We start from the raw sequence: 144,179 nt of genomic DNA, 5'->3' as shown, positions 1-144,179 counted from the left end.
ACAATGAGGCTTTGGAATAGTAGAGGATACTTTAGCAGAGGATACAACTATAATATAAAAAAATACCAGACCCAGAACAAACCAAACTTTCCAACCTCTATGCCTTTGCTCATACTGTTCTATATGCCTGTAATGCTATTTCCACTCACCTCCCTTTAATTCCTTTGAAGATCAACTTGAATACAAACCCCTCCACAAAGTCTTCCCTGCCTCCCTTAGTAATGATCTTTGTCCCTTAGTATTTCATATAACATGTGGTAGGTATTTTTCTTATGCACTCATTAGGTATTTTTTTATATTATAGTACTGGGCTTGGAATCAGGAGGACTCATCTTTCTGATTTCAAATCTGGCTTCAGACACTTACTGGTTGTGTGACTCTGGGCAAGGCACTTAACTCTGTTTGCCTCAGTTTCTCATTTGTAAAATGAGAAGGAAATGACACACCACACTAGTATCTTTGCCAAGAACCCCAAAGAGGGTCATGAAGTGTAAGACATGACTAAAAAACTCCTGAACACCAACTTAGTGCCTATTTAAAATCCTGCAAACAAATTGATTCAATACATTATAACAACCACACAGCTTGCAGATTATTTTTAAAAAATCATTGCTGTGGGAGGTGACCAGAACAGGAGATATCTGATAAGTTGTATAACAAATAATGATCAGCCTAGTTAAATTTGGAAGGGCTCATCACTAGCATGTGATGGATTTGGGGGAATGATGACCAAAGCATGCACCAAGTAAGGATTCAGGTTGCCTCCATTTACTGAGTCATTACTTAGTGCATGCTTTGTGTGGCGTGGAGGTGACTTGGGCTCTTAGAGGATATACCAGCAGGCAGGAATGCAGGCTCTGACCTCCCTCCTAAGTGAAGAAGGTTTCAAGTGTGGCTTCATGCCAGGTCATGAGTCTGCTGTCCAAGGACCAATTTTGCTTAAACTTTTAGAGAAAAGTCTGCGATCTGATGGGGAGCTCTCAGGCAGTGCATGGAATTGAGGAAATGATGCCTCAGAGAGGACTGAAAAAGTTGGCTTTACTGATGATTTTACTTTGTCATTTTCTGTTATCATTGTTATCTTTGGATCATATCTTCAATTCAGAGTTTTTTCTTCTTTAATGTATTTGATATTGATATGCCTACATTGAATACAGAAGGATTCCATTGTTCTTAAATTTGGCCATATTTACCTCAAGAAAGCTTTCTGTCCATAAGATTTAAAAGTATGCATTTTAGCTAGGTGGTGCAGTGGATAAAGCACCAGCCCTGAATTCAGGGGTACCTGAGTTCAAATCCGGCCTCAGACACTTGACATTTACTAGCTGTGTGACCCTGGGCAAGTCACTTAACCCCCATTGCCATGCCAAAAAAAAGTGCTGTAGAAATAAATATCTATTATTAAAAGTATGCATTTTAGGATGGCTTTTATTTCCTTCCCACCCAATATAATTAAAGCAGTAATTCAATCTTGAATTCTGTTTATCATGTGGCATTTTTTACATTGAACCAGATTTTCTTGTATAATCAAAGAAAACATTTTGTAATTTTTTTTCTCTTTACTGGTGTCTTCATCATGGAATATACACCAGTACAAAATGAGCTCATTGATGTGGATAATCTCTCCTGGTCATGTGGATTGCAACTCTTCTATCCCTGTCTGTCCTGCGTGACTGTCCTTCTCTAAGTCTTCATGGAGCTCCACTCTAGCTGGGGGCCTCCCTCCCTTGTACTCATAGTACTGGGGTTCTTCTTCCTTCTTGCCATATAATTGGCACATGTTTTAGACTGCCCATTTCTTGGATGATGCCTTTTATGACCCTTCTTTTGCGTAATTTCTTATTTATGATGTGGGGTCTGCTCACACCTGCCATTTGCCTTTCTGTTGACTTTACAGATAACTCGCAACTTATATATTTTAAAATATTTTTTTAATATAATAGTCTGTGATTTCTAGCCATATGAAAAAAACTAGTGAAGTATCAGTGTTTAAAACTGGCTCTTTGTTTCTAAGAGAACCTTGGGTCATTTAAAAAATGAGTTGGGGAAAGCAACAGAAAAGGTAGATATGTGTTGTTTACAAGCTGAGCAATACCATGTCACTGTAATGAAAAAGACCAGACCCAATTTTTAGGAACCTATATTTATTCAATCCCCTTAGTCCCTAGATTGTTTCATCATAAAGATAACTGCACTTTATATTTATAGAATTTCATGGTTATACACAGAATTACAGGTTTGGAAGTCACCTCAAGATTATCCAATCCAAATCTTTAATTTTATAGATGAGGAAATAGGTCCATACAAGTTGAGTGACTTGTTCAAGGTCACATATATGATATGTTATGTAGCATTTGAACGCTTGTCTTCCAGCTCCAAATTCAGTGTTTTTCTCACTTTCCCACTTTGATTCTTTCTTATTCTTCATCCATTAGGGCAGCTAGGTGGCACAGTGGATAGAGCACTGGCCCTGAAGTTGGGAGGACCTGGGTTCAAATCTCACCTCACAAACTTACTAGCTGTGTGACCCTAGGCATGTCACTTAACCCCAATTGCCTTAAACATCTGGGGCTATCTCCAGTCGTCCTGAGATATATCTTGCCACTGGACCCAGATAGCTCTGGAGGAGAGAGTGAGGTTGGTGACCTTGCACAGCCCTCCCTCACTTAAATCCAATTCACTGCAAGTCATGACATTACCCTGATGTCATGGTCCTCTTCCAGAATGAAGGACAAATAACAATTCATGGATTACTTCAAAAGCTCTTTGAAGGTAGAGACTATCTCTCACCTCTTTTTATATCCCCAGTGCTTAGCAGAATGTCTGGCACATAGTAGGTGCTTAAATAATGATTGACATCTCACACCAATTCATCAGTAACAACTACTGACAATACGGTACCAGTGGCAGCATCCCTCAGATCTTTGGTACTACTTCTAGTCCATCCCTCACCACTAAGATCTGGGGAAGCAACTCTTATGGAGAAAATCAAGCCAACCTTAATAAATGCCAACTAGCTGCCATGTACAGGCAAGGTGACTGAAGCAACAAGGCACCCTGAGTAAGAGACAGGAGTCAAAAGTCAAGCCACTACCATCACCTTGCCCAACATCTCTTCTTTGAACCTGATGGAGACAGCCCAGCATATTGAACTCAGGAACCTTTGGGATAGCAGTGCTTCCACCTCAGAGTTCCAGCTAGAATCCTGGAAAGAAAGCCCCATGGAGATACAGCCTGGCAACTACTCCTGTAGGCACTGTAGCCATAGCTACTGCTGAAGACCCAGAAAATTCTTGCCAATTGACAGAGAATTTGTTACAAGTTCTCGCCATTGCCCAAATCCTTAGCATTGGCAAATAAGTGAACATCAAAAACACATAGAATTTTATCAGGGGTAATTATATTAAAAAGAGACATTACTATCTGCTTTGTCACTGTCCCCTGTGTCATTTAAAATATTGGGTTAAGCCTGTCTCTGTTCTAAGATATTGGGGAACATAGCTGGGGGTTTCTAATATTTTGCTACTTATAAATTAGAGGCTATTGCACCAGTTTTGACAGCAAGAATTTATTAATTTGACCATGTGTAAACCCAGCATAGAATCCCAGGGGGGGGGGGAGGCTGGGAAGAGCCAGCCCTGGGGTAAGACAGTATCAGGGAGAGGTGTGGCAAGAACAAGAAGAGAGAGTGATTCCCCCCTCTCCCCAAGGATTTTTATCCTTTCTCAGGTAGAGGTGGATCACTGCACATTGATCCAAGCCAATTGGCTAGTAACATTAAATTCCATTGATTGACATGACTTGGGGGGTCACCAAGGTGAGTTGACTTCCTTTAGGAAGTCAGGAAGGTCAATCTGCATTCCTTTTGCATTTCTACTGACTCTGGGCTGGCTCTGAGAAACCAGCCAGAGTTCCTGAGTAGGGGTAGGGTCACTGGGTCTCTCCTGAAAACATTATTAATTATTTTTTCACACCCCTAAAGGCCTTAGAACTTTTCCATTAGACTTGCAGGTGAAACTTTCTATATTCCCCCCTCCCCTTTAGAATATGATTTCCAGGGGCAGCTAGGTGGCACAGTGGATAGAGCACAGGCCCTGGATTCAGGAGGACCTGAGTTCAAATCCGGCCTCAGACACTTAACACTTACTAGCTGTGTGACCCTGGGCAAGTCACTTAACCCCAATTGCCTCACAAAAAAAGAATATGATTTCCTAGAGACCAGAGACTGACTTACTAGTCTATTTGTATCTCAAGCCCTCACATAGCAAGTGTTAAAACATGTGTTATTCCTTCATTGTCCATGATATATGGAAATTCCACTGGAGTCAAGTTTCTGTCCCATCTTTCCATTGAATCAGTACCAAAAGTAGAAAAGTGAATAAATGTGGAAAAGAAGGTGATTAACTAAAAACTATATCATTTCTATTTGCAAGTCATTTGATGTGGTTTTGTGTGAGTGCATATCAGCTACAATGTTGATTATAACATTAAACCATCATACATACTTGAGGCAGGTAGGTGGCACAATGTATAGAGAACTGGGCCTGGAGTCAGGAAGATCTGAGTTCAAAACAAGCCTCAGACACTTAATAGCTGTGTGACTCTTGGGCAAATTACTTGACCTCTGCTTTCCTCTGTTTCCTCAAGTGTAAAATGGCAATAATAGCAGAACCTCCCTCACATATGAGATAACCATGAGGTAATATTTGTAAAGTGCTTAGCACAGTCCCTGACACAGAGTAGATGCTATATAAAGGCTAATTCCCTTCCCTTTGCCTATTATGAATTTAGACTATTTCCCTATTTTCTGTGCTACAGCTGGGATCTGAGATACTTATGGCCAAATGCTGATTTCCTGTGGTCCCATAATCTCTACCTTGGCTGTGGTGGCTGTGGCCAGGGGTAAACATTCTAGTCTTTTTATTTATTTATCTATTCATTCAGTCATCTATCTATTTATCTTGGAGAATCATGTTCTTCCCTCACCCGGCCTGTTTCCTGGTCCTAGATGACCCCAGACCAACTTGCCAATCAACCAGCTTTGTGTGTTGTGGTTGTTAGCTCTGATGAGTCTGTGCCCCTCCCCAACCTGGGCCACTCCTACTTGAGCCTACCACCTGGTTCTCAGTAGGGGTGTAAAATCCAGGTTGTGCCTTAGTACCAGCATAGACCCCTGTAGTCTCTCCCCTGCCCAGGGCTCGGCCCACTCACCAGACTGTGAACTTAGTTCCAGATGACACTGGTGCTTCAGCTGATTCAGAGGCTTTGGGGGTCTCCTTCTCTGGAGAGGACTTCCTGAGACTGGATCTGTGTCAGGGTGACTGTGGGGTTGGACCCGATTCCCGTATCAGCACAGCAGCTCCCTCCTTCTGACCTTCCAAGCTGTTCTTGGTTAGAAGATGATTTCAGCACATTCTTCTGTGAGTTTTGCTGCTCTGGGCATTTTTCTATGACCTTATTTGGATGTTTTTTGGAGCGCCCAATTGTGTCTCTGTCTGTCTGTCTGTCTGTCTGTCTGTCTATCTATCTATCTATCTATCTATCTATCTATCTATCTATCTATTTATCTATCTATCCATCTATCTATCTATCAATTTTTTGTGAGGGAATTGAGGTTAAGTGACTTGCCCAGGGTCACACATCTAGTAAGTGTCAAGTGTTTGAGGCCGGATTTGAACTCAGGTCCTCCTGACCCCAGGGCTAGTGCTCTATCCACTGTGCCACCTAGCTGCCCATTCTAGTCTTAAAATATTTTTTTTGGTGGGGCAATGAGGGTTAAGTGACTTGCCCAAGGTCACACAGCTAGTAAGTGTCAAGCGTCTGAGACTGGATTTGAACTCAGGTCCCCCTGCATCCAGGACCCATGTTTTATCCACTGCACCACCTAGCTTTCCCTCAACATTCTAGTCTTAATGGAATTTTTCTTTTCTTGAAGAAGTTGAAAATGGAATATGATTTGTTGTTGTTTAGTCATTTCAGTTATGTCTGGTTATTCATGACCCCATTTAGAGTTTTCTTGGTGAAAATAATGGAGTGGTTTGCTATTTCCTTTTCCAGCTCATTTTACAGATGAGAAACTGAAGCAAACAGGGTTAAGTGACCTCCCCACCCCTGCAGGGTCACACAATTAGTATGTGTCTGGTGCCAGATTTGAACTTAAGAAGATGAGTCTTCCTGACTTCAGGCCCTGCACTCTATCCACTGCATCACCTAGCTGCCCTGGAATATGATTATGTTGTTGTATTTTGCAATACGTAATATATCTTTTGCTTTGCATTCTATTATATTTTCATCAAATCTAATTAGATTATTGATAACCATGACTATGAATTTTGGTGGAATTAACTAAAGTTACATCTAGGAAAGAAGAGCTGTGGTTACTTCGATGGGAGCACCAGTTGTTTTAATTGAATGAATCAGGCTCTGAGATTAAGAGGGAGTGGAAAAGGAGTGTTGAGTTGACAGGTAGCCATCTCTGTCCATGGTTCTTATTATTCATAGAGAGCCATTTAGACACATGATTACCAAACACCCTGACTACCCTGAAGAGAGTGGGAACAAATGAAAGGCTTTTACTTTTAACCTGATGCCAGCTATAACTAGGAAATATAACTGAATTCATAAATAAATGATAGAGAAATCAGAGAACGTAGCAGTTTCCTAATCTAACATCCTCATTTTGCAAATGAAGACATCAAGGACAAGACATCAAGTGCAGTGACTTACTCATAATCATATAGATATTAAAACTGTGAAGTACTCTGCATATAAGAAGGTGAAACTTTGGAATTTCACTATTTTCAAAGTGATTTTATATGATCTTATTTCACTCCTCAACACAATCATGTGCAGTAGGTAGGACAAGTTTTATTATGCTCATTTTACAGATGAATGAATGGAGGTTTGGAGAGAGTTAAATTAATTCTCCAATGCCAGATAGCTATTAACTAGTAGAAATGGGATAGAAAATTAATTCATATACCTCCTTATTCAATGTAATTTCCAGTATGTTATTCTGCCTTCATCATATAACTATGGCTGATATGTGACAGATTTCAAAGATAATTGGTTTTTTTCCAGCACAATGCTGTGTTACCCCACTTGGTAAAAACTGGCTTTTTTACATAATTTCTTCAGTACATGTAGAACTAGAAAACAGGGAAGGGAAGAATTTGTGTAAAATTCACTAGAGAAAGTAAACTTCCTTAATTACTTATAGTATGTAGTTTTTATTTTTCATTATCTCATATGGAAAAGAGAGACTAGGATAATTTTGAAATAAATGCAATAACAAAATTAGAAATGCCTATGGATTTGAGACTGAGGAAATTAGAGACTTATGTATGAAAAGTTCTACAAAGAGAGCCTTTCCCCTCCTTATTTGAATTAAATCTTTTTTTTTTAATCACTGAAAATTAAGATCCTATTTTGGGCATCATTTAAAAAGAGAGTTTCTGTAAAGACCAATTTGTGGTGAATCTTTCCTGTACCTCCCTATGCTAACCAAAGCAGATAATTATATTTTATTTCCCCTTGCAGGTAGAAATCATTTTTATGAAAAACACCTAGGGCCAAATTATCTAACTCTTATAAGTTCTAATTGGTAGCTCTAATTTTCATCATGACTGAGGTACAAAAGATGGCCTTCTTTTCTGGAGTTAGTATCCCCAGTTGGAAATAATATAATGATAAGCCTGGAGTCAGCAGATAGAGGACTGCAGGGTTCCATATGGCTCAAAAGTAAGCCGAATAACCAAATCTAGCAACAAGGGCAGAATAGTCCATCCTAAAAGATGAAAAATAATAAGAATCCCAGGGATTACCCGTCTATAGAAGAAGGTTTTTTTTTTTTTTTAAAGGAGTAAAGTCTATCCTGACTTGTCACTTGTTTTTAACACTGTCCAGGGTAGAAAGGGCTCTTATTCTAAGCTTAGTCTTGGTTCTTTAGACTACAATGCTGCTAAAGAGGGGAAGAATAATGAACCAGGCTACATTGCTTGATATGGCTATCCTTGTTGGCCAAAAATAATTTTCTTTTTATTACTTTTCATTAGTAAAAGTCTTATCTATTCTCTTATTTGGGCTCAAATTTAGTCTATCTAGTTTATTATTATTTGGCTTCCTAAGAAGATCCATCCACTAGACAAGGAAGGTGAAATCGAATAGTTCTTGAACCAGGCATAGCTAAAATTGAAAACAGATAGATGATGTTGTAGTTTATGTCAATTGTGCATATTTAGCTAGCTTTAATCAATCCCACACCCTGATCAACCTAAACTGAACATTAATTATTAGTTATATTATCCTGCAAAACTGGGGACTAGTCCCTAAAGTGTTAGCTTTAGCTATCTGATGAGACTCAACACAAAACAGTCAGTTTGATCTATTTCTTTATCATTTTGTCTAATTTTTTTATTAGAGGATCACATAATTGGAGACTGTGCTCATAAAATTTCTTTAAGGGTTTTCAAAAATAATTTAAAAATATAAACATCAATAAAACATAAAAACGAAACATATATTTTGTACATATATATTTCTATACGAATATATTTATAATGCAACCATAAATTCCAAACTTTCTTTTACTAAAATTTATATCTATTAACTTTATCAAAAAAGCCAAATTATTTACTTCTCTATTCCTCTCTGATTGCTTTTTCTTCAGCGTATTGTTTTTTCAGATTTTGTAGTTATATCACTCTCATATAGTTATAATGCCTGTGTATTTGCTCTGATTCCCCATTCTTCACCACAAATCACTTTCAATATTTCTTTGCATTTTCATGTTCATCATTTATTTTTCTTCTTTTGTTTACAATTTTGTTTTCCAAATTACATGTAAAAACAAAATTTGACATCAATTTTTAAAGTTTCATGTTCCAACTTCTCTTCCTCCCTCCCTCCTCATCCCTGCCAAAGAACTCAAGCAATTCAGTATTAAGTTATACATGAGTAGTCATGCAAAACATTTCCACATTAGCCAGATTGTGAAAGAAAACAGACAAAAACAAAACTTCAGATTAAGGAGCTGTCAAAAACTATGCTTCAATCTGTTTTCAGATATGTTCATCATTTATAATGATTGAATAAGGTTCATTATGTTGATGTATTTCTTTATAAAGATCTTATTCTGGTACCTCATTGAGGCTTGGAGGTGGCAGGTGTTTTTGTTTGTTTTTTTAAAATAGTATTTTATTTTATTTTTCCCAATTACATGTAAATAGACTTTTCAACATTCATTTTTGTAAGATTTTGAGTTCCAAATTTTTCTCTCTTCCCTCCTCCTTCCCCAAGACAGCAAGTAATTTGATATAGCTGATACAGTATAATCATGTTAAACATATTTCCATATTAGTCATGTGGAAGAAGAATCTGAACAAAAGTGAAAAGCCACAAGAAAGAAGAAACAAACAAAAAACCCAAGCAAAACCGTGAAAATCGTATGCTTCAATCTGTATTCAGACTTCATAGTTCTTTTTCTGGATGTGGAAAGCATTTTCCATCATGAGTCCTTTGGAATTGTCTTAGATCATTTTATTGCTGAGAAGAGCTAAGTCTATCATAGCTGATCATCACATAATGTTGCTGTTACTATGTACAATATTCTCCTGGTTCTGTTCACTTCACTCAGCATCAGTTCCTGTAAGCCTTTCCAGGTTTTTCTGAAATCTGTCTGCTCTTCATTTCTTACAGCACAATGGTATTCCATTACATTCATATATCACAACTTCTTCAGTCTTTCCTCAGTTGAAGGGCATCCCCTCAATTTCCAATTCTTTGCCACCACTAAAAGAGTTGCTATAAATATTTTTGTACATGTGAGTCCTTTCCCCTTTTTATGATCTCTTTGGGATACAGATCTAGTGGTGGTATTGCATGGTCAATAGTTTGGTCACCAGTAATGGTCAAAGGTTTTATAGCCCTTTGGGCATAGTTCTAATTTATTCTCCAGAATGGTTAGATCAGTTCACAACTCCACCAACAATGCATTAATGTTCCAATTTTCCCACATCTTTTCCAACATTTATCATTTTCCTTTTTTGTCACGTTGGCCAATTTGATAGGTGTGAGGTAGTACCTCAGGGTACTTTTTATTTGTATTTCTCTAATCAATAGTGATTGAGAACATTTTTTCATAAGACTAAAGATAGCTTTAATTTCTTCATCTGAAAACTGTCTATTCATATCCTTTGACCATTTCTCAACTGACGAGTGACCTGTATTCCTAGAAATTTTATTCAGTTCTCTATATAATTGAGAAATGAGTTGGTAATGGGTTTTAGAAACTTAGGCCAACAGAACACAAGGTTTGACAGGTTTTAGTAAGCTGAAAAGCTCCAGATTTGGTAAGATCATATATTTAGGAGTGGAAGGCAACTTAGGTGTCATTTACTTCAATCCACACAGTTTCCAGGTGAGGATATTACTGCCTATCATTTAGGTGAAGTAATTTGTTCAGAAATCTCATATTGCCGGTTAAGTAGCACAGTCACGATTTGAACCTTGCTTTTTGAGTCTAAATTCCATGGCATTTCCATTTTACTACACTGTCTCCTATTTGGGAAGAAACATATATAGGCTCATTACCTATTTGGTCACAAGGTGATCAGAATTTGGTCCATGGAAATCTAAGAAACAAAGAAAAATACAATTTGCCCCTCAGTTCTCTGGGGGTTCCTTCTGCTTCTGTAATAATGGTGGCAAAATGGTAGAAAAAGAGACAGGGGGTGCTAAGGATCAGTTTTTTCATTGTCTATAAACATAAATTGAAATATAAAAAGAGATTTTTTTGTCCAATGAATAATGAATTGGCATACAAGGGAAGAAACTAGGCTGCATCAATGTTAATATTCTTACTCTAAATTTAACCAGCAAATATAAAATATTTGTAGGTATATGGAAGGATGGCTTATAGATTCCCCATGGAAGACTAATAAAGGTGCTGGAGTTGGTTTCATCAAGGGTTCAAAAGCAATGAAAAGTGATTTCATGGGATACTTGGACATGATGAATATAAACTAGAAGACCAGCACAAAGATAACTGGCATTTATTTACCAACATACCTTATAGAGAAGGAAGTGGAGATACCAAATCTATACATAGATCTTTACACTTGGTGACTTTAAAGCAAAGTTGTGCACAGAGTATAGAAGTAATTGGGAAGAAATGAAAGATAACAAAGGTTGGTAGGCTACTGAGAAACCACATGTCCCATTGTTCAATTGTTTCAGTCATGTCTGACTCTTTGTGACCCCATTTGGGTTGTTTTTGGCAAAGATACTGAAATCATTTGCCATTTCCTGCTCCAGATAATTTTACAGATGAGGAATTGAGGCACATAGGGTTAAGTGACTTGCAGGGTCATGCAGCTAGTGTCTGAGGCCAGATTTGAACTCAGGAAGATGAGTCTTCTTGACTTTCAGGCATGGCACTCTATCCACTGCACCACCTACCTGCCTCACATGCACCATGCTTCATCATTAAGAAGAAAGTTGCAAAGTTCTGATTATAGTAAGCACCAAACATCATCACCAGGGATATGATTTGTGAGTTAATACACCATTAGATCCAAATAATTAATCATCTGGTGACAAATCTCTTGGTAATGAGCTTTTTTGTTTTTTAGCTAAGCTAGTTTTCAGACACAAGATAGTCAGTTAATGCCCTTCCAACATGCAGAACTTTACATAGCTTATATTCTACTGACATAGTCTTCAGGAACCCAAGGTCACTTTCTCTCCATGAAAAGACATCAGAGTAAGACATTAGTGGAAGAGTAGACTATTCTGCCCATGAATATGTCACCAAAAGAGCAATAGCAACAATAAATAGCTTGACCTTTACATGGACAGTAACTTGTAGAAACAAATACTACATAGGATTTATTGTTCAGACCGAATTTTCCGTATTCACATCAACAAAGTAGTGTAATTAATGGATGCTGGCTCTAACACGGATGCATGAACTAGATATTATAATTCAATGGAAAAGAATTGAATTCATAGGGAAGAGTCTAAAGTAATTTACCTTCTGTCTTGTTAGCTCAGTGGGATGGAACACTGTCCTATGGATCTATGAAAAGGCCATTGAAGTCATAGTTTTAAACAGGAAAGGATCAAAAGAGAAATCTCCCACAACTCCATGATTTTACATATGAGGACATTGAACCCAAGAGAAAAAGAATAACTTTCCCAAGGTCACACAGGTAGTGAGTAGGAAAGCCAAGATTTGAACCTAGAATTTCTAATTCCAAATCCAGACTCTTTCTGTTCAATCCAATCCAATCCAGCAAACATTTATCATTCCCTCATGCCCATAAAGTGCATCCTTGAACCTAGATGATTATCTCATCAGTTTGTTTTGAATTGAGAACTTGTAGGAGAGGTTGAACAAATCAGTACATATTCCTCCAGCATGATTAGAAAATCATCTGAAAGGGAATATTCCAAAAATCAATGTACCCTTGTATGGAAGGTTGGCATATTTTCATTGTTCATTAAAAATATGAAGAATAAGGGGAATGGTTGTGCTTCACCCACCATTGAATTTCCACATAAATCTGACAAATTCAACTTATCTTTGAATATGTAGAATCACATAATTTTAGAGCTGTAATGGACTTTCAAGCCCATTTCATTCAAGTCCACACTCTGGATTTGCATAAGTGCTTCTAAAACTAGACACAATACAACTACCAGGCATATAGCTCAAAGAGATCAAATACAAGCAAAAAGTACTTAAATTTACAAAAATATTTCTGCCAGCTCTTTTTGTGGTGGCAAGGAATTGGAAATTGAGAGCCTGCCTGTCAATTGTGGAATGACTGAATTTGTATTATATGATCATATGGAATACGATTGAGTTCTGAGAAATGACAAGCAGGGTGGTTTCAGAAAAACCTGGGAAGACTTAAATGAACTGATATAAAGTGAAGTGAGAAGAAGCAGGAGAACATTGTACATAGTAAGGACGCTATTGTAATGATGATCAACTGTGAGACTTCATTACTCTGATCAAGACAATGATCCAGTATAATTCTAATAGACCAATGATTTAAAAAAAATGCTATCTACCTCCAGAGAGAGAACTGAAGAACTCTGAGTGCAGATTGAATCATACTTTTTAAACCTTATTTTTCTTGTTTTTCTTGTTTTTTCTCTTTTCCTTTTGCATCATGAGTAATATGGAAATGTGATTTTCACATGCATAACTGATATATTTTTTGCCTTCTCAGTGGGCAAAGGACGGATGGAATGGATGGGAGGGAATTTGGAACTCAAAAATAAAGAAAAGAATGTTAAAAATAAATCAAGGGGACAGCTAGGTAGCACTGTAGATAAAGCACTGGCCCTAGATTCAGGAGGACCTGAATTCAAACCCAGCCACAGACATTTGATACTTACTAGCTGTGTGACCTTGGACAAGTCACTTAACCCTCATTGCCCCACAAAGCAAAACAAAAATAAATCACAACATTTAAAATAGTTACAACTACAGAAATTAGGGAATTAGTGATAAATGAATATACATGGGAGTCTTTTATCTTAGAGGTGTATTTAAATGCTGAAAAAACAAAACAAAGCAATATTTTGTTTCCATTTGATTTCTGTTGGTGGTTTTATTATTTTTTTTGAGAAGCACTTAGACTCTTGTATTTTAAGATATTAGAATAGTTATTCGTGAGCACTCATGGCCTGACATTTTAGCCTGACATCCAGCATGCTTTGTGAAGTTTATTCTGAACAGATGATTACATACTTAATTATATCCACATAGAAATACAATATGTCACAACATTTAAAATTATCTAGCAATACATCTTTACTTTCACACTTATTTTCACAAGGTAGTCTACCTTCAATTTAATTTAGCTGCTTATTTACACATTTTGCTGGATACCTGTTTTTCTCTTTGCACCCTCCCCATTGAGTTCTGGTGGTCTCTAGGCCCCAGGTGTTCTAGTGGTAGACCTGTGTGATGTTTAAAATCTAAATTGTGGTTGCCTTATATCAAAAGCTTCAGCTCCAGTCTAGTCTAGAGTTCCAGCCTGGTTGGGTTCTTCCTGAAGTCCTCCTCCACAAGCCTGCTTTAATCAGGAACTCCCTTTGCAAGCTGTTTGTGGAAGCTTTTTTATAGATCTGGAACTGAGGCGGTCCTTACACACTGCTTCAAGGTGATTGGTTGGCCGTCATCCAAATCCATTATCTTTGAAGGTGTTCTCAAGTTGAGTTCACAGTCTAGTTTCTGAGAACAATACCTCCTTAAGGGATAGCCAGGTGTGATTACAATCCAATTAACTTGAAGTAGGCTTAATCAGCAGTCAATCACTCTCACTTGATTCAATCAGTATAGATTAATCTCCAGGTGGGTCTTTGAGTATCTGCTAAATCCCATTATTTCATCACATTCCCCCCTTTGTTTCTTCTAGGAACAGGTGTTCCTAGATGAAGCAGTAAAAAAATAATTAAGTCTTTGTAAGTCTTTTCTCAGTTCTCTTGTCTTCTTGGAGTGGTAAGATGTCATCAGGAGGAAGCTGGATTCTGGTCTGGAAAGCTGGATTCTTCTTCTTTAACTGAATTGCTGGATTTTTTACTAAACCTTAGCACAGCATTGTCAATGATCAAATTTAGTACATTCCATTACATTCCCTCCTTTATATAATAGAGGGTTGAGGTAGTTATGCAATCTATAACACTTCTTACCACCATGTGTCTGGATCAAAGCCAAATTTAGTAACGTGTTCATGACACCTGAAAATGTTATGGAAAGGTTATCATACCACATCTCATGGTTTCGAGACATCCGGTAGGCCATAGGTGGATGGATTCTGATTATGCCATCAGACTTAGTGAAAGAAAAAGAAAACTTTTAGAAGGGAGAGAGGAAGAAACTGGATTGTGTCCAGCAATTGTGGTCTATATAGTTGCCATCATAAGCAAACCATAGACTTACATGTACCTGTCTCTCCTCCTGTTGTACATATATTCTCTACAGGGACTATATCAAAGTCATTGTAAGAACAGTTAGTCTCTGAGATGATAAGTTTCCATAATTCATAAATCTCATATTAATTTCACCAAAGACAGTATGATGGTAAAAATGCATGTTATGCTGCATAACTGATGATGTACTTGTAATATATACAATAATTCCAAACCATACCCACAATATACATAGTTACAATGACATGTAAATGATATATGAATGTAAATGACTGATAATATTAGACATTATTACATAATCTTCTTTTAGCAAGTAAACACATTATCTTATACATGAATTCTCTATCTAGTATGACAGTAACAGATACTTAAAGTGATAAACAATTCATCAGAAAGAAATAAGACTCAATATTCAATATGTCCATTGATAAATCAAGCAATAGGTTTTAAACATAATACCATAAACAGACTCATTAAACTCATAGTTCAAAACAAACAAACAAACGGCTTACCTGAAGAAGGAAAAGCTTGTTAAGGTTAAAGAATTTAAGCAGTCAGAACTTGGGGTATGCCACATTGTTTCAACTGGTTCTCCAATTCTCTGCATGTCAAAGTGGCAGGGATTTCTGAATTGTCATTAATTTTTCTAATGCTATCATAATGTTCTTTATGGTAGAAAATGTGGAGTTCTCTAGCATCAGTTTTGTCTGTGCCACTGATTTTCAATAGGGGCTGATTCATCTGATGAACTACCACATTCAGCTGATGATGTCTAGCAAATGCTACAATCATATAATTTCTTCCCCACTTTCCAAGTTGTTTCAATTCATTAACATATTCTTCAAAAGGAGAGTCATTCATTGTAAAAGACTCAAAATCAGTTCTATGGTTAAGCATATAAGAAGCAGATTCTTGTCTGTGTCTGAGATGATTACTACAGTGACCTTCTAACTGATCTGGTAAGGCCCTAAAGAGGCAATTTCCGTCTCCCAATACTTTACGAAGACTGAGTCCCAAAGCATTTAACTGATCAGTGGGACTATCAAATGGGAACTGCCTGTTGCTGTTGGGCTCTCTTTCCTCTTTAACAGTTGCTATCATTAGGGTTTTTTGCTCTTTAGTGTCTACTTGAGTTTTATCTGAAATCTCTTTATCTATGAATGGTGCAGGCTTTACATGAGAACAATGAATCCAAGAGTCTTTTTCACCAATTTTAATGGCAGTAGGAGTTGTCAATAATACCTGAAAAGGTCCCTCCCAAGCAGGCTGTGTTCCACTGGTTCTCTGAAAATTCTTTACATATATTTTGTCTCCTGGATTTAAATCATGCAAGGAAAAATCTAAAGGACCAGCCTGGACCACAGCTCCTGCTTCATGATGTTCACGTAGTCTAGTCTGTAATTCCTGTATATAGGAGGCAACAGAAGTATCACCTCCCACCAGTGATGTATAAACTGGGGAAAAAATTTTAGCTTGGATAGGAGGGTGACCAAAAAGCATTTCATAAGGAGATATATGAAGTTCTCCTCTTGGTCTACTGCGTAGATAGAATAATGCCAATGGTAGAACATCAGGCCATTTCAAATGGGTTTCAGTACATAATTTGCCAATCATACTCTTAAGCTCTTTATTCATACGTTCAACCTGGCCTGAACTTTGTGGGTGGTAGGGCGTGTGGAATTTTGGAGTTACTCCCAAGAAAGAATAGATTTGGTATAAGATTGAATCAGTAAAATGTGTACCTTTGTCAGAATCAATGTGGGCTGGTGGGCCAAAACGAGGTACTATCTCTTTAAGAAGAATTTTGGCAACAAAGGCAGCTGTGGCTCAGGGACTGGGAAATGCCTCCACCCACCGAGTAAGTTGATCAACTATAACAAGGCAAAATTTATAATGTCCTGCTTTTGGCATTGTAATATAGTCAATTTGCAAGTGCTCAAAGGGTGTATATGCTAGAGGATGCCCTCCATAAGCTTTAGCCTTGAAAGCATACTGATTATAAGAATGACATGTGGAGCAGCACGAGCAGATTCAAGATGCTGTGTTAGTCACACCTGGTGCTATCCAGGTTCTCTTAATAGAGTCTACAATGCCTTGTGTACCAAAATGGCCTTTTTTTTTGTGAATAGAGAGGCATACCTGATGGTAGAATTTCCTGGGAAGAAGTGGCTTACCTTCCAGAGATACCCAGACGCCGTTGATCTGTTTTGCCTTAAATTTCTTTCTCCATTTTTCCGCTTCTGACTCATCATAAGTTAGTTTAAGAGGAATATCCTCAGAAGGTGAGAGGTTAAATATATGTTCAGGAGCTTCTAAAGCAGCAAGCTTGGCTGCAGAATCAGCTCGTGCATTCCCCTTTGACACAGGATCACTATTCCCTGTGTGAGCAGGGCAATGTACTACGGCCAGGGAAGAGGGCAGTTTCAGGGCATCTAAGAGGTCCTTGATAAGGTCCCCATTGGCAATAACCTTGCCTGAAGATGTTAAAAAGCCTCTTTGTAACCAAAGCATGCCAATCGAATGGCATATACCAAAGCCATATTTCGAGTCAGTGAAAATGGTGGCACTCTTCCCTTTGGCTATATTACAGGCTTGTGTAAGAGCCACAAGTTCAGCAGCCTGTGCACTAAAATGGGAAGGCAGAGAAGCTGCCCAGAGAGTGTTATAATCAGAAACTACGGCAGCTCCAGTGAAACGGGTCCCTTCGTGGTCGCCAAACTGTGATGTTTAAAATCTAAATTGTGGTTGCCTTATATCAGAAGCTTCAGCTCCAGTCTAGTCTAGAGTTCCAGCCTGGTTGGGTTCTTCCTGAAGTCCTCCTCCACGAGCCTGCTTTAATCAGGAACTCCCTTCGCAAGCTGTTTGTGGAAGCTTTTTTATAGATCTGGAACTGAGGCAGTCCTTACACACTGCTTCAAGGTGATTGGTTGGTGTCATCCAAATCCATTGTCTTTGAAGGTGTTCTCAAGTTGAGTTCACAGTCTAGTTTCTGAGAACAATACCTTCTTAAGAGATAGCCAGGTGTGATTACAATCCAATTAACTTGAAGTAGGCTTAATCAGCAGTCAATCACTCTCACTTGATTCAATCAGTATAGATTAATCTCCAGGTGGGTCTTTGAGTATCTGCTAAATCCAATTATTTCATCACACCTGACTGACAGTATCAGTTAAAATCTGATGGTAAAAATCCTTATTTGAATCCTCAGGTAAAGGGATACCAGGAAGAACTCGAAATCACCAAAACATTAGTGAATTAAAATCAATCATGCAGATATTATCTGTCTCTCAGAATAGGTTTAAAAAGTATATCTAAATCACCATTCTGTTCTGTGCCAATAATAATGAACGTTCACTTACTATTATAATCTGAGAAGGTGAACTCTACTCTCTGGTTGAAATTTAAACTTTAAATTCTAGTTATGTTATATATTAGAGATTTTTGTGGTTGTTTAGTCATGTCTGACTTTTTGTGACCCATTTTAAGGTTTTCTTGGCAAAGATACAGGAGTGGTTTGCCATTGCCTTCTCTAGTTCATTTTACAGATGAGTTTAAGAAACTTGCCCAGGGTCACACAGCTGGTAAGTGTCTGAGGCCCGATTTGAATTTGGGAAGATGAGTTTTCCTGAATCCAGGCCCAGCTGCCCCCACATAAGAAGTATAACAGAAGAATAAAGAAAAAGAAACCGAGAACGTTACAGTGTAAAAAGCACTAACTCTTTTTATTATGAACTTTTTTTTTTGGTGGGGCAATGAGGGTTAAGTGACTTGCCCAAGGTCACACAGCTAGTAAGTATCAAGTGTCTATGGCTGGATTTGAATTCAGGTCCTCCTGAATCCAGGGCCCATGCTTTATCCACTGCACCACATCACTGCCTCCTAAAGCACTAACTCTTGAATCTGTAAAGAATTAATTGTTATTTGAGGTTTTTATGCCTCGGTGGGTATGCACTGGCCTGGGGCTCTGCAAACTGCAGGGTGCTCCACCCACTGGCTGCAGCTGTTGCCGTGGCGCTGGCACCTCACGTCATCACCACTCACTGACGTCTACATGGGCCTGGCAAAATTATAATGATTGGAAGCCTAGTGAGGGTAGTTATGTGACTGTCAGAGTGGCCATCCCATTGGCTGGGGCTGTGTGGGGTTTTTCTGGGATTTCAGGAGGAGAATTGGGCATTCTAGCTGGACGCTGAAATGACAGAAGGTCTGCTGCGTATTCTCAGCTGATTCCTGGGCGGTGGTATCTTTTGAAGTTGTATAATTTCCCTTTCCCCATTTTATTTCCTTTCCCTTGATCCTACTGATCCTGTTTGCGTTTTTTTTTAAGTTCATTCTTGTTAAAATAAATCCTGTTCTGTTTTGAGGGAGGCTGCCGGTCTCCTTCCTTGCCCTAATATTGCGGCGAGCCGCTTAGCTAACACCCCCCAATTAAAAATTGGTCCCTGCAAATCAAAGGACCTTAGTTCAAATCCTACCTCCAATACCTACTTCCTGTGTGACACTGGGCAAGTCAGGTTTCTCACCTGTAAGATGGGAATATACAAGTAGATGGCCTCTGAGGTCTTTATAGATCAATGATCTTATGATTTCTAAAGTTTTTGAGTCTTCTCTCTGCCAACTATGGTTTTGTGTGACCTTAAGCATATCAATGAACATCTCTGAGCTACACCATGCATTCATGCAAAATGAAGATACCAAGGAAGGTAAAAATATTGGTTATGTCTACCACCCAAGCTTGTGAGGTGCACAAGGACATATGTAAATTTTAAGGCACCATACAAAGTTAGACTATGATACAGTGGAAAGATCTCTGATCTATCGTTCATTGACCTGGGTTAAATCCCACCTCTGACACATACTACCTGACCTTGGGCAAGTGACTTAACCTTCCTGGGTCTCAGTTTCTTCATTTTTAGAATTCAGGAGTTGAACTGGATGTCCTCTGAAGACTTTTTGGACACTATGATTTCACAATCATATCCAGAGTAGAAAATGCTTTCAGGGTAGTGTTAGCCTGAAATACAACCTTTTTAGAAACCATTTCCTTAAGTTCTACATTAAAAGCCAATGGTACCTTAGTATGGGGTGTCTGCATCTTGTTGAAGGTAGGTATTCTTTTCTCAGTTGTCCCTCCCCAAAGAACAGTCAGTACTATTGTATGAGATGTATGGAGGTAGGTTGTAGTTCTGAGTAAGGCCACCAGAGGGGGCAGTCACCTACAACTTAACAGCCTATTTGAGTTGTAAACACAGTTCATGGAATGATAGGCCCATAGATGTACTACTTAAAAATATAGATACCTTAGAAGTCTCTAGTCCAACCACATCATTTTGCAGATGAAAAAACTAAGGCTCCGAGAGGTTGTTTGGCCAAAATCACGCAGGTAACCTCCTCAATGAAACCGACTCATTTTGGTCTCTCTATCCTCAGCCCCTAGAACAGGGCTGAGCATGTAACGTGAATTTAATAGATACTTGTTGACTGATTCATAGCAAATAATGAAATTGAGTGCTGTTGATCCTCCTATGAAAACAAGCACCAAATCAAATGGTTTGTTATGTTTGTTTGTTTTTTTGCGTTTTTTTTTTTTAGTGAGGCAATTGGGGTTAAGTGACTTGCCCAGGGTCACACAGCTAGTAAGTGTTAAGTGTCTGAGGCCGGATTTGAACTCAGGTCCTCCTGAATCCAGGGCCGGTGCTTTATCCACTGCGCCACCTAGCCACCCCGGTTTATTATGTTACTAACAAATGGAAAGAAAAAAAAATTACCTTATTTGGAAGTAACAGTATTTGGGAATCCCAGCTCTGCCCTTTAGAAATTTTATGGGAACCTGAGCAAATTTCCTTATCTTTAACATGGGTGTAATAGAGCTTACACTCTCTACCTCTCAGCGTTGTTGTGAGCTATAAGCTTTGTAAATCTTAAAGCCCAATAGGAATGTGAATTATTTCTAAGTTATTATTTCTTATTGACCAAAATAAAATTTTAATTAGTATTGCAGATGCATTTAATAACTGGTTTTTCTTCACAAATAAGTCCAAATTCTTATTTTTTTTTTATTTTTGCAGGGCAATGGGAGTTAAGTGACTTGCCCAGGGTCACACAGCTAGTAATTATCAAGTGTCTGAGGCTGGATTTGAATTCAGGTCCTCATTCACTATGCCACCTAGCTGCCCCCTAATAACTGATTTAAAAAAATTTAAGTCACTGACCTTATAAAGACAAGAAACTGGATACCCAGACTATGATTGATGGGTAGATTCTCAGAATGTTAAAGCTCAGAATGGACTGTGGAGATCATCTAGTCCAAGACTTTAAAAATCTCTAGCTTTGTCAAGCCCTTAATTAAAAAAAAAAACATGAATCACTGAACATGAAATTTCAGGTACTGAAGAATTTATCTCATTTTACAGATGAAAAAAACTGAGGCCTAGGGAAATTATGTGAAGGTTCCACAGGTAGTAAAAGGAGCAGAGTTAAAATTCAAACCCAGGTCTGTTTACTTTGAACCCATTAGGCCAATATTGGGGATTGGATGGGGGGGGGGCTTTTGGTGACCCCCTGCTCCAATTTGTAAGCCACAATTCTTAGTTTGTGTAAGATTGGCTCTGTCAACATTTTTTTTTTTCAGTGGTTGGTTCAATAATAGATTCAAGGTCAAGGGGATAGTGTCAATGAGTTATATAATAACAGAAGAGACAACCATGTTCACATGCAAGCTGATGAACACCTATAGGTAATCATTATTGAATAAATATTTATTGACTGGCTACTATGTGCTAAGCACTTCCCTAGATACAGAGTTTATAAAGACAAAATTCCTATTCTGAAAGAGTAGAAATGTACAATGAACAAAAAGTTAGAATAAATAAAATATGTGCTGGATGAGTTATATTGTAAGGGGCCAGAAGATAAAAGGATCCTTCCTAACAGGGGACATAGGATTTAAAGTGTTAGAAAGTACCTTAAAGATCATGTAATTCAACTCTCTAATTTTACTGATGAAGAAACTGAGGCTTCCAAAGGTTTCAGGATTTTTTTTTTTTCCTCAAGGCTTCATAGCTAGGAAATAGCATAGCCAGGACTCAGGTCCTGGTTCCAAATCCAGTGATTTCTATGCCATGATGCTCTATGGACCTTAAATGAGGACGGGTAGAATTTAGTGGGAGATGAATAGGGATGGGGCTAGAGGAAGGGATTTCTAGGTTGAAAGCGCAAGGGCAAAGGGAAAGGAAAACGACTAAGGACTAGTGGAAAGGCTTAAATTTGGAGTTAGAGGACCCGGTCTCTAATCTTAACTCTGTTGCTAACTATCCTTAGGCAAATCACTTTATATCCTGAGGGCTCCATTTCCTTCACTAAAATGAAGTCGTAAAATGAAGATGATTCCTATAATCTCTTCTATGTACATCTATAAACTAGTTTATTTTAGGAAAAATTAGAGTAGACAAGATTGGTTATATTGTGGGATACTGGTAGCAAGTAATAGAGTTGGAAAGGTATAATAATAACAGTTGCATAAAGCCTTGAAATAGTATTATTATAGACAAGATTTAACATTTTTTTGGTAGGTAATGGGGAACCATTGAAGATTTTAAGTAGGGGAGTGACAGGATCAAAACTATGCTTTAGGAACATTAACCTAGAAGTGGTTTGTAGGATAATTGGAGTGAATTCAAAGGCTGGGAAACCAGTTCAGTGATTACAGTAGTTCAGGCAGGAGTTAAGGGGCCTGAAATACAGTGATGGGAAAAGGAATGTAAAAGAAGGGATGGATGTCAAACAAATGAAGGGGGGAAAACCTGATATGACTAGGAAACTGATAGTATGAAGGAAGGAGGAATAAAACATGACTCAGGGTTGGAATTGAAACCTAACCTTAACCCAGGAGCTCAGATTCAGTAGATTTAAAATTCCCAGGATGAATTTATGCACAGATTTCACCTCGCTCCTAGTTATGCATTCCCTTTTTCCATCAAAATCGCCTACTTCTGCTTCTCCATACAAATCATTCTCTTTCCCGCCTTTATACCCTTGCACAGACTCCCTCCATGTCTGGAATGCTGTCTCTCTCACCTCTGCCTCTTGGCTTCTTTCAGAGATCCACCATAAAATCTTCAGATTTCTCCAGCTATTAGTGGTCTCTCCTCATCAAACTTTGCCTTTACTTCTCTCTATATCCCCAGCATCGACATATTGTATCCCCTCCCCTCAGCAGAATATAAACTCCTTTGACACAGGAAGTGTTCTGTATTCATCTTCACATCTCCAGCACCTAGTATAAGTGTCCTGCATAGAGTGAGCATTTTGGATAAATGCTTATTGAATTGAATATCTCCATTCTCTAAGTGCTTTGGCTCACTGAGACTTTACCGTATTAAGGAATGATGATTATTGTGTTATTGCTTGTTAGAATAGGTGTAGAGGGGCAGCTAGGTGGTGCAGTGGATAGAGCACCGGCCCTGGAGTCAGGAGGACCTGAGTTCAAATCTGGCCTCAGACACTTAACACTTACTAGCTGTGTGACCCTGGGCAAGTCACTTAACCCCAATTGCCTCACCAAAAAAAAAAAAAAAAAAGAATAGGTGTAGGTAGGGGCAGTTAGGTGCCACAGTGGATAAAACGCTGGCCCTGGATTCAGGAAGACCTGAGTTCAAATCCGGCCTTAGACACTTGTCACTTACTAGCTATGTGACCCTGGGCAAGTCACTTAACCCTCATTGCTCCACAAAAAAACCCAACAAACAAAACAAAGAAATGTAGATAATGTAAAATGAAAGATATACAAAAGGTGTAGGTATCTACAATAGTAGGTAGGTGTGGCCCTTGGGCATGATCTGGTGAAAATTAAAATGAGGTCTAGACAGTGAAGCTGTGTGAGGAAAATGCATCTTTTTATAGTCTGGCCAAGAGGGAAAAGTCCAAGACAGTCTTTTTTTTCCTTTAAAGCTGTCAGGTGTTCCCCAGGCTCAATGGGAGGAAATATTCTTAGACCCTCTAGATTTTTAGTCAGTGGATACTAATCCACCAGAAGCAGGTGTCAACTGGCTGTTCATATAGTGCTGAAGTGATGATGAGACAAATAAGTGTCAGAAACTGGATGTCCCATTGAAATCTAAAACTCAACATGTTCAAAATCAAACTCGTTATCTTTTCCTCAAACCCTGACATTCCTATTATTGTTAAGGATTTTTAACATCTTCCCAGTTATCTAGGCTTCCAACCTATAGATCATCCTTGATGCCTCACTTTCTCTTACTCCCAAATCGTGCTGATTCTACCTTTATAGACCATCTCCTGTATATGCCCTCTCCTTTCCTGACGCTGCTGCCACCCTAGCATAGGCCCTCATCCTCTCATACCTGGGCTATCATAATAGCCTTCTACTTGTCCTCCCTGCTTCAAGTCTCTCTCCCACTACATACAGTCCATTTTCCCTTCACTCAACTGCTAAATTCATCTTATGCTTAGATCTGATCATGTCAATCTTCTCCATTCTGTTACTTCCAGTGGCTCCCTATTATCTCTAACATGAAAGGTAAGATCCTTTATTTGTATCTTAAGGCTCTTTCTAACCTGACCCCTTCCTAAGTTTTCCAGTCTTCTTATATTTTCCTCTTCTCCACACATTCTGATTCTGTGTCTCTGACCTCCTTGCTGCTTTTTCTACGCAATGCTCTATGTCCAAACTCTGCATTTTTTATTGGCCATACCCCATGCCTGGAACTCTTTCTTTTTTCATCTCTAGCTTCTTAAATCTTGCCTCCTACAAAAGACTTTTATGATCCCCCATTAATGCTAGTTTCTTCTATCTAAAATGATCTCCAATTTATCCTGTCTATATCTTGTTCGTACATAATTGTTTGCACATTGTCACCCCCATTTGGCTGTGAGCTCCTTGAAAATAGTGACTTTTTTTTGGCCTTTCTTTGTATATCTCTAGGGCTTAGCACAGTGCCTGGCCCTTAGCCGAGTACTTAATAATTATAACTGACTTGAATTAATTTATCTAACAGATGAGTTGGGGGAGGAATGGTAGCCTGTGCAACACCATTTCATATTAGTCTGGTAGTCTAGCTGATCTAATCACATTCATTTTCTCATAGTGCTAGCTAGGTAAGTGGAAATTCTCTCCCCCATTTCTGTGACTCTAGTTAATTGCAGATGAAATGAGGATTTATAAGTAAGCAGAAGAGCAACAAACAGAACGGGTGCCCCCCAGACCTTCAGCCAATATAATATTGAGGTAGGCTCAGAATAATCAGGAATGACTCGAGTTTGTAAGGGCTTGAGTGTCCGGTCCCACTGAGTCATGATAGCCTTTCTGGCTCCATCCCACTTCCCAGGGCCAATCAGACGGTACTGGTAAGATGTGCACGGACCAAAGAAAACTTCCTTTGCGAGCCTGGGATCCTTAAAGAATAGGAGCAAGATGTTGGGCTTGACTCCTATGCATGAAGCGAGTTCATCCAGATAGGTAATATAGTCCTGTTTCCCCTGGGTGGGATCCTTAATAACACCCCTTCAAGAGAAAAGGAAAAGAGATACATTATGTTTCTTGTCATGCATGTTTTTCCTCACACTTTTAGGTTCCATGACACATCATCATAGCTGGAATACCAAATTTACAAGTAGGGTATTTCCTATGGTTGGAGTATAATGGGTGAGAGTGCATGAAGCGGGGCAGCTAGGTGGTGCAATAGATAAAGCACCGGCCCTAGATTCAGGAGGACCTGAGTTCAAATAAGGTCAAGTGTCTGAACTTGACACTTACTAGCTGGGCAAGTCATTTAACCCTCATTGCCCTGCCCCCCCCCCCCAAAAGAGAGTGCATGAAGGGGCAAAACTCAGAGGTATCTATAAAAGCCCAACCTTTTTGCTAAGCTTCAATAAACTTTATATAACAAGTCTAAGTTCCTATAATTTCTCTGTATCTAAACTGGGTTAAAAATCAATTTCATAAGTAAAAGATGGAGGAGACATGGCCAGGTGGTAGTTTCTCTAAAAATGATCTAGGGATTTTGGTGGACCAAAAGCTAGCTTGTAGTATATACTAATGTCAATGGTACAATGGCATCGAAAAAAGCTCCTATGTGATCTTAGACTGCATTACAAAAGGCATAGTGTTCAGGACTAGGGAAGTGATGACCCTACTGTCCTGTTTGCTGGTCAGACCATGCTGGCAAATTGTGCTCAGTTTGGCCACCAGAAATTTAGGAAGAATATTAATAGAAAGGAAGCTTCATAAGTGAGTAGTTTTTTTTAATCTTTTTTTTTTTTTTTTGCTGTTGTAATGATTGGAATGACGCCACCTACTGGAGACTTGCTGTGGGAAAGCTCCACCATGAGGAAAATGCCTCAGAGGCATTGTGGCTTTTCCTTGGCATCAGGAAATGACGTTTGCTCATGGGTGCTGTCTATCAAGGCTACCAGCCAATCAACTTGAGGAGCCTCCTATGGTCTGGGAGGAGACAGGAAGGAGGAAAGGGAGCCTGTGCAGAGAGCGCTGGGCTTTTTGGCTTCCTGACTTGATGGTGGACTGTAATGATTGGAATGATGCCACCTACTGGAGACTTGCTGTGGGAAGGCTCCACCATGAGGAAAATGCTCCATGGTGGAGCTTTCCCACAGCAAGTCTCCAGTAGGAGGCGTCATTCCAATCATTACACTGTTGTTGCATTTGTATTCCCAGCATCTAGCACATGTCTGTTAGATAGTAGGTGCTTATTAAGTGCTTGTTGATTGGTGATAAGCTGGAGAGTATCCAGAGGAGGGTAACTGGAATAGGGAAAGACCTTGAGTTCATAACGTATGAGAATCAGTTTAAGAAATTAGGATGTTTAAGCCTGGAGGAGGGAAGACAGCTGTCTTTAGGCGTTTAAAGGGTTTTGCCATTTGAAATAGGGTATTTGGATGTCTTCTGAATGATTTCTTTGTGGACTTAGGAAAGTCTGCAACCAACCTGGAATTCTGGGATTTGTAGTTCAGAGATAGTTTTCTCCTGGCCCTGAGAGGGAACATCATGAGACGGATGACTGCTACTGTAATGGGAGGTCAGCAAGCAGATCAGTGAAAGACAGGGCTGAGAGAAGATCACGTTTCAGTGGGAGCAGCAGTGAAAACTATAGCAAAATCAAGGCTCTGTAAGAGTCTTTAGGTAGGAATACTGGCACTAGGGAGTAAATGCAGCCTTCATGAAATGGAAGAAAGAACTTGGATAGAAGCTGTTCCTTGTATCTACCTCATTAAAAAACTGAGGAAAAGTCACAAAAGGTTTTATTCTCCTCGGTTTTCTCTCTTCAGTGCCTGCTAAAATGCAGACACCTTTATAGGATTTACCCTGTTTTTTGTTGTTGTTTTTTGCTGAGGCAATTGGGGTTAAGTGACTTGCCCAGGGTCACACAGCTAGTAAGTGTCAAATGTCTGAGGCTGGACTTGAACTCAGGTCCTCCTGACTCCAGGGCCGGTGCTCTATCCACTGTGCCACCTAGCCACCCGTCTCCTACTGTTTTTAAAAGCTTTTTCTATATCCTGATTTTGTTTCATTCAAAAATACATGGTCAATTAGGATTGCTTTATGATGTATGTTTGTATTTTAGTTGTATAAAGGGAGATTAAATAGAGGATGCCAGTGTCAAGTGGGGATACACAGAACTAAAAATAGGTCAGAAGACTAGATTCTCTGTGTTAGTGGGTTTTTAATGAGTTGATGAGTATGAGAAAAGGGAACCTAGTTCCAATTACAGTTCTGTCTCTCTTCTTCATCTGCTGACCTTCCTATCCACCTGCACTCCTATGGAGAGGGCTCAAATTCACAGTAGTTTCTCTCTTAATATAGGGAAAGAACTCTTTCTCTGTGAATTACCTTACCTGAGGAGAAATCCATCTGAGTACACCTAAACACTTGATTAAAAGTGGAAGGGATAGGGGCAGTTAGATGGCGCAATGATAGAGCACTGGCCCTGGAGTCAGGAGTACCTGAGTTCAAATCCGGCCTCAGACACTTAACACATACTTATTAGCTGTGTGACCCTGGGCAAGTCACTTAACCCCAATTGCCTCAATAAAAAAAAAGTCGAAGGGAAATTAGAGAGGTTCTACTTGGCTGTCAAAGGCAGACTCAGAAGCAATGAGTTGAAGTTGGAAAGAACAACATTTAGATGATCCAAAAAATAAGATTTCCTATAATTAAAGCTATCACGAAAGTGGAAGTATTTGATTTCTTCTTATGAGAGGTCTTAAAGCAAAGGAAAGATGCTTTTTTGTTGAGACTATTGTAGGCGGAACTCTTTTTTCAGGTATGTGTTGAGCTAGATGACCAGTGAGGTGTCTTTCAATTGAAATTGTGTGATTTGATATGTAGTTTGTATTTGAAGATCTCTCAAATTATAATAATAATTTTTTTTTGTACTTTAAGAAGCTGACTTATAGACACTGAAGTTCTGGAGATTCAGTATGGGGAGAAGTCCTAGGGAGAAGCAAATGGGGAGAGTGGCAATCTCAAAGTCTAAAGGGGAACTCATATCTGTAGGGATTTCTGTTTATGTGGTCCAGCTATTTGGCCAGAGACACCACTGCTCTGTACCTAATTTTTCAAGGTTTTAAAAAAATGTATATCTTGCCTAAACTAACTAGTTGTACATTAAAATCAATGTGCACTTGTGATTTCAACATTTCCTAGTATGGGAACTTCCTCTATCACCACCGCAGATCACAACCTATTTTAGTTACATTCCTGGAATGTACTTTAGGCAAATAGATGTTGAAAGACTTGCTCAGTCACAAAGCTAAAATCATCACAGGAGGATTTAAACCCAGGTTGATTTCAGGACCAATTCTCTATCTACTATGCCTTCTGTAAAAATATATGAGAATCAAAGGGAAGTGAAAATCAGTGAAATAATGGGAAGCCCTTAGTTTATTTGTAAACTCTACAGAAATTCTTAGGCCCATCATAGTGGTCTTTGAGTATTCGAGAGGCCTTTCTCATGGAAGAAGGAGTAATTGGTTTTGTTTGGTCCCAGAGGATCAAACTGGGAGCAACATATAGAAACTGCAAAGAGAAAGATTTAGTTTCAGTGTCAGTCATCCTTGACTCTTTACTCTCCATTAGCCTCTATGTCTAATCAGTTGCTAAGCCCTGCTGTTTCTATCTCTATAGCATCTCATATGTCACATCTTGCCTAGACTATTGCAGGAGGCTACTAATTGGTCTCCCTACCTGACTTCTCTTTTCTCTCAATGGCAGCCAAAGTGATTTTCCTAAAGCAGAGGTCTGATAATGTCACTCTGCCACTCTATAAATTCCTGTGGTTCCATATTGGATTTTTTTAGGGTCAAACACAGTAGCTTTTGTTTTGCATTTAAAGCCCTGACTCTAACCTATTTTTATTGTCTTATATATTATTCCTCTCCTACACTCTGTGATCCAGCCAAACTGTCTTTGCTATTCCTCTCACATGACCTTCCATTTTTTATGACTGCCCCCTCTGCCTGGAATGCACTGTGTCCTCATGTCTACCTTCATTGTTATCTTCTAGGTAAGACCTTTCTTGTTTTCCCAATTCCTAGTACCTTCCTCCTCCAATTATCTTGTATTTATATATTTATTTTCTATATAATTTTTGTCTATATATACATACATATATATGTATGTATGTGTGCACACACACACACACACACACACACATACACACACACACACAATCTCCTCCATTCCAGATAGAATTTAAGGTCCTTAAAGGCAGAGACCATTTCTTTTTTGGTCTTTGAATCCTCAGCTCTTAGAAAAGTGCTAAGTACATAGCAGGTCCTTAATTAATTAATGGGCCTTGATGATTGAGTGATCATTCATATTTTCATCACTTAATGTAACAGCTGCTGTTAATACTGGGTGGAGCAACAAGTTCTCTCCATGACGTATGTGAACGATCCTCATAAAATCCATTTACAGGTTTATTTCAATATATTCAATGGTTTGTTCTTAAAAAGTGGTATGCTAATTAACAACATTAAGATTACAGCAGAGCCTCCTATTTAAAGGACTAAGTATAGTGGAAAGATAACTGAACTTGGGTTCAAATGTTGACTCTAATATGTACTAGTTGTGTGACCATGAGTATTTGTTCATGCAACTAACTGACTGAGTCTCTATTTCCTTATCTGTAAAACAGGAAAAATTCTTTTACTGCTTGACTTATGGCCTGGGGAACTCTTGGAGTCATTGAGACCCTTTCAGGGTGTCCGTGAGGTCAAAACTATTTTTCTAATACTCAAATGCTCAAATTTCTAATATATAGACACAATCCCTATAAACAAAAGCTATCTAGGGAGAGGGGAATCCTTAATAATTTTTAAGAGTGTAAAGGGATCTTGAGATACAGCAAACAGAAAAACTAAAGGCATCTTGAGAACAAAAAGTTTAAGAACCACTGCCCTAAGAAAATCTCTAAGATTATAAATTGTAGAGCAGGTATTGCTCCATATAAGTAGAGCAAGTATTCTTATTGGTCATTCTCAATACTAATGAAATCATAAATCTGGCCCAATTATGAAAGGGAAGAAAAAAATGAAATTTTCAGTTGCTTTAAGAAAGGCATGTTGTGCAGGATTAGTGAGGTTATCATGCCACTATGCTGCCCTCATCATATCACACTGCTAATAATGTGCTCAGTTTAGGGCACTGTGTTTTTAAAAGGTAGGCTAGAAAGTGTTCAGATGAGGGCAAACATTGATTAAAAATCTTGATGCCATGTCAAGTGAGGACTGATCAAGGGAACTAGGTATAGATTGTCAGCCTAGAGCAGAGAAGACTTAGTAGTGGGACATGAAGGACATTCATAAGAAAGAGAAATTAGGCTTATTCTGTCTGGCCCCAGAGTTCAGAACCAAGAGAAATGGGTGGAAGATTCAAAGATATAAAGGCTTGAGGTCAGAAAAAAAAAAAAAACAAAAACCAAACCTTTCTAAGGGTTAGAGTTCTGCCGATGTAGAATGGACTGCCTTGGGAGGTAGTGGGTTGTCTTTCATTGAATATCTTCAAATAAAAGTTGACAAATGACTTGTAAGGTATGTAATTGAGAAAATTCTTATTCAAGTCCTGGTTGGACTAACTGTTGGCTTTTGAAGTTCCATCCATCTTTGAGATTCTGCCTGATTCTCCAATTCCAAAAATCATATTTCTAGTCTAGAATCTAGGGGACAAACAGTGTTCATGCCAGCATTTTTGAAAGAAGTGTTTTGAATACCGTAGGAAGAGGTGGGTGTTATCTAAAAACCAACACCCCATCTTACTCCTACTTTTACTCTTCTTGGACAATCCTTTTTAGTCTTTAGTTTTGATTGGATCTTTTTTCAATTTGTGGTATGTATGAAGTGGGGAGGGAGTTGAAGGGTGATTGTTTAGTATTTCCTGCATATAATTGGGATCAGATGAAAAAACCAACAGCGCTGCTTCTATGGGACATTCACCAGGATTTGGAAATGATCTTATTTAGATCTCTTCATTATATTATAATTTATTGTAATTAGATTTTTACCAGTAATGTAATATCTTATTGACTCCTTCATTTATTCTTCAATCACTATCTGTGGAAGGGCCCCTTCTGGTAAGTAATGCCTACAATGAAGTATATTGGATATTCAAGTTGGTTCAAATTCTGGCTTTGACACTTCCTATATAATCATTTTAAATCTTACTTTTCCCATCTGTAAAACGGAATTAGTCATGTTTGTACCACCTATGTTAGGGGGCTTTTGGGGGCAGGGGGAAAGTGGTTTGTAAATCTTAAAATACTATATACTGTATGATTATTATTTATTATTATACCTTTTTATGAGCTGTTCCTTCTTGGTAGCCTCAGCCATCATTTTGTTTGATGGAGGAATTTTACACAGTCCTTTGTGGGGAAAAAAAAAGGATTTGATATGTTACAATGGACATAGCTTTTCTTTCAATTCAATTCAAATCAATAGCATTTCTTAATTCCCTAATAGTAAAATGAACAGTGTTACATGACAGGAGAAATATACTTCCTCATCACCTCTGCTTCTTAGAATCTCTAGTCCTTTTAAACTCAGCTTAAGTACCACCTTCTGCATGGAACCTTTTGTGGTTCTAGCTGCCAGGACCTTCCTCCTCCCGATTGTTGTTATGGTTCAGTGATTTTTCAGTTTTGTCCAGTTCTTTGTGACCCCGTTTGAGGTTTTCTTGCCAAAGATACTGGAGTTGTTTGCCATTTCCTTCTCCAGCTCATTTTACAGATGAGGAAACTGAGGCAAACAGGTGACTTGCCCACGGTCACTCAGCTAGTAAGTGTCTGAGGCTAGATTTGAACTCAGGAAGATGAGTCTTCCTGACTCCAGGCCCAGCACTCTATCCAGTATACCACCTAGCTGCCCTTGTTACTTTGTATTTATTTTGCACATAGCTGCATATGTTTATGTCTCCCTAGATACAATATAGGCTTTACTTCCATTCTACTGCCTAGTGCAATGCCTGGAAGAGGAGAAGCCCCCATTGAATGGTTGTTGATTGAACAACTGATACACAGATTAGCTACAACATAGTTCCTTCTCTCACAAAGCTAATAGTGTAGTAGAAGTTGTGACTTATGTACCAATAACTACAATACAAAATTATGCATAAACTCGAGAGATGCAAGTGAAATGTTATGAAAAGTAAAGTGGGGGAGGGGATCATTTCCAACTAGGGAGATCAAAGAAGGTTCTCTGGAGGAGATGGCAGTTAAACTGGGCTTTAAAGACTGGATAGGACTTTTTTTGTCAAGAGTAGAGATAGTTACTCTCTTCCTCCAGGCTTGGTGATCTCATATCCCTTCCAGTATTAGATTCATTGAGTCTAAGGAAAAGAAGGCAGATAATTTTATGATGCCCATTTTACAAATGAGAAAACAAAATTGAAGAAATGAAATGACCTCCTCAAAGTAACAAAACTAATAAATATCAGAGCTGGGGTTTAAACCTAGGTGTTAGTGATGCCAAATCCACTATGCTAAACTAATAGCAAGGTCCTAGAGGAGGTGGGAATTCCAAATATATTTTATTTCTATTATAAAATAAACTTTAGTCCCATCAGCAAATAATCTGAATTCTTAAAGTTCACAAAAATGTGGGTTTTTTTTTTTTTGCCATACATTGCTGTTATGTTAAATGGAGTAAGTTTTGATAGCATAAGGAAGTCATTTTTTAAAAAAAGAGCTTCACTGGGGCAGCTAGGTGGCACAGTGGATAGAGCACCGGCCCTGGAGTCAGGAGTACCTGAGTTCAAATCCGGCCTCAGACACTTGACACTTACTAGCTGTGTGACCCTGGGCAAGTCACTTAACCCCAATTGCCTCACTTTAAAAAAAAAAAAAGAGCTTCATAGTGTTGATAGCACACCGTAGTAAGCATTTTCTTGAATAAAACAAGCTCCACTCTACAACATTGTCATGCAAAGCAGAAGTATCGAAAATGGGGCTGAACCACATCAAAATTTAATTGGGAAATATTGAACAAAATAAATTAAATTAAAATAGAAAAACAAATATTAACATTATCTGTGTTCTAAGTCAATATGTGACCTGTAGGGATCCTAATGTACAGTTTAGTGACCCTCATTTCTATTTGAGTTTAGACAGCATACACAGAGCATATACAACTTGTATAAAGTGTGTGCCACAAGAGGGACACACAAGGAAACCAGAAAGCATGAAAATACAAACCCTTAATAGCCTTTAATAGGACATTGATAGTAGGGATTGTAGAAGAATTAAACTGCACCCTAAATGACTGGATGCACAAGCCCTTGCGAAAGGTTTCTTAACGTCCAGTCAGTGGGATCATTGCTGTAGGACACACATTACATTTTTCCCCTTCATTGCAGAGCCTACATGGAGTCTGTCCATACAAATGTGTGTGTATATATATATCTATATATCTATATATATCTATATATAGATATAGATATAGATATAGATATAGATATAGATATAGATATAGATATAGATATAGATATATAGATATGTCAGTCCTTGGTACTTCTACGCTTAACTTTGCTTTAGTAGACTAGTCCTGGAGTCCAAAGTTTCATTCTCAAACCATAACCTCCTATTCTGCCTTACGTGCTCTCTCACTCATAATGAACCCATTCTTTGTTCTCATTGTGACCTCCCAAGCCTTGATTCCCCCTTCAGCTCTGTCTCTGCCACTCGGTCTTCATGTGTTCTATATCTGGTCTTTAACTCCGCTGTTCACTGCTTTAATGATTTACCAGCTGCCACCCTTGCATCGCTTACCCTCTCTCACCTTCAGTCATTCCTGAGCGATCTCCCCAAATAATCCTCCTGATTTCCTTTCTCTGCACCTCCTCCTAGGCTGCTGTGTATTGCTAGAGAAAGCTAGAAGATTTGAGTTTTCACTCACTCGACTGTATTACCTCAGCTGAGATTCCATTGCAAACTGGGCAATCATCCTATTCTTTAACGGAATCTAGGGCTAAGGGCAAGTAAACACTTAAAAGATAAAAACACATGGAAAAGCCTGCATTTCTTTCTGGCAGTTGTTATGTCAGGAGGTACATCATGGTATGATGAGCATATACTATTATACAAGTGTGAGTAAACAAGGCGTGTTTATGTCCGGCTGGTAGGGATCAGTTTTTCACATGTCATTTTCAGGGTGTCATTTGGGGAGCAGTAAATGTTTTTTTAAAAAAAAACAGCAGTTCTGAATGTCCACACTGTAGAGAATATTGCAGCCAGATAGACAGAATTGAAGAGATCATTTCTAGTCAATAGTATAACTGTTGTTGTTTGTCCTTTTTTTTTTTTGAAGAAAACATGACATTGGAGTGATGTCATGATTTGCAGTGAATTGGATTTAAAGGAGAGAGCTCTGTGCAAGGTCACCAACCTCACTCTCTCCTCCAGAGCCATCTAGGTACCGTGGCAAGATATAAATCAGGATGACTGGATATGACCCTGGATGTTTGAGGCAATTGGGGTTAAGTGACTTGGCCAGGGTCACACAGCAAGTAAGTGTCTGAGGTGAGATTTGAACTCAGGCACTCCCAACTTCAGGGCTAGTGCTCTATGCACTGCACTGCCTAGCTGCCCCAATAGTCTGGCAAAGGCAGCTGGAATCAGGCCAGGGTGATCCTGGGCAAAGTACTTGGCATTTCTGTCTTGGGTTCCTCTTGAGAAAAGAGGGGATCAGACTACATAGTATTGCATGTCCCTAATAGCCCCCAAATCGATGATCCTGTGGCACCTAGCCAAACCTCATCCTTTTGTATTTAAGGAAACAGTCTCAGAGAAATGATTTGCCCAAAGTCATTTATAGCTACTAAGTTGCATAACTGAAAGCAGAATTAAAGTCCTCAGAATCCAGGTCCCCAGGGTCTTTCTATCATGACTACCTACAAGTATTTTGTATTTCCTCCAGTCTTTTCGGGAAAAAAATGCTCCTAAGAAAATGACGGGGAAAAGAGTTCAAAATAGCACAATAATGAATGAAGTAAAACCTCATGGAAAATAACAAATGCTAGTATTTCTCTAATGTCTACTACATGCTGAGCACTTTGGTGAGATGCAATATAGCAAGTTTGAATTACTGAGTATTTTGGTGCTTTAAGAATATTTTCCCTTATTATACAATAACTGAAACTGGTCAGATCAAGCTCTAATAAAACAGAATGACTGTTTTGCTTTTAGGCAGCTGGGTGGTACACTGGGAAAGAGTAGTAGACTTAGAGTTGGGGAAGACCTGAGTTCAAATAACCATCTCACATTCTAGCTGTGTGACCCTAAACAAGCCATTCAGTCTCTCTCAGCTTTAGTTTCCTTATCTTTAAAATGGGGATACCAATAGCATCTACTTCTCAGGGTTTTTGTGAGAATCAAATGAGATAAAATATGGCTTTTATTATTATTATTGAATAGATAAGAATAATATAACCAGTCTAGCAGAACACTGATCTAAGCAGTTTTATCTCTGCCTATTTATTCCATGGGCAGCTAGGTGGTACAGTGGATAGAGCACTGGGCCTGGGATCAGGAAGACTCATCTTCCTGAGTTCAAATCTGGACTCACACACTTATTAGTCATGTGACCCTGGGCAAGTCACTTAATCATCTTTGCCTCAGTTTCCAAATCTGTAGAAGGAAATGGCAAACTACTTCAATTATTGCATTATCTGTGCCAAGAACCCCCCCCCCCAATGGGGTGACAAAGGGACAGACACAACTGAAAAATGACTAGATTCATCCCCAAATTGTACGGAAAAGTGTCTTCAAATTGAGAGAACAATTTGTTCCCTTATGTTGGAAAAATGCCCACCAATGTTGTGTTTACACCATTTAATTGTTTTTGAAAAATTTCTCTTGTCCTTAGTCCTTTGATTACAAAAGTCTGTTTGGCATAAGATGATAGCATGAACTTTCCAACTGAATTAGTCAATTGATTAGGAATTTTGGTGATTAAGAGAATCTACTCACCTTTGAATACTCTTGTGGCCCAGCGAGCCTGGAGTTCCGTGCCTACTATAATTGACCCTTGTAAACCGACATGTCCAATGAGAGCCAGAGTGGCCTTCTCCAGGTTTGAGGGGAAGATAAATTTGTATGTAAAGATCTTGTTCCTACAGAATTTTTCCATCGATTTTTCAAGGAAGGGAAGAGAGTAGGTGTATCCTGTAGCAAAGAACACGACATCGATGTTCTCCACCACTGTCCCATCTTCAAATATGGCTGATGTCTCTGTAAACTCCTTCACATTGATTTTCATAGTGACAGTGCCACATAGGATATAGCTGGGCAATTCATCATTTGCAACTCTCTTTTGTTGTGGCCTGTATTGGAGAGAAAAAGCAAGTGCTTTTACTACCAGTATATAGAAATAGGTGTCTAGTCACATTCAACTAATAAGCTGGTTAATTTAGTGAACAACAGTCACACATTGTTTTTGAATGAACCGACCGATTAATTTAGCCAAAACATTTGGTAGCTCCATATAGGCAAAACTTGGGCTATTGTTCTAAGTATGTTTTGTTTTCTGGCTGCCAGTAGAAATAATTTTGAAAAAAAATTGAGTACTGATTAATTAGTTAACAGCAGTTAACCCTTTTTTTCCTTTGGTCTGTATGACTGAGAAAGGCAATGGAAGTTTCTATTTTAGACCTCAAAGAAGGAATAGGTAACTTGTCATTTGGAAGACTTTCGCTCAACCACAGAACATTGCTTAGCTACAGAGAGCCAGGAAATTCAAAGGATGTAGTATGTTGTGGCTAAAGACAAGAAAGTGTCAGACACAGTAGATACTTGATGTGTGTATGTTGAATCAGAATAAAGTAAAAGTCCCACCCTTGAGATTATGCTTTTTCCAGGCTCCCAGTAATTATTGCTATTAGCTAAAACATTAATATGAACTTGGTCCACTTTCAACTCAAATATTGAATATTTGATCTATCTTAAGGGTATGATTAAAACAAATATTTGTATATCACTTTCATTATGAATGCAGAGATATGTGTTTCCACCAAAAACTTTTTTTTTTTTTGGTTCAAATATGTGATAGTGATACTTAAGAAAACCCACTGTTACTGAACGAACATTTTGCCATTGTCAGTGTGTACTTTAAGTGAAATTATATCTATATTAAAATATGCCTATATATTATTTTTATTATAACTTCATACCTCCAGTTTTTCAGCCAAATTGGAGGCAAGATGATGTATGTAGTGGAAAGACCACTGGATTTGGAGAGAACTTTGACTTGGGTCTTGACCCTGGAAATTGCTGTGTCCCTTTTGCCAAGTTACTTCATCTCCCTAGGTCACATTTGCCTCATCTAAAATGATGGGTTTAACCTGGATGACCTCTAAAGTCCCTTCTAGCCCATATACAAGGTGTCCTCTTGGTACAGTTGTAATTTATACCTCCTGAAGACTTTTGGAACACCTCGTATATGATAGCAGAGATCCAAATAGGTATGACTACCTTTGTTCACTGGTTTTGTCTATATATGCTGCACATTTTGCGTTAATTAGCTTAGGACTCCTCCAAATAAATTTCAATTTCTCGATGTTCTCTTTTCTGTCACACATGCAAATTTCCCCCTCTTCTCTCATTAGCTTTCAGTTCCCAAGTGAGTACTTTTACCTCTTCCAAAATAAAATTCAACTAGCTCAGACCTATCTTAAATCCTGAGCACTATTGTCAAAGTGGCAGAAATGAACTTTATACAGATATACATAATGAAAACATTGAATGTGAGCACAAATTTTGTCTTCTTTACACAGAAAATTAAGTAATTAGATGATTTCTTTTTGTTAACTAGATTTTCATTAAATAAAAAATAAAGTACCCCTTTGGATTACTCAATCCATAATTCTTATGGTTAAACCATTTACTCATGCGCTTCTTCCTCATCCGGTTCACGATGGCTGAAGGTAGGGAATGTGCAACCAGATGAAGAAATCTTGTTGTTTGAATCATATGAGTGGGGTAGCCATCATCAGAAAGACGGCTATCGACCCAGGCACCACTTCTAGTACTGAGAAAGACCTAAAAGGTAAGGCAGGATGGATAAATGTATCATTTAGCAATTTTGTCTATTTCCCCACTGATGTAATATATTTCCTTCAGTGTTTTCCAGTTTCCTTAATGGTGCTGAGGCAGATACTTATCTTGAGCTCCAAGAGTGTATGGTTGAAGGGCTTCTGCAGAGATTAACAAGTGGGCCTCTAGGCCCACGCCCATCATGACTCAAATGGATCTGATGTGGAGTCTCCCACCCCCAGTGTTCCAGAATGCAGTTAGGCTATGCCTTCTCTTCATGTGCCACTCTTGTCCACATCCTCCCATAAATCTCCCCTACCGGATTAACCCAATATTCAAGCGTCTTCCCTTAGTTCTGTTCATATTGTGGGAATCCAGTGAAGGACTACGCAATGGATATCAATGGAATTGGTATTTCAATCACTACAATCATGATCTATTTAATACATTTCTATAAAAACAAATCAGCTCAGGCATCCTACAAAAAAAAGACCTGAGCTCATTTTAAAACAATTTTTTTCTTTTTTTTTTTTTCCGGGGCAATGGGGGTTAAGTGACTTGCCCAGGGTCACACAGCTAGTAAATGTCAAGTGTCTGAGGCTGGATTTGAACTCAGGTCCTCCTGAATCCAGGGCCGGTGCTTTATCCACTGTGCCATCTAGCTGCCCCCCTAAAAACAATTTTTTATTGGTATCTATTATGTTTATATCACATACATTTCTTTCTCCCCCAACTCTGAGCAATGCTGTGTTACAAAAAATTTGAAAGAGAGGGAAAGGTTAGAAAAATTAACCAAACATTTTTTTTTAAAATTGACATTTTATGCCAGTACCCCATACTCATTGTCCCCAACTTCTACAAAGAATCAGGGGAAGATACCTTCTCATATCTCTTCTTTAGGACCCAAGTTTGGTTATTATTTCATAGAATTCAGTCTTTATTTTGCTTTTTGACAGTCTAATTTCCTCTTATTTGCTATATCAATATGACATAATACTTCTAGGAATATAGTATAATAAAGTAATAAGAATAAAAACAAAAATAAAATATAGGACAATACTATGATAGTGATCTGTCCTAGAACTATTTATCTCTGAACTCCATTGAACTAAATTGAGAAAAATGACATGGCATTGGTAATAATAACACCGATATTAGACACTTATTTAAGGAGTTTGATTTTAATCTATTATCATCTGAACTTTGTAACAACCCTGTCACATAGGTACTGCAGGAATTAGACTCTCTTTATAGAATGCAGCATCATCACAGGATCATAGATTTTATGCTGGAAGAGTCCTCAGAGATCGCATAGACCATCCATCTCATTTTATTGATTAAAAAATGGAGGCTCAGGGAGGTTGTTACTTCAATCAAACAGTAAATCAAAAAGCATTTATTAAGTACCTATTATGTATTAAGCATGCATTGTGCTAAGGGCTTGGAATACAAAGAGGAAAGTGATATAGTTCCTGTCCTCAAGAAGCTTATAATCGAGTCAGGTGGTATAACATGTTTACCCACACTATAACTTCTCCCTCATTCTATCTCCATACCGTAGAAATAAGATGATTTTGGAAGGCTCTACAGCTGAGAGCATCAGACTTATCTATTGTCACAAAGACAGTGAATGTCAGAGGTAGGATTTGAACCCAGGTCTTCCTCCTACTCCAAAGCCTCATGGTGTCATGAAGCTTATGCCATCAAGATGCAGACTCTGAGAAAGGCTCTGAATATGAACCTAGCACAGTCTGTCTTCTGAGGACTTTTCTATCTAAATGTGGAGTAATTCATTATCTATCCCAGTTGGGCTGCCAGCTACTGAATTATTTTCAACAAAGCAATTCACAAAGACTGTCTTCTAAATATCAAGGTTTCACTCTGTGTCAGTGAAAGAGATACCTCCTTTATTTCAAGGCAAATAATCTAAATTATAAAGATAAGATTTTGATCAGCAGATTCAAAAGCCATGAATATTTTTAATGCCTTTACTTGTTAGAAGGTTGTACACTTTGGTGGTATCCTAGTCACTCACTATGGCTGCCTTCAGAGCAATTCACTAGGGATTGATTTCCAGCCAATTCAGCAATTTCCATACTGAAGCTGGTTGGCTCAGTTGGTTAAAAGACCATATTAATGAAGCAAAGGTCATAATTTTACTCTTTTTATGGTTCTTTATCTTTGTTTGTTTTATGCCAATAGTCCACTTTCATAACTTCAGCCTACAGTTTTGCAAATACTTGCAACAGGTCAAGAGGAGTTGAGAGATATGTAAATATGGTCAAATCAAGGCTCACTGCTGAATATAACACTTGACACATAACATCATCTTTTTAAAAAATAAAGGTGTGTGTATTGTTTTGGAAAGGTGCTACATGGCACTGAGAAATATGTACACTTTAATATTTCCATTCAAAAGATGCCATAGGGGGCAGCTAGATGGCGCAGTGGTAAAGCACCGGCCCTGGATTCAGGAGGACCTGAGTTCAAATCCAGCCTCAGACACTTGACACTTACTAGCTGTGTGACCCTGGGCTTAACCCTCATTGCCCTACAAACCCCCCCCCAAAAAAAAAACCCCCAAAAGATGCCATAAATCTTTTAGTTCTACAAAAAATAAGGGTGTATATAGAATATATATATATATGTATATATATATATTATACGTGTATACATGTATACATAAATACATACATTCTATTGGGCCATTTAGGTGGTACAGTGGATAGAGCACTGGGTTTGGAATAAGGAAAACCTGAGTTCAAATCCAGCCTCAGACACTTACTAGCTGTGAGACTCTGGTCAAATCACAACCCCTATTTGCCTCATTTCCTCAACTGTAATAAGGAGACACACTGGAGAAAGAAAGAGCAAACCACTCCAGTATCTTTGCCAAGAAAACCCCATGGACTTAGTCCATGAAGAGTTAGACATGACTGAACAATAACACAAAAATACCATGTTCTATTGTTGCCTATAATTTATATACAATGGAAAGGATTTATAGTCATATAATCCTGGCCTGTCATTTGAGATTATTATTTAAATCTTCTTTGGGCAATATGAGTGGATAACTAATAGGCATGACTAAGTTGGCTCTATGCAGGAAGATGCACAGACCTGACTTGGTTGCATCTGTATTTGAATATTCATTTCCATATGCCATGGGTTAGATGACTACAGAGTCATTAGTCTTAGTAGCCTGAAGGTAATAATTACTTTCAGTATTTTTCCTGGATTGGATTGGGAAAAGAAGGGTCCACTTGACTATGGAGATCACCAAGTTCCCTGACATCAATGAAGCGTTCCTACCCTGACACTGAAGGCATTACCTCTTGCTCCCTGGAGGTTTTTCATTGCTTAGAAAGGGCTGGGAATGCCTACAACACTTATTTAAAACTTCTATGTTCAACATGCATTTATGCAATCCAATAATTACTAGATGGGGCAAGAAGGTGGGTGCAATGGATAGAGGACCAGGACTGGAGTCAGGAAGACCTGAGTTCAAATCTGGCTTCAGACACTTACTAACTGTGTGACCCCAGGCAAGTCACTTGACCCTGTTTGCCTCAGTTTCCTCATCTATAAAATGAGCTGGAGAAGGAAATGGCAAACCATTCCAGTACCTTTGCCAAGAAAATCTCCCAAAGGGGTCATGACTCAAACAACTCAACAACCACCAGATATATTTCAAACCATGAAAGATAGCCCTTGTAGTGATAAGAGATACCACTGGGGCTGTACCTACTTTTTCTGCCACACGACTGAGTTCCACTGCAATATCACCTCCAGTATTCCCAAGCCCAATCACAATGACCCGTTTACCCTGAAAACCTTCTGGACTCCTGTATTCCTGACTGTGCAGGATCTGTCCTCGAAACTTGTTGATTCCTGTAGGAAAACCAGAAGTTGAGGTTTAACCAAGGCAGGGCTAAGTGTTGGGGTAGGGTTGGTGGTTCAAAAGGTGGAGATGACCTTAGGTGCAGGGACAGGCTTGTTGATTTCACTAAATGATTAATGTAGAAAGTACAATCTTTGAAGCGTGACACCCCTCATCATAGTCAGGTATCTGGAAGAGAGAGAGAGTCATCCTCAGGGATATACCAGGGCACATGCCTCAGGCTCTGAAAGCAATTTCAATGGCCCCAGAAGATTTCTTTGCCTCGAATACTCTGACATGCCTGGAATACTCTGACATGCCTCATCACTGTCTCTTGGAATCCTTAACTCTACTCAAGGCCCATCTCAAGTACCACTTGAGTCACCTTCCCTCATTCCCTAGTTATTAGTATTTTTGAAAAATATTTACATATCTAAGCATGACACAGGTGTGTATAGGGCAAGAGCCAGCCCATGTTCTACGTAAGCCTCTGCTGTATATGGTGTTCCATCCTTTAGAATATAAGCTTCTTGAGGATAAGAGTTGGTTTCATTTTTTCCCATCTGTTTCTTTGCATTGAACATAATTCCTGGAACACAGTAGAATTTAAAAGAATTTAAAAATTCTTGGAAGGGAAATGAATTTTGAGCAATGGTGATATCGTCAGAATAAAAGTTTAGCTTCTCTAGGTGACTACTTTAAAGGACCAATGTATATTTGAATGCATGACTCCTGGCGTGACTCCTGACACACGGTTTGCAAACTTAGGCATGAAGGGAGCCTGAGACACAAGGTTGGTGTGCTGGCCTGTCTAGCTTGTGAACGGACCTGAGTGTGCCAGTGTGTTACAAAAAGGTGTGCTGGCATGCTGTTATAAAAGGATATTCATCTTACCAGAGTGATCTGAGATGAATCACAGGAGGGGCCCAGGGGTTTTTCCTCACAAAGAAAAGGCAGGCTCGATCAAAGGGGAGAGCTCAGAATGGAGGGGAGCAGAAAGAGGCCTCATGGACCCCCCAGACAAGGAGGAGCTGGACTCTGGAGAAATCTCCGGTGGTGCCTAGTCCACTCCCACTGGTTCTGGAAGGTCCAACTGGCCCAGTTCCGTGTCCAATCCCACCACTGCCACCAAAAATATCAACTGGATTTTTTCCAGAATCGGTCTCTAACCTATATATGGCTTGAGCTGCACAGAATAGGTCAGAGAGAGGTGTCAGGAATTAGAGAGAAAGTTTATTTTCTGAGGAAAAAGGCTTTCAAGCAAGGTGGAGCTATAGACATATTTGGGAGGGGCATCCCTAGTGGGGGTTAGAGTGGGGAGATCTTATCACTTATACTAGTGACTGCTCAGTGAATTGTGGCTGTAACAATGAGGGAGCAGCAAGCACAGGACAAGTTTGATTAACTGCAGGATGTTCTGACTTTGTCCGGTGTTCATCCTTGACCAGAGAACACCTGGTGAATTGTATGACTAGCCCAGAGGGTGAGATTATCCAGAGGGTGATCACAAAGGATTGTTGTCCTGCCAAACTCAAGGCACAATTTACTTGCAGGGTCTTAGCTCTGGAAACAGGAAGTCTAAATTTTACTTTGTCACCCAGGTGACCACTTTAAAGGGCCAATACTTATTTGAATGCATGACTCCTGCCATGTTTGTTTAAAGAAACCTTTTGTGTATAGTCCTATAGTACCTATGGATGAGTGTAATTGGCTTTATGCAATAGACATATTCCTGAAAATCTATTAAAAATAAATATGATTTTAATTCATATGTCCTCGAGGGTTATCTTTTCAAAGGAATGCTACTGTGAATTCTCTTATAATGTCAGTAATCAAAATGGGTTGCTCAGGATGTAGTAGGTTCCCTCTCCCCCAAAACTGTGCTTTGAACATAGTTGATGCTTTATATATTTTTATTGAAGTGAATGTCTTTTAGAAAAGCAAAGATACCAGGAGGGCAGAAATTGTTTCATATTTGTCCTTGCACCCCCAGGGTCAAGTATGGCACATTGGCATTTAAGGAGAGGTACTTGATAGAGTGTTAAACTTTGTTGACTAGCTGACTTACCAGGAAAAGACTCCAAAGGCAAGCGGGGATTCAGGTAATGCCCTGTGCAGATCATTACTGCATCAAAGACAGCAGTGTTTTGCTTCCCTTCTGTCTCTGTCACCACATCCCACTGGCCAGTGGTAGCAAAGTCTTGGCGCTTTGTAACACTTCTCACAGTGGTCTGAAAGGAAGCACAGAGATCTCTCTCCAGAAGATCCAGGGCTAGACACACTTCATAAGGGGATCTATTCAAGAAAAGTCTCCTAACACTCAAAACTTAAAAAAAATGTTAAAAAATTGTTTGAACATGTCATTGGGGGAAATATATATATATGTATATATATGTATATGTATGTATGTATGTATATATAATAGTCAACCTTAGGGATCTTTTCCATCTTTAAAAATTGTTTTAACATGTAATTGGGGGAAAATAAAATATACATTAAAAAGTAGGTAAGCTCTAAAATCCTTTGCAGCTTTAAAAAATTGTTTTAACATGTAATTGGGGGGAACATGTGTATATGTGTATGGGTGTATGCATGCATGCATGCATGTATTTTTTAAAAAAGATCTCCAAACATGAGATCTCCAACTGTTTAGTCACAGTAGACAGAATATGATTGAAGGTTCCATCCAGGCAAGTTAGATTTGGGAGAGCAACAACAGTGAAGATGACCCAGAGTATCTCACACATCAGAGTGTTCAGGAGAAAACATTTCTCTAGGCAGGACTTGTAGTTTTAAGTTGAGGTCCTCAACCAATTGGCCTTCTCCCTTGAACACTATACTGAATACATTACCAGACTAGGTTACTTAGTCAGATTTGCTTGATTGTTTTTCTTTGTTACAAATAAATATTAGTTGAATGAATGAATGAAAGAATGAATGAAAGAAAAAGAAAAAAAGGCTATATTGGGTAGAATACATTGGGGAAATGACTGTGTTGTAAACCCCCCAAAAAACCCCAACCCCAAAAGGCACCAATAAAAATGGAAAAAAAAAAAGAAATTGGGGAAAAAGAATTGAAATACAGCTTTTTCGCTGCTCATTACAATAGGTAGAGGAATGGATGGTTTAGCTGACATTTACAATTTGCTAGATTATGGTAACTCTGGTTAGCTTATCCACATGCTAGTCCTTATTCCAAGTGAGCGTTTGAATGGAACTCACAGGGACCAGACCAGGAACTCCTGGGAGAGATCCTTTGCAATTCCTTTTTACTTAAGCATCTATTTCCTTCTTCTGAAGAGATGCATCCTCTCTACTGTAAAGATCTGAACACCAACCACCCCAAAAGTGAAAAAAAATCAAAGAAACCAAGAAGTAAAAGACATGTTGTCTAGTTTTGATTCAACTACCAGGGTGAAAGGAAAGGAAAGGATTAAAAGATTTGTAGAAAGGGTCAGAAATGCTGATTTCGATTTATAATCAAAATATGAATTATATCTGAACTTTTGAGGTATATTCTTAACTTTTTTTTGCTACTTATTCACTCATGGAATTAGGGAGAGGCACTGGATCTATGATTTTATTAGTTTAGGGAACTTACAGGAGAAGAACCCCCCCTCTACCAATGCATGTTGACACTTTCTCTGCATCTAGTAATTACAGAGAATTGCTTAGAACAGGGGTGTCAAACTCCAATGGGAACAGATCCCTGCAGGCTACATATTAACTCAGAAAATGATAAGTTTCCATTATCTATGTTTTATTGTGTTTTTATTTATTTTGTTAAACATTTTCCAATTACGTTTTAATTGGTTACTGAAGGCACAAAAGAATGTTGCTGCCCACCTGTGGCCTGCTCCTGTTTGTCACCTTTGGCAAAAGTACTTTGCCCAGAGCAGTATGTGTTGAGAGTAGGACTTGAATCCAAGTCTTTCTGGCTCTGAGGCCAATTCTTTATCCTTTATGCCATGCTGTCTCTCTTAGTGCCACCTACTAACACATAGTAGTTGCTCTATAAATGTTAACCATTATTATCATTATCATATGCATTCAAATTCCTCATTCACACTGTTTTCATTATCTTTCCACTGACTATGATGTCATTTGCTCCCCTTTATTCTCCTTTTCTAAGGTCTCTTACCTTTAGCAATAGCACACTTTTTTTTTTTTTTTGCAGGGCAATGGGGGTTAAGTGACTTGCCCAGGGTCACACAGCTAGTAAGTGTCAAGTGTCTGAGGCCAGATTTGAACTCAGGTACTCCTGAATCCAGGGCCAGTGCTCTATCCATTGCACCACCTAGCTGCCCCAGGTCTCTTACCTTTAAATGAATGTATCTGAGAAGGTCAAAGTGTTTAGCATAGGCAAGAAGATACTCCATTATCATAGTGTGCTTCATGTAGTTGGGAAAATCTTCTGGGAAGGGGAAGTCACTGTAACATGACATCTCCTTGGTGATATTGGTCACTACAGATTTGTAGACTTTGGTCATTCCATGTCCAGTAGTTTCCTATGGGAAAGGGAAAACCAAAGGTGTTCAAATCTTTGGATTCAATGATACCAACACTGGGCCTATACCCCAATGAGGTCAAAGAAAGAAACGAAGGTCCCATGTATCTCAAAATATTCATAGCAGTGTTTCTTGTGTTATCAAAGAACTAGAAACTAAGTGGGTGCCCTTGATTGGGGAATGGCTGAATAAACTATAGTACATGAATGTATTGGAATATTATTGTATAGTAAAAAAAAATTAATGGGGAATTTAGCATGACAGAGGAGTTGAATGAACTGATGCATAGTGACATAAACATAACCAGAGTAACAATAGATACAATGATTATAATAATGTAAATTAAAATAATATTAAAAGTAAACTGAACTCTGAATAGTTATAATAGCCCATCTTCCACCTGGAGAACAGATAAAAGAATCAAATCAAGGTGATGTATTTGGCCCCACATCAAGGTGAAATATTATACAAGTTAAAGGTTGCATACTTTGTCAGACACATTACACATTCACCAAAATGATTATTTTTACTTAACTGTTTTTCTTTGTTACAAAGAAAGCATTCAATTTCAGGTTGGGATCTATAGGGAGGGATGAAAATGATGTTATTGTTTTAAGAAAGCATCGATAAAACTTATTAAATTAAAAGACAGGCTAAAGAAATATAAGAGGAAAAAGCAACAAGGAGGATACAATTCAGGATTTTTTCAAGCAAATCTATATATGAATTCTTAGGTCATCTTCACTGGCCTTCCACTGGGGTCCAATGAGCTCAGTCCTCTATCCCTTTCAATTTTAGGAAATTTCTTTTGATGTCTAAGGGCTTAGATATAAGATCGTCCCTCTCAGACAATAAGTAAAGGACTAGACTCACAGTATACTTCCATAATCCCCCAATGTCATCACTTCTCTCAAAGCATGTAGGCTCCAGGCCCTCTTCCAAACAACCTTTGATGGAGGTCAGGCCACTCACACCAGCTCCAATTATTGCAACTTTCTTGACCATGGTCTCCTGCATCAGGGGAAGATGAATTAGATTTTTGTAAAGCCTCAGGGCTAGAAAGGAGACTTTGACATAAAACAAATGAACTTCATGAAGTCTTAAGTATAACACCTTGTATTTTTTGCATGACTCATTACCTCTGTGACCCCGGGAATGCCATTCAACATTCAAGCACTTGGAGTCTTAGTTTCTTCATCTGTAAATAAGAATAACACAGCTCCTACCTCACAGAACTGTTTATATAGAAATTTGTCTGCTCTACCACATTTCATCCATTTAATTGCAATATAAGGTTGTCACAGACAGTACTTTCTACTTGTTATAAGGATTAATGAGTATGTAAAAGAGCTTGTTAACTTCAAGGCAGTTATATGAAAAGGAACTATTAATTTATTATTAATTGTGGCAGACCCAAGCCTGGGACCCAGATTTCCCAACTCATTCTGGTGGGTCTCTCCCCACCCCCCATATATTACAATCATAATTTCTTACTTTGACTTTGGAAATGTGCCATTTTTTTCTAAAACAGTTTTTCTTGTTAGACCTTATAGGTGAATGATAGATCACACCAGAACTTTGTCACTGTCATGTTTCACCTTGGTCTGAAAGCCCCTGAGGTATTTTAGGGATTCTGTAGCCTTGTTCCCAGTCCTGCTAAGATACCTTGATTTGTAACTTACCCTCTGAGTTATCAGAATTCCTGTACAATAGATATGGAAGGAATTTGTGAAGTCCCTTCTAGCCCTAGCAATAAGACCCCAAGATCCAATGATGCCCAATGGGGCAGGTTGACTGGAGTATATGTGGAGTTTTGTATTCTTCTGAGTCCTCAGAATCCCTAAGCCTGGCCAAGAACTGGAGCAGACCTGGCAGAAATAGGCTTGCAAGGGTTTCCCTGCGATTTTTCTAGTCCAAATCTGCTTTTGACATCCTATTCCTCAGATGTCTGAGGCTCTAGCCTGCCCAGAGTTTGCAGTTATTTGACTCAACGCCATTATCAGAGAGCCCCAAATAAATTGCATTCTGCTTTAAGGGGCTGGGAAACCCTCTGAAGGCTCCTCTAGGCCAGGAATATTAGCAGAAACTGGCTTTAGCAGCTTCACACCAGGGGTAAATATCCTTAATAAAATACATTTTTGCTAATTGGTAAGCCATCAGAGTTTCAAGTTACCATGTCTTGCCCATGTGACTGATTTCAAATAAAAATGTTAAAGGAAGTCAAGAGTTAGCCAACATATGATTGAGTAAATGCCCAATTAGCTTCAGAGCATAGTTCTGTCCTATCCTGCTTCTGGTTCTTCCTTGCACTGGGATTTAGGAGGGGGAGGGTAAGAACATCATTTTACTGATTTTCTTAGGGGTGATATGAGCCACACAATCTGGAAAATTGTGCCTTTTTGGCTTGAATTAATTGAACAATAGAGAGGAGGTTATATGATACATTATATAGAGCACATTTTAAAAATTTGTTAGTTATTTAAATTAATATTTAAAGTTTCTCCCAGTTACATGAAAAACCAATCTTTAACAATTACTTGAAATTTATTTTGAGTTCCAAATTCCCTCCTTTCCCCCTTAAATGAGAAGGTAAGTGATTTGATATAGGATATACATGTGCAGTCATGCAAAACATTTCCACATTAGTCCTGTTACATAGCATATTTCTAAACAGTTAGCCCTTGAAAGGGATAGGTTCACAGGATTCTGACCTGGAAGGGAGATCAGCAATCATCAAGTCTGACTTCTTCACATTGCAAATGAAAAAAACAAAAACAAAACAGGTCTAGAGAGTTACTGAAGGTCATGGTAAGTAACAGGACAGACAAAGGGATAGGAAAAGGGAGAGGGGGAGGAACTGGATCTGAGAACTCCTGAGTAAGGAAACTCTACCAAAGCAGGTTTTCCCCTTCTCTCCAGCTAACAGACTTCAAGAACTAACTGCCCAGAGCTTCAAAAAGTTAAGTGATTTGCATGGAATCAGAGAGAATATGTGTCAGAGGCAGGGCTTGAATCCTAGTCTCCTGGGTTCTAAAGTCATCCGTGTAGCCACTGTGTCTGTCTATCTGTCCATCTGTCTGCCTACCTAACTCCCTCATTTCATTCATCTAGGGCAAAGCTTCTTAAACTGTGGATCGATCGCTTGGCTGAATGCGAGGGTCGCGAAAAATTTGGCAACAGTAAAAGGTTACGTATATTTCTTTTACATACCTATATATCCTGGGGTCGCGTAAAAATTTCTGGAGCGAAAAGAGATCGTGAGTGGAAAAATTTTAAGAAGCCCTGATCTCGGGCAGAAAGGGACCTGACAGGCCATATAATTCCATCCTTCCTATCCACCTCCCGACTAAAAAAACCCACCGAGACCCAGGTAGGTTAAGTTACTTGCCCAAGTTCACACAGGGAGTGTCAGGGACAGGAAGTCCTCCCGTAGTTCTCCCTTTCTGTGGTATCTCACTGTTCCCCATCTTCAACCAGCCACTTCTTTCCAGCAGAATATTATATTACCAGTTTAGCTCACCTTGTATCCGTTTTTACTCCCTTCGTTTGTTTGTTCTGTCTATAACCTTAAGTGGAATTGGCAGAAGTTGACCCTGCCTCTTATAGCTACTATTTGCATACACAGTAAGAAAAAACACATAAAGAACCTAATGAAATAATGCAGGGTTTTGTTTTTTTTTTTTGATCCACCTTTAAGAAAACTTCCCCAAGCACTTACCTTCTTGGCACAGTATTAGGCGTTCTGTATTCTGATTGTGAATTTATTCCCGATTTCTCAAATTTAAAGGCTAAAGTCAGGTTAAAATCAAAACCTCTAACGTCAGGCATATATTGGTAATGATAGAAAAAAAAATGGAATGAAGATTGTTGGTAAAGTGCTAGAAAGCTGAGCCTGGTTTAAAAATTAGAGTATCAGAATGCAGCAGGGGCAGAACCCTAGCCCCTCCCCCCAAAAGTAGGGTGTATTCTTCAGTTGTTCGGGGAACCAGCTTTAAACTTCCTAAACCACTTGGAAGGTAAGTGACGATTTAGAAGTCAGTAACGTGATTGGATGAAGGGGGAAAAGCCCTCCCCCTTTCTCTTTTCCCAACCCCCTTTCTCTTCAGTTTCCGAGAAGCTGGAGTTTCTGGTGAGTTGAATGTGAGCAGCGATCTTCTAACTGCAGCCACTAGCGGGAGCAGGTTTCCCTTAAAAAGAAGGCCTGTCTGATGTAATAGGGGGCACTTTGTTTTTAAGCTCTGGTCATAAATAAATAGAATCAGAGCAGGGGGAAAAGACCTCTTCCAACACCCTCTTTTTTATAGATGAGAAACTGAAACTGACTTGTCCAAGTGAGACACTCGCAAAACTATTGAGGCAGGGCAGGTGTTTGAATACAAGTACTCTGACTCCCCAGTGAGAGCCCTTTGACAGAAAAAAGAAACACAATAATCAATCAACTATCCTTTCAAAATCACCTCCCATGTGCCAGGGACCGTGCTAGGATCTAGGAAGACAAAGACAAAAATCAAACTTTTCCTGATCTCAAGGTGCATACATTCACTTGGGAGAGGTAACATATACACATGTATGCATGTGCTTTATGTATGTATGTGCATGCAAGTGCATAGTGCACACAAATATGCGCATAAACACACACATGTAAATCACATCAAATATCTACAATACATATGTGTATACATATATGTTCGTGTGTATGTGTATACACATACACATACACACATGTATGTATATATGTGTGTGCGTGTATATGTATACACATACACACGAACATATATACCACATACGTAAAATAAATACAAGGAAAAATCCCTACCATAAAGTTTTCCCTTATATTGGAATCAGAGGTCAATAAGCACCTAAATTCAGTGATTCAGAGAGGTTTTTTTGAGTTGTGATGCCCCATTGGCAGTTTTATTTCTTACTAGCCCCCAACATTCTAAAGTACAGTAGACACATTCATCAGAAAAATTAAAGTGAAGCACATTCAGTGATTAGATTTTTTTTTTTTTTAGTGAGGCAATTGGGGTTAAGTGACTTGCCCACGGTCACACAGCTAGTAAGTGTTAAGTGTCTGAGGCCGGATTTGAACTCAGGTAGGTGCTCCTGAATCCAGGGCCAGTGCTTTATCCACTGCACCACCTAGCTGCTCCACCTACAGTAAAATCTTAACTCAGATCCGACTTGATTTATTAACTCAGATTAAACTTGAAGGGGTTTTGAGTTCATTTAATTTGTCCCCTCCATTTTTTTTTTCAAATGAGACAACTCAAGCTCTTAGAAAGGTAATAGCTCCCCTAAGATCATATAGCTAGTTCATGACAGAGAGGACAATGGAAGCCAGTTCTCTTGATTCTCAAAGGGATTTTTCCAATTCCTGCTGAAGTTAATAGCAGAGCAAAAGGTTGACCTTTGCACATGTTTTAATTACTATTTGAAACATGGATATTGTATTTGCTCCTTAGGAAAAGCAGAACAAAGATTTTTCCAAAAACTTGAAGCAGAACTATTAGTGCAGCTTCTTATACTATATTGAGAGGTTGCACAGGGAACAAAAATTATTGGCTGTGCTTGCAGGGTGGAAATTTATTTATTAAATTGTAAGAAGCTGCTTTTTTCTCTGGTGAAACAAGTTGTTGCATGAGAATTCACCAAATATATATCACAATTTAATCGAGTAAAATATTTTTAATCCCTTTCTCTCATTCTTACCTATAACAGGGCAGTATTATATAGTAGATAGAGAGTTAATCTTAAAACCAAAAATATCTGGGTTCTAGTCTTGACTCTGGCACATATTGGCCATGTGACCCTGGGTTAAGTCATATAACTTCAGTGATCTATAGGTAACTCTTTAAGACTATAAGTTATAGAGAACGTACTTACCTGTATTGTTACACAGAATGTCCTTCCCAGGGAGTTCCCTATGTCAGGAAAACCATAGGTCCAGTCCCTAACCTTATCCTTTTGATAGGATCTACAAAAGGAAATGCCTGCTTATGTTAAAATGTGCAAGAGTATAGTTAGAGTAAAGTTTCTGATCTAATGTTCACCTCTTCATGGAAGGTAGTCAGGTGTCATATTTGTTAGGGCCCATCCAAGTCCTAGGCAATTGTCTGCTGACCTGTCTTATAAAGACACCCAATATATGAAGGACTGAACAAAATGCCACAGTGAATGTTGACTTAGTTACTAGACTGACAGTGCTTTAGAGGATGGAGATTAATTCAGGAGAGTTGGGTTAAATTATAAATTTAGTCATGAATAAATTTTGGCACTTTTGATTTTTGTATGAAATTTTTGGGACAGTTTTATTGAGTTTAATTAGGTCTTTAAGAACCATTAAGAACCACCTGCTATTTCTATCAGAACAAGTAAAATTCATTAAAAATAAGGTATATGTATGTGTGTATGTATGTGTGTGTATATATATGTATATGTGTGTGTGTGTGTGTGTGTGTGTATATATATATATATATATATATATATATATATATATGGTTTTATTGGTGGGGGGGGGCTAGTAAGTGTCAAGTGTTTGAGGCCAGATCTCAACTCAGGTCCTCCTGAATCCAGGGCACGTATTTTATCCACTGTGCCACCCCAAGGTATATATTTTTTAAATTAAAGGAAATCTAGTTTCTTTTTCTCCCACTGCCACTTAAAAATAATACTTTTATCAGAGCAACTTTCTGCAAATTCCCTCCCTGCCCCCCACCCCCAACTCTCTCTCCCCTATTACTTATTTATTTACCTTTTCCCCCTTTATTTTCCTTTTAATCAAAGCTGTACTGGATTTGTTTGTGCCTTATCTTTTACATTTTATGTAATTAAATTCATCCATTTTATCTTTTATGATCCTCTGTATTCCTTGTTTAGCCATGATCTTTTGTTTTATCCATTGATGTAATGGGTAATCTTCCCCACATGTCTCCAATTTGTTTATTATGTGACCTTTTATATTCAGGCTAAGTATCTGTCTGGACCTTATCTTGTTGGTCTAAATCTAATGTCTTTCATATTGTTGTGGTAATAATTTAGACATGGACTGGTGAACCAGAGCATCCCTCTCATTGCCAGCTAGCTGTTAAGGCTATCCTCTATTTTTATTTTTAAAAATAGTTTTAAAATCAAAATCTATTTTCAATCAATAAAAATCTATCTTCTCCTATAACTAACATGTATAGTTAAACAAAACAAATTCCCATACTGGCATGATTTAAAATTTATTTTAGGAGGTGACTAGCTGATTCCTTCTATTTCTACTTTGTCCATTAGTTCTAAGAGATTTGAGCAGTTAAATATTTTTAATTGAAATATAATATCTAGGCTATCACGGCTTTTAGGTAGTTCAATGATTCTTAAATTATTTCTCCTTGATCTCTCTTCTAGGTCAGTTGCTTTTATTACAAAATATCTTACATTTTCTTCTATTTTTTTGTCTTTTACTTTTTATTTTTAATTTTATTTTTTGGGGGGGGGCAATAAGGGTTAAGTGACTTGCCCAGGGTCACACAGCTAGTAAGTATCAAGTATCTGAGGCCAGATTTGAACTGAGGTCCTACTGAATCCAGGGCCAGTGCTTTACCCACTGCACCACCTAGATGCCCCCCCCCCCATCTTTTACCTTTTTTTTTTTTTTGGTGAGGCAGTTGGCGTTAAGTGACTTGCCCAGGTTCACACAGTTAGTTAGTGTTAAGTGTCTGAGGCCAGATTTGAGCTCAGGTCCTCCTGACTCCAGGGTCAGTGCTCTATCTACTTCGCCATCTAGCTGCCCCCAGTCTTTTACTTTTAAAAATATTTCTTACTGTCTGATGGGGTCCTTATCTTCTATTTGTTCTATTCCATTTTTCAGGGAATTTGTTGCTTGGGTAAGGTTTTTTATGTCTTGTGACAAGCTGCTAATTCTCTTTCCAATTCTTTATAAGACACTCTCATTTCCAATTTTTTTTTCCTTTAGTATTCTCATTTCATTTATAAAAAATTTTAAAAACCTTATTGCCTCATTTCGTCTAGAAATCCTAGTTGAGTCTGTGCCTGTTTTTCTTCTAGGCTTTGCTTGCAGATGTTTTAGAGTCATTCTCTTACTCTAGGTCTATGTGACTTGAGCATCCCTGTTACCATAATAGCTTTTTAAGGTGTGATTCTTTTTTTGTTTGTTTGTTCATTCTTTCAGTCTTCTTAGGGCTTGACTCTTCAGACTTTTGGAGGGAATGTCTGGGTTGATGTTGGGTATTATACGGTCCTACTCTTGCTTTTTAAGGAGTATTATGTCCTAGAATCCATGGGACAACTCAGGTTGGGTACCTATAAGCTCTCAGTGCTCCTGAAATGGTTTAATTCAGGGAAAAGTCTTATTATTGCCCTCCTGATCTAAACTCTACAAGTTATCAACCTGGGTTTGAGTCTGAACAACACTTATGTTGGCTTACTCTGGTTGGAATTCCAGTATATTGCTATATATATGCATGTATGTGTATATATGCATATATATACATATTTGATGTAAGTAGGGGTTATACATAAATATATCACATGAACATATTGATACTAATATTATATATGTATATATGTTTAGAGCCTTCACTCACACATGTATATTATAACTATGTATATAATTAAATTATATATATTATATTTATAACCTCTACTCCAGTACTACCAAAATGCTTCATTATGGTACGGGTTAGCCGTAATTTTAGGTTCTCAAAGACTTTTTTGAAAATTCTTAGGTCTGTCTTCTTCTTCTTTTTTTTTTAGTGAGGCAATTGGGGTTAAGTGACTTGCCCAGGGTCACACAGCTAGTAAGTGTTAAGTGTCTGAGGCCGGATTTGAACTCAGATACTCCTGACTCCAGGGTGGTTGCTCTATCCACTGCACCACCTAGCTGCCCCTTTAGGTCTGTCTTAACAAACTGGAAAGGTTTCAGGTGTGGCTGGGAGTTGGACTGTATGTCTGTCTCAAGGATCAGCCAAACTGTTTTTTGGAAAATCTCCTGAGATTAAAGAAACCCAGAAGACTTCTGGGGGCAGAGCTAAGATGGCAGAGAGAAGCTAGGAACTTGCCTGAGCTCTCCCGTATCTCCGCCCCCCCCCCCAAAAAAAAAACCAAAAAACCAACAACAACATTAAATCAAGCCTCTAAACAGATTCTGGAACTACAGAACTTACAAAAAGAGAGACACAATCCTGCTACTTGAGATAATTCAGAACACTTCAGGAAAGGTCTGTCTCACTTGGGTAAAAGGGGAGGGTGGCTCAACACTACTCATCTCAGCTGGCAGCTCACCTCAGCAAACCTCAGCTCATTGGGCAGCTTGACACTGCTGAAACTTGAAACAGCTGAGAGTGGGGCAGCTGAGAGCAGTAAGAAGCTTGCAACAATGAACCCTGTGCCCCAGGAGCAGACTTCAACTTGATAAGTTTAAAAATAGCCTATAACATGAGCAAGAAACAAAAAAGGACCCTTACCATTGACAACTTCTATGGTGAAAGGGAAGACCAAAACTCAAACTCAGATGAGTTGGTCAAAACGCCTACAAGTGAAGACTCAAGTGGGAAGATGACCTTGTCTCAAGACCAAAAAGCCTTCTTTGAAGAGTTCAAAAAGGCTTTTAAAAGCCAAATAAGAGAGGTAGAAGAAAAAATGGAAAAAAAAATGAGAGAAATGAGAGTTACACTGCAAAAAGAAGCACAAAAATTAATTGAGGAAAACAATTCCTTAAAAAATACAATTGGTCAAATGAGAGAAAAAATTGGCCAAATGGAAAAAGAAGTGCAAAAGCTTACTGTGGAAAATAAGGCCTTAAAAATTAAAATTGAGCAGATGGAAGCTGATAACTCCATGAGATAACAAGAATCTGCCGAGCAGAATCAAAAGACTGAAAAAATAGAAGAAAATGTGAAATACCTCATTGGAAAAACAACTGACATGGAAAACAGATCCAGGAGAGATAATCTGAGAATTATTGGACTACCTGAACAAGAAAAGAGTCTAGACACTATATTCCAGTAAATTATTAAGGAGAACTGCCCTGAAATTATAGAATCAGAGGATAAAAATCATCATTGAAAGAATACACTGATCACCTCCTGAAAGAGACCCCAAAAGGAACACTTCAAGGAATATTATAGCCAAAGTCTAGAATTATCAAGTTAAGGAGAAAATACTCCAAGCAGCCAGAAAGAAACCATTTAAATATCATGGAGGCACAGTCAGGATTGCACAGGACCTGGCAGCTTCAACATTAAAGGATCGCAGGGCTTGGAATATGATATTCAGGAAATCAAAGGAGCTTGGATTACAACCCATGATCAACTACCCAGCAAAACTGATTATTCTCTTTCAGATGAAAAGATGGACATTCAATGAATTAGGGGACTTCCAAGGCTTTCTGAGAAAAAGACCAGCACTGAACAGAAAATTTGATCTCCAAATACAGGACTCTAGAGAAATATAAAGAGGTAAATAAGGGGCAGGGGGAAGGTTGTTCAATGATGTTAAACTGCTTGTATCCCTATGAGGGAGGATAATACTTTTAACTCTTGGGATCTGTATCTCTGTCAAGGTATTGTTATTAAATCAACTTTGATGTGATGATATAAAGAAACTTAAGGGGCAGAATAAAAGAAGACTAGGGGGAAGAGAAGAAGGGTGGTGGAATGGGTTTAATTACATCATATGAAGAGGCACAAAAATAACTCATTACAATAGAGGGAAATAAGGAAGGGGTGGGCATTGTTGCAACCTTACTCTCATCAGATTTGGTTCAGGGAGGGAATAAAATACACTCCCATTTGTATAAAGAAACTTAACTTACTCTTTAAGGAAACAAAAAGGGAAGGGGAATGGGGCGGCTAGGTGGTGCAGTGGATGAAGCACCGGCCCTGGATTCAGGAGTTCCTGAGTTCAAATCCAGCCTCAGACACTTAACACTTACTAGCTGTGTGACCCTGGGCAAGTCACTTAACCCCATTGCCCATGAAAATAAAATTAAAAATTAAAAAAAAAAAAAGGGAAGGGGAATAAGGGTGGTATTGATAGAAGGGAGGGCACAAGTGGGGGAAAAAGGGGCAAGAAAAAGAAGGGCAGCTGATAAAAGGGAGGGAAGTTTGAGGGAGGCAGTAGTCAGAAGCAAAACACTGGTCAAGTGGAATAGGGTGTGTCAAAATATTTTAACTTACTTGTGGGCCCTAATCTTTGGATGTTTGATTGGCTGGCTATCTGACTGCTATTAATTTCTGTAAGGGGCTAAAATTCTAGCTATACTGTCTAAAATATCTAATGAGTGGTCACCAATAAATTATAAGCTTTAGCAAGAGTTAGACTTTTAAGCATTTATTAATGAGAATAAGAATTTGGTGAAGAGAAAGAGAAAGGCCTAGATTCATCTATCTATTAAAGGAAGAGAGCAGCCCTAGCTCCGCTCTCCGCCAGAGTCCACATGAAAAAGAGAGCGAGCCAGCGTGCCAGCCTCCCCCTTCTTCCTCCCACAAGCCAATGTCACTTCCTGATGCCCAAGAAAAACCGCATGGTCCTGCCCCCAGAGGCCGTCTCCTTATGTTGGAGCTTTCCTACAGTAAGTCTCCAGCAGGTGGTATCATTCCAATTGTTATATTTCCTAAACTAATCTGTCAGGGTGTTTTAAAAATTCCCCACTGCTCCTCCCCAAATTGATAAACAAATGATTAAAAAGCCTCTTAATTAAATAATCAAAGCAGAATTTATTTATAAAAATAAATGTAAGAGATAAGAGTAAAGAAATGCATAAGACCTGTCTGCTTTTAATGTAATAAGGGCCATTGCTGCCTCTTGCCTGAGGGTATGCTGGCTGCTGCCACTGCTTGGACCTCTTGCCACTGTCTTGTGTCTCTCTCTCACTGACCTCCCAGCGTCTCTACTATCTCTGTGCCAACCGACCTTCTTCTAGCGGTCCCCCTTTCTGTCTAACTTCCTTTTCTGTATGTAGCCTCAGTCTCCTTTCTGTTCTGTCCTGATGAACCCCTGCGTCTCTCTCTCACTCACCTCCTTTTTTTTTTCTGTGTCTCTACCTCCTAGGCTATATATCCTCAAACCTCCCCTCAAACTTCAGGCTCCCTGCGTCCCCACACATGCCAAGCTAATTCGTTGGCTGCCCTAACGCCGTGGCCAGGGGGGCTCGAGTGTGCCATGCACACCACACCCAGGGCTCAAGGGGCCCATGTCCCCCACTGCACACCATGGACCTCCACACGGGCCACACCCTGGGCCTGCCAGGACAAGCCTGGGGGCTTTCCCCAGCAGCCAGTGTTCTCTACAGCCCACAGGGCTTCTCAGCTTGGCTGAAGTGGAAGGGAAGGGCCACCCCCCCCCCCCCTTAGGGATCCTGAGGCTAATTGTAAGGCCTACAGGTGAAAGAAGGGAAAAAAGAGTATAAACAAAGGGGAAAAGAAGATGGAGGGAAATAAACAGTTAATAACTTTAACTGTGAATGTGAATGGGATGAACTCTCCCATAAAATGGAAATGAATACCAGAGTGGATTAAAAATCAGAATCCTACAATATGTTGTTTACAAGAAACACATTTGAAGCAGAGAGATACACACAGAATAAAGGTAAAAGGTTGGAGCAAAATATATTATGCTGGGGAGCTAGGTGGCGCAGTGGATAGAGCACCGATCCTGGAGTCAGGAGTACCTGAGTTCCAATCTGGCCTCAGACACTTAGCACTTGCTAGCTGTGTGACCTTGGGCAAGTCACTTAACCCCAATTGCCTCACTAAAAAAAAAAAGAAGAAGAAGAAGAAGAAGAAAATATATTATGCTTCAGTTGACATCAAAAAAGCAGGGGTAACAATTCTTATCTCAGACAAAGCAAAAGCAAAAATAGATCTAATTAAAAGAGATAAGGAAGGAAACTACATCTTGCTAAAAGGTACTATAGATAATGAAGCAATATCAATACTAAACATGTATGCACCAAGTGGGAAAGCATCCAAATTCTTAGGGGAGAAGTTAAATGAGTTACAAGAGGAAATAGACAGCAAAACTATACTAGTGGGGGATCTGAATCTTCCCCTCCCAGAATTAGATAAATCTAACTGCAAAATAAATAAGAAAGAAGTTAAAGAGGTGAATAGAATATTAGAAAATTTAGATATGATAGACATCTGGAGAAAATTGCATGGGGATAGAAAGGAATATACCTTCTTCTCAGCAGTACATGGCACATACTCAAAAATTGACCATGTTCATCCACTTTTGGTGTTCACCTTTCACCCAACTCTCACCTGTGGCTCCAAGAAGCTGTACATGACCAGTGGCCATATCCTGGTAAAACCATCTCAGAAGACAGGATAAACCTGGTTGGCGGTAACTGACAGGCTTCAGACACTTCAGTGAGTTAGGGGGATGTATAACATAAGCATGTGAAGACTTCAGAATGGGATGATAAGAACAATTTGTTCCAATGGCCATGAAGGCAGCTGAAGCAGGCACTGAGGAATGCTTTGAACTTGGTTAGGCATGGAAGATACCAAGAATATTTATTCATTGCATACCCGGCTATCACCAGTTGTCTTGACTTTTGTCTTGCCACTGAATTTACATCACTCTGGAAGAGAGAGTGAGGCTGATGATTTTGTGCAAATCTGCCTCACTTAAATCCAATTCACATTCAAGTCAAGACATTAACCAATTATGTCATTGGTCTTTTTTGAAAACTATTAGGATGTATAATGTGTGTGTGTGTATATATATATACATATACATATACATATATATACATATATATACATATATATATATATATATATATATATATATATATATATATATATATATATATATATATATATATATATATATATATATATATATATATATGGGTGTGGGTGAGGCAATTGGGGTTAAGTGACTTGCCCAGGGTCACATAGCTAGTAAATGTCAAGTGTTTGGGGTCGGATTTGAACTCAGGTCCTCCCAAATCGAGGGCCAGTGTTCTATCCACTGCACCACCTAGCTTCCCCTCACACAAGATAACTTGACAAGGCAGTGAGCATTGATGGGAGCAGTGTGTATCTAACTAGATATAGGCTCAGCATATCTAAGTAGATATGGCCCTAGGTTTCTCAGAATGGTATTTCCCAGTAACTATTAACACTGGGACACTTCTAGTTCACCTTTATTTTTCCTTTCTTCTCAGGGTACTTGGTACCCTGGGTGGAAATGGAGACTAGATTGATCAGTTAAGCTGACGATAAATTAAATGACTAGAAAGGAAAAAAAGGAGGGAAAATAGGGGCTAATGCATATTTGAACATGTGGGTTAGTTTTGATATTATCCCCAAAGGCAGGGTGGGCAATAATTTTTCTCCCATAAATGCTAGGCAGTAGAATAGTTGGCTGAATCTTTATTTTTCTATTGCTGATGTATATGGAACATACATATTCCACATAAATCCCAAGAGCTGCTTCCAGCATCTTGAATGACTTCCATGAGTGACTGAACAATTTCTTCCTTCCACTGATAGTATCTCAGATCCTGGAACATAGTAAGTATTTAACAAATGTCTGTCAATAGACATATTTTTCTAATTTAATTAAACTGTGTTTACTTTATTATGAAATGACATCTAAGTGATTTTCAATGGTTAGATCTAAATAAGGAGATTTCCTAGTGGAGGTAGAGTTGAGCTAGGAGTATTAATCTTGTTCCTTGAGTAGACTCCTAGAGCATGACAGTCAATCAAATGACACCTACTATGTGTCAGACACTGTGTTAAGTGCTAGATAAGAATACAGTGCTTGGGAAAATGCCCATACTCATACCACATAACATACTAAAAACTGAATACAATCATGAAAGATCCCTGAACAGAAATTTGAAGGATGATAAAGATTCAGTGAGGCTAAGATGAAGAAGAATTTATTTTTAGGTGTGATAGATGGTTTATGCAAATTCATAAAAGTGTGAAATGGAGTGTCAAGTTTGGGAAATAGCTAGTAGTCCAATTTGAGTGGAATATGGAGTACCTAAAGCAGGGATTCTCAACCCCGGCCCCCTCCCCCCTTTCTCTGATGGACTCCATTGCAGTCTGCTGAATCCTATAGACTCCTAGAATCATATTTTTTACATGCATTAAACAAAATATATAGGATTAGAAGTTAAGCAATTATGCTGAAATACATTTATTAAAATATAAAAAAAGGAATTTAAGGTTTTCAAAGTGCTTTGGATATATTATATCATTGGATATGAAATAGGGCTGGAAAAATAGGGTAGAATGAGCTTTTGGAAGGCCTTAAATCCTAGGCTTAGTAGTTTGGATTGAACAGGGAATCAGTTTTGTGGAAGATGGAAGGGAGGCAGGAGAAACTGAAAGGAGGGAGACCAATTAGGAGGCTATTACAACTTGAATGTCTGGAAAGATAATTCTATCAATAGCAATCAGAAAGTTTGGTGAATCTGGGGTTAGGCAGAATGGGTAAGATAAAATCAGGCAAATACATTTGTGTAGCCTACTGTGATAGCCTAAGGCATTGTTAGGTAATCAGTCATGTCAAGAAGGTACAGATTATATATAAAGTGAACCCTCAAGTATATGTAGAAAAAGGGAGGTGGAAAAATAGTACTATGCATACTGCCAGAGAATAGGCCAAGGGGACAATACCATTGACTATTCAGTTCTGTCCCGTTCTGAGTTCTAGGTATACTGGGATAAGAGAATTGGAAGAGGTCAGTAGGGAGAGTCTTGGCTCAAGTGGAGGGGGCAGACAAATCTAGAGAAGAGGGTAAAGCCCAGGAGTAAATGATTATAGGTATTAACAAGCTATCTAATCAAGGAAGCAGAGCTCAGTCAGCAAAGACAGGGAGGAAAAAAAAGTGAGCAAAAGGATATGTAATTGTGCTATCTAATCTTAGGACTCTTTGCTCTAGAACTGTTCTATATGCTTCTTGCCCGGTGATGAAGGTTGTGGAAAGTGGAATGGGAGAGGAGGTGGAAGGGAGTTCTTGTTGCATAAGTGTTGTTCATGCTTGCCAATTACTGGCTAGGTAAGTGGAAAGTCTATTTCCCAGTTCACCAACTCCAGCCAATCTTGCAGGAAATGAAGATTTATAAGCCAGTAGAACAGCAAAAACCAGCACCGATGCCCCACCCCAGATCTTTAGCCAACGAGCCACAGCACTAGGCTCAGAAAGATCTTCAACAATTCGAGTTTGTAAGGGCTTGAGGGTCCGGTCCCATTGAGTTAAGATGGCATTTCTGGCTCCATCCCATTTCCCAGGTCCTGTCAGCCGGTATTGGTAAGAGGTGCAGGGACCAAAGAAAACTTCCTTTCCCAGCTTGGGATCCTTAAGGAATAGGGATAAAATGCTGGGCTTTGCTCCAATGTATGTGGCAAGCTCATCCAAGGAGGTGATGTAGTCCAGTATCTCGTTGGTGGGATCCATAAGGATGCCCCTTAGTGAAAAGAAGGAAATTGGTAAATCCTTTGTCATTCCTCAGGTCCTCCCCAAACCTCTTGACTCCTCACAAAATTGAAAGAACCAAAAACATGAAAGGGATGTTTTTCTTGGGCAAGAATGGAGAAATTGATTTGCTTTGTTGGAGAGAGCAAGAAAACATTATTTTGAGAAATGGGGACAGAGTATAGGAGAGAAAAATGGTGAAGAGGTAAAATTAGTGGAACATTTCAAGTGTTGGAATCTATTTAATATGAAGGGAAAGTCTAATCAATGTAAACATGAAATAAAAACTATCCCTTACTGTAGACATAAACCCATGTACATTTACTATCAGAAAGAAGAAAGAGACTCCCTAGAAAGTCCAAAGTGTGGGTTTGGTGGGTATTTTTGGCTTCCAAATATTGCTTTTATTTTCATTGAAAGTAAATCAGGAATTTTCTGTTGATGAGAAACAAAACTGTTAGTTCAGCTCTTGCTAGATTTTTCTGTAAAAACCCAGAAGTGTTCAAAGAATTTAGCTTCAGTTTTCTGATGAAATACAGGACTTAGGTGTTACAAAGGACCTCAGCAGCCATTTAATTCAACCCATCCATTCAGAAAAATCCTTGCTACAACATAAAAATCTATCCAACAACTTTTAAAAGCATTTATGAAATTTAAGGCTCAGTGCATATATAATACAAATAGAGATATTGAATAGGGGAAAGTCCTAAGATTATACAGACATAGGGAATTCCTAGATAAGGAAACTCTCTTTATCAATGTGGGTGTGTGTCTTCTGTTAGCGAGTTGCCTAGATTACTGAGAAATTAAGTGATATGTACAGGGTGATACAGCCAACATGTCAGGGATGGGATCTGAATAAGCACAAAATGAACAATAGTCTCTGCCTTTAAGAAACTTACATTCTGCCTTATAGTTATTGGTCCCCTTCAGGAATGAAGGAAGAACAGCAATAGCGTCAAACAACAACAACGACAGTTACAACAAACAACAACAGTTCTGTGTGTGGCCTCTACACAAAAACATCTATGACTAGTATGGAAGGATGAACTTGCTTGTTGTGCAGGAACCAAAGGGCAAGGCTTCCTATATGTAATAAAAAAAGAAGAGAGTGGAAGAATTTAAACTATATTATAAGATGAGAGCATGGTTGAAGTATAAAATGGATAATTTTGATTGTTTTAAATTCAAAATTTCTTCTTTCAATAAAACATATGCAGCCAAGAATAGAAGGAAGGTAGAAAATTGGGAAGAATTATTCATAGATAATCTCTCAGATAGGATGTGCTCGTATTGGAATATTGCTGTGGTGTAGGAAATGGTGAGTTTGTTGATTTTGAAAAACATGGTAAGACTTGGACCTATGAAGGAAGATGCTATCCACTTCCAGAGAAAGATTGCAGGTAGAAATATGCATAGGATGGTCTTACATATATGTGTATGAGTGTACGTGTATATGTATATGCCTTATTTATGTACATGTATATATAGACACACACACACACATATATATATAATTAAACATGGATATCTATATCTCTATCTATATGTTAAATTGTAGCCTTCATGGGGTGGGAAGGAGGGAAGGGGGAAAAAAAGTGCACAGCAGAGAACAAAAGAAAACCTACAGAGAAGCAGAGAGAAGCTGGGTAGCTTGGAAAGCGATGTGTAGTATTTATTATATAGGTTTTCTCAAAATGGAAATTTATTGTTTTATATTGAATCCTTATGTTTTGCTGTGTACACGGAAATGTCCTTTTTTCCCTCTTTTCTCATTTTGTATTTAAATTTAAAATGAATAAAAAATTTACACACACAAAAAAAACTTGTTCTCTTCCCTTTCCTTTCCTCCTATGGAAGCCATTCTACTTTTGGATAGCTCGAAACATTAGAAGATTTTTCCTTATATTAAGTTTAAATTTGTTTTTTTTTGTGACTCCCACCCGCAGCACCTAGTTCTGTCTTCTGGGGTCAATCTAATCCCTTTTCCACATGACCACCCTTCAAATACTTAAAAACAACTCACTTTCTGTGAGTTAAAATTGTATCTTGTTCTGATCCCCCTGACCACCCTAGTTTATAAATAGCCAGTATAAAGTAGCAACGCCAGGAAGTAAGATTGCAAAGGGAAATCTAGAATTCATGTACAGACTGTCCCAAAGATCAAAGGACAATAATTTGCAAACTGTATTCTATGTTAATCAAAAATCATGTTCTGGTAATACATGCTGAATCAGGGGAAGCCATCTAGGCCTTGCTGTTAGTGCATTTTGTTCCTATGAGATGTAAATCTCCAATTGGTTCTAAATGTCTGCAGGAGGACCAGCAGAACACCCAATAGTGCTGATAATTTTGAGATGATGTGAACATGTTAACTTTAAAGTTATACTGATGATTTTGAGAGAATGTGGATATGTTAATGAATAACCCCAAGGTGGCAAAGGTAAGAGTTAGTCACTTGCCCCACAAAAACCCTATAAAAAGGAGATTGCAAACTCTTGCTCCACACCCATCCCCTTTCCTTCTCCATTGGTTCCATGGTGCTCCCAACAGTCATCCATGGTTATGTGAGTAATTCTCTGTGCCTTTTCCCTTCCCCATCCTTTTCGCCACCTCTGCCTGCCTTCCTCTACTGCTCTATCTCTACTCATATGCCTCTGAAGCCCCTTTTTGCCACTTGTCTCTGTGCTATTCTCTGCTATATTCTCTGTGCTTTATTCAAGTGTGACTGAAGCCTCACTTCCTGCTGCCATCTTGGTCTTTCCTGGCAAGAGCCCAAAGAACCAGCATGCCTGTCCTGTTTCAGAGTTTTATAAGTTAAATCACAATTTACCTTCCCTCTAGATCTTCTCAAGGCTAAATGTCCCCAGGGTCTTCAGGTGACATTCATATGCACAATCTTGTGGCATTTCACTTTCATGGATGTTGTCTTCCTGATATTCTTTGCTTTCTCTGGGACTTAACTAAAATGTATTGGCCAGAACTGAATACAATGCTCCAGGTATGCTTTAACCAAGGTCTTTCCACTTTTGGACAATATGAGATGCCATACTGCAGACATATGTTAAAAACCATAGATCCTTGGAAGGAATGCCATTTCCCTCCAAGAGCCAAGATTCCAAAGTACCTTGCATAGCATCTAAGCACACAGTGGTCCTTCCTCTTCTTCCCATGAAAGCCCATTCTAATTTAGGTATCTCAATTATCTGGAGGTTTTTCACTAGGTCTTTTGTAGTAGTGGGTTTAGAGATTTGCACAGGATTATTGGCAATATGTATGTACCTAGATCTAACAGTATACAACAAACTAGGATGAGAATCTAAAAATTTACTTAAGAGGGGGTCCTTGACCTCAGAGAACTTATAGGTTTGTATGGAATAAGACACAAAGAGATAACTATACATAAAAATGATTTTAATATTAAAATCATTTTTTTCTATGAGCCACAGAAATGATTGTTATGCAAAGTTTATTTTGTGAAGAAATAGTTGTCTCTGTGGTAAGGAATATTTCATACCTTTTAACAAGTTTCTCCTTCTTGGTAGCTTCTTTCATCAGTTGACTTGTTGGAGGTATCTTGCATAACCCTATGACAAAAAATAAAATGCATGGCTTTTTCCTTAATTGTAGATAATTGTCCAGAGCTTGTCTGCTAAAGCTACAAGACTTGAATATTTCAACGAATCGGTAATTTCATCCATAACTTACCAGTGTAGGTTACAACCTATCCATGTTTTCTCATCCTGGGTGACTCTTCCCCATATTTTTGTGTAAATTCTTCATAGGAGAAAGTTAGGGCACTAAAAGCCTTCTGGTTTCTATATTTCTTGGATATCAGTGCAGGACTTGGGCCACCCAACTGCTATCCCCAAAGCTTGTACAATAGTTAAAATTGATTTTAGAAAAATGCCAAGAATTTAAGGCTAAAAGAGACCTTATAAGAGATCTAATCTCACCCCCTCCTTTTATAGATGAAGGTTAAAAGACTTGTCCAAGGTTAAACAGACATCAGAGGCAGGATTTGAAATCAAACTATGATTCCAACTTTTCCCATGCCAAAGATAATTATTTTTAAGAGGCAAATCAGAAGGTCCTATTGTGACTTATACCCTAACTTCATCTGCCTGGACTCTTGCCTTATGCAGTATAATCATGATCAATCCCCTCCATCTTTTATTACAGTCCCAGTACTGGGTCCCGGTTTGGTACTGAAGATTCTCCTTCAGGATTATTGGCTATCTAGTCCACTTTGCCCGATACCCCTGCCTGTTATCTCAGTTTCTATGGCTGAATGTTTTGCTAACAGAAATATCTTGATGCAATTTGTTTGTCTGCCCTACCCTGCCAAGACAATCTCATGTTGATCACCATTCGCTATTCTCCTGACTCTCAATGTCACTTTGCCCAACTTTTTATTTAAAGCTGAACTTTTGCAAAATCCAAACCACCTGCCCAGATTTCCTTCTAGAAGCTGCTGTTGAGACCTTCCTTGCTCACCAGACCTACGCCATTTTCTTTGTCTAGTTTCCAGGTTCCACTCATCCTCTTCTGACCCTCATTGCTACCATGAAACTTGATCTTGATCAAGATTAAGGACATTACACCAATTTATTGGAGACAATATAAAACCTTAGAATCAGAGATTTAGAGATGGAAGGAACCTTTAATATCATCTAGTCCAATTCCTTTATTTTACTGTTGACAAAGCTGAAGCCTAATGAGATGAAGTGATTTACTCTAACTCACATAAGAGTGGCATAGTAGAGACAGGTTGGGCTGGAAATCAGGAAGACCTGGCTTAAAATGCCACCTCACACACTTTGTAGATGTGTGACCCTGGCCAAGTAATTTCAGTTCTATGTCTCAGTTTCTTCATCTGTAAAATGCAGGGATTGAATTTTAATATTTTAATTGACCTCCTAACTCTAAATCTATGATTCTATGTTGAATAACAGAGCTGGGATTAAAACAGTTCCTTTGGCTTCACATATACCATTCTTCTCATTGTACAACTCTGCCTTATTTGAAAGACTGCTTAGTCCTCTCAAACTTTGTATCAACTGGAAAAAAATTAAATATGCACCCAATAAGGTCTCATTTCCATAGTCATAGACAATATACATAGAGCTCTACTCAGACCCATGCTTCACACAAGATAAAAAAAAATCCCTTAAAACTGCTCAGTTGTATCTGGATTACACTAATATGGTTTCCCCAAGATAATGCCCTACAGAAAAGTCATATTACTTGAAAGCTTTTTTGAGGACTTTTTTTAAAAGGAAAAAATATTTCACTTTGGACAAAAAAATTGTTTGGATTTAGATAGTCAGGGAAATGGTAATTACCAGGAAGAATTAGGTACTTAAAAAAATTTGGATGCTATGAGAACATCTTTACCCTTAAAGACTCTTGTGGCCCATCGTCCCTGGAGTTCTACACCTGGCAAGAGGGCTCCTTTAATGCTGATATGCCCCATGACAGCCATTGTTGGCTTTTCCAGGTTTGAAGGAAACACATGTTTATACAGGTAGATCTTATTTTTGCACAGGCTTCTCGTAGGTTCTTCAAGGAAGGGAAAAGAGAATGTGAATCCTGTAGCAAAAATCACTGCATCAATGTTCTCTTCCACCGACCCATCTTCAAAGATGGCAGAGGTTTCTGTAAACTCCTCCACATTGGCCTTAATAGTGATAGTACCACAAAGGATACAGCTTGGCAGTTCATCATTTATAATCATCCTTGGTCTTTGCCTTTGGTATGGAAACAAAGAAACAAAAAGCCCACTCACTTATTTTGTATGTAGATCAATCGATCAGTCGGTCAGTAAACATTTAGTGAGCACCTACTATGTGCCAGACACTATTCTAAGCCCTGGAAAATTTTACTAAGCACCATATGAGACTAAAGCACTTAATTAATTTATGGAAATTAATGTTAAATTGCTTATTTGTATGAATACATTAATTTATTTAGTCAAAATAGTTCATCCAGTAACCTTCCATAGGCTTAAGATATTTCTAACTTTTCTTTTCCTACTTCTAACAGTAAGCCCCCAGAGATCAATTAATTTCAAGTTTAGAAACAAAAACTCTCTTTAAGAATGCATTTCTGAAAGAGACCATGTAACCTCTTCCCCAGGATTAGCTAACTGAATATCTGTTTAGTTTCTTATGATGAAACCAAGCCCAGGCAAAACTAGAGTTCCAATGGAAATAAACTCAGTCTAAAGGAAAACAGGCTGCAGAATAAAATCATTTAAAGAAAAATGAAAAAAAATCCACATTCATCCTTTGTACTATGCTTTTTGAAGCAACTGACTGATAATGATATTTACCCATATGACTGATTTGCTTGGAAATCATTGCATTCCTAGAAAAATGATTTGTTGGTTCATGCCTTCCTGTTCATTTCCATTAGGATTTTGGAGATGTGGTTCCCATGGGGGTGGGAGCCAAGAAGTAGATTGAGGATGTAATAAGAGTCATTCTTTAAAATGTTCCCATTTCCTTTGATGATATCCTCATTTGGATGATAGAAAACTCATTACATATAGTTGCCTCTTTAGCCAGACAATATAGGTCATTCTTTCTAGAAGTTTATACCCTTTTCATTCAGTTCTATTTATAGGATCATAAATTTAGAGCTGTAAGGGACCTCAGAAGCCATCTAGTCTAATTCCCTCATTTTTATAGTTGAAGAAATCAAGGCCTAGGGGTTAGGGTTAAACATTGGTGTCAGGAATTGAACATTTGCCTTTTTGCTCCAGAATCAGTACCCTCCATGATGCTAACTCTGCACCATATTGCCTCCTTAATAATAATTGATTGCTATTATTTGATATCTGGGCCATCTCTAGTCGTTTTGATATATATCTTGCCACTGGACCCAAGATGGCTCTGGAGGAGAGATTGAAGTTGGTGACCTTGCACAGCCCTCCCTCACTTAAATCTAATTCACCACAAATCATGACATCACCTGATGTCATGGTCCTCTTCAAGAACGAAGGACAAACAACAGCAACAACAACAACAACTTCCTATTTGATGTTTGATACCTGCTAACCACCAAGGGATATGTGATTCTCTTAGTTTACTGGTACCTTACATATTTTACTTCTAGAGTTAATCTGTCTCAGGGCTTTTCAAAGAAATTATAAACTTCTTGATTCTCCAACTTGATATGAAGCCAACAGTCAGTCTCCTGGCAAATATACTTCTAAACTCACCAATTAGCCCTTTTTAGTTTTTTGTTCCTAAAAACCCTTAACTCCAAGTATATTTGATCAACATAATTATAGTAACATGATGAAATATTGACATTTTAATATAAATTTTAACTTCTCATAGTGTTATGATATTAAAAAATTTCTACAAGTAAATATTTCTGTATTTAAATTGATTACCCCTTAGGAATACCCAATCCATAATTCTTGTGGTTAAACCATTTTGAGATTTGTTTTATTATCATCCAGTCTTTCATGGATGAAGGCAGCATGCATGAAACCATCTGATGAAATCTTGTTGCGAAGATCATAAGAGTGGGGTAGCCATCTTTAGAGAGACGGCTAAGGACCCAGGTACCACTTCGGGTACTGAGAAACACCTGAAACATAAGGCAGGATGGGTAAACTATTACTCATTTTATACTACTTCTCCATACATGCATACATACATACATACATACATACATATATAGATATATACATATACATACATATATCTGTGTGTATACACACACACACACAATCCATACGGCAGTCGTCTTGCTTTTGAGAGCGTTAATGTCTTAGAAGTGAGACATATTGAAATTTCCTCAAATGAGAGATAATTTCATATGTTGCAGAGAGTGTTAGCTTTCAAGTCAGAGTACCTGGGTTCAAAACCCTACCACTGGGGCAGCTAGGTGGCACAGTAGATAGAGCACCAGCCTTGGAGTCAGGAGGACCTGAGTTCAGATCCAGCCTCAGACACTTGACGCTTACTAGCTGTGTGGTCCTGGGCAAGTCATTTAACCCCAATTGCCTCAACCACCCCCAGCCCAAAAAAAATCCTACCATGGCTACTCACTGCTTGTGTAATTTTGGGTAAATTATTCATCCTCCTTGAGCCACAGTTTTCTCATTCTTAGTAGGGCAGACAAGATGATCTCTCAGTCTCTTCCAGGCAACATCTATGAATGATGCCAATTCAGACACATTTTGAAATAATTAAGGAAGGAAGTAGGATTGAAAGATTGATACGTAGGTGAACAGATGCGTTTCTAGACTTCTCCACCATTGTGTCTGTCTGTATATATATATATATATATATATAAATAAATATATATATATACATATATGTATTTATGTGTGCATGTACACACACATACATGCACTTTTTTGGGGGGGAAGGCAATTGGAGTTACATTACTTGCCTGGGGTCACACAGCTAGTAAGTATCTGAGGCTGGATTTGAACTCAGGTCCTCCTGACTCCAGGGCCAGCATGCTAGCCACTGAACCACCTAGATGCCCCACCCATTGCTATTTTACAAATAATATTTCTTTGACAAGAGGTAGCCAAGGCACAGAGAAGAGAAAACTGGTAATGGAGCCAAGAAGATCTGGGTTTAAAGTTCTGTTTATGACATATATTGGCTATGTGATGTTGGGCAAGTCACCAACTTCTTAGCATTCTAAAACAGGGCTTCTTAAACCTTTTCCATTAGTGACCCTTTTTGCCTGAGAAATTTTTACATGACCCTGGGTATATAGAGATATAAAATAGGTATACATAGCCTTTTACTGTTGCCAGATCTTTCACGACCCCCACATTCAGTTACTACAGGGTTGTGACCCACAGTTTAAGAAGCTTTCTTCTAAAAGACTTGTTATATAGAAGAAGCTGACCGTGAATTGATAGGAAGAGTTTCCTCATCTAGGAATTGCCAATATCAATGAAAATGTATCCAGAGGTATGTTATAGCAAACTGGTACCAGCTGGGAAGAGCTGATTGTTAAATTTTCATTGTTAACATTTGTTTGTTTGTTTGTTTTGTGGGGCAATGGGAGTTAAGTGAATTGCCCAGGGTCACACAGCTAGTAAGCGTCAAGTGTCTGAGGTCAGATTTGAACTCAGGTCCTCCTGAATCCAGGGCTAGTGCTTTATCCACTGCGCCACCTAGTTGCCCCCGATTGTTAACATTTATACCTCAAAAATAGGCAAATGCTACAAGTGAGGGCTTTATTGATTGTTTAGACTTAAGAAAGTGATGGAGAAAATGTTAATAATGCAGATTAAACTTAAAAATGTGCCTGCATACATTTTTGCCCCTGGAGAGCTGGTTGTCAAGTATTTACCAGCACACTCCTATCTAACACATTTCCCCCCACTCCTGATTTCTAGAAAAGAAATAGTTGAAAACAATTTATCCTATACCACTTCTCCCCCCCCCCCCCCCGGCCTCCATCCATATTAAAAAAAATTTTGGTCTAGCATCATAAAAGTAAATGTAACATGTAAGGTATACAGTATTAGCATACCTACCTTTTACCCTCAAGAGTTCTGAAATATAGCATTATGGAGTGGAAATATTGCTTGAACTTGTAGTGTTGGGAGACTTGGATTTGATTCCAGGTCCTGACACCTAGTAACAGTGTGAGCATAGGTGTGGAACTTTTTCCTTTTTTAAATCTTAAGGCATTTTATAAATGAGAACTATTATTAATAAAATGAAGATTTGGGAAACTAATAGAACTACATCAAAATTTATGTGAGTGTATGTTTATATTTGTGTGTATCATCTAGGTATTATATATGATTTTAGAATTAAAGATTCAGAGCTGGGATCATTATATATAGAGCTAGAAATGACCTTAAATTCAATTTCGTCCCATCTTCTCACTTTGATATTTCCCTCTTCACATTTGTTGCTTTGAAACAAAGTTGTGAAATGGAGAAAATAGAGTAATTGGAATCAGAATACCTGAATAGAATTCTGGTTCTGCCACTTACTGTCTGTGTGACCTTGGACAAATGACTTAATCTCTCTGAGATTTCAGTGTTCTCATCTGCAGAATGATAGGATTAGATTAGATGTAGCAAAGCTGAGAGTTGAACTTGGATCTTTTGACTTTTGCTTTTAGGCCCATAGGACAGTCTGAATTTCTGATCCTTTTCCTATCTGGAAATGAGAGAGTAGCAAGAAATAGCTTTCTTTGGAAACTACCTAATGGTCAGGTATTGTTCTAACGTGCTTTTTAGGGACATGCCTGTTCCGCAAGTGAAGACTTGCCATGGTTCAGAAAACTAGGAGGTAGGAGGATCTTTGAGAAATTCTGGGGATTAGGTCACTGTATATTTGTCTTAAATGACAATTACCTTGTATGTTTCACAACCCCAAAGCAAAGACTTGTGGGAAAAAATGAGTCAGAGGGCTCATAGAGAGCTCAGCGTACCTGTGATGCCACATGACGAAGTTCCACTGCAAGATCAGCACCAGTATTCCCAAGACCTATGATGAGGACCCTTTTGCCCCGAAAGCTTTCTGGGCTCCTGTATTCTTGACTGTGCAGGATCTGGCCTTGAAATGTATTGATTCCTGTGAGAAAATGAAAATAAGAAGCATAGGTCAGGGTAGGGTGCTTAGGAACTGTATCAGTGGAAGTAATGAAGACACGATGAACCAAACATACACTCTGTGCAACAGAGCTGTAATGAGCAATTTTGTCATCATTTGGGGCAAGTAGCTTGAAAAGGGACCTGGGAAAAGCAGCCTTAATTGTGGTTGTTGTTGTTATTTAGCCACTGTCAGCTGTATCCGACTCTTTTGTGACCCTGTTTGGGATTTTCTTGGCAGAGATACTGGAGTGGTTTGCCATTTCTTTCTCCAGCTCCCTATACAGATGAGGAAACTGAGGCAAACAGGTTGAAGTGACTTGCCCAGGGTCACACGGGTAGTAAATGTCTGAGGCCAGATTTGAACTCAGGAAGATGAGTCTTCCTGATTTTCAGGCCTGGCACTATCCATTGCACCACCTAGCTGTCCAAGCAGACCTCAATGACCTTCAAATAAATCATGGGTGAAGAGAGACTCCTAGATTGCATCCTGCAGAGGGAAGGCCATGACCTTGGGGTACTGGGTCTCAGAGAATGAGGGCCTGTGCAGAGGCCAATACTTAGGGAGAAACAAGGCAGCGTTGGAGGAAGGAGAAGCTCAAATGGTGTGTCCACAGTTGAGGATGGGGTGGAGAGTAACTTCCTAGTTTAATTATTCTTCCAAAATAATTTCTACACTATTGAAGTTATGAAAGCTATCAAAATATGAATACTGCATATTTTAAACTTGCAACTTCTTCTAAATTAATTGTTTTACATTTCACACTAGTGTAGTGCAGTGTGAGGAAAATTACATTGAACTTAGAGTCACAAGAACTGGTTAGGTTTTAGTTCTAGCTTCAAAATTATTTTTGTAGTAACCCGGGAACTGTAGGCAAGTCACTTACCCTCTCTGAGCTCAGTTTTCTCATCTGTAAAATGGGGATAACAATATTTGCCCTATCAATCAATCAATCAATCAATCAGTCAATCAGTCAATCAATCCATCACTTCACAAGTAAGTTAACAATATTTGCCCTATCAGTCAATCACTTCACAAGAGAGTTATAAGGAAGCACATAGCAGATGGTAAATTCCGATGTCATATGAACTTTTCTCATGAGAGATTGCATAAGAAGCTCTCTGAGTCTTATGACTAATTCAGTGATATCCCTAAACAGTGTCTTTAGTCAATATAGTCAAAACAACTGGTTATTTCACTGAAGAAAAAAAATAAGCCATATTGTACAGTTTGGATTAAATTTACAGAATTAGCCAGAGGACATTTGATTACATTTTTTCCCCTTTTGTCCTGATCTGTGATTTCAACATGTGGAAAATACTCTCCTCTAATGTAGAACTCTCCTTGTGAAAACTGTATTAGTATAAGTTATGAAATCTGTCATTTAATGGTACCAAAGAGTTGCTTGGGGTCCTGGGGTCCCGAAAAATCAAATGTTTTCTCATGTTTTACAGTTAGTGTATATCAGAGCAAGGTTTGAATACAGGTCTTTCTGAATCCAAGGATAGCTCTCTATCCCCAATGCCTCCTTGCCTCTCAACTAAGATGATAATAAAAAAAAGACCTCACAAAATTTAAAAGACTCTAATGATATTGTGTAGCTATAGCCTGACATCATTGCCAGTTATTTCCAGGAAAAAAAGGGAAAATAGTCCAGATGTTGCCTATATGGGAAAGGGAAAAAGCTAGTAAGCAAATTCTGTATGGTTGTAAAGGCATTGATAACCATTTGTAGGACTTTGGTGGCCAGAGAATTCTCAGAGAAAGAATTTGAGCACCTTTGTTTAATAGCTCCAGAAAGAAAATCACTTATCTAGCTTACCATTATCATGGTAAAATAATTATAGCTTTCAACTGTATAGTGCTTTCAGGTTTACAAGACACTTTACATCTGTTATCTCATTTGATCTTCATGATGACTCTGTGAGGTAGAGGTTCCTAGAGTTTAAGTGACCTTCCCAGTCATAGGGTCAATGTGTCTGAGGCAGATGTCAAAGAAAACCTTCCTCATTCCATATTCAGTACTCTGTCCACTATCCCATACTTCCTTTCTCTTACTCATAAAACACTTAAACATGTGCAAAAGCCTTTAGATACATTATCTAATTAGAGCTTCACAACAACTCCATGATATAGGTACCACGGGTATTATTATAATTTCTAATTTATAGATAAAGAAATGAAGATTCAGAGAGGTAGGTGGTTGGCCAATAGTCACACAGCTGGTAAGCATTGAAAGCAGAATTTGAACCCAAACTCTTCTTGATTCCACACTTAGCTACTTGGCTACACTGCCTTTTGTAGAATAGATTTAAAGCAAGGAAACAGTCCTTGGTTGACATATAATGTTTCCAAATAATGCACATAGATATATTAAAATAGATTTCTAAGGAAACTGAAAAGTCCAAGCATCAGTCTTGGTTCCCTTGAAGTTTTCTTGGGTCAGCATGACCTGGAATCTGAAGTTAAGCATTAAACTAGTTTGATCTCTAAGCAGCACGAGTCTGGTTTCTTGCTATGCAAGGCTAGATTCAAACTGAAATAATTAATATATTTTGCCACAATTAAATAATTAATCATTTTACTCACACAGCTATGGTGCATACAGAGTGAGTGAGAATCATTCCTGCAGAGAACTCCTCTCTCCTGCCTGGTCTGTTTGGCTAAAGATATTAACCATTACGGACAACTACACTGGGAACTGGATAGTTTCAGAGCTTCTGGATCATTAATAGTGTTATTACTCCTGCAACGACTACTGTTGCAATGATGGTGATGGTTACCAGAAGTGCCTTACATTTGAATAACAACTGATACTTTTGCAAGCCCTCACATGTACATTTTGAATCCAGTTTGTGATGGTTTTGATCAGTGGTGTCAAATAGAAGCCATACCTAAGAATCCCTGCTACTTTATATTGACCAGAAAACCACATATTAACATTATATATGTCCTGTTGTTTGTATTTATTTTGTAAACTATCTCTCAATTTTACATTTTAATCTGATTCAGGCAGCATTTGGAAGGGTTGTGGGCACAGGTACCTGGATAGCAGGCTTTTGATGCCCCTGTAGTTGCTTATAACAAAGGAGAACTGCTCTCTTTAGTAAATGGAATTCTTTTCTTGACAAAAGCTTGACAGAGTAGCTTCTGCCCAGAGCCTAGTCTAACTGACTCACCAGGAAAAGATTCTAGAGGTAAGTGAGGATTCAGGTAGCGCCCTGTGCAGATCATGACTGCATCAAAGGTAGCTGTATCTTCCTTCTCCTCTGTCTTTGTCACCACTTCCCACTGGCCAGTGGCAGAGAAGTCTGGATGCTTTGTCACACTGCACACAGTTGTCTGAAAGGAAGCACAGAAAAACCTTCTCCCTGTAGAGGGCTCAGGGCCAGACCCACTATATGGTGGGATTGATGTGGAAAAAAAAGCTCTAAACATGAAACTCTTGAATGTTTCAGAGAGGGAAGATGGAGTAGGATAGCAGCAGAGATACATGGAGGAAGATATATGGAAATCTCTCAGCCTTAAAAGATTCAGGAAAAAAAAAAATGCAGCATTTACCATTGGGGAAGTGCTTGAGGCAGGCTGCCTCTCCCAATTGTTAAATTTTCAGTTTAAACATTTATACCTTAGAAATTGGCATCCGCTACAAATTAGGGCTTGACATTGTTTTGTTGATTATCTAGACTTAAGAAAGTAATGAGAAAATATCTATAATACATATTAAATTTAAAAGTGTATCCTGGTTCTATTTTTTTGGAGGGAGAGTCCGTTTTTAAACATTTACCAATGCACCCTTGCTTACAAGTATGCTTTTATAAAGAAGTCTTTAGTATTTTATTTATTTGTTCTTTTTTGGAGGCAATTGGGGTTGTAACTTGCCCAGGGTTGCACAGCTAGTAAGGGTCTGAAGCTGAATTTGAACTCAGGTCCTTCTGTCTCTGGGGCCAATGTTCTATCCAGTGAGGTACCTAGCTGCCCCATCTTCAGCACTTTATCAGTTCTGTCATCTCCCATGAACATAATAATGGAAGAAAATAAATGAAGACAAATCCCTTCCTACTCATTAGAATAGCCTGATGACTTAGTAGGTGAGGTAAATGTCCAAGGTTGCTCAATTTACCTGATTCAAGTAGCCTTGATTTTAATTCATCCATATCCTATCATTTATTCTGTCTGAAAGGCTGAAGTGTACTAAAAAAAACTATACTAAGAAAGAGAGAGATTTTTTTTGTAATTTTCCTAGCAGAAGCATCTCTTTTTCCTTACTACCTAAGATACCTTATATGTATTGAACAGAATTATAAATAGGATCATAGATTTTGAGCTCCAATCCCTTCATTTTATAGATAAGGAAATTGAGGTCTAGAGAAATCAAATGACTTGCATAAAATTTCATATCAGAAAGTTACAGGGGAAGAAAGTAGTTGAGTTGGGATTCAAAACCACATCCTCTTACTCCAAATTCAGTGGTCTGTCATCTAAACTACCAAGCCAAACAAATGAAAACATCCAGAGAGAGGGTGTGTTGGGAAGTACCCTTGTAGGAAATCGAATCTTGATTCTTGAGTGAAAAGAAAGGATTAGTAAGGGAAGGTGAGGAATGATTCAGTTTAAGTCTGAATCCTACTTCAGATCTGAGAGAACAGTCCTCCATTTTGTCTTCCTTGCCACTTAGTCATATGGAGAGAAATTCCGTAAGGAGTTTACTCAATGTTTTTCTTTCCATCAGCTGGTTGCCCTGCTGACTGGAGTAACAACAGTTGCTCCTCCGGTTCTCAGCATCTAAGCTTTCTTACCTTTAAGTGAATGTATTTCAGAAGATCAAAGTTCTTAGCATAGGAGTGAAGATATTCCAAGAACTTGGCTTGGTTCATGTAGTTGGGATAATCTTCATGGAAGGGAAAGTCACTGAAACAGCTCATCTCCTTGTTCACATTGGTTACCAGTGATTTGTAGACTTGGGCCTTTCCATGTCCAGAGGTTTCCTGAAGGAATGGGAGAGTCAATTTTTAGAGAGGAGAGGAGAGGGGCAGTAAGGTGACACAGTGGATAAAGCACCGGTACTGAATTCAGAAGGATCTGAGTTCAAACCTGGCCTCAGACACTTGACAGTAGCCCTGCAATAATAATAATAATAATAATAATAATAATAATAATAATAATAATAATAATAATAATAATAATAATAATAATGAGAGGAGAGGGAACAGAATTCAGCATTGCCTCCAGGAAGCAGGGAAAGGTTTCCAGGAAGGGGTGTTAACTCCCTATCTGTGTCAGTTTCTTCTTATATCATAGGGTTGTTATAAGTTAAATACTTCATAAGCCTGGAAGTACTATGTAGATTTGTATTACATGAGGTTACACAGTATAGAATATTGGACATGGAGTCAGAAAGCACTGAGTTCAAATCCTGTCTCAGATGCTTACAAGCTACTATGTGGCTCTGGGCAAGTTATTTAATCACTGTCTGGCTCAGTTTCTTCATCTGTAAAATGGGGAATAATAGTGGTACCTATCTCTCAGAGTTGTGAGGATCAAATAAGATAATATTTATAAAGCACTTTGCAAATCTTAAAGCACTATACAAATGCTAGCTATTATTAATATATACATATGTATGATTTTTGTTTAATCATTTCAGTCATTTCAGACTCTTCATGACCTCACTGGTGGTTTTCTTTGCAAAGATACTGGAGTGGTTTGCCATTTTCTTTTCAAGCTCATTTTACAGAAGAAGAACTAAAGCAAACAGGGTTAAAAGTGACTTTTGCTGGGTCACACAGCTAGGAAATATCTGAGGCCAGATTTGAACTCAGGAAGATGAGTTTTCCTGACTCCAAGCCCAGCACTCTATGTAATGTGCTGCCTACTTGCCCAAAGTTCTACACAAATGCTAGCTATTGTTGGTATTACTATATAATTATTATTACTATTACTGCTACTCTGTCTCCAAGAAGATCCAAGTCAACTCAACACCACATCCCACGTCTGATGAGTCATGGACCCAGGGAAAGTCTGATGACTAGCCTGTCTGTTGGGCAGAGGTTTGGATATAATCCAGATTTGGCCTGTCCTGTGAAGATTAACTATAGGGATTAACTGGCTGATGGCAGATTAACTACTATTAAATATTAAGTATCACATCCCTCCTTTTGTATATTATGCTTCTGTTATTACTTCATGAGATCTTCTTGGTTTTTTTTTTGCATGCCACACATCCATTTATTTGTTGATTCATACTGAGTTTGATGTTGTCTAGAATCCCCAAATCAAAGAATATTAGAGTTAGTAGAGATGTTAGAGATTACATAATCCAGTCCCTTCATTTTAAGGTAAGGAAACAGGCCTGGAAAGGTCAAGCCACTTCTCCAAGGGCACTCAGCTAGTAACTGGCAGATTTAGGAGTCAGACTTGTTTTTACAAGGCGAGAACAAACAAGCATCTTCACATTCATTTATAGAGTTCAGGGTAGGATTAACACTACATTATCAGAGATGTATTAACCTATGAAATTACAGGGAGGAGCAGCAGGGAGAGCATATACTCACAGTAAATTTCCACAGACCCCCAATGTCGTCACTTCTCTCAAAACAGGTGGGCTCCAGTCCCTCTTCCAAACAGCATTTGATGGAGGTCAGGCCACTCACGCCAGCTCCAATGATTGCGACTCTTTTCACCATGGTTTCCTAAGTCAGGGCTTCTTTGAACAAGAAAAGAAGAGAGCTCTTATCCTGGTGTGAGCAGGAAATCCTTTCTCTCCTAATAAAAGAAATCAGAAAAGAAAGTGGGAAGCAGGTAACAAAAGTAATGAGGCAATAATATGCTAATGGAGTACAAAGATGTGTTAACCCTAAGTCATTCCTTGACCAAAGGTGAAGGAGTTTTCTCTGAATGGAAAGAGACAATGCCATTTTCTAGTTGAAGGTAGCTCTTCCGGAGCCCCTTAAAAAGATGAGCTCATAAACCCTGGTAACTTGAGACACTCAACCTCCTTGTGAAATGTGGTCATGGTATACAATGAAATTGAGGTACGTGGGTAAAGAATGGAGGGAACAGGGTTATTCTTTCTCTCTAGGCAACCACAAACACAGAGACAGCAAGAAAACAACTTCAAGGAGTGTGGCCCCTGGCATCAGAGAAGAGAGCCTATCACAGATTCAGGGAAAACTAACCTTAGCCTTTGAGAGTTGAGTCACAGAGAAGAACAGACCCTCAGAGCCAAACTAATCCCCCCAGAGACACTAACCCCAAGTGGAAGCAGCATAAGAGCTCCACAAAGAGAAAAAGGACCCCAGAGTGACTTTAGAATTACAGAAACTCTGACTCTGATTTCACCCAGACATTCTTTCCAGATGAACATTTTCACAATGATTTTCTATCATATTTTCACCTCTTACTCTTCTCCTTTGTCTCCTGCCATAACCCTGATGTGCAGAGTAAGTTAAACCTAGGAACCCCTTATCACAACTGCTTTTTGCATTCCTAGGAGACCAGATGTCAGGAAAGCAAACCATTACATAATGAAGCATTAGAAACACAGCAAGGAAACTGCCTCAAGAAGCTTACCTTGTTAGCACAAAGTAGCATTGGCTGTAGTCTCTGAGTTACCACTTTTCTAAAAAATCCAGAAGCCAAGTATTCATTCTTAGTTAAAATATTAACAATTGAGGCACTCCTTAGTTGTAACTGGAAATCCAACAGAATGAAAAGTTCTTGAAGGTGAAAATGATTTGCGAGAAGAATTTCCACACAGCCTTTTGGTCATACTTCCTTGTTTGTGTAAGGGACAGATGATACTATTTCCTGAGTGATGAAACTCTGGTTTATAATGAGACCTTTGGATGTGGTGAGATAAGCTCTTTCGGTCTCTCTCGCTCTTTATCTGACTCTGTCTCTGAGCCTCTCTTTGTTTCTGTTTCTGTCTCTGTCTCTCTTTTCCTTCCCTCATTACTCCCCTTTCACCCCATAAACCCTTAGATCACATCATGATTTCCAATGACAAAAACAGGATCAACATCTCACTTCTAAGATAGGCCACTAGGGTTAAACAGAATTAATTGATCACAGCCCTCCTAGTGGCAGGGTCCAGTTTAACATGAGCTGAAGTTGGAGAGGAAAATTAAGGACAAGAACAATTAAAGCCATATAAGCTAAAAGGACTCTCAAAGAAGGGATAGGGTCATAGCTATTCAGAATTGGATAAGTTAAAGGAGAATGTCCCTTGAACTCCATAGATGTTTCAGATTCTCTTCTAGTTTTTCTAGTTTTATTATTTCTTTTGGTCTTATTTCATTCTATTCCTCTTCCCCAGTAGTTTGCAAGGAGTTATTTTCTTCCTTAAGATTTTGGACTTCTTTTTTCAAATTGGTTAACTTTCTTATCATAATTTTCTTGGATTGCTTCCTCCTAATTTTACTTTGGTCTCACTTATTTGATTTTTTTAACTCCTTTTTAAGTTCTTCCAAAAACTATTTTTTTGGTTTGTGACCATTTGCTGTTACTTTTGGGGGCAAAAGTGGCTTTTTAAAAACCTCACTATCTTCCTCTAAATATGAACCCAGATCTTCTCTTACACCAAAGTAGCTATCTCTGATCAGGTTCTTTTTCCTTTACTTACTCCTTTTTATTGTTATTTTGTTTTATTTTATTTTTTAGCATCTTATTATTATAGTCAGGTTTTAATCCTCATTTGTGGGCAATGTTGTCTTAGGCCTCAGGTCCTTCTTACTGTTGTTTTCTGAATTCTGTCTGGGGACTCAACCTCTGAACCTCAGGAACAGTTAGGGCCCCTCACCACACTGTCCTGAAAAATGTTCTTGTTCCCTCCAGTACTGCACTCACTGGGAGTATGCTCACTACCCCTCACCCACAGCCACAGCCCAGGATCACTTCTGGTTAGCATTGCTATGCCTGGCTTCCAGAAACAGTAGGGGTGGGGGAAGGATTGGGGGTCCTTCAATCTTCCCCCACCCAGCTGTCTGCTGTTCCTTAGATGAAAGTTTGTGAGGCAAAAGTTCTTGAAGTGAAATTTCCTGAGACTGAGAGTGAGGTGAAACCTTTTGAGGCCTAGTCTCCTTCCCAATGGATCTTCCCTCAGGGCCTACTATTTGTTGTGCTGACTAAGAACTAGTTGAATGGTTGGACCCAAAGACTTGGTTTCATATCAATTTAGAAAGATTATCCACTGGGGTGATGTAGGGATTTGTGCTGTTTACCAGCTCATGCTATTTAACACTTCAATCCGTAACTTGCATAAATATGGAATACTTATTAAATTTGCAGATGATGCATACTTAAAGCTAAAACAATGGATGATAGAGTCAGGATTCAAAAAGATTTTAATAGTCTAGGACATTGGGTCAAATAGAGCAAGATGAAATAATAAATGTAAAGTTTTATATGTGGTTTCAAAAATCAACTTCACCAATACAAGACAGGGGAAAGCATGATTAGGTATCAAATTATCTGAAAGAGATCTTGGGGTTTTAGAGGACTGCTTTAGCTTAATGTGGATCAACAATATAAAGGTAACCAAGAAAGTTAATGAGATCGTAGGCATTGTTGGTTGAGGGTGGGTCATAGTTTCCAGGAATAAGGAGTTAAACTCAGGTGGGTCAGGCCATTTCCAAAATTTTGTGTTCACTTCTTGGTGACACATTTTTTGGGTAAACAATGATAAGCTTGGAAGCTTCCAGACGAAAGCAGCTAGGTAGTTGGAGAGCATCAAGTTCCTATGTAGATTGGTTGAAGGAATTGGGAATGCTTAGTCTGGAGAAGATAAGACTCAGAGAGAAAGGACAGCTGTCATTGGGTGTTGAAGGGATGGCATGTGGAAGAAGGAAATTTTGTTTGGCCTGACTGGGCAGACTTAGAAATAATAGGTCAAAGTTGAAAGGAGGCAAGTTAGTTTAGGTTTGCAGTAAGAAGAAACTTCATTAACAATATGAAGAGGCAGCTAAGTGGTGCAGTGGATAAAGCACTGGCCCTGGATTCAGGAGGACCTGAGTCCAAATCTGGCCTCAGACACTTAACACTTATGAGCTGTGTGACCCTGGGCAAGTCACTTAACCCTTACTGCCCCACAAAAACAAAAACAAACAAAACCAACCAACCAAACAAACAAAAAACCCAATCTGAACTACATAGAAGTGGAATGGTCTTCCTCAGGATGTGGTGGTTTTCTCTGGCTATATACCTTCTAGCTATGGCTAGATGACAACTTTCTTTTATGTGCTTAGAGGAGTATAGGTTGAACCAGATGGGCTTTTAGGTTCCTTCCACCTCTCAGATTCTGTGATTCTATGATTCTGTGGCTTGATAAGCAGGAATTCAATCCACTTTTCTCTACTTTTTTTTGTCTGAAAACATATAATGCTTGAACAATCGTTTAAATGACTCTCAATAATTTTGGAATTTGTCATCAAATTCCATCAGTGTTGCTGTGATATCTACTGCTCAAAGCAGAGTGGAAAAAAGGTACAGAATGGGGAATAATGAATACTATCTTCAACACATGACCCTACCACCAACTTTTGGGGTGAACTTGATCAAGGTAGTTAATTTTTTTGGGTCTTGATTTCCTCATGTGCAAAATGAGAGAGCTGGACTGGATAATCCCTGAGGTTGGATCCTGATCTTTACTTGCTATGAAAATGTAACATTAAAAGAGGGAAGCAATTCAATTTAATGCTACTAGAAAATTTAAAAAGAGATTTTTATGATGACACTCTGTAGTAAGATCTACTTAGGGGAAAATGATTCAGCAGTTAGGAATCTAATTAGTGGGTATTGTCATAACCAGTCTGACTGGTTTATTAATTTAAGGGAGTAATGGTAGATAAGGATGGAAATAGAATTTTTAAAAATATGTTTTTCAATTATTAGTCATTTGTTTCCTCTCTCTCCTAAATTCTCACCCCACCCCACCCCTACAACCTGGAAAAAAGAAAAACCAAACCCTGTAAAAGATATGCATAGTCAAACAAGGTGGATTGTGATTAATTGGTAGCCGGGTGGCATAGTAGATAGAAAAGAAAGCTACCAGGGCCAAAGAAATGAGTTGAAATTCTAACTCAGACATTTAATAGTTGTATAGTCCTGGATAAGCCTTGCTTACCTAGTCAGTCTATTCCATTGATAAAATGTAATATTTTCAAATTGTATTAGTGATCTTTGCTTTATGGTCTAATTTTAAGTTTGGTAAAAATTTGGTCCCCTTAATTGTACTTTTAAAAAATATTTTATTTTCCCCCAATTTTGTTTAAAAACAATTTTAAAGATTTTTTAAAATTGAATTCCAAATTTTCCCCCTTATTTTCCTTCCCCCTCATTAAGAAGGCAAGCACTTTGATTTAGGTTATCCATGTGCAGTGATGCAAAAATATTTCCATATTCATTATGTTGCAACCCCCCTCCAAAAAAACCCCACAGACAACCCTCTCCCCCAAGAAAAATAAAGTAAAAAATAGTAGACTTCTATTAATGGTTATTCTATTCTATTAAGTAGCAGTCAGATTCCATCAGTTCTTTCTTTGGAGGTAGATAGCATTTTTCATCCTAAGTCCCTTAAATTGTCTTAGATTTTTTACTGCTTAGAAGAAAAAGGCTTTGTTCTTGGATCAAGAGTCATACTCCACTGATATTGCTGTGACGATATGCTTAATTTGAGCACATCCTGATATACTGCCCCTGTATCTTCCTATTCAGATTCCCATCTGGTATCTTCTCATAGCAGATTCCTACCTGCTTGTCTGGTACCTCAAATTTGCTTTGAACCCTACACACGGACTCTGAATCCATTTCTACATATACCTTTCTGATTGGTCTGAATCCCTTCAGATTGACCATTGCTTTTATTACTCAGATTATGCTTTTCCCAGCTCTGCATCACTGAATATTGACTTTTGCACCTGCCTCATTTCCTTGGATCTACTGTTTAAAAATTTGTATTTGTATTTTTTGTGGGGCAATGAGGGTTACGTGACTTGCCCAGGGCCACATAGTTAGTAAGTGTCAAGTGTCTGAGGTCAGATTTGAACTCAGGTCCTCCTGAATCTAGGGCCGGTGCTTTATCCACTGTGCCACCTAGCTGTCCCACCTTGGATCTACTTGACTAGACAACAGTTGCTGTGAAAAAATTCTGGGGGTTTTATTTGATTGTAAAATCCATGTGATTCAATAATGTGATATGGCCAATAAAAGAGCTAATATTCTTCTGGGTTACCTTTAGGGAGACACAGAGTTCAGAATAAGGGGGGCATCAAGAATAATTCTTTTATCCTTTGTCCCCATTAGGTCACATTTAGAATACTATATTAAGTTCTGGGTGCCATGTTTTAAGGACATAGAAAAGCTAAAGCAGACCAAAAGAGGGTGACAGAGTAAAAATATCACGGAACATGACTTAGGAGGATAGTTGAAGGAACTAGAAATATTTAGCATGGAGAAGATAAACTTTAGGGCTAGATATGACAGTTGTCCTCAGATATTTGAAGAGCTATCATGTGTAAGAGAGATTAAATTTGTTGGTCTTGGTCTGGAGGTGAGAGATAAAGGAGCAGTGGGTAAAAGTTGACAGATTTTGGCTTGATATAAGGAAAAACTTCTTGCCTATTAGACCTATGGAATGGGCTACTTTAGGTGGCAGTGGATTCCTCTCACAAGATGCCTTCAAATAGAGACTGGACAATGACTTGTTGGTCATGTATATCCTTGAGGTCCCTTACAATTTGTAGGTTCTGTGATTCTGTAATATGATCATGTCTCACACCTTCAAAGCATAGACTTGTGGGTGGGTAAAAGTAAAGAGATAGAGGGCTCTTAAAGAAATTGGTATACCTGATATGCTTCATTGCAATATCACCTTCACTGTTCTCAAGAGCAATTAACAAGGACCTGTTTGCTCTGCAAATCTTCTGGACTCCTGTAATCCTAATCGTGTTGGATCTGTCCTTGAATTTTGATGATTCATGAGAGAAAATGAAAAGATAGGGAATGACAAAGAGCAGTGGAATAGGACAGAATTCATAGATGAAAAATAATGCTTTTCCATAGGGAGTGACTGGCAGCAAGAAACAGTCTTTTATTAGACACCATGAGACAAGATGCATGTTCTACACCACATGCCACTGAATGAACACATCAGAGCATCTGGAGCTCAGAGGATGGGAAGTCATTCAGCAGCATACCAGTGATTAACATTTCATGGATAACACTGTAGTTGGGAACTGCCAATGATCCCCTCAGGAGCCCTTGAAGGGCTGACATTTTAAAATCATCATCCATCTTCTTTTTTGGGCAGTGCAAGTATAAACTTCATGCATTTGACACTGAGAATAATCCAAGTGTTTCATGTATCACAGTATTCATGAGGAAATGTCTCCTCTTGAAGTATGTATAGCTGCAGTTCTTTAAAGGGCTTTGAAGATCGCACTCAGTTATTTTGAAAATCGCCTTAGCTAGATTGTGGTTCACTCTAAGGTTGCTAGATAACTGAGTATACAGTATATTATAGATTGGAAGTTGCTTAAAGACAAGACCTATAGTTCTTATATTTAAGGAGATATCATGGTACAATGAAAAGAGGAACACCTTTATTTACTGTATTAAGTCAAATAATGGGTCATTCCAAACTCCATGTCTTGTGATGCCTTTTGTTTTTTGCTTTGTTTTGTTTTTTGCAGGGCAATGGGGGTTAAGTGACTTGCCCAGGGTCACACAGCTAGAAAGTGATAAGTGTCTGAAGCCAGATTTGAACTCAGGTATTCCTGAATCCAGGGCCAGTGCTTTACCCACTGCGCCACCTAGCTGCCCCCCCCCCCATAATGCCTTTTAACCCATCTTAGAAAATGTATGGATTCCTGAGCCTGGGTCCCAGAGAACCATGGTTAGAACAGATGCAGAAAAACGTGATTTCATTTTTTAAAATTGAATTAAATTCAATTCAGCAAACATTACCTACTTTTTAAAACAAGTGGTTCAAGCACACTTTAGTAAACTTAATAAAAAATACTACCATATAGGGTGCCCCAAAAGTCTTAGGAGAGTTTTAAACTATTAAAGTTTTAATAGCTTTAATCTGTTTAAATAGTTATTAAAAGTTTCACTTAAATCTGCCCTAAACAGTTTTGGCATTCCCTAGATTTGTATTTGATGTATATTTCTTTATTCCTACTACTTCCTCCTCACAACCCCACCCCCCTCAAATATATATATATATATATATTTTTAAATCAAATGAATGACTATTTATTTGGTATCATGTGAAGGACATTATGCTATGTGCTGTGAAAAATACAAGAAAATGTAAACCATGGTCCCTGCCTTTAAAGAGCTTACAGTCTAATTGAGAATTTTTTTTTTATGCACGACATATTTTTTAATTTCTTCTGAATTATTAATGTTTTCTCCATCATTTTCTTAAGTCTAGACAATCATCAAAGAAATCAATCAGACCCTGATTTACCAGATTTGTCCATTTCTGAGACATAAATGTTCACACTGAAAACTTAACAATTGGCTCTTAAGCCAGTTCAGGTTGGTTCCAGCACACCCCTGCTTATGTGTATATATTCTCAAAAGGGTTTTTTAATGTTTACAAGTCCAGGAATCAAAACTGTCATAGCATTTTAAAGGTGGTTGTAACCTTAGATCATGAACGAGTGTGATTATTCTGCTCCATTTTCCCCTACCATACGAACTTGAGCACTTAAGCTTTCTACCTCCTTTCTTAGTTTAGAAGTGGGATTCCTAAGCTATAAGGAACTCCCGAGGAGGGAACTCTGTCAACGAATTATTTTGCAACTTGATAGTCTTAGAGGGTTGCTTAGGGACTTGGAGAGGTTAAGAGATTTGCCCAGAACCAGTATATGTTCAAGCCAAGACTTCGACCTATGTCTTCCTCCCTCTGAGATCAACTCTTTTTTTTTATATATATGTAAAAACAAATTTATTTTAACATCAATTAAAAAAAAATTGTTCCAACTTCTCTTCCTCCTCTATTCCCACCCCCACCCACTAGAACTCAAGCATTTCAAAATAAATTATACATGAGTAGTCATGGAAAACATTCCCACATTAGCTAGGTTGTGAGAAAAAAACAGTCAAAAAACTCCCAAAACTTCAGACTAAGGAATTGTCAAAGAGGAAAAACATTTTTTTAAAAAATGTGTTTCCAGGGGCAGCTAGGTGGTGCAGCAGACAGAGCACCGGCTCTGGAACCAGGAGCACCGAGCCCAAATCTGGCCCCACACACCCAACACCCACCAGCCACATGATCCCGGGCAAGCCACCCACCCCCAATTGCCTCACCAAAAAAGAAAAAAAAAAGAAAAGAAAAAAAAATGTGTTTCCATCTATTTCAGATACTATCACTTCTTTCTCTGTAGATGGGTTGCCATTTTCATAGTCCTTCAGGGTTATATTGGACCATTGCCTTGCTGAAAATAACCACATGCTTCCCAGCAGATCATTTTACACTATTGCTGTTATTTTGTATACAGTGCATTTCACTCTGCTTCAGTTCATGTAGGTCTTTCCAGGTTTTTCTAATAGTATCCTGTTCATCATACCCTAAATAATGTACCTTAAACTTGACAAAGAATTTTCTTCGTATTAGCCCAGCAAAGTCATCATAACTATTTCCCTCCATCCTATTCCCTTCCCATGATATTTACTCTATTTTCCATCTTCTTTTAAACTATTCCTCCTCAAAAGTATTTTACTTCTGACTGTCCCCTCCCCTACTCTGCACTCCCTTTTTTTTTTCACCCTTCCTTCCTTATCCTCTTCCCCTCATACTTTCCTGTAAGGTTAAATAGATTACTCCTCCCAACTGGGTGTGAATGTTATTCCCTCCATGAGCCAACTCTGATGAGTTTAAGGTCTTTGAGCTAATTCTATGTTCCAAATTTTCTTCCTCCCTCTCTCCTCAACCCTCCCTATGAAATCAAGCAATTCAATATTTCATACTTGTGCCGTTATGCAGAATATCTTCACCTTCCTTGAAAGTATTTTGCTTTTTACTACTCTCTCCCAGAATCTGCCCTTCCCTCCTTCCCCTCCCCCCCTTATCTCCCTCCCCTCCCTCAGGGCAAAATATATTACTATACCCACTTGAGTATGTATGTTAGTCCTTCTTTGAGTCAGTTCTGATGATATTAAGGTTCAAACACTCCCCAATTCCTTCCCCCTCTTCCCCTCCCCTCCATAAGCTTTTTTCTTGTTTCCTTCATATGAACAACCTCTCCCCAGACCATCGCTCCCCTTCCCCCTCCCCCAGTCTATTTCTCCTACACCTCAACCCTATTTTAAGGATGTCATTATGGGTTAGTTAGGTGGCACAGTGGACAATGCACCAGCCCTGGACCCAGGAGGCCCCAATCCCAAATCCGGCCCCATACATAAGACACCCCACAAAGAACAAAACATAACTTCCCTTCGTATTCATTTCAGACCTGTGTCCTCTGTATTATCTTCCCATATAGGAATGTTAACAGTTTGATCTTTTAATATCCCTCATGAAGTCTTTTTCCGGGTTTTTCTTTTTATGCTTCTCCAGGGTGTTGTATTTGAAAGTCAAATTTTCTATTCAGTTCAGGTCTTTTCATAACAAATGCCTGAAAGTCTTCTTTCTCCTTGAAGTTCCATGTTTGCCTCTGAAAGATGATGCTTAGTTTTGCTGGGTATGTGATTTTTGGCTGTAGTCCCAGTTCCTTTGCCCTCTGGAATATCATATTCCATGCCCTCCGGTCCTTTAATGTAGAAGCTACTAGATCTTGCTTTATCCTTATTGGAGCTCCACAGTATTTAAATTCCTTTTTGCTAGCTGCTTGCAATATTTTCTCCTTGACCTGGGAGTTCTGGAATTTGGCTATAATATTCCTGGAGGTTTTCCTTTTGGAATCTCTTTCAGGAAGTGATCGGTGGATTCTTTCAATTTCTATTTTAGCTTCTGCTTCTAGAATATCAGGGCAATTTTCCCTCACAATCTCTTGGAGGATGGTGTCTAAACTCTTGTTTTGGTCATGGTTTTCAGGTAGTCCAATGATTTTCAAATTATCTCTCCTAGATTTATTTTCTAGGTCAGCTGTTTTTCCAAGGAGATATTTCACATTGCCTTCTATTTTTTCATTCAATTGGATTTGCTTTACTGTGTCTTGGTTTCTCATAAGCTCACTAGCTTCCATTTGTTCAATCCTAATTCTTAGGCAATTATTTTCAGCAGACAGTTTTTTAATCTCCTTTTCCATTTGGCTTTTCAAACTGTTGACTTTTTTCTCATGACTCTCCTGCATTGCTCTCATTTCTCTTTCCATTCCTTCCTCTCTTTCTCTACATCTTCGTTCTATCTCTCCTACTTTCTCTTCAAAGTCCCTTTTGAGAGTTTCCATGGCCTGAGACCAGTTCATATTTTTCTTGGAAGCTTTGGATGTTGGAGCTTTGACCCTATTATTATCTTCTTCTTCTGAGGATGTATTGTGGTCTACCTTACCCCCAAAGAAGTTTTCGATGGTCTTCTGCTTTCTCTGCCTACTCATCCTGGCTTACTGTTTCTTGGCTTTTTACTCCTTAAAGTGTAGCGCTGCTTCCCGGACACACTGTTTGTGCTACAGCGTGGCCCAGGGGGTGATTGGGCTTCTTCTCAGCCTGCCTGGCTTGTGAGTAATCACAGCTGCTTTCTCTTTGACCCGGAAACAGAAGTCTGATTGAACTCTGATTCTCTATGGTCGGAAGCTTGGCGTGCTTTTACCCCTCCCCCACTGGGCCACCACCACTGGATTCAGCCCACTGGTTCAGACCCAGGGCGCTTTGCCCCAACTCCAGCAGATACTGCCTCCACTTCACCCCAGCCTACCTCCGAACCCCCTCATCAGTCCGTGATCGGAGCCTCAGAAGCTGCTGGTGCTGAAGACTCTGACGTGTTGGAGGCACTTTCCCTGGCTGGGTCCGGACCGCGCGCTGAGCTATTCAGCCTGATCAGTAGGTGATCAGAATTGCCCTCTTTTGGGGAGAAACAGTCTCACTCTGTTCTTATGTGCATTAGGCTGTTCTGGGTTTTGATTTTTACCGCATTATTTGGGCGTGAATGGACGGGTTTATCTGGAGCTTGTGGGAGTCACAGCCTCTCCTCCGCCATCTTGGCTCCGCCCCCTCCCCCCTCAAATATTTAAAGTCAGTCTGCTATTGCTTTATGTACTATGGATCATATAGTTTCTGCACATGTACAGGGAACAAAGAAACTCCTTCTTTTACCTAGTCTCTCTGACTAAAGACATCTATGTATTTTATCTTATTTATTTAAAATCATTATTTTGAGAGGAGGACCATAAGCTACATCAGACTGTCAAAGAGGTCCATGACACAAAAATTATTGAGGATCTGTGACCCAATTCAGCCCCTATCTGAAACATAAATTGCTCCTTGGGTATGCCTCTATAATCAGTAGGTGTCACTGGTAGGAAAGGTTTGACTCTGAGAGGGCTTTCTCTTCTTCCCAACAGGTAAAGGAAAGACATATTCTTTTCAGACCACACCGTTCTTTTCCCACTGGATAGTTCAATGGAAATGACCTTCCCCTGGTCTCTCTTATTCTACCCTCTTCACTTTGGAGTCTTGAATTCTCTGAAATGACTGTGTTTGGGCTATCTAATTCTGGTTAAATAATGGCAGTGCAGGTTAGAAAATACACTCTGTTTAGCCCAAAAGATTTGAGTGCATGGAAGAAAATTATACCTAGGTTTGATCAAAATCCAAAGACTGTAATTTCGCAGCCAAGGATCATATTTAATACATATCAATCCACTTGGGCCGATGTCACTGGTCTTATGGAAATTATACTATCCCTTAGTGAGATTATGGATATTATTACAGCTGGAAATTCCTTGGCAACTTCAGGCCAAGCTACAACAGAATGGCCTCTCTCGGATCCAAATTGCAATTATAATGATAACCAACAATTCGAAGAATTAAAAGACGCTAGAGAAACACTTCTGAAGGGAATGGAATCTTGCTCTAAAAAATCCAAAAACTGGAAGAAATTCTTAAAACTCATTCAAGGGCCTAATGAACAACCTAATAGATTTTATGATAGACTTTGTGAAGCTGCTAGGCAATTCACAAGACTGGACCCCCCCCCCAGATTCAAAGGATTCCTATGTTGTGCTTAACAATTTGTCTACCAATCTTTGCCAGAAATCTACAAATATTTTATAACACAGTGTCTAGGCTGGAAAGATATGATTATAGAAAAGCTTAAAGAAATTGACACCTATATCTTTGAGGCAAATGAGGAGAATAAGTCTAAACAGAGCATTCTGGCACCAGCACTTTCTGGTCAGGCATATAAAGGCCAACAGAAAAACCCTAAGGTGTGTAGAACTAGAAAATGGGAAATTAAGCAGGCAATGACCAAGAGCCTTGAAGATTTCTTCAGGGGAAATTGGAATAATTATGGAAACTTTTATCAGAGAGGAAACAACCAAGGTAATTATAAGCCTTATTATAGGCAGAATCAAAATGGATATAGATCTTTTCAGGGGGATACAGAGAGACAGAATCAGAATAACTATAGACCCTATCATAGAGGTACAGAAGGACAGAACCAGAATCAGGGTAACTATGGACTCCCTCAGAGGGGGGGCACAGGATTGACAATGCAAAGGGGAGGGGTGGACAATAGATACTGAAAGCTTCATTTTTCCAGACCTTGAATATATTAACCCCCTTATACCAATCCATTCACCTTTGCAGAGTAACGAACTCCAAATTCAGTCTGTACCACTTATAGGTAAAGAAATTTCAAATAAAACTAAACCAGCTGCTAAAAAGCAAAGAACCCTAATGGGGTCCAGAGGCAATAGACAGTTCAAATTTGCAAACCCTACCACTCAATTGCAAGCCCTGGGACTCAAACTCCGTAAGGTATCAGGAGATGGAAATTGTCTTTTTAGAGCCCTTGGAGACCAGTTAGAAGGTCATTCGAGAAACCATCTCAAACACAGACAATAAACTACTAATTATATGCTCAATCATAAAAAAGGCTTTGAGCCTTTTAGAGAGGATGCTATTCCCTTTGAAAAATATGTTGCCGACTTAAAAAACCCTGGTACCTATGGGAACAATGATATGATTGTAGCCTTTGCAAAACATTATGACATGAATTAATCATTCATCAGTTGAATAAACCCCTATGGCAGATTCATGGTACAGACAAAGCCAATGTTAAAGAACTCCATATTTTCTACCATAAAGAACATTATGACAGCATTAGAAGAATCAATGATAATTTGGAAACCCCTGCTGCTTTGGCATGCACAGAATTAGGGAAACAGTTAAAAAATGTGGTGTACCCCAAACTCTAGCAATATAGACTCTTACCTTTAACAAAATTTTCCTTCTACAGGTAAAAAACTTCTCCACCAAGAGCACATGGCCCTGCTTTCTGGCCTACCTCAACCTCCTCCCACCCCTTCCCTTCCCCCTACTTAACACTTTAAAGCCATTCTTTTTTTTTTTTTTTTTTGAAAGGCATTGAAAAGGCCTGGAATTCACCACATACTTAAGTTTCCTCATGAACATAAAAGAGTGCTTGGCAAACCTTTTGTTTTTGACTTTTGTTTCTTTTGATTTCTTTTTAACTCAATTTTGTAAACTGAATGAATTTCAAAGACATTTCTAGTATATGCCATTCAACTCTGATGACTTCAAAATTCTATTTCTTTGACTGGGCTTAGGATATAGGTGGGTCCATTGGGCCTCAGAAACTGAAGCTATCACAGTTTTTTTGAAAGAATCATGGGTTTAATGAGTTTGTTTATGACATTATATTTAAAACCAACTAACAAACAAAACCCAAAGGATTATTGAACCCTACCACTTAGGTTGTAAAGCAACCAATGGACATATTGAGTCTTGCTGATTGAGGTTTTATTTCTTTTTGACAAATTGATTATCACTTCGAGTATCTTTTTGACAAATTGATTATCACTTCAAGTATCTGTTATTGTCATACCAGATAGAGAATTCATGTACAAGGTGATGTGGTTTACTTGCTCAAAGAAGATTATGTAATAATGTTTAATATTAACAGCCATTTACATTCATTTTATCATTTATATGTCATTGTGACTATGTATATTGTGGGCATGGTTTAGAATTATTGTATATATTACAAATATTCCTGAGTTAGGCAGCATAACATGCATTTTTACCATCATATTGTCTTTGGTGAAATTAATATGAGATTTATGAATTATGGAAACTTATCATTTCAGAGACTAATTGCCCTTACAATGAGCTTGATGCAGGCCCTGGAGAGAATATATGTACAACAGGAGGAGAGACAGGTACACGTAAGATGCCCTAATGGAAGCTGAGAGAACAGCCACATACATTCAGGAAGTCCATAGTTTGTTTATGACGGTGACTATGTAGACCACAATTGCTGGACATAATCCAGTTTCTTCCTCTCTCACTCTAAAAATGGCCTGGTGTCATGGAAGCTCCAACACATGTGCCTGGTTTAACTTAACTTGTTTTCTTTTTTTTTCACTCAGTCTGATGGCATGGTCAGAATCTATCCACCTGGGGCCTAGCACAATTACTGGATATCTCAGAACCATGAAATGTGGTATGATAACCTTTCCATAACATTTTCAGGTGTCATCATGGACACATTACTAAATTTGGCCTTGATCCAGACACATGGTGGTAAGAAGTGTTATAGATTGTATAACTGCCTCAACTCTGTATTATATGGGTATACATATCCTCCAAAAGGGGGGAATGTAATATGCTTATGTATCAAGTTTAAATATGAGTTATATTTTGAAGAACTCTCACTGTTTAATTTGATCATTGACAATGCTATACTAAGGATTAGTGAAAATCTAGCAGTTCAACAGCTAAAGAAGTAAAAGAGTCCAGAGACAACCAGAGTCCAGAGATAACCAGAGTTCAGACCAGAGTCCAGTTTCCCTGATGACATCTCAACACTTCAAGAAGACAAGATTTCAAAGACTTTAAATGAACAATTTTGGTTTTTTCCCTTCTGTTATTATATACACCATTTGTAATATGTATTCTCTGCAGAGACCCTCCCTCTGTAGACAGTGTCAAAGTGTGGGTTCATGACGGACTGCCCCTCTGGACAAAATTCCCCCTTTCTCCCTTTCCTATATTGTTATTAACATATTGTTTGTTGGCATAGGGTATTATATTTTGTTATTTTTTACTGTTTCATCAAGAAAACACTTGGTGTTCCTTGAAGAACCAAAAGGGGGAATGAGGTAAAATAATGGAATTTGGCAGATGCCCAGGGGTCTGACTTGATTGATTTAGTAGTGTTTGAATTGGGTGTGAATGAGAAACTACTAAGTACCTACTTAAAGATCATTAGATTTTAGCCACACCTGGCCAGCCCTGTTAAACCTAGTCTAAACTTGGCCAATCCTGAGAAGGAATGCTCTCAGAGGCTGTGGACTGCATCATCAACAAGGAATCAGTCTCAGCCACAGAACTTGAAGGACCTCCCCTTTGGGGGAGGGAGAAAAAGGTGGAAAAATGGACCCCAACAGGAAGTGGCGCTCTCTCTCTCTCTCTCTCTCTCTCTCTCTCTCTCTCTCTCTCTCTCTCTCTCTCTCTCTCTCTCTCTCTCTCTCTCTCCCTCTCTCCCTCTCTCCCTCCCTCTCTCCCTCTCCCTCTCCCTCTCCCTCTCCCTCTCCCTCCCTCCCTCCCTCTGGCCTTGGAGGAGCTGTCAGAGAGGACTGGAGACAAGCTGAATAGCTGACTCCCACAGAAATTACTGACCCCTGATGGTGAGTTAATAAAATCCAGCTCTTTGAATTAGCTGAGCTGAAAGTGAGTTTGGGTTTTGAGACAGCCTTTGCTAGAACCAGGAAGATTATCCACTTTCCTCTTTCTCTATTCCCTTGTCCTTGACTTTTAATAAAACCTGATTTATTTGTGGAAAAGAGGCTGTTAAGCTCCTTTCTTATTGGCCTGGGAGAAATAACTAAAAAAAGGCAGTTTGGAGGGGAGGAAGCTTTGGATCCAGAGGTCCCTCATTATTTTCTGAACCCTAATATTATGGTGAGCCACCCAATTAACTCTCCTCACATTAAATTTGGCCCCTACAAAGGAAACATAAAGGAAAAATCCAAATCTGGTTCAGTTCTATTTTTTGGGAAGTCTGTAAAACTTATTATTAATTAAAACCATTAGGTTCTCTCAGAAATTCCTCTCCTGATTGCTTCTGATTGTCCACTACTATGCCTCATCTGCCTTCTCACTTTGGAAGTTTTCTTATTCCCTGTGGTCTTCTCACCCCAGAACATCTCTTTGCCCCTGCTGCTCCTTTCTCCAATTGGTGAATTCCTCCTAGAACCTTCAAGTTGAGCAAGGGCTAGGGCCACCCAGCCCTCATTCCTCTTTCAGCTTTGTCTGCATGGGTATATTTTCCCTATTCCTTACCTTTTGGTTCTCTTTTACATGTTGTTTTTTCCTATTAGAATGTAAGCTCTTTGGGGGCAGGGAATATCTTTTATTTTTGCTTGTATTTGTATACCCAGAACTTACCACAATCCCTAGCATATAGTAAGCACTTAATAAATGTTTCTTGACTTTCCAAATACAGATAATTCAGATCCCCTAGGTAAAAAATTACCTGTTATAGATTAAGGTATAGCTCTTTGTCCTAGTTAAACTTTGTATATTTCCAGCTATTTGCTCTTCCCCTGTACACAATTAGCTTCATGTATCACAGAGCAATTATAAAACATTATAGGTTTTTATGTCCAGTGGGAAAGCTTTCAAAGATGTGGATTAAATGAGAAATTATAAACAGAATGAAAGAAGAAATATTTAGGAGTAAATGCCTGTCTTCTGGAGTCAGAGGGAGAATCAGAGGGGCATGAGGCATTTGAACATTTCACTAGTTCCCTTAGCCTCTTGGAGAAGAACAATTCAGTGCCCTCTGAGCCAGGGGTTTCCTCCCCAGAATCACACAGCTCAGTCTTATGGTAGAGAGGAAAGCAATCTATACTTTTAAGATGGTCCTTCCATTGTTCTTGGTACAAACTGAAGATGTCTGAATTGTAGAACTTTAACTCCATCATGTCTTTCTCTGTGTCCCTGAGGTAGTGGGGTTAGAACATCAAAGTGGGGCTTTTGTTTGACCCTTCCATTGACAATGGGCAGTTACTACTTTACCACCTCTCTAAATGAGTTATTTCAAACTTGTCTGAGACACTGTCTGGTTCTAGATTTTCCCGACCAGTTTCTGCTGTGCTGACTGACTAACTGACTGGCTGATTTGGTACTTTATTGACTTTTTTGTTTATGAGAATCTCAGTCTAGGATCTGGCTGGTCTCTGACCTCTGTCATGGATCTGGGACTTTGCTCTGCTCCCATATAGCTTTACTTCCCTAGCATGTAACTGATGCCTTTTGACCATGGATTCTGACCTTCTGTCTTACCCCTCATCTTTAAATAGTTTTTCAGTTAATCAGTACAAAAACTGATAGACTATGTCAGTGACCATCCAACATGGTTTCTGTTAACACCTTGTGTCTTCTGGAGTCAGATCTTGAGATTATGACATACCTCAAAGTACATGTCCCATTTAACATAGATCATTTGTTTGAATTTGGGTTATTATCATGATATTTTTCCCATACCAAGAGAAAGCCAACTGAAGTACTTCCATTATATCTCTAAAGAGTATTACCTAAGACTATGGGTTATTCATGAACTAAAGAGGAAAAACTATTGATGCCAATTTTTTCATTGAATCCTAAAATCCTAGATCTGGAAGGGACTTTAAAAGTCACCTTACCCAGTATGAATCTGATGTGTGGATTCTTACTATAAAATCATGAAGATCACTAGGAATGAGGAATTTGTTGCTTCCTGTGACAGCTCATTCCATGTGTAGGATGCTGGTGCTTTCAGGAAGCTTTTCATCATATTGAGTTGAAATTGAAATTGCTCTTTTAAATAGATTCATCCCATTGTTTTTTATTTCAGATGCCAAACAGAACAAGGCTAATAATTTCTTCCACATAACAGTCTTCAAATTTTAAAGACAACTTGAATGTTTCCTATAAATCTTCTCTTTTCTATGTTCTTTCTTTTGGTCTTCTTTTTTCATAATTCCATGTTCTTTATCATCTTAGTCAACATTCTTCCAAACACCATGTCAAAAATTTGCCACAGTACTCTAGATTTGGTCCGTCTGGGGCATAAAACAGTGGATCTATCATCCCCCTCCTTCTAGACATTAAACTTGTGTCAATACATTTTGGAGATCACAATAACTCCTTTTGTTATAATGCCTAAGATTTGTGGGGAGAAGATCATCTTATCACAGTAAAATTCCACAGTCCCTCAACATCATCACTTTTCTAGAAGCAGGTGGGCTCCAACCCCTCTTCTAAGCAGTATTTAGTGGCTTAGCTCCAATGATTGTAAGCTGTTTGGCCATGGTCTCCCGGGTCAAGGGAAAAGTAAGTACGACCTCTTTATTCCATAAAACAAGGGGCCTATTATCACAAGATTCAGCTTTCATGGTGATAATATTTCATCTTAATCCTGAGTGATCCACAAGACATCAAAATGACATTTGTGATAACAAGGAATTTAAGTGAATTGTTAAATGATCTCCAACCCATAATGACTTCTTATCTTTGCTCTGGAACTTGAGCTGGTTTTTAGATCATTGTTCACTGGACACACCTTACATATATATTGTCAATGCTATACAAGGTTGAAATTTCATCATTGCTTGCCTTAGAGGCTTTTTGTGTTCTCTGCAGCCATTTGTTCATTCTTAGGTATAATTCTGGAACCTCTGGTTTAAGCCTGGGAGCATTAGAACTCCTAGAGTTTGATTGATCACTAGAAATGGAATGAAATTTCCTTGTCAAATCATAATTTTGAAATCTTGATGTAAGTTTTCCCTTAGCTCCCAAAGGAATTATGCCTCTGTCCCCTCAGGATGCATTTTTTACACCCATCTTTTCCTTATGTGGACATTTATTTTGATTTGGGGACCCTACCTTTAGGCTGAGATTAGAAAGCCTTAGGCCCTCAGTGTCTCTCCCCCTCCTCCTCAGCTTCAGCTGAGCGGAAAAAGCCCCGTGGGCTATACAAGACGCCAGGACAGACAGCTGGGGGAAAAAAAAGCCCCCAGCTCCCTCCGACCTGAGCGGAGCTATCTGAAGGATAGCCTGTGCTGAGGCATGAGGCTCAAGAGCACACCCACCCCCCCACCAGCTGCAGCTCTGGTTGGTGGATTAGCTTGGTCTGTGGGGGCTAAGGAAGCCCAGAGATTTGAGTGGAGAGAAGAAAAGGTATATATAGACCTGGGAAATGGGCTGAAGAGTTCGGCTGACTAGAGGAGGAAGGAGACTAGGGGGAGATAGACTAGAAAAAGAAGGAGCGAGGACAGACTAGATAGAGAGACAAGATTAAGGAGAGTTCGGCTGACTAGGGTAGGAAGGAGATTGGAAGGAGACGGACTAAAAAAAGGAGGGGGACGGACTAGAGAAGGACGGACTAGGAGAGAAGCTGACTAGAGGGGAGCCCGGACAAGGACGGAGGAGAGTTCGGTTCAGAAAAGGAGAGCTGGGTCTGACAAGGTTACAGGCCTTAATACAAACCAGGGAAAGTGTAACGTGCCCTGAGGCCAGAGGCAGCTAAGGCCCTTATTGTATTCAAGAAGTTTGAAGCTCAGCAGGTGCGAAAGAGACGCAGTGGAAAGAGACCACAGGAAAGCAGTCAGGTTGTACACTTTATTTCCCTGTATTCCTAATTTTAAATAGTATCTCATAAATAAACTCTGCTTTGATTATTTGGTTAAGAGGCTTCTTAATCTTTAGTCTATCAGTTTGGGAGCAGTGTGGTGGAACTTTATAAACGGCCCACATTAAATTAACGAAGTCAGATAGCAAAATAGTAAAAAGTCCCCAGTTTAGTCCTCTAGTCAGATTAGCCCCCCAAATTAAGTTAGTCAATTCAAAAATATTTCTACATTTGAATGGTGACCACGAAGGGACTTATGGCCCAATTATAATTTTTCTAAATTTATCATTTTTCATATAATCATACTTTTTCATAAATCCAATTATATATAATTTTCCAGGTTAGTTATAGTTATGAATAATTAATTTTTTGTACATTTAGGAGACAGCCCCATTGTTGAACTGTTTTTCAGTCATGTTTGACTCTTTGTGATCCCACTTGATGTTTTCTTGGCAAAGATACTGGAATGGTTTGCCATTTACTTCTCCAGCTCATTTTACATATGAGGAAACTGAAACAAATAGGGTTAAATTACTTGCCCAGGGTCACACAGTTAGTAAATGTCTGAGGCTGGATTTGAATTCAGGTCCTCCTGACTCCAGGTTAAATACTCTCTCCATTGTACCACCTAGCTGGCCTACAGCCACATATATATTGTATTTTTTCCACATTGGGCTGGGCTTAGTAAACATTCTTGTGGCTTTATCTAAAACAGGAGAGGTGGGAGATATTGTTCAAGGAAGCCTCCCATTGTAGTTAAGTTGCCTTAATAAAATAGAGCAGATGAATTCCAAAGACAAACATGCTACTAGGTAGGATTTCTGGAGTTCACACACCATTGCTGATGACTGTGCTGTCTGTCCCTATAGCAAAAGACAAAATGGGAAACTATGGTGCAATCAGCTGAGCAAGTATCCAGTAACCTACTGAAATCACTTTTATCATGACTACAGACACAATAGAGGGAATTCTAAGGAGTCATGGGAACAGACGTAATGGATGAGACTGTACTACATAAAGTCTTATGGAAAGATAATGAGAGTTAGGATTGTCTACAATTAGTTGAAAATCTGAACCTAGAGAAATATATACCACTTCCTGACTGTCTCCTCACCATGTTTCCTTTACTTGGACCACTATCTCCATCTGTTCCACACCAGAACTTTGAACTCTGTCTCTGACAGGTGAATTTCTGTTTTATCTTACTGAAGGTCCAGGCCTCTATAACCGTTCCCTGGAAGTCTCCTCACCATACTCCCTGTGTGGGTTATGTCAGTACCTCTGATTTCAAGCCATGCTTTGTTAGAATGTAAGCTCCTTGAAGGCAGAAACTGTCCTGCTTATTTGCCTTCCACATAGTAAGTGCTTAATAAACACTCTACTTACCTACCCATTCACATACCTACCTACCTCCCTCCTACCTCCCTATTATTTGTCTGTCTGCCTATCTATCATCTCTCTCTCTCTCTCTCTCTCTCTCTCTCTCTCTCTCTCTCTCTCTCTCTCTCTCATCTCTATCATTCATCCATTTATCATTTATCTATGTATCTGTCTATCTGTCATCCATCCATTTATCATCTATTTATCTATCTATCTATCTATCTATCTATCTATCTATCTAATCTAATCTGTGTGTTTATGCACAGAATGTCAATGGGGATTTGATAGAGTGAACTAGGAAAAATGCACCTCTTTTCCTGCACCCTTCACTTGAGGTTTGCCCTACTTCTCCCCATCTCTGCTGAGCCTCATCCCCTGAACCTCAATGACTTTGGAATTGAAGTTGCAAAGAGACAAATTGAAGCTTGAAGTCAGAAAAGTCCCAAACACTTAGAACCAAGTCTTTTGATTTCAAACCCAGATTGTACCATTTCCATTGTACCACACTGCCTTCCCCAGATGTGAGCTGTAATCATTGAACTTGACTTCTCTGCAGACATTAATGTTTCACCCCATCGTTGCCTGCTCCATTCAACATGACAATAATAATTGTGACTTGAATGGAATCTACCTGGTTTGCTGAATGTCTGTTTAAGTGACCATGGTTTCTTACTGGTTTTTTGGAATCTGTTCAGCACTCACTGTCTAATCTTTACACAGCTTTTCCTAGTATCAGTCATGATGGAGCTTATTACTTGTTGCCAGCAGTTATAGCAGTATCTTGTTTGTTCTATTTCAATACCAGCACAGGCTGATAATTGAAGTTTGGCATTGCCCCTCTTTTCATGTACCCTTCACTTGAGCTTTGCCCTACTTCTCCCCATCTCTGCTGAGCCCCATCCCCTGAACCTCAATGACTCTGGAATTGAAGTCATTTAATGGATTCTATGATCTTGTCCAGATACTCCCTTCAGAGGAATATTTTCTCAACTTTTCAACATAGTTATACCCTTTACTCCCTCTCCAGGTCTCTAGCCATAATCTTAACAATAGAATAGGTGAAATCTTTAATTATTATCACAATTTCCTCTCTCAGCAGAACAGATAGCAGGAAAACAAGTCACCGCATAACCAAATAGCCATCTCAAAGGAAGGTGACCCAATAGGCTTATTTTATTGGCCAAAGGGAGATAATTGGCTACAGTCTCTGTATTGTCTTTTTTTTTTTTAAGAATTGAAAGGGTAAATAACCTGTTGGTTAAAATTATACACTAAAACTAGGTACTTTTGAGCTATGTTGGAGAAAATAAACGAGACCTCCTTTTCAGGTAAACTAGTTAAAGGATATCCAGACTGCCTGTCTACTATTACATTTCTTTACTTGTGTAAATGACAGACAAGCTACTTCCAGAATTGCTAAAATCTGGTTTAGAAAGAGACATATGAAAGAAAATGAAGTAAGTCTCACCCTCCCCCATCTCCACCCTCATCCTACATCATGATATCTAAGTTCCAGAAAGTGGTCTTGGGTAAAACAAGGTCAGCAGTTCACTTCTTTTTTTTAATCATAGAAGTATTTTCTTATTTTCCAGTTACATGTAATGATAGTTTTCAACATTTGTTTTCATAGGATTTTGAGTTCCAAATTTTTCTCCCTCTCTCCCTTCCCCAGAACAGAAAGCAATATGATATAGGTTATATATGTACAATCACATCAAACATATTTCTGCATTAGTCATGTTTTGAAAGAAGAATCAGAACACAAGAGAAAAAACTCAAAAAAGAAAAAAAACAGCCAAAAAGTAGAAACAGTATGGCTCAATCTGTAATCACAATCCACAGTTCTTGTTTCTGGATATTGAGAACATTTTCTATCATGAGTTCTTTGAAACTGTTTTGGATCATTGCACTGCTGAAAAGAGCCAAGTCTATTATAGTTGATCATCACACAATGTTGCTGTTACTGTGTACAATGTTCTCTTGGTTCTATTCCTCTCAGCATCAGTTCATGTAAGTCCTTCCAAGTTTCTCTGAACTCCTCTTGCTCATCATTTCTTACAGCACAATAATATTCCATTACATTTATATACCATAACTTGTTTAGCCATTCCCCAATTGATGGGCATTCCCTCAACTTCCAATTCTTCGACACCACAAAGAGAGCTGCTACAAATATTTTTGTACATGTGGGTCCTTTTCCCTTTTCTATGATCTCTTTGGGATACAGTCCTAGTAGTGGTATTACTGGGTCAAAAGGTATGCACAGTTGCATAGCCCTTTGGGCATAGTTCCAAATTGCTCTCCAAAATGATTGGATCAGTTCACAGGTCCATCAACAATGCATTAGTGTTCCAATTTTTCCACAGCTCCAACATTTATTATTTTCCTTTTTTGTCATATTAGCCAATCTGATAGGTGTCAGGTGGTACCTCAGAATTGTTTTAATTTGTATTTCTCTAATCAATAGTGATTTAGAGCATTTTTTCATATGACAATAGATAGCTTTGATTTCTTCAACTTTGACCATTTCTCAATTGGGGAATGACTTGGATTCTTATAAATTTGATTTAGTTCCCAAAATATTTTAGAAATGAGGACCTTTTTTCAGAAATACTGACTATAAAAATTGTTTCCCATCTTTCTGCCTCCCTTCTAATTTTGGATGAATTGCTTCTGTTTGTGCAAACCCTTTTTAATTTAATATAATCAAAATAATCCATTTTGCATTTCATAATATTCTCTTTCTTGTTTAGACACAAACTGTTCTCCAGAGAGGTAAACCATTCCTTCCTCTCCTAATTTACCTATGTTATCACCTTTTATTTCTAAATCATGTACCCATTTTGACCTTATTTTAACATAAGGTATAAGATGCTGGTCTATGCCTAGTTTCTGCCATACCAACATCCAGTTTTCCCATCAGGTTCTGTCAGATATTGAGTTCCTATCCCAGAAGCTGGAGTCCTTGGGTTTATCCAACAATAGATTATTAAAATAATTTACTACTGTGCCTTCTGTGCCTAACCTATTCCATTGATCCACCCCTCTATTTCTTAGCCACTACCAAATAGTTTTGATGACTGCTGCTTTATAGTAAAGCTTCAGATTTGGTACAGCTAGCCCACCTTCCTGTGCATTTATTTTCATTAGTTCCCTTGATGTTTTGTTTTTCCAGATGAATTTTGTTATTATTTTATCTAATTCCATAAAATAATTTTAGGTAGTCTTATTGGTATGGCACTAAGTAAATTAATTTAGGTAGAATTGTCATTTTTATTATATTAGCTTGGCCTATCTATGAGCAATTGATATTTTTCCAATTATTTAGATCTGATTTGACTTGTGTGTAAAATGTCTTGTAATTGTGTTCATAGAGTTCCTTGGTTTGTCTTGACAGGTAGACTCCCAAGTATCGTCTATCATTATCTATATTATCTATAGATATTATATTATTATATTATATATGTTATCTATATTGTCTATCATTATTTTAAATGGAATTTTTCTTTCTGTCTCGCTGCTGAGCTTTGTTGGTCACGTATAGAAATGATGATTTATGTGGGTTTATTTTATATCCTGCAATGTTGCTAGTTGTTAATTATTTCAAGTAGTTTTTTTGGATTCACTAAGTATACCATCATATCATCCGCAAATAGTGATAGTTTTGTTTTGTCCATGCCTATCCTAATTCCTTTAATTTCTTTTTCTTCTCTTATTGCTAAAGCTAACATTTCTAGTACAATATTAAATAATAGAGGTGATAATGGGCATCCATGCTTCACACCTGATCTTATTGGGAAGGCCTCTAATTTATCTCCATTTCATGTAATGTTTGCTGATGGTTTTAGGTAGATACTGCTTATTTTTTTAAGGAAAGCTCCACCTATTCCCATGCTCTCTAGTGTTTTTAATAGGAATGAGTGTTGTATTTTGTCAAAAGCTTTCTCTACATCTAATCATATGATTTTTGTTAATTTTATTATTGATGTGGTTGATTTTGTTGATAGTTTTCCTAATGTTGAACAAGTTCCTGATATAAATCCTACTTCTTCATAGTGTATTATCCTGATGATGAATTTCTGTAATCTCCTTGCTAATATTTTATTTAAGATTTTTGTGTCGATATTCATTAGGGAAGTTAGTTTGTATTTTTTTTTCTTTGATTTGACTCTGCCTGGTTTAGGTATCAATACCATATTTGTGTCATAAAAGGAATTTGGTAGAACTTTCTTCACCTATTTCCCCAAATAATTTGTTTAGTATTGGAATTAATTGTTCTTTAAATGTTTGATAGAATTCACTTGTAAATCCATCTGGCCCTTGAGATTTTTTCTTATGCAGTTAATTGATGGCTTGTTCAATTTCTTTTTCTAAAATGGGTTTATTTAAGGGTTTTATTTCCTCTTAAGCTAATCTGGGCAATTCGTATTTTTGTAAATATTCATCCATTTCATTTAGATTGTCAAATTTATTGGCATACAATTGGGCAAAATAGCTCCTAATTATTGCTTTAATTTCCACTTCATTGGTGGTGAATTCACCCCTTTCATATTTGATATTGGTAATTTGTTTTTTTCTTTCTCTTTTTTAATAAAATTAACCAAAAGTTTATCTATTTTATTGATTTTTTCATAAAACCAGCTTTTTTTATTGATTAATTCTATAGTTTTCTTACTTTCAATTTTATTAATCTCTCCCTTCTGTCAGTACCACCCTTTTCCCCTTACCATTTTAATTCCTAACGGAGTAAACCGAGTTTCTTTATCCAAATGGGTGTATATGTTATTACCTCTTTAAACCAAATCTGATGAAATTAAGGTTGAAACAATTCTCACCCCTCCCTTCTTTCCCTCTATTATAATAGGTTTTTTTGTGCCTCTTCATATGATGTAGTTAATCCCATTCCAAATCCCTCCCCCAATCTCTTTTTATTCTTTCCCTTAAGTTTCTTTATATCATCACATCAAAGTCTATTTAGTAACCATACCCTAATAGAGATACAGTTCTCAAGAATTAAAAGTATTATCTTCCCTCATAGGGATGTAAACAGTTTAACCTTACTTTTTCTTTTTTTTTCTCCCTGTTTATTTTTTTATACTTCTCTTGAGTTCTTTATTTGAAGATCAAATTTTTTGATCAATTCTGGTCTTTTCTTCAGGAAACCTTGGAAGTCCCCTATTTCATTGAATGTCCATGTTTTTTCCTGAAAGAGAATGATCAGTTTTGTTGCATAGTTGATGCTTGGTTGTAATCCAAATGCCTTTGCCCTCTGGTATATCATTTTCCAAACCTTGTGATCTTTTAATGTTGAAGCTGCCAGGTCCTGTGAAATCCTGACTGTGACTCCATGATATGTAAATCGTTTCTTTCTGGCTGCTTGTGATATTTTTTCCTTCACCTGATAATTCTGGAATTTGGCTACAGTATTCCTTGGAGTTTTCCTTTTAGGGTCTCTTTCAGGAGGTGATTAGTGGATTCTTTCAATGATAAAATGGTGTCTAGACTCTTTTTCTGATCATGGTTTTCAGGTAGTCCAATAATTCTCAAATTCTTTCTATTGGATCTATTTTCCACATCAGTTGTCTTTCTGATGAGATATTTCGTATTTTCTTCTATTTTTTTCATTCTTTGATTCTGTTTGACTGATTCCTGGTGTCTCATGGTATCATTAGCTTCCATCAGCCCAATTTGAATTGTTAAGCTGTGAGAAAATAATGGATTTTCAAATGCCCAAAGGCCCCAGCTGAGGGGGTTGATTGGATTAAGATTGATGGGATTGACTGACTTTGCTGATTAACTCACTTAAAATGAATTCAATTAAAACCACACCTGCCTGGCCCTCAAGAGGGTGTTTTCTTGGTGGGTATGAACTCTGACCTCAACACAGGACTACCCTCAAATACAGTGAACCAATGCATTTGGGTGATGCTAGCCAATTAGCTTGAAGCAGGTTGTAAGGACTGCCTCTCCTCCTCCAGACTCAGAGGAAGCTTCCACTCTCAGTTTGGCTCTCAAACAGGCTGATGGTGGAGGACTTGGAGGAAGAAGCAGGCCTTTCCTTAACTTTCTGACCCAGGTATTCTCTTTTTACTGATACTTTGTATGTTTTAATCAATGTTTAATGCCCCCAAACTAGTGCTAAACCTTCTATTTTATAAGTAACAAATATATTAGAAACCCCAGCTAATTTCCCCCAAACTTGGGACAGAAATAAGGTGACCACATATAGTTTTACTCATCCTAAAGGCAATATTTTCTTCAGTAAAGTTTTGTACCTCTTTTTCCATTTGACCAATTGTTTTCCCCATTTGGCAAATTGTATTTTTTAAGGAATTGTTTTCTTCAGTCAATTTTTCTGCTTTTTCCAAGCTATTGATTCTTTTTATATCATTTTCTTGTGTAACTTTCATTTCTCTCATTTCTTTTCCCATTTTTTTCTTCTAATTCTCTCATTTAATTTTTAAAATCCTTTTTGAGCTCTTTTAAGAAGGCTTTTTTGGTCTTGACCAATTCATCTTCCACCATGAGACTTCACATGTAGGCATTTTGAGGGTATTGTCTTCATCTGAATTTGTATTTTGGTCTTCCCTGTTGACACAGAAGCTCTGAATGGCAAGGGCCCTTTTCTGTTTCTTATTCATATTGTGGCTTATATTTTTTTACCTTTAAAGTTGAGGTCTGTTTCTGGGGCAGAGGGGTCGCTGTTGCAAGTTTCTTGTGTTGGGGGATAGGGGTCAAGTCACTGGAGTTCCAGCAGCTCACCTCTAAAGTAGACTACTAGGGAGAGCTGAATTATTGAATTTTCTTCAAATCTCAATCCTCCTATTGTGACAGATTCACTCATCTTTCCTCTCTTATTCTGCCTCTGAAAAGAAATATACGATTTGCACAGCCATCTAAATAAGCTACTCCCAAACTTTTTGGAATTGTGATCCCTTTTTGTGGTTGTTGTTTTTGGTTTGATACCCCCTACTCTATAGTACAGGAGGCATGGTGGAGTGCAGTGACATCAAACTTAAATAGAAATGAGGCCACTAATCCATAAGTAAGGATACTTTGTGGCAGCATATTGATTTAGAAATCCATATACATTTTAACATTATCTATGTTCTGTTGTACTTTGATTATTTTTGTTTATTAATTCCCATTTACATTTTAATCTGATTTAACCATGCTTGGGAATGTTGGGGAATAGTGCTTTGTGTGTGGTGGAGTGTTTGACACCTCTGGTATAGTAGAAAGAGGAGTGAACAAATGTATAAATAATTTAAATACATATTGTTAAATCATTCCTTTTAAACAGCTATCTAAATAGCTAATATTGAATCATTCCTTTTAGACAAGTATCTAAACATATACTATTAAATTATTCCTTTTAAAAATGATATAATTGAGATATTAATATGACTCATTCTGGTAGCATTGGTGTTTTTCTTTTTTAATCCTAGTTGACTAGTTGGTTTTACTAAAATATAGGTTTACTATGTTTAGAATATTTTCCTGTTCTACCAGTCTAATATCAGAACAGGAAATGAAGTTAGTCTAGGAACATCTATTATTGGTGAAACCATGTTGATTCTTAGTGATTATTGTGTCCCTTTCTAAATATTTATGTAGTATTCCTCCATTAATATACTTGAAAATTTGTCAGGAATTAGTCAACCTTATTGACCTAGAGTTAGCAGACTTCACCCACTTCCATTATTTGAAAATATAACATTTGCCCTTCTCTGGTCTCATGGGTCATCTTTTTTTCTATGTGACAGTTACTTCTGACTCAAAGTTTCCACCATAATATCTGTGGAGGATGGTTAGGGCTTTAAAGAAGATCTGTTTCTCTTACAAAGTTATATGTTAGCTTGATTTAGAGGATCTTATTGATATTTCTTAAAAACTGTAATTGTCTTCATAATGGTCATTTAGCAAATACTAACCACAAACCCAGTAAAATGAAATGGCCTTCATGTTGGTCCTCAGTAGACATTACATTCCCTCTCTTCTCTCCCTTCCCCCACCCTCAATTCACCTCTTTCTTAATACCCCCTCCTCCTCTTCCCAACAATAAAGAGATTAAAAGAACACTTGAAAATGTTCACTGCTTCTTTTATTACTCTTCAATGAAAAGTATTACATATAACCTCTACACTAAGTATTTGAAAGGCTTTGGCTGCCTATGGTACACAAAAGAACAAGATTTCATAAGGGAGAAGGAAGTGTAGCTTCTGAGATTGGTATCTCCTCTGAAACTACCCAAATCAGGAAAACCTTTTTTATTCCACTGGCATTAAATGCAGACAATAAAGAAAAAAACAATTACCATAATCATAGCTCACATTTATATAGTGGTTTTTTTTTTTTTAGTGAGGCAACTGGGGTTAAGTGACTTGCCCAGGGTCACACAGCTAGCAAGTGTTAAGTGTCTGAGGCCGGATTTGAACCCAGGTACTCCTGACTCCAGGGCCGGTGCTCTATCCACTGAACCACCTAGCTGCCCCTATATAGTGTTTTAAGGTTTGCAGAAAGCTTTCCTCCCCATAGGTCAGTAGAATATGGAGATCGGTATAGAGCCAGGGAGGGACAAGGATGGGAAAAGTAGGGCTCCCATATAGAGTTTCTAGAATTCATCTGGATTCCAGGTGGAAAGAATAAGGCTTCAAGCTAGTTTTCTTGGGAAAGACCCACAGGAGTGAAGGCTCTGCTCTGATGGACGTTCTAGGAGATTGCTACCCTGGGCATTTGTTCTAAGTAACCAAGGGCTTCAGCTACTTCAGCTACTAGAAAATAAGAAATGCTGCCACAAGTAGAGCCAAAAAGCTGAAGACTTTGAGTAGGTGGGGAAAAGTATCTGGAGGTCCTTGTACAACTCGAATTTTTGTTGGCTTGATTGTCCGGTCCCACTGGGTCAAAATGGCATTCCTGGCTCCATCCCATTTCCCTGGGGCCAGTCAGACGGTACTGGTATGAGGTAAGTGGGCCAAAGAAAATCTTAAAAGCCAGTAGTGGGTCCACCAGGAACAGAGATAAGATATTGGGTTTTGCATTGATGAAGGACGAGAGCTCATCTAGGTAGATGACACAATCTGTTTGCAAAATCATTTTGAAGTATAAACCAAACCTTTATGAAGAAAAGAAGGGGAGAAAGGCCATCTTATTATGGATAAAACTAAAATTCTTATTCTAAAATTCAGAATCATATCTATGATTTCTCTTTCATTCTAAAATGTGCTAATGTATCTTCTAGTCTCAAAACTCTTCTATTCCTAATTATAAAGTGAACTCCTTTAAAAAACACTACTTTGGAACTACTACCCAGGAGCTGGGCTGTTCTAATTGGTAAGAGTCAAACTCCATTTAGTCAGCCCCAGAGCCAACCATGATTCATCCTAGCTTTCTTCTTGATAATCCTTCCTGCTACTGCTGTCATCTCCTAGCCAAACCTCCAGAAATCTTGCCCTGGAGGAGATAGGCAACTCAGCTGTGGAACAAGACATCCTCGAACCACATTGTCCAGCTTGGTGATAATGCACTAAATCTAACTGGCCCCAGACAAAACAATGATGTTAATTTCCTTGGCATCCCTCCTACTGTCATGTATTCTGAAATTCTAGGTCCATGGGAGTCAGTATGGCATAGTGTATAAAGAGCTGTCTTTACAGTTCCAAAGGACTCATGATGGAAAATGCTCTCCACATCCAGAAAAAAGAACTGTGGGATTTGAATGCAGATTGAACCATACTTTTTGTTTGTTTTTTTCCCCTTTTGCTCTGATTCTTTCACAACACGACTAATGCAGAAATATGTTTAATGTGATTGTACATATATAACCTATATCAGATTGCTCTCTGTCTTGGGGAGGGGGGAGATGAGGGCAGTAGGGGGGAGACAAGGGAGGGAGAGAGAAAAATTTGGAACTCAAAATCTTACAAAAACACATGTTGAAAACTATTTTTACATGTAACTGGAAAATAATAAAATACTTACATGATAATTATTTTAAAAGTTAAAAAAAAACACCTGTTTTTAAATTCAGGATAGCCTTGGTTAAAAGTCCTGCCTCTGACTGGCCATGTGGTCCTGGCAAATCACTTGACCTTTCACCTCTCTATACAACTCTCTAAAACCATAAGTTTCAGAGAAGGTGTTGACCCACTTTGGTTGAGGGAACTTCCTAACCTTGGAGTTGTTTATGCCAATTAAATCACAGGTCAAGTCTCTATTCCTTTTCTGAAGTCCTTAGTTCTTTGACATGGTAAGTGGCCATAATCTGGTGACCTCATTGCCATAACATGCTGGGTCCCTTAATTTCTTCTTTCACTCAAGACTCCTAATAAAGTTTGCCCTGGAGCTCCTCCAGAGTTCTTGATGCTCCATTTTCCTTTTGCTTGAAATTCCCTGCTTTTTGCAATCTTTGGTTAAAATGCCAATCATGGATCCTTTAGGGAAATGCTTTACTGTGAATACTGAAAAGTTTTGAAAACTCTAGCTGTAAATCAAAATAGTATATGTTTAAGGGACAGAACTTACCCAGTGGCTTTATTTGCTTTCCTTGTGTTAATGTCTTCTCTCATGGCTTGTGGTGATGGTAGCTTACTCAAGCCTACAAAATAAAATGAAAGATCTCCTTTAGGCATCTGTTAGAATTCTGGGCAAGCCACATGAAATACCACAACTTATAATTGGTGAGGCTGGCCACTGCTTTTTTTCTTGCACCCAAGAGAGTGACAAACCCAGTGGTTCAGGTTCCTGGCCACTCTGTTCTCCCACAAAATCAAATTATGGTTAATAAGACACAAGGCAAACCTTGTGATTTAGGCTTACTGTGTCTTTGTCTGCATGATGGCAAAGTAAGCAGCTGAAAAGTAAAATTTCAGTCAACTGAACAGTCAGTTGTTTGACCTTTATCATCAAATCTCATGAACCATTCAATCCAACCTATACCTAAATAAAAATCTTTGAAGTATACTGGAATAATGGTCATTCTCGAATGAGAGGGAACTCATTACTTTCCAAAGAAGCTCATTCCATTTGTGGATAGTTCTAATTGTTAGTTTTCCCTCTTGAAATCAAGCATAAATATGCCTTCTTGCAACTTGCACCCATTGTTGTTGTTTCTCCTTCTCCTCGGGGTAGTGAGGGTTAAGTGACTTGCCCAGGGTCACACAGCTAGTAAGTGTCAAGTGTCTAAGGCAGGATTTGAACTTAGGTCCTCCGGAATTCAGAGCCAGTGCTTTATACACTGCGCTACCTAGCTGCCCCCAGCACCCATTGTTCTTAGTAAAGTCTTCTGAGGCCAAGTCAGATAAGTATAAATATTGCTAGCATGTGTATTTCATGTTTCTTTTTGCTAGGCTAAACTTTCCTGCAGCCTTTATGAGGCTCTTATATGACAGGATCTCAAAGTCCTACACTATTATCAACTTGCTTGTGCCGTTCTCCAGTTTATCAATGTTCTTTGTAAAATATGATGTCCAGAAGTAATCAGAACATTTCAGATGTGGTCATACTTCCATTCATGGAAACTGGAATCATAGGACCTTTTTCTTTTAAAACTGTTTTATCATATTGTTGACTTATATTAAGTTTGTAGCATGAAACCTGCCAAATCTCTATTTTTATACCTAAATTGCTTCTAGTTACATTTTCTCCATCTTGTACTTATGAAATTTACTGATTTTTCAACTTGGTTGTGGGATGTTAAATTTACCCCTAATTAATTGATTACTTATTAAATTTGTCCCAATGTTCTAGCCTATCACGATTTTTTGGTTTGGTTCACAATTCAGTGTGCTATCAGTCCCTTCTCACTTTTCTATTATTGGTGCATCTGAGTCTGCTATCCATGCTTTCTTCCAAGTCATTGAAAAAATAAGTACCAAGGAGGGATCTGCTAATCTGCATTAGCAATCTCTTCCACTCTGACAGCAATCTCTTAATCAATTGTGATAAAACTACCTAACTCATCACTGTACCAAGTAACCAATCTGACTAAAATATTTTCACCAAGATCACCATTTTGATGTCTTAATTAGGCCTATTAATTTCACAAAAATGTCTGATGAGCTGGTTCTCCATGCGGATGGACATAGTCTGCATTTTGTGGTCTCTACTTTCTTGACATGCAGAGATACAGTGTAAGTCATCATCACCCTGGGACTCAGTCAACTCCAATATCTATATATCTATATATCTAGCTTTTAGAGTTTCTGTCTCTGTTTTACATGAGAACTGATGAATTGTCGAGATTTATAGTCTCTAAGTGACTTGCCCAGGGCCACACAGCTAGTGTCAAGTGTCTGAATCCGGATTTGAACTCAGGTTCTCCTGTATCCAGGGCCGGTGCTTTATCCACTGCTCCCCCTAGCTACCTCTCTCCTTTGCCCAGTATGCTTTCCACCAACATACCCTTTAGGACTCGTGTGACCCATCGGACTTGTACTTCTGATGTGCACACCAATGATCTAAAAGGCTTGATGAGGCCTATGACAGCCAGTGTTGGTTTTTCCAGATGTGCAGGGAAAATGTACTTATACAAAGAGGCCTGATTATTTTCAACTTTCACTATAGACTCATCAAGGAAAGTAAAAGTAAAAGTATATCCTGTGGCAAAGACAATTATATCAATGGGATCTTCTTCTGGAGTATTCTTAAACACAACAGAGTTTTCTTTCACTTCCTCCACACTGGGATTGATCAACACCTTCCCAGTAATTATACGTCCTGGGAGCTCATCATTCACTATAGGTTCTCAGAAGCAAGTTCTAAATTAAAACAGAGAAAGAAGAGATCCATCAATGAACAATATGCCTCATTTATCCTCTGACCTCCCTCTGGTCCTGTCTCTGGTTCTGAAATTCTCTCCTTTCAATGAATGGGAGATATCAAGCTTGAAAGAAGGAAGTTGTGTAGGGAGGGAATTATAAATTTCTGATAACGGCTTCCTCCTTATAGGCTACTTCCTGACCAATCATTCCCACAAATGGAGCACACCTAAAAGGTAGACCTTCATGTTTCTCCCTGCCCTTTGGTAACCCTGTGTTATTTCCTCAAATTTCAGTGATTCCTGATTAGTTCTATCCACCTTCTGATACCATATCTTCTGAGAATAACTGGAGATATTTCCACAGGACTCTTCTGAAGTTGTAGGAGTTTACATCCAACTTTGGGGGCTAGGGGAGATGAGATATACACAGATATGGTAAGGAAATGCAAAGTAATTTTAGGAGGGAGAGGGTGCTAAAAACTGGCATGCTCAGAAGAAGCTCATATAGAATATGGCCCCTGGGAAGAACCTTGAAAGAAGCAGGGGTTTTAAAGAGTTATAGTTAAGGAATACATGTATTCAAAGAATTGGGTTGACAAACTATACAAAGGCATGGAGGTTGGAAGTTGCATATGGAGTTCACAAATAGTCGGAAATCTAGTTTGGATAAAACATAATATATTATGGGGAGTCGTGTGAAAAAATTGGAAAGCTAGAGAGAAGTCAGATTATGGGAGGTTTCAATGATCACCCCTTTACATATAAAACACTTCTTTAACTCCATTCCAATCTTTTCCAGCGTTTCAGTTTTATGTATCCAAATCTTGTTGGATATCACTACCTTCATGTCCACAGCACCTTAAAAGCCACATGCCCAAAATGTAACATTAATTTTCTCCCAAAATCTACCCTTGCTCTTAACTTCTGCATTTATATTGATGGCAACACCATGTCCTCAGTTACCCAGAATCATAACCTTGGAGTTGTCTTTGGCCCTTCTCTCTCCCTCTCCTCTTCCTCCCCTCTCCCTCCTATTGAAACAATTATCCAAGTCTCTTAAAGCTACTTCAGCAGTATTTCTTACATTCATCCCCAGCTTTCCACTTAGGATGCAAGTATTCTCTTTTCTCTTGTTACCTTTGTTAATGATAACTCACATTTATATAGGTCTTTGATGTTTACAAAACACTTCCTTACAATACCTTGTGAGGCAGATACTAAAGTATCATCATCTCTCTTTTAAAGATGAGAAAACTGAGGAACAGAGGGGTTAAATAATTTGTCTAGGGTCTCACAGTGAGCATCAGGGCCTCGATTCCAAACCAGGTTTCTTGATTCCCAACTGTAACCATCTCTTCACTCCACCCCATATTGTCATAAACTTCTAAACAGTCTTTTGGCTCCAGTCAATAATCTAATTATCCTTCATACAGCTGTTCTAGAATTCTCCTAATATACCATTTCAATTGTGTAACTGCTCAAAATCCATTAGTGGCTCCTACTGCCTACAGAATAAAGTAGAAACTACTGATTCTTGAATTCATTGTTTTGCTTTTGGAGTCAGGAGCACTCCTTGCTTCCTTCATTAGTTGTGTGATCCTAGGTAATCTACCATCCCTATCTGAGCCTCTATTTTTAAACTACAGAATGGAGATGAGTTTTCAGAGTTATCATGTGGGAAGTGTTTTGTAAACCTTACATGCAATATAATTGTGAGTTATTGTTACTCTTCGTATCAGTCAAAAAGTACCTCTCTTTGCCTTCTATTGCCATCTTTTCTCCATGCCTTGGCCCATGCATAGAAGATACTTCCTTTCCTTTCTCCATTATAATTCATTTTTTCCCTTCAAAAATCAGCTCAGAATTCTACCTTCTACATGAAGTCTTTTATAATTCTGCAGTTGGTAGTGGCCATCATTTTAAATTACCTTGTTTCATATGTAATGTGGCGGTCATGAAAAATTTGGCAACAGTAAAAGGTTAGGTATACCTATTTTATATGCCTATATACTTGGGGTTGGTTAAAAATTTCTCAGGTGAAAAGGGGTTGTAAGTAGAAATATTTTAAGAAGCTCTGCTCTACAGGACTAAGCATCTGGAGAGGCTAATGTCACAGCTATCTTTGTTTCAACGGTCAGTGCCTTTTACACATTCGGTTCTTATTTTATGTTTGTTGAATTTATTGTCTTGTTGAGGGTCTATATTGTGGTTATTAAGTGGAAACCAAAGGATGCGATTTCTCCTTACCAATGGAACAAAAGCCCACGTATCTGTCCCTTGCTCAAATTGAATCTTGGATGTGGTTCTATGTTTTTTCTTTCCAAATGTTTCAACAAAATAAACATATATCTTGCAGCAGCAATAGCTGTCCAGTTTTGCAAGAATTGCTGAAAAATCTGGAGTCCTTCCTTTCTGAGAGCACAAAACAGAGGATAAAAAAAATTACCTGTTTTCTGGAACCAAACCATAGTTTGCATGATTGAAATGGCTATTCGCCTTGTTGCCAATTAACCAGTTTACAACTGAAGTTGGGAGGGAATTTCTTAATGTACTTTGAAATCGAGTGGTGAACACCATGGGCCAAGGATACCCATGGTCAAAAACTCGATTTATCACCCATGCACCTCCAGTGGTGCTGAGCAACACCTAGAAGCAAGCAGACAAATTGTTTAGCATTTATTTCATGGGGTTACTGTGAGGATCAAATGAGTTAATATTTGTAAAGTTCTTTGCAAACATTAAAGCGCTATTTCCATGTCAGTTGTTTATTATTCAGAACACTTTTAAGTGCCATATAAATGTCAGCTATAAATGTCGAGGTAGAGGCACTGAATGCTCTTCCAGTTCCCAAATCTTCTTTTCTTCCCACTCTGGTTTGCAAAAATAACTTAAATAACTATGGTTTATATCTTGCTTTCAGGTTTGTGAAGGACTTTACACATGTTATCTTGTTTGATTTTCACAATAATTCTGTAGGCATTATGTCCATTTCACAAATGAGCAAATTGAGTCTCACAGGGGCCAAATGACAGGCATTGATAAAGCACTTGCACTTTTTGCAAAGGCTTGACATAAGGGATCTCATTTGATCCTTACAACAGCTCTGAATGGTTGCTATTATTGTTCCTGTTTTACGAATGAGAAAACCTGAGGCTGAGAGAGGTTAAAGGTCACACTGCAGCTAGGTGGCGAAGTGGATAAAGCACTGGCCCTGGATTCAGGAGGACCTGAGTTCAAAACCGACCTCAGACACTTGACACTTACTAGCTGTGTGACCCTGGGCAAGTCACTTAACCCTCATTGCCCTGCCCCCCAAATAATAATAATAATAAAAAATTCATTGCTGGTCATTCTTAGAGGTAGAATTTGAATCTTGGTCATTGTGATTCTAGGTTCTTGGTGACTGAAAAATTTTGGGTGTCATTAGCAAAAATAGGGATGTCATGATGAGTATTTCTCTTTCTTTCCTCCCTCCCTCCCTTCTTTCCTCCCTTCCTTCTTCCTTCCATCTTTCCTTCCTTTTTCCTTCCTTCTTCCCTTCCTTCCTCCCTCTTTCTTTCTTTTTCTTTTTTAAAAGTCTTTTTTTCTTTTTGCAGGGCAATGGGGGTTAAGTGACTTGCCCAGGGTCACACAGCTAGTGTCAAGTGTCTGAGACCGGATTTGAACTCGGGTCCTCCTGAATCCAGGGCCAGTGCTTTATCCACTGTGCCACCTAGCTGCCCCCCCTCCCTCCTTCCCTTCCTTTCTTCCTCCCTTCCTTTTGGGGAAATAAATAATAAATTCAAAATTTACAGTGAAATTGACCAATAATGAGGGGGGGGAACCATGTTTTTAAAAGGCCATTCAGCATACCAGCACACTTTATATGACATTTTTATTACAGTTAGTAACCTCAAAGACCATACCTTTTTAGTCACATGGCTAGCCTCCACAGCAATGTCTGTGCCGGAGTTCCCCATGCCAATCACAAGGACTCTCTTATCTTTGAATAAGTCAGGATGCTTGTACTCTCGGCTGTGAAAGTACTGACCTTTAAAGGTATTGATACCTACAAGGGGGAAAAAAAGAGAGACTATGAGGAATTTGACAAGCTGTGTGAATAAAACCTATTATTCAGGTAATAATGTTGGTTTGGTAAAAGATACTAGTATTTGATGGACCACCATAAAGAAGAGGGGTAAGATTTAGTCTATTTGGTCTGATAGGTGAGGAGGATTATTGCCTAGAAGTTGTAAAGAAGCAACTTTATCTTGTTGTAAAACTTCCCAACAGTTAGAGCTATTGAGATTCTTTTTTGGGGGAGTGAGTTGGACTAGATTTTAGATATCCATTAGAGTCTCTCCAAACTCTGAAATTCTAATGATTTTTTGTGAAATAATTAGCAATATAAAACTATTCACTTCTGAGCCCACTAGTTCATTAAGGCCACGTAGCATAGTGATAAAATATGGAGTTTGCAGTCAGACTCAGGTTTGAATCCTGACTCAGATACTATTGGTATGACCTTGATCAAGCTGCTGTAATATCTTTTGGGTCTCAGTCTTCTTATCTGTGAAATGGTGATAATAATATTTGCACCATTGTCTCCCCCATGGAGTTGTAGCATAAAAACCTGCTTTCTGGCTTTACAACATAGGATTAAGAGTGAGAAGGGTCCATATACTCTATATACATCATCTAGTCCATTTTTCAAAAGATGAAACCATATTCCAAAACTCTTGTTCAAGTTCATAAAAGGTAATAAGTATAGAAGGAAGGAAAACCAGATTCTCTCTCCCTAAATCCGTTGGTCTTTCTTATTTGTGATTAATAAAGCATTCTTTGTTGTTGTTCAGTCATATACAAATCTTTGTGACTCCATTTGGGGCTTTCTTGGTAAAGATACTGCCTTTTCCTTCTCCAGCTCATTTTACAGATGAGGAAACTGAGGCAAACAGGGATAAATGACTTGCCCAGGATCACACAGCTAGTGTCTGAGGTCAGATTTGAACTCAGGAAGATTGTGCCACCTACCTGTTGTAACGATTGGAATGATGCCACCTGCTGGAGACTTACTGTAGAAGAGTTCCGCCCATGAAGCAAAGGTCTTTGAGGGCAAGACCAGGAGTCTTTTCTTTGGCATCAGGAAGTGACGTTGGGTAGTGGGAGGAAGAAGGAAGAGACTAGTGCTCTGTCTCTGTCTTTTCCTTTGGACTCTGGTGGAGAGCGGAGCTAGAAATGCGCTCTCCCTTTAATAGATAGGAATCTAGGCCTTTCTCTCTCTTTACCAAATTCTTATTCTTCTTAATAAATGCTTAAAAACGTAACTCTTGCTCAAGCTTATAATTTATTGGCGACCACTCATTGGATATTTTAGACAGACTAGCTAGAATTTTAGCCCTTAACACTGCTGATGAACATTGTTTACTACATCTTTAACAACCTGACTAAAAGGCTGCAAGGCAGAGAATGAAGGTGCTTATTTTGTGATATCCTCCACTAACGTCTTCCTCTGATGTCTCATCAGAACAAAGAGGTGACTCTAGGATCTTTTTTTTTTTTTTTTTTTTTTAGTGAGGCAGTTGGGGTTAAATGACTTGCCCAGGGTCACACAGCTAGTAAGTGTTAAGTGTCTGAGGCCAGATTTGAACTCAGGTACTCCTGACTCCAGGGCCGGTGCTCTATCCACTGCGCCATCTAGCTGCCCCATGACTCTAGGATCTTGAAGGGCATAGCAGTGGAGTGTAAGCTTTAGGAGATACTGTCCGCCTGAAAAGGCTTAAAGCATGGGTGTTGTGATGGACTCTCACCTGAGGAACACCCAAGGTAGCTTCAGAGAAAGTCATCACCGAAAGGCTTATCTCTAAATATTAGGAAACTGCCTTCTCAGCTATTCTTGGCAGTATTGTATCGATCAGCTGACACCTTACTTATTACCTTCAAGCTATTTGGATGGTAGAGCCATAATGGATTTTCTGTCTCCATGTTGAATCCAGAAAAAATAGGTCATAGTAAAGAGGGCCCAATGAGTCATACAACTGGATTGAAGAAGTGAGTTTGTGTCATTAGTAGGGTTATATTTCCTCTATTCAAGACTAACTTAGGGGCAGCTAGGTGGCGCAGTGGATAGAGCACCGGCCCTGGAATCAGGAGTACCTGAGTTCAAATCTGGCCTCAGACACTTAACACTTACTAGCTGTGTGACCTTGGGCAAGTCACTTAACCCCAATTGCCTCACTAAAAAACAAACAAAAAAAAAGACTAACTTACCTCCCAGATAAATAGATACTACCTTAGGTCTGGTAGTGTTTAGAATGAAGAAGGTATAATGTTCCCAATTTTTAGAAAGAATTAAGAAACAGGCTAGAGAGTTTCTAGCCAGAAGTAAGATAATCCACATGACTGAGGTAGTGAGTAAAGCTTAAAAATGTATAGTTGGGAGAACTCTCTCTTTGGGCCCTTCCTGGTAGATAGGTGGCATCTCTGTATTTCCTCATCTTAGCTAAGCCCTAATCATTGGATGTTCTCTTCAATAATAATAATAATAGGTACCATTTATATAGCACCTACTATGTGCCAGTTGCCTTTTTTTTGTTTGTTTTGTTGCTATTGTTTAGTCAAGTCTTACTTTCCCATGACTCCATTTGGGGTTTTCTTGGCAAAGTTACTGGAATGGTTTTTTCTTTTCTTTTCTAGCTCATTTTACAAAAGAGGAAACTGAGGTAAACAGGGTTAAGTGACTTGCCCAGGGTTATGCAGCTAGTACTAAATGTCTGAGGCCAGATTTGAACTCAGGTCTTCCTGACTTCAGACCCAGAACTCTATCCACTGCACCACCTGGCTACTCAGTCACAGAGCTAACTAAACACTTTATAAGGGGTTTTGTTTTTGTTTTTTTCCAGGTTGAGGGTACTTGCTATTTTTTACTGCCTTTTAGACTAGGTGAGATTATCACGTCCTTAGGTTATGAGGGGTAAAAGGAATTTAGCCTTCTGGGGCACCCCAGTTGAGAGTTAGTGTAGGTAACCTGGGGGTGGAAGAACTAAAGACCAGAAGATGGCAGCAGAGAGCAGCTCAGGGACCCCAGTAGCGAGAAGGAAAGATAACACTACACAATGTCTAATGGAGAACAGGGACACAGAGAGAATAGAGAATGCCCAGTAGAATGATGGAATTCAGTGCCCAACAATGAGTGAAGCTGCAATGCTCAGCAGACAAATGGTGCCCCACAAAGAGCAACAGCGCAACCCAGTAGCATCACCAGAAGATAGTAGCAGATCTGTAGTATGAGAGGACACAACTAGCTGTGTGACCCTGGGTGAATCACTTCACCCTGTTTGCCTCAGTTTCCTCATATGTAAAATCAGCTGGAGGAGGAAATGGCAAACCAGTCCAGTATCTATGGCAAGAAAACCCCAAAATGAGGTCATGAAGAGTTTAAATGACTGAAAAATAACTGAACAATGACAACAGTATTGGAAGGCTGAGTTGTCCCAGTCACATAGGTATCCTAGCTAAAAATCCCTATGTGATTATCCTCCATTTATACACTGGGGCCACATTTGTTTTATGTGTTTCTGTATTCTTGTATTTTCCTAGACCACACATATGTTCATCCATTCACGTTCCCTGATCATATGTGTTCTTTATATGTGTGTACTCCCTCTCTGGTACATTTTTGTGTAAGAGGGGTTATTGGGACATTTTGTTATCCCTTTATTTGATTGATTGTAGTTTCCTCTTTGTGGTAGCTAAATGGTGCAGTGGATAAAGCACCGGCCCTGGATTCAGGAGGATCTGAGTTCAAATCTGACCTTAGACACTTGACACTTACTAGCTGTGTGACCCCAGGTAAGTCACTTAACCTTCATTGCCCTGCAAAAAGAAAGAAAGAAAAAAAATGTAGTTTCCTTTGAGTCAATATATCTTTTCTGGTTGACAATGTAAACACAAAAGTTCCAGCTTGTGAACTATGGTTTTGACTGAATGCAGAGGCACATCTTTCAAACCTGGGGTAACTTTCTGAGGACCCACATTTGAGCAAGACACTGGGTGTTATACTCAATTTATATAACCAATTTCTGATGGAATTGAATGTTTTTATTGGGCTAAAGTTTCCCTGAAAGTCCCTTGTGCTTGTAAGTCCTCAATGAATGTTGGTGTGTGTGTGTGTGTGTGTGTGTGTGTGTGCGTGCGCGCACGTGCATATGCGCGCATGTTTTTTTTTTTTTTTTTTTTGCAGGGCAATGAGGGTTAAGTGACTTGCACAGGGTCACACAGTTAATGTCAAGTGTCTGAGGCCAGATTTGAACTCAGGTCCTCCTGAATCCAGGGCTGGTGCTTTGTCCACTGTGCCACCTAGCTGCCCCCCTCATTGAATGTTGATCTCTCTCCTTTTAATAAATAAATTGTCCCAGTTTAATCAGTGGGATTCATCTGGTCAAGCATTCCATTGTTTACTACTTACAGATACTGATAATTACTGACTAGGAAGGAGAGGATGTCGATAATACCCTGAAATTTCTATGGGGAGGGAGTCTTAAGTAAATAATATGCATACATACATACATATATGCACACATATATACAGCAGCAGTAACTCATGGAATTGTCAAGGCACAGAGGGGATGCAATCTCTTGTTTTCAAACTATTGTATTGTAGGATGCTTGCTTCAAGGTAGAAGACAACAGAACATATCTAGTCCAGCTCTCATTTTAAGTATGAAGCTGAGGTCCAGAGAGGCTGAATGATGCCTCAGGATGTACAAGAGTAAATATCAGATGAGGGCATTGAACTTGGGACCTCTGACCCTAAAGCCGTGTACTTCCTTTTTTAGATTGGATAGATTGATGAATAGATGGATGGATATAGGTAGATGGATGGGTAGACAGGTAGATAAGACACTTAGTAAGTGCTCACTATATGGCAGGAACCGTGCTAACACTGGGAATATGAGTACAAACAACAACAAAAAAGACAGTCTCTATTTATCTAGGAGTTTTCATTCTAATGGGGAAAATATTTTCATCCTAAAATTGACAAAAATCAACACACACACCCTTTTTCTTAACCAAAAAAGAACAAAAAAAGCTAGATGACTCAGTGGCTAGAAGGCTGAGCCTGGAGTCAAGGAATACCCAAGGTCAAATCTAGTCTCAAACTTTCACTGCCTGTGAAAGATATGGCAGAATGGAAAATAACATAGATTTGGTGTCGAGACCGATTAGGTTCAAATTCCACTCTCAAGTTGTGTGAATATCTCTTGATATTGGTTTCTTCAGCTTTAAATCAGGTATAATAATGGCCCCGGTGTCTACTGGAAAGGGAGGATCTGAGGACTGAATGAGGTAATACCTTTGATCACTTTGCAAACCTCAAAGTGTTATAAGTAAAGCTGCATGGAATATGCATGGGGATATGCACTGCCCCGCCTGCTTCTGGATGATCACATGTGCTGGCTCAGCACTTGTAGGAGTTAAGTACTTTGAGATAGGGAAACTATACTCTCATTAGTTCCTTGGTTGCATGGTGGCAGGGGGCTGAAAGACATCTTCCAGTTTGCTCTTTTTCTTACAGTCACTGGACACAAATAGTTCTCTCTCCCTCGTGAAGGGTTGGAAAGGGGTAACCATTTCCCCAACCCCAGCAGAAAAAAAGTACACTGTGAGCATGATAGCTAAAGCACATGTTGATTTAGTGAGTCTTAAGATAGGATCTCAGAGCCCTGACGACCTCTCCTGCCTTGTGTTCTTTCAATGAGCATAAGTGATTGAGCAGAGATCTTGAAATAGACATTTCTAGCATTAGAGGTAGCTTTTTGACTTCCAGAGGTCAGATCTCCTGTCAGGCAGTGCTGTTTGTGGTATAGGATATGACCTCATATGGTGCCAGGTAGGCACAATATCTACTTCACTGCTTATTGGAGGAGAAGACAGCCATAGACAGGAGAATGGGCCCAAGCCATGGTTGGAATTGCCAGAAGACATGGGGGAGAGATTATAGAACTGAGAAGAAATGGAAAATATTTATTCATTAGTTCTATAAAATGTTTCATATTTTGCTGAGAACATATAATGATAGTTATGTTACTGAATCCTTTAAAAAATTTCTGCCCATTCTTGCTTAAGAATCTCTGCGTTTAAGCATTTCTTTTGCGTGAAGAAAATAAAGAGTTGTCCTATAATTGATCTAGAATGTACATTGAGTACAATCTTATACTTTCCTCCTCCCACTTTAAGAAAAATGTAGACATGAGCCAAACAAACTTTAAGTAGTTTCCCACCCCTAAAATCCCAGGAAAATGTTATAAAGAGCTAAAGAGTGAGAGAAAAAGAACCCATCATTCTTTTTTTATGTAATCATAATCCCCTAAGAATTCAATCTGGACCATGTCCATCTGACTCTAGAGTGAGGGTTTCTTTAATGGAGAAAGAGACAATGCCTAGTCCCTGGACCCAGATTATGATAGTAATTGTTAAACATAAACAGATGTCAGCTTTTACTATTCATAACTGGCAAGAAAATGGAGATCCCGATCATCATAAATTTATTGGTATAGCATTTACCCACGGAGACTGAGACATTGATTCCAATCAGGGTTGATTTGGAGTCTGCATGAAACTCAATCTAAACCTACTGACTTTCTGCACCAGGTCTCTTCCATCCTGTATCACCTTTCAGATAATAAAAGATTATTATTTAGTTTCATTTGGCTCAGTGACAAGGGGCAGTTATCTTGCTGATGTCTTGCCTTTTGACTGAAATCAGCTGGTGGTATGGATGGCTTAGCTTGGTTTATTTAATACTAAAGGTCAGTGAATCATGAAGCACCAAACAACAAAAAAAGAATAGTTGCTGGAAAATATTTTCTGGAGCTGTTGTTACACAATCAAATATATTTCTGCTGTGTGGAAAACCAACCCTTCTCAGAAAAAAAGTGGTCAGCCAGCCAGATGCTGAGAGGAGGTCAGGGAAGAGCTTGTGTAACATGCCTTGTGGCTTTATCGAGGTCCCATTGTTATTTGGCAAATTCACAGTCATAGGGGATTTGAAATAAGGCCCATATATCAAGCCTTTAGAATGTAGGATTAGATTTTAGAATTTAGAGGTATCAATTAGTCCAACCTTATTTTACAGATGAAGAAACCAAGGCCCATAGAGATGAAATGACTTGTCCAAGGTCATATTGATAGTAACTAAAAGATCTGAGATTCAAAGGATTCAAACTCCAAATTCAGTGCTCTTTCCTACCCAATGCTCCTACTTCAACCAAGTCCAAATGCCAATTTACCAAAGCAACCAACATATGACTTTGGGTTTCATTTCCTTGTATAATTGGGGTAATGATACCTGCCCTCTCTACCTTGCATGGGGATAACATGAATTAATGAATGAGGAGAAACCTAGAAAGGATGTGAATAATAATGATATAAAATCAAACATCTATATGCTGCTTTAAGGTCTGTAAAGTACTATAAAAGTGACTTTAAAAAGCATACCTATGCATATTATGCCATTAACACACAAATACCCAAGTAGATGCTTATGCCTTTAAACTTGTCCCCTTTGTGAATTGACTATTTTTCCTAAGTATAAAGAATGCAGGAACCATTTTTTAAAGCACCTACCATGTTCCAGACCCGGTGCTATAGAAATTTGCATATTCATAGAAATATTTGTAATATTTCCCTGAGTTAGGGAAATATTCACAGCTTTATTTTTATGATATTAAAAAGGAAAAAGGAGGTGCCTAATGTAGGAAGGATGGTTGAACCAATAGTGCTGTTTGAATGTAATGAAATACCATTGCATCAAAAAAACCCCACAACGGAATAGAAGGAATTCAGAGAAGTTAATAAAGACTTTGTATCTTCCATGCTCCCTGGTTCATAGTAGGTACCTAGAAAATGCTTTTTGTTGTTTTTTTTTTGTTTGTTTTTTTTCAGAGCAATGATGGTTAAGTGACTTGCCCAGGGTCACACAGCTAGTAAGTGTCAAGTGTCTGAGGCCAGATTTGAACTCCGATCCTCCCGAATCCAAGGCCAGTGCTTTATTCACTGTGCCACCTAGCTGCCCCATAGAAAATGCTTTTTGAATGAAGGAACTTACTCAAAGCAAAGAAAGCAGATGTAAGGGATGAAAATATATAATCACCACAATAATACAAAGGAAAATATCATTGAAAGACATCAGAATTCAAATGAATGTAATGACCGATCTTGATCCCAGAGGACTGATGGTTAAATGTATTTCCTGCCTGGACATTATCTGTTTCATATAACTATTTCTCTTTTTAACATTTCTCTGACTTTTCTACTATGTCCACAATCAAGTACCTTCTTTGCTCTTCTCTGTCTCCCCTTTTCAGAGATCCCTTTTGTGTATTGTCATCCTCCATTAGATTGTAATCTCCCTGAAGGCAGGAACTAGCTTTTTTTCATACTTGTATCCCGGGCACTTAGTACAGTGTCTGGCATATAGTAGGGACTTAGTAAATATTTATTGGCTGATTGACAAAAGAGGATTCTTGCGGGGGAAGGGGTTATCAGGAAGTACTAATGATCCATCAGTCAATAAGTACATTAATCACCTCCTATATGCCACACATCATGATAGGTTCTGAGGATTCAAATAAAAACTAAACAGTCCTTTTTTGTTTTTGTTTTGTGGGGCAATGGGGGTTAAGTGACTTGCCCAGGGTCACACAGCTAGTGTCTGAGGCCAGATTTGAACTCTGGTACTCCTGAATCCAGGGCTAGTGCTTTATCCACTGCGCCACCTAGCTGCCCCCAACAGTCCCTTTTTACAAGGACCTTATGTTCTTTTAGGGGAGATAACATGTATATACATATGGATAAATCAGGTTTCTAAACAATAAATAGAAGGCAATTTTGGGGGAGATGACACTAGTCACTGGAAGAAATCAGGAAAGGCCTCATGTGGGATATGGTCCTTGAGCCAAACTTTGAAAGAAACTGGAGATTTGAAGAGGGATAACTGAAGATGGAGTTCATTTTAGGCATGGGATGCAGCCTGTAAAGACAGAGATGAATGATGGAGTGTCTTGAACGAATGCATAAACCATTTATTAAATGTGAAAAGCAAGCACTGGGGATACAAATATGAAAATAAGATGGCTCTCCCTCTCATGGAGCAAACATTCTGCTGGGGGAGAGACAATATTTATCGAAGGTTTCAGCTGCAGGTCAGTGAAGTCAGCCTTGTGTGAAACAGAGTAGGAATACCAGTTTGGATGGATCTTGGAAAGTGGGAAAGGGAATGGTATAGAATAGGACTGGGAAAGCTGATTGGAATCATGTTGTGAAGGACTTTAAATGACAATAGATTTTATCTTAGAGGGAACAAGAAGCTACTGGAATTTATTGAATAGAGAAGTCATATGGCCAGTCCTGTGCTTTGGGAATGTCACTCTGGCAGTGATGTGGAGGATGGATAAGACAGGAAAGAGACTTAAAGCAGGGAGATGCATCAGGAGGCTATTGTAGTAGGCTAGGGGAAAGGTGATGAGGATCTGAAATAGGGGATGGCTGGATGAGTGGAGAGCAGAACATAGCTGCAAGAGATATTCAGGAGCAATGAAGAGATCTGGCAGCTGATTGGATATATAGAGTGATGGAGAATGGGACGATGAGGATGAGGCAGGTTGTAAACTTGGGTGACCAAAAGAAGTATTGAAGAAAGGTGGGTGATACAATGAGTTCTATTTTGGACATATTGAATTTGAAATGCCTACAACAATCCATTTTGAAATGTCCAATAGGCAGTTTGTGATATGGGACTGGAACTCAGGAGAAAGAAAGACTAGGGCTAGATATACCACATCTGTGAGTCACCTGAATAGAGATGCTAATTAAGCCCCTGATAGTTGATGAGAGACAGAGAATAAGAAGAAAAGAGGGTCTGTGACAGTCCTTTATATACCACATTATATACCACAGTGATTTTTTTTCAAAAAATCCAAAACCAAGACTCATCAATAAGAAGAGATTAAAAAAAAAGGAGGGGGGGGCAGCTAGGTGGTGCAGTGGATAGAGCACCGGTCCTGGAGTCAGGAGTACCTGAGTTCAAATCTGACCTCAGATACTTAACACTTACTAGCTGTGTGACCCTGGGCAAGTCACTTAACCCCCATTGCCCTGCAAAAAAAAAAAAAAGAGGAAAAAAAAGGCGGGGGGGGGGGACTTAGAAGACAATACCATACCTGGTAATGTATCCAGCGCCAAAAATGGGTTAGTGAGAAAACCAGTACAGACCATGACAGCATCAAATATAGCTGACTCTTGCTTTCCTTCATGTTCAGTGGTTACCTCCCACTGGCCAGAGGTAGAGAAATCTGGACATTTTTTCACATTGCAGACAATGGTCTGGAAAAAAAAAAGAATCCAGTGTGTAAATACCATTCCTCCCACCCCCCTTCAAGGAGACATGATGTCCAAGCCACAAAAATCAATACTCGACAGGAATTGTGGGTATAGGACTGTGTTAGAAACCCTAACTCTGGACCCTGTGGTCATTCGGATAAGGGCCATACATGGATAAGTTTCTACATGTGTGTTATATAGGATGGATACATATTCCCCTTGCCACAGGTTAAATCAAGAGCTCCCAGGGGAGGATGGAATCCTGCCAGGTATCACTAATCTTTGCCAGTTTCTCATCTCAGCCCCAGAATTTGGGTCTTAGAGAAGAAGCAACAAATAAAGATACATTTAAAGAGCTTTCTTGTCAACCAAATACCTCTTAATGACATACCTTGAATTGGATACATTTCAGAAGGTTGAACTTGTTTGCATACATTTTGAGATATTCCAAAAACTGGAAGTGTGACACAAAGTTTGGAAAATCCTCTGGGAAAGGAAAGTCTGAGAAACAGGACATCTCTTTACTGCTGTTAGTAACAAGAGATTTGTAAAGGCTAGGCCTGCCCTCTTCAACATATTCCTATTAAAAAAAAACACCACAAAGGGGAAATTGTTATTATCCTTCAGGAATTCAAACGCTCAACAAGTCAATGTTCAAAATGACCTGGGGAGAAATACCACCTTACCACTGAAATTTACCTCCCTTCAACTGGGAGAGAGAAAGAAAGCATGGGGAAAAGGGCCCCAGAGTCAGGAAGGATGATATGGGTTTAAGTCCCACATCTGACTCATACTTGTCTATGTGATTCTTGGCAGGTAGTTTAACCTCTCGGTGCCTCAGGCAAATCTAAGTCACAGAATTGATCTGCAGCAGAGGGAGCTTCCTCACTGAGAGTTCCCAATATCGATAAAATCATCAATCAGCTTTTAAAAAAAAGGGGGTGAGGGGAACCTGTGTGAGCTGATGAAATGTAGAGCTCTTGGGTAAGTCACTTGATGTTTTTCAGTCTTAGTTTCATTCTCTGTAAAATGGGGAGAATAATAGCATCTCCCTCATAGGGTCGTTGCAAGGATCAAATGAGATAATTCATGTGAAGTGCTTTGCAAACCTTAAAGCATTATATAAAGGCTAGTTACTATTATTCTGTCCTAGGACCAATAGAAATCTCCCACTGGGTAGATCTTAAAGATTTCATAGACAAACCTCATGTATTATAGAACAATTCCATAGACAAAGATAGAAAGGACCTTGGAGATTATCTGAGTGAACCATCTCATTTTATAGATTGGGAAATTGAGGGCCAGAGAGGTAAAGTGACCAAGGTCACCTGGCCAGGTAGTTACCTCTGTCGGCATACTCAATATAGGAATTAAGGAAATGTCACTGTGAATTGCCATAGCCCTCCAATGTCGCCACTCCTTTCAAAACAGGTGGGCTTCAGCCCCTCTTCCAAGCAACATTTGATGGAGGTGAGGCCACTCACACCAGCTCCAATAATTGCAACTCGCTTAACCATGGGGTCTTCTTGTGTTAGATAAGGATCAAGAAGAATTTCTTCAGTTGTTCCTTTTGCTGGGACCTCTCCTCCTAGAATCGATCCTTTTCCTAAATAGAAATGCCCCACCCCATTCTTTGCTTTTCCAGCAAAGAAGGAAAAAGTCCTAAGGAGAGTAAAAGATTTAACCACTTTGGATCATCTCTAACTGCTCTCTTGGCATGGGTGTGAGAAAACCATGCCATGGACACTGGTTTAATCCTATACTTTTCCATTTCATGCTTCTTATCCAGGGCCAGTGCCAATGTTTGGGCAATTCTGGAAGATAATAGCTTTGGGGAAAAGTACAAATTGGGTCTGAAAGTAGGTATAATCTTGAAACCAGGGGTCGTGCTACTTACTCCCATTCAAAGTGTACCCCTCCTGGGTTCATCAGTAGATTACCGAATGGAAGGGACCTGGGAGAACATCTAGTGCAACCTCTCACTTTCTAGGAGAGAACTGAACCATAAAGAGGGTAAGCCCAAGGTCATAAGACTGCTTGTTTGCAGAACCGGAATGATAGCCCTTGCTTCTTCCAGAAGCATGCCATAGATAGCCCTTTTAAAAAAAAATCAAACCATGCTTCTTCTTTCATACTTCCCTTCTCACTTCACTACTGCCATCTCTCCAGCCCTTGCTTGTTATAGCACAGCTGACACTATTGCCATGCATCCTGGTGCAAATGCCAATCCTACATCAAGAGCTCAGTGCTATCTCCACTTACTTCATTACTTGAGGAGTCTGTGTTGTTTTCATCAGTGGTAGGGCCAGGACGTGGATGAGACTTAAACATGCTGATCACATGGACGCATTCCTAAGGTATCTAGAATTGTCATTGTTGGATGGCACTGAGATGGTAAATCCCATAGGCAAGCCAAGCACCAAAACTGTATAGTCAAAAAAACCCCATTGGATTCAGGTTCAGAAAACAGTCTTGAGTCTTGGCTCTGCCACTTGTCAACTGTGGGACTTTGGGCCAATATGATAGGATGGTTTCTAAGGTCCCTCCTGTGTTTAAATTTATGATCCTCTGAGTCACCCAACAGAGGTAATGAAAAAACAAGGAAATGAATTAAGCAGTATATCTCAAATCAATTCATAATTGAGGATAAACAAACAAAAGCCCCGATTTCTCAGGCCAATAAAACTAGAGTCAGATCTCATATGATCAGCTTCCTTTTTCAGCAATATATGCAGGATTTTAAAAACTACTTGGGAGGAGGGGCTTTTCTCCTGGTTTATATTGAAAATTCCCTTTTTTAGGGTAAGAAGAAAAATGGGATAGTGGAATAATAGAGGGAGGGAGAGAGGAAAAGAGAAAAAGGAAGCATCATAAAGGAGAAGGTCCTATGGGTTTACTTCTTTAAAAAAAAAAAAGTGTCTTTGAGATATTGCCTGTTAACATAGATTTTTGCCTAAGCACTCATGTACCTGGGGATATATGCATGTATGGTGAACTGTGTGCCCCCCCCAACTATTTTTCTTTTTGTGCAATGGTCTGTTGATTATGCTATTGTTTCTATTTCTGCTGCCATTGTTCTTTACCCCAATGCCCTCTGCCCCATTTCTCCCTTTTTAGGTCCTCTGTTTACTTATATGATCACATTTTGGATCATAGATTTAGATTTGGAAGGGCCCTTAGAGACAATCCATTCAATTTAATTCCACAAGCAAACATGAAATGCCTACTATGTGCTGGGCACTGTACTGGATGCTAGAAATACAAGAAAAAAAAAGGAAATTGTCCTTGCCCTCAAGGCACTCATATTCTATTGGGGGAAGGTGAGATAGCATGCAAATAATAAACAAATAAATAAATAATGGATGAGCAAGCAAACAAATAAATAAATGAATAATTAAATTAATAATCAAACAAACAGATAAATAGATGGACAAATATACAAATAAATCACCAACCAAATAAATAAATAAATAAATGTGAAATATATAAAATAGATTTTTTTTTTGAGAGAAGATTAACAGATGTGAGAATCAGCAAAGGTTATTCTAGGTGGTTATAACCTTGAAGGAGTTATGGATTTCAAGAGGAAGTAAAGAGGAAAATCACCCTCATTTTATAGGTGACAAAAAAATATATTTAAAAAAAATATGTAAGGCTACTTCCTTATCCTCCCCCTAATCTCCCCTGTTTCTTTCAAATAAGGTTTGACCTTTCTAAATTATATTCCATTCATGGGTCTCACATAACCCAGTCTCAGTGACATTTATGAGGTTAAATTTACCTCCTTGTATTAGGAGCTCTAGTTCATCCTGCTTGCCATCTGTACTTTGTACCTTTGTGTCTAGACAGTCAATCAGTCAAGAAGTCTTTATTAAGTCCTTACCATGTGCCAGGAATGATGGCAAGTGCTGGGATACAAAGAAAGGCTAAAACGGTCTCTTCCCTCAAGGGGCTGACAGTATAGTAGGGATGGGGTGGGGGGGACAACATGCAAATAATTAGGTATAGACAGTATATATATATATATATATATATACACACACACATATATATATATATATATATATATATATATATATATATACACACACACACACACAGTATAAGTTGGAGATAAACTCAGAGGAAAGGCACCAGCATTAGGACTGTTTCTCATAAAAGGAATCTGGTAAAGTGCTTTCTTTCTTAATTTTTGAGGATAATTTATGTGGTATTGTAACTAATTGTTCTTGAAAAGTTTAATAGACTTCTCCTGTGAGTCCGTTAGGACCAGGGGTACTACTCTTCTCCAACTGATAGTTGTTTTCCAACTAATTCACTTCTCTCTCTCTCTCTCTCTCTCTCTCTCTCTCTCTCTCTCTCTCTCTCTCTCTCAGCAATGAGGGTTAAGTGACTTGCCCAGGGTCACACAGCTACTCAGTGTCAAGTGTCTGAGGTCAGATTTGAACTCAGGTCCTCTTGGGCCGGTGCTTTATCCACTGTGCCACCTAGCGGCCCCTGCAACTAGTTCTCTTTCCTTTTTTTTTGGAAATTGGATTGTTGGCATTAGCATCTTAATGTTTCTTGTAGAAGTTGGGATTCCAGCTGAGACCTGAAGGAAGTCAGGGAAGCCAAGAGGCAGAAATGAGAGGAAAGAACATTATTGGCATGGGGGATAGACAGTGAGAATACATTGATGGAGTCTCCTGTGCAAGGAAGAAAGGAAGCTGGTGTCACTGGGTGCAAGAATATGTGGAAAGGAGTAAAGGGGAAGGAAACTAGAAAGGTAAGGAAGGGACCAAGTTATAAAGGGGTCTAAAAGCCAAACAGGATTTTGTCTTTGATCCTGAAAGTAAGGGGAGTCATTGGAGTTTATTGAATGGAGTGGGCTACCATGGGCAACCCAGTGCTTTATTTAGCAAGATTACATAAGCAATTGAGTGGAGGACAGACTTCAGTGAGGAAAGACTTGAGAAACTGAGACCAATAAGCAAGCTATTGTAATAGGTAGGATCAAGAGGACTTGGCAGCGGATTGGAAATGGGGGTGGTGGTAGGGAGAGAGAATGAAGAGTCAAGGATGACAACCAGGTTTCAAACTTGGCAGATTTGGAGGATGGTGGTACGCTCCCCAGTACTAGAAAAAAAATTGTAAGAGAAGAGGGCTTAGGAGAAAAATATCTGGGGATAGACATCTGAGGTTATGTTTTGTGGTTTTTTGGTTTTTGTTTTTATCAGATGCCAGTCTTAAGTTTCCTGTTTTTCCAATTTCTGGGTGTCTTTACTGCTAATCTTCATCCTACATTGAAGCTACTCTCCCTTGGATTTGGTTTAGTACATACACATAGTTTCTTCTCTCTTCCCTTCCTTTTCCATTTATTTTGTTTAGATTTAGAAGATTTTCGGCATTCCTGGGAGTTTTTGTTGGACTCATTCCATTCCCGGACAGAAGCTATTCATTCCTCAATTAAAAACTATGATCCCTAGATCCAAATCCCATTCTCAGATACAATCTTCTCAACTATTTATTTATTTCCTTCCTAAGCATTCTTTTCTTTTTCAAATCCTTTGCCTTTGATGTCCACAAAGCTTTTGCCTAAGATTTGATAGTCTGCTTTTTTGTTTCTTTCACCAATACCGTTTATATCCAAGGGAATTTCCAGAATGGGTATTAGACAATCAGTTTGACAAATCTTGAGAAGTTCTCTTATCACACTTTAGATGTATGCCCCAGGAAGACAGAAGACATCTCTATTTTCATTAGGTCAACAGATAGTTGGTTCAGTGCCTATCAATCATACACCACTATTTCTTCTACCTTTGATGATTAGAGGATGCTCTCTCACCTGATAGATCCTGTGGTTCCACACCATAATTTCTTGGAGGACACAATTCCTCAAAATTCCCAGTTCTTTCCTCTTCTGGAATACCTACTTGGTAGCTTCAGGGGTCTTTCTGCCTCCTTTAATCATTTCTGTGACATTCTCTCACTCTCCAAAATCTTAATATAGGTCATATTTTCTCTTTGCTTCTTCAGATGCTTTATTTTGTTTTCACATTAGAACCCTTCATTCTTTTTTTTTTTTTTTAGTGAGGCAATTGGGGTTAAGTGACTTGCCCAGGGTCACACAGCTAGTAAGTGTTAAGTGTCTGATGCCGGATTTGAACTCAGGTACTCCTGACTCCAGGGCCGGTGCTCTATCCACTGCGCCACCTAGCCACCCCCTTCATTCTTTTTAAAAAGGACTACTGGGGCAGCTAGGTGGTGCAGTGGATAAAGCACTGGCCTTGGACTCGGTAGTACCTGAGTTCAAATCCAACCTCAGACACTTGACACTAGCTGTGTGGCCCTGGGCAAGTCACTTAACCCTCACTGCCCTGCAAAAAAAAAAAAAAAAAAAAAAAAAAAAAAGGACTACTCAGTCTTCCTGGATAACCTGGAGATTAGAAGAGTATCCTCAAGCCCCATTAGCTTCTCTTCTAGTAACTAGACCAATCTGATCTCTAAACACAAGAACCTGTAATTTGGTCAGTGCAAAAAATCCCCTGCAGATTTTCATTACTCTCTATATTTTGAAGTGAGACCATCAGCTTTTGTGTCTGGTTATTAGTCCTCTTCCAGAATGCCTGGGCCAATCTACTTGTGGGGGTCTTCAACTTCAAAATTGTGCCTCATCTTATTAGCACCTTGACAATTACATGTAATCTATCTTTTCTCCCATTAATTTCTTATTTTACCAATATATTTTACTTACCTTGTCTTACTTATTATCTTCTCCTCCTTAAGTCCTTCTATTTCTTCCATATCTCTTTTTTCCCTAGTCTTTCCCCACTTCCATCTAGAGTTCTTCTGACCTTACTTCTTTCTATATCCTTCTGCCCAGCTCCTTCTCAATTTCTCCTCCAACCTATCTCCTCTTTCAGGATGAATTTTCTTTTTCTTCCTGCAATTTCTGAAGTCTTCATGCATTTCTATCCTCCAAATCCCATCTCTAACCTTTACAATCCCAAACAAAATCATTGCCCTCTTCCTCCTTCCTTTTGTTTAATAACCCTTGTGGCTAACTTATGTACTTATTATTTCCCAAATTTTACACATGAGGAAATTGAGGCTGACAGAGGTCAAGTGACTTTCTCAGGGACACATAGTTGTGAATGTCTGAGGCCATATTTGAACTCAGGTCTTCTTGACTCCAGCTCCAGTTCTATCTCCACTGGACAACAGTGCCTCCTATACTCTAATCCTGTTGTTTCCCAACACAGACTTTAACCCATTGAAACAGTTTCTCCTAATCTTTTTCAGAGTGTGATTCCACCTATGAACTTGCCAGTATACACTGAGACACCCTCCACATATCACCCATCCATCAATTGAACTATCTTGAAACATCACCCAAATTACATTACTTATATACCCAGTGATATTTACAATCACTTTCTAGATTAGGGTAATTAATTGACCAAAAATCCCCCACAGTGATAAAAGAACAACAAGATAAAATGTTGATGCTACTAAAGAAGAAAGATGGATTATGGATCCATTGCTGAATCCATCTTGCTCCCTCCATATTGCTCCATACTGTGGATGTAGCTCAAGGCTATGGACCTGGTGCTAGTCCTTCTCTTTTTTTTTCTCTACACTTTCACTTGGTGACCTTATTAGTTTACATAGGTTTAATTATCATTGTTATGCAGAAGACTTCCAATCTCTCTTTTGGAAATAGTCATTCATCTCCAACTTCCTATGGGACATTTCCAACTGGATGCTATAGTACCATCTCATATTCAATATACCCCAAAATAGAGTTCATTATCTTTTGCCTTTAATCCACCCATCTCCAAACTTTTCTCATTCTTTCAAGGGAATCACAATCCTTCTAAGTTCATAACCTACAAGTCATCTTCACTTGCTCAGTCTCTTTCACCTTACAGCTTAAGTCTGTTGGTTCTTTCTCTGTATTTCTCATATTTTTTTCCTCTTATATACTCACACAACCATCACCATGTTTAGGTCCTCTTCCTCTCTCAAGTGTACTATTGAAATAAGCTCTTAATTTATTTGTTTCATCTCTCCCCAGTCCAATCCTTGTCCCATATGGGGTAAAGTGATTTTCCTAAAACACAGGTCTAACCATCCCATTTCCTTGTTCAATAAATTACACTGATCCCTTTTGCCTCTAGGATGAAATATAAACTCATCTATTTGGTATTTAAAGCCCTTTGTCACCTGACCCTTACCTGTGCTTCCAGACTTATTATATGTCATTTCCCTAAGATGTTTATACTGTGGTCCAGGCTAGTGTGTTTATACTGTGGCTTTCTTGTTTCTCACATAGAACATTCCATCTTTCATCTTCTGATCTTTGCAAAGAGCCTCCCCTAGACCTGTAATGCATTCTTTTTTCGCAGCCTCTTGTTTCCTTCAAAGCTCAGTTTACACAGTACCTTCTCTATAAGACTCTTCTGATTTCTTCAGCTGCTAGCACCTTCTCCTCAAAAAAAAATTACCCTACATTAATTCGAATATATTTTGTATATTCTGGTACACATTTTTGTTGTCTCTCCCAATAGAATGTAAACTCTTTGAGAGAAGGGACTGTTTCATTCTTTCTGTATAGCTCCAGTGATGTAGTAGATAATAAATGTTTGTTAAGTGTTTGATTGGTTCATTGATTCTCTATTGAGTACATGAAGAGTAATACTGGGCAGTAAGATGTGAGTGCAAATGAAGACCTAGAACAGTGCCTGCTTATGCTAGGCATTTCTTTCTTTCTTTCTTTTTTGTTTGTTTGTTTTTTTGTGGGGCAATGGGGGTTAAGTGACTTGCCCAGGGTCACACAGCTAGTAAGTGTCAAGTGTCTGAGGCTGGATTTGAACTCAGGTACTCCTGAATCCAGGGCCAGTGATCCACTGCAACACCTAGCCACCCCTAGGCATTTCTTAAATGCTTGTTGAATGAGATGGAATAGAATTGTGGGTAGAATTCTGGTGCCTATCTTGTTTTCTAAGTGAGTAAGTGAGTCTCAAGTTGTTCATGAGGAGAGTGGATTCTAGGACCATGCAAAAGTGGGTCTCCCTTCCTGTGGAGCTGACTGGAGAGGTCAGAAAGTCCTGGGATCTAGTGGTAGGCTCCACAGAGTATTCCAGGAGCTGGGAGACTTTGATGAGAAAGATCTTAAAGATGCTTCACATCAGAATGGCACAATTCTGGGATCACAATTTTTCCCTATAAGGAAAGAGAGCTCTCCAGGGGAATCTATGAGAACATAATTAACAACATTGATGAAATGCTTATGACCGTGTGTTTGTGTGTGTGTGTGTGTGTGTGTGTGTGTGTGTGTGTGTGTCTGGATCCATGAGGAGCTGACAAAAAAGTCATGAAAGTTATCAAAAGAGGGCGGTAAAGGTTAGTTTGAGCAGGGCTATGCTTTGGGATTGTCTAGTTTTTGTTAAGACAGACATCTTCCCCATGTCATGATAATAATTTATATTTATATAGTGTTTTAAGGGTTTGTAAAACCCTTTCTTTACCATGACTCTCTGAAGTAGGTATTAAAAGAATTTTTAAAAGGTTTTTTAAAAATATGGACCTATGATTTATTTGGTATAGTTAATATAAATTATCCCAAAATTTATGGTTATAGAACATTGCCCAGGTGACTAAGAGGTTAAATGATCTGCCCAGTCACACAATCAGTATATGTTAAAGACAGAACTTGGATCCATGTCTTCTTGACTTTGAATCTGGCTTTCTATCCACTATACCACATTGTCTTTCATTGCAAGTATCATTATTCCCATTTCATAGATGAGGAAACTGAGGCTTAGATAAATTTATAAGAATCTAAGTGTCAGAATCTAGATTCAAAGTCAGATTTGTCCTAGCAAAATGAAAGAAGTTGTGTCCAGTCTTTGTCCTAGTCACCACATAGCAATAGTAACATGTAGTTTCCAATGTTACATATCCTGTAGCAAAATTGTAGTCTCTATTCTAGAGAGAAAACATAAGACAAAAGGAATGAGAGCAGAGAGTTATCTTGATTACCAAGGAACTTAGGAGGAGAAGACTTCTGGTGCTATGGCTTTTTGTTTGTTTTGTTTTGTTTTGTTTTGCAGGGCAATGGGGGTTAATTGACTTGCCCAGGGTCACACAGCTAGTAAGTGTCAAGTGTCTAAGGCTAGATCTGAACTCAGGTCCTCCTGAATCCAGGGCTGGTTCTTTATCCACTGCACCACCTAGCTGACACCCTTCTGGTGCTATTGTGAAAATAAATCTTGACCTTGGGGTATGAGGTTGGGACCTAAAGCATTAGTATAAAATGAAAATAAGACTATTGTAAAATATTTTTAGATGCCAAAGAGTATCCTTGTAGCTTAGCCAAATATCAACAATTTGGAGGACAAAGTTTCAAGCCACTATCCCAGACTATGTTAGACTTGCTGACTGAAGGCTTTCAAAAACAAAACAACAAAAACCCAACCAACAAACAAAATCAAAATAGAAAAAAACAGAACAGAACAAAACAAACCCTCAGCCTCTCTTTCAAAATCCTCTCTATTTTTTCTCCAAGGAAATCTAAATTGTGTTCCTTTAATCTCATAATTTAATGATTTCTCCAGATGAGCAATTATCAATGTAGCCACAAGATAATTGACTATTCCTTCAAAAGAGGCCCTTCAGAATTCCTTATACTAACCTGAGATAAGAGTATGGAAGGGTTGTTTTATTTTGTTTTGTGTCTCCCCCCCCCCCACCCGTTACCAAGTAGGGAAAGATTTCTTTCTCTCTCTCTCTCTCTCTCTCTCTCTCTCTCTCTCTCTCTCTCTCTCTCTCTCTCTTTCTTTTTTTTGGTAATTTTTTTATTCATTTTAAATGAAATACAAAATAAGAGAAAAAAAGAGAACACTTCCATGTACATAGCACAACATAAGAGGATTCAATATAAAACAATGAATTTTCACTTTAAGGAAAACCTGTATAATAAATACTACATTGTTTTTGAAGCTGCCCAGCTTTTCTTTCTTGTAGGTTTTCTTTTGTTCTCTGCTGTGTACTTTTTACTTTTTTTGGTAATATTGTATCAAGATTCTTTTTTTAATCATAATTTTCAGATCATCCAACTATTCTTATATTATTTCTCCTTGATCTGTCTCCAGATCAGTTGTTTTTAAATGAGATGTTTCACATTCTCTTCTATTTTTTCATTCTTTTGATTTTGTTTTATTATTTCTTGGTGTCTTATAGTGTCATTAGCTTCCCCTTGCCCAATTCTAGTTTTCAAGGAATTATTTTTTTCCTAAGTTTTTGATTCTCTATTTCAAGTTGGTTTACTTTCTTTTCATAATTGTCTTAATTTTCCCTCAATCTCTCTTATTTGATTTTTAATTAATTAAATTTTTTTTTGATGAGGCAGTTGGGGTTAAGTGACTTGCCCAGGGTCACACAGCTAGTAAGTGTTAAGTGTCTGAGGCCAGATTTGAACTCAGGTCCTCTTGAATCCAGGGCTGCCCCTTTTTATTTGATTTTTAAAGGCATTTTAAAGTTCTTCTAAGAACTCTTTTTTGTCCTTGTGACTGTTTGGCATTTTTCCTTGAAAAAAGGAGTGGGGTTTTTTTAGCTCCACTATCTTCCTCTGAATATGAACCCAGTACTTCTCTATTCCCATTGTAACTATCTATGGTTGGGTTCTTTCTCATTTGCTTACTATTTTGTTTTATTTTGTTTTTAACAGCTATTAATATAATCAAGTCCTGAGGTGTGGGGAATGGTGCCCTAAGCCTCAGGTCCTTCTTACCATTATTTTCTAAGGTGTATGCCAGGGCTAAGCTTTGGACTTTCCTCTCTGCTCCTTAGTTACAGGTAGGGCCCCCAGATACACCATCCTCAAATGCTCTTGCTCCCTGCAGTCCTGGTGACTAAACTACAGCCGTCCTTTCTGCCCTGTAACTGAAACCAGGGACACTACTGTGCTGAGAGTGTCCACAGCCAGCAGGGTCCCCACTCCTCTGCTACTGCACTCACCAGGTATGTGCTATTTCCTCCTTCCTGACAGCTGCAGCTGGGATAATCTGGTCAGCACAGCTGTCCTTGGCTTCCCTCAACAGTGGAAGGTTCTTCAGTTCTACCCTACTCTGTCTTCTGACCCCAACACTGTACTGAGGAGAAAGTTCCTGAGGCTGAGGCTGCCTCCCAACCCAGCTGCCCTCAGGGCTTGTAGTTTGTTATTTCCTGAGTTGACCTCCAGGTGTTGGCACTTCGCTGTGGCTGAACTTCAGCCCCCAGAATTCATGTCTTTCCTTTGGGTCTTCTCAAGTTATCTCAGGAGGACTGGATCATTTACCCTGACTTTTGTTTATTCTTGCTGCTCTATGTTCACTCTGAGACAATGTTCCATCTTATAAACCCAGACAAGCTCAACCTAGTGATTCAGGATCCTCCATGGCAACGATCCTGCCCAAACATGATTAGTCAAGTCAGAGAGCCAAGAGTCTTTAAAACCCCAAAGCGGGAAAGAGTTCTTACAAGATGATTCTGCTGCTCAGGGTTTAACTATTAAATAGGGACAACTCCTCTTCCATCCCACCACCACTGGGCTTACCCAAAGGGTCTTTGAGCTTCAAGGGTTGTACTTACTTTTTACACTTTCTGTTTTTAGTTTCCTGCTGGCATTGGCCTTGTAGGGTAGATAGTCTTTACTTCCTGCTTGCAAATGTGGGAAATGGATCTTCCAGATACTATGATCCAAGTTACTTACCTGGAGCCAACAGAGAACAAAACATCAGCCTAGGAGGAAGTAATGTTGGCTTTGGTATTTAAAGCTCATCATTTAGATGTTGTGGAAATTTATTTTGATTTGGGGACCCTACCTTTAGGCTGAGATTAGAAAGCCTTAGGTGCTCAGGGTCTCTCCCCCTCCTCCTCAGCTTCAGCTGGACGAAAAAGCCCCGTGGGCTATACAAGACGCCAGGTCAGACAGCTGGGGGGAAAAAAAGGCCCCAGCTCCCTCCGACCTGAATGGAGCTATCTGAAAGATCCCGGATAGCCTGTGCTGAAGCATGAGGCTCGAGAGCACACCCCCCCTCCCCAGCTGCAGCTCTGGCTGGAGGATTAGCTTGGTCTGTGGGGGCAAAGGAAGCCCTGAGATTTGAGTGGAGAGAAGAAAAGGTATATATAGACCTGGGAGTTAGACAGGAAAAAAAGAAGGAGGGGGACAGAGTAGGAGAGAGGCTGACTAGAGGGGAGTGTGGATAAGGATGGAGCAGAGTTTGGTTTGGAAAAGGAGAGACGGGTCTGACAAGGTTACAGGCCTTAATACAAACCAGGGAAAGTGTAACATGCCCTGAGGCCGGAGGTGGCTAAGGCCCTTATTGTATTCAAGAAGTTGGAAGTGCAGCAGGTGGGAAAGAGGCAGTGGAAAGAGACCGCAGGAAAGCAGTCAGGTTGTACTTTATTTCCCTATATTCCTAATTTGAAATAGTATCTCATAAATAAACTTTGCTTGAATTATTTAGTTAAGAGGCTTCTTAATATTTTGCTTATTAACTTGGGAATGGAGCAGTATGGTGGAACTTTATAAATGGCCCACATTAAGTTAAGGAAGTCAGCCAAATAGTCAAAAGTCCCCAGATTAGTCCTCCAGTCAGATAAGCCCCCCAAATTAAGTTAGTCATCAAAAATATTTTACAATTGAATGGCGACCCAGATGGGACTTATGGCCCAATGATAAATTTTCTAAATTTATCGTTTTTCATATAATCATAATTTTTCATAAATCCAATTATATCATAATTTTTCCAGGTTAGTTATAGTTATTAATAATTAATTTTTTGTACAATGTAATTGTTTCAGGTGATGAGGATGAGCATGTAACATTTTTGAGTCTATGGGATAGACATTGCCCTGAGAGGAGTTGTTGGATTAAATATTAATTTGTAGATTATTTTTGTCCAAGAGTAAAATTTCAGAGGAACAATCTCTGATGACAATGTGCTTTTTTTCTCTAAGGCTTTCATGTAGGATTGTAGATTTAGAGCTGAAAGGGACTTTTGAAGTCTGTTCGTATAATCCCTTCATTTTCCAATTAAGAAAAAGGCCCAGAAATGTGAAGTGACTTATGAGAACACACTTGTAAAGCATTGTGGGCTTATAAGTTAGGGCCCTAGAATACTCTAGACTCAAAGATTTTTGTGTGTCTTCATCCCCTCAAAACCATACCTCATGAGACCCCACCGATGTTTACTGTTTCTCTCAAACTGGAGGTCACAACAAAACAAAGACATCAAATAATAAAGCATAATGAAAGAAGTTATAATAAACTATACTTCCCATTATTGTAGGGCATGCTTTCCTACAAATGTATATACCAGGGACAGCTATGTGGTGCAGTGGATAAAGCACTGGCCCTGGATTCAAGAGGACCTGAATTAAAATTCAACTTCAGACACTTGAGACTTACTTACTAGCTGTGTGACCCTGGGCAAGTCACTTAACCCTCATTGCCTGGCAAAACCCCCCCACAAAAAACAAAACCAAAAAAACTAAATTTATATACCAGTGGAGAGAGTGGTTATGAATGGAAAATGCATGAGCATACACAATGGAAATACTTGCAGACAATAGATTCACAGATGGTATAGAACCAGAGGTGTCCCATTACTCGTTTTGGGCCTACTGTCTATTGGACATGGCATCTCCACTGGGCACCTTTGCCTAACTAGTCTGTTGAATCAGTCTGCCATCCTATTATCCCTACTGGTAGTGTGGTTATTGCTAGGCAAATAGTCTCAGCTGAGCATTACTCCACTGACCTTCTTGCATCTCTGCTGGATGCATTGTTTTGCTGGTTGTTGATGAGTGTTTGATATCATAGTCAGGAGCTTTATTCCTTAATACTATTTTCTAGACTCTTCTTGTTAGGGCAACTTGTAGATCATTTCAGTTCTAATCTCCAATGATT

General features: G+C 38.7%; 3 protein-coding genes across 9 annotated transcripts; all 3 read right to left on the bottom strand.

The window, feature by feature from the left end:
* Positions 1–23,611: 23,611 nt before the first annotated feature.
* On the bottom strand, positions 23,612–50,901 carry LOC122726274 (dimethylaniline monooxygenase [N-oxide-forming] 4-like). 3 transcript variants are annotated; one of them, XM_043963896.1, is made up of 9 exons: positions 50,611–50,901; positions 47,766–47,903; positions 46,704–46,892; positions 44,453–44,615; positions 42,253–42,395; positions 38,311–38,510; positions 36,444–36,796; positions 31,775–31,844; positions 23,612–25,468 (listed from the first exon to the last, which is right to left on the bottom strand). In XM_043963896.1, the coding sequence occupies exons 2-9, from the start codon at positions 47,895–47,897 to the stop codon at positions 25,039–25,041; spliced, it is 1,680 nt and encodes a 559-aa protein (XP_043819831.1). In that variant the 5' UTR covers positions 47,898–47,903; positions 50,611–50,901; the 3' UTR covers positions 23,612–25,038. The 3 variants fall into 3 exon arrangements, with proteins under 3 accessions (XP_043819831.1, XP_043819829.1, XP_043819832.1); XM_043963894.1 differs by lacking the exon at positions 50,611–50,901 and adding an exon at positions 48,032–48,061; XM_043963897.1 differs by lacking the exons at positions 47,766–47,903; positions 50,611–50,901 and adding an exon at positions 47,428–47,462.
* Positions 50,902–61,298: 10,397 nt separating this feature from the next.
* Positions 61,299–81,823, bottom strand: LOC122726536 (dimethylaniline monooxygenase [N-oxide-forming] 4-like). 5 transcript variants are annotated; one of them, XM_043964317.1, is made up of 9 exons: positions 81,510–81,821; positions 80,492–80,702; positions 78,737–78,925; positions 77,117–77,279; positions 73,777–73,919; positions 70,745–70,944; positions 68,740–69,092; positions 66,860–66,929; positions 61,299–61,413 (listed from the first exon to the last, which is right to left on the bottom strand). In XM_043964317.1, the coding sequence occupies exons 2-9, from the start codon at positions 80,621–80,623 to the stop codon at positions 61,407–61,409; spliced, it is 1,257 nt and encodes a 418-aa protein (XP_043820252.1). In that variant the 5' UTR covers positions 80,624–80,702; positions 81,510–81,821; the 3' UTR covers positions 61,299–61,406. The 5 variants fall into 5 exon arrangements, with proteins under 5 accessions (XP_043820252.1, XP_043820249.1, XP_043820248.1 ...); XM_043964314.1 differs by lacking the exon at positions 61,299–61,413 and adding an exon at positions 61,782–63,334 and having other exon boundaries at positions 80,492–80,643; positions 81,510–81,823; XM_043964313.1 differs by lacking the exon at positions 61,299–61,413 and adding an exon at positions 61,782–63,334 and having other exon boundaries at positions 81,510–81,822.
* Positions 81,824–110,897: 29,074 nt separating this feature from the next.
* Positions 110,898–130,761, bottom strand: FMO1 (flavin containing dimethylaniline monoxygenase 1). The gene is given in 9 exon segments (XM_044005190.1): positions 110,898–111,062; positions 111,064–111,238; positions 112,648–112,720; positions 114,526–114,881; positions 117,330–117,529; positions 118,789–118,931; positions 129,085–129,247; positions 129,636–129,824; positions 130,630–130,761. Coding segments are annotated over 9 exon segments (1,596 nt in total).
* Between the last annotated feature and the right edge of the window lie 13,418 nt (positions 130,762–144,179).

The sequence above is a fragment of the Dromiciops gliroides genome, chromosome 4, assembly GCF_019393635.1.
Source record: "Dromiciops gliroides isolate mDroGli1 chromosome 4, mDroGli1.pri, whole genome shotgun sequence".
Taxonomy (NCBI): domain Eukaryota; kingdom Metazoa; phylum Chordata; class Mammalia; order Microbiotheria; family Microbiotheriidae; genus Dromiciops; species Dromiciops gliroides.
This window is presented reverse-complemented; position numbering and strand designations above follow the sequence as displayed.

Coding starts and splice junctions, on each gene's coding strand:
- LOC122726536 (XM_043964314.1), bottom strand. CDS start 80,623: ATGGTGAAAAGAGTCGCAATCATTGGAGCTGGCGTGAGTGGCCTGACC. Junction 70,945..73,776: donor TTCGTCATGTGGCATCACAG/GTACGCTGAGCT, acceptor CTTATGTTTCAG/GTGTTTCTCAGTACCCGAAG. Junction 63,335..66,859: donor AAGGAGAAACTTGTTAAAAG/GTATGAAATATT, acceptor CTTTTCACTAAG/GGGCATCCTTATGGATCCCA.
- LOC122726274 (XM_043963894.1), bottom strand. CDS start 48,061: ATGTTGAATGGCATTCCCGGGGTCACAGAG. Junction 46,893..47,765: donor GGGGATTATGGAAGTATACT/GTGAGTCTAGTC, acceptor CCTTTCCCATAG/GAAACTACTGGACATGGAAT. Junction 42,396..44,452: donor GCCTTTGGAGTCTTTTCCTG/GTAAGTCAGCTA, acceptor GTTTTCCTACAG/GAATCAACAAGTTTCGAGGA.